Below are 144179 nucleotides of genomic sequence, written 5' to 3'. Positions count from 1 at the left end.
TGTTCCCCCTGCCACCTCTCTTCTGCCTGTACCTGACTCTGTTACCTGGCTACCAGCCTAATATCCACACCAGCACCAGCTTCGCCTCTCCCTGTGTACCTGATGCCGGACACTAAGTCTGTCTGCTCACTTGGCCAGATGCTACCCATTCTGAGACCACTCTTGGGGAAGGCGCTTGGTGCCTTCTAGCAGCAGATGTCCAGTTTACGCATCCTGGATTAGGATAAATGGAGGAAACCTGTACAGAGTGTCTACACCAACTAGGCATTACAATAGGCCATGCAATGATCTCTGGGAAAATGTATGCAAAGTAGCTCTGCTCTCTAGTCTGAAACAATACTCATCCCCTTAAAGAATATGTGTACTTTCAAAATAATTTAAAAACCTGCCTGGGTATGTTACACTAATCTGCTGACAATTTAATGTTACTGAGCCCCAGAAGTGTCCAGCATATGATTTTGTCAAAAAAGAAATAAAATAAATGTTTTGATTCCATTGGCTGTTGAAACTCAATGTTGGTGTCAATTCACTTGTAGTGTGCTACAAAAATCATTGTACCCAGTTGATATATATATATATATATATATTCAGTCTGATTTTTTTTTATATCATATAGCAACCAAGGAAACATTTATACATATAGCAACCAAGGAAACATAGGCCAGCAACAGAACAATTGATGTACAATATAGACAACAGTACTAGTCAGAATGCCAGGAGCAGCAGCTGACTTTGTTAACAAAGCATTTGGAGAATTTTGTTTGTCTTGTATCTGCATAAACATATACAGTAAATTATAATGTGTACTATTTTAGCAAAACAATGTATGTTACCGTTTCCTTAGTGCTGTTGTCTCTGTATTGAAGTAGTTGGGTGAACACCCATTCAGAGGGCTGTATTTCTGTAGGGAAATTGCAGAAGCTGCCCGGTCAGACTACTTTTTCATCATTAAGTTTAGGGAATAAGGAATGAATAAAAACAAACACACAATTCATTAAATGGAGCGCCATGCACATTTGCCTGCGCACTGTGTTTTTATTTTTCACATGGACTTTTGTTGAAATTATCAACTAATTTTGTGCTATTTTTATGGGTAGATTTACATATGTCTGGCATCCGGCATAGTTTTGTGAAACTGATGCTATAACTGATCCCATTCATTTGAATGGGACTGTTCAGAATCATCCAGCGTCTCAATTTTGACGCCAGATGGTTGGACACGCCGGACGGCACAGCTGCGTTCCCCTGTCTAGCATGCTGAAACAATGGATGCCGGATGCCATACAACTGATGACAACTTTTTCACGTTGCCATCAGTTATGGCATCAGTTGCATTGAGATGTAGGCTGAGTTAACCTATGCCAGAGGCCGGACATATGTGAATCCAGCCTATGTTGTCTTTTATTAAGAGGTACAGATATATACAGATAACTAGGTAGTTGTAGTGGGTTAGTTGTAACATGTTAACTAGTCTACTCACATCTGAATGTGCAAAGACTTGTAGAAGATGTACAGTTATAGCAGAATTACCAGTCTTAGCGTGTTAACTTGATGCGTTAACGAAACCAAGTCTGACTGTTAACTCTACTACATCTGGTTTTTCCCATTTCATACTGGAACAACAGGACAATTCACCACATCACCAACAGCAACAACCCTACCATCATCAACAACCCCATACAGCATTGGTAAATGGGCACTTTATAGGTCACAAGGAAAGATTGCAATAGATGTTACAGCTGAGTCCTGTAGTTTGATTGCTTTCCTTTAAATTTAGCATAGGTGCTCTTGTCCTCCCTCTTCAAAAGTATCCCCCCTTTCCCAGACAGTTGAATAAATATGTATATATATGTATGTATGTATATATATATATATATATATATATATATATATATATATATATATTATATTATATTCATGGCCGTAAATGTTGGCACCACTGACATTTTTCTAGAAAATGAAGTATTTCTCACAGAAAAGGATTGCAGTAATACATGTTTTGCTGTACACGTTTATTCACTTTGTGTTTATTGGAACTAAACAAAAAAAAGGGAGGAAAAAAAGCAAATTGGACATAATGTCACACCAAACTCCAAAAATGGTCTGGACAAAAATATTGGCACCCTTAACTTAATATTTGGTTGCACACCCTTTGGAAAAAATAACTGAAATCGGTTGCTTCCTATAACCATCAATAAGCTTCTTACACCTCTCAGTCGGAATGTTGGATCACTCTTCCTTTGCAAACTGCTCCAGGTCTCTCTTATTGAAAGGGCACCTTTTCTCAACAATTGTAAGATCTCTCCACAGGTGTTCAATGGTATTTAGACCTGGAATCATTGATGGCCACTTCAGAACTCTCCAGTGCTTTGTTGCCATCCATTTCTGGGTGCTTTTTGATGTATGTTTGGGGTCATTGTCCTGCTGGAAGACCCAAGATCTCAGATGCAAACCCAGCTTTCTGAAACTGGGCGGTACAGTGCGACCCAAAATCCATTGGCAATCCTCAGATTTCATGATGCCTTGCACACATTCAAGGCACCCAGTGCCAGAGGCAGCAAAACAACCTCAAAACATAATTGAACCTCCACCATATTTCACTGTGGGTACTGTGTTCTTTTCTTTGAAGGCCTCATTCTGTTTTTGGTAAACAGTAAAATGATGTGCTTTACCAGAAAGCTCTATCATGGTCTCATCTGTCCACAAGACGTTTTCCCAGAAGGATTTTGGCTTTCTCAAGTTAATTTTTGCAAAATGAAGTCCTGCTTTTTTATGTCTCCGTGTCAGCAGTGGGGTCCTCCTGGGGTCTCCTGCCATAGTGTTTCATTTCATTTAAATGTCGATGGATAGTTTGCACTGACGCTCCCTGAGCCTACAGGACAGCGTGAATATCTTTGGAACTTGTTTGGGGCTGCTTATGCACCATCCGGACTATCCTGCATTGACACCTTTCATCAATTTTTCTCTTCCGTCCACGCCCAGGGAGATCAACCACAGTGCCTTGGGTTGCAAACTTCTTGATAATGTTGTGCAAATCTAGATCTCTGGAGATGGACCTGTAATCTTGAGATTGTTGATATTTTTCCACAATTTTGGTTCTCAAGTCCTCAGACAGTTCTCTTCTCCTCTTTCTGTTGTCCATGCTTAGTGTGGCACACACAGACACACAATGCAAATATTAAGTGAACTTCTCTCCTTTTTATCTGCTTTCAGGTGTGCTTTTTATATTGTCCACACCTGTTACTTGCCCCAGGTGAGTTTAAAGGAGCATCACATTCTTGAAACAATCTTATTTTTCCACAATTTTGAAAGGGTGGCAATAATTTTGTCCAGCCCATTTTTGTAGTGACATTATGTCTAATTAGCTTTTTTTTCCTCCCTCTTTTAGTTTAGTTCCAATACACACAGAGGGAATAAACATGTGTATAGCAAAACGTGTTACTGCAATCCTTTTCTAGGAGAAATACTTCATTTTCTTGAAAAATTTGAGGGGTGCTAACATTTAAGGCAATGACTTTATACAGTGGGGATCAAAAGTTTGGGCACCCCAGGTAAAAATTTGTATTAATGTGCATAAAGAAGCCAAGGAAAGATGGAAAAATCTACAAAAGGCATCAAATTACAGATTGTCAACAAAAGTTAGATTTCATTTCCATCATTTACACTTTCAAAATAACAGAAAACAAAAAAAATGGCATCTGCAAAAGTTTGGGCACCCTGCAGAGTCAATATCTTGTACTGCCCCTTTTGGTAAGTGTCACAACTTGTGAATGCTTTTTGTATCCAGCCAAGAGTCTTTCAATTCTAGTTTGAGGAATCTTTGCCCATTCTTCCTTACAAAAGTTTTCCAGTTCTTTGAGATTTCTGGGCTGTCTGTCACGCACTGCTCTTTTAAGGTCCATCCATATATTTTCAATTATGTTGAGGTCAGGAGATTGTGAAGGCCATGGCAAAACCTTCAGTATCCCCCGTGGATTTCGAGGTGTGTTTAGGATCATAATCCATTTGTAGAAGCCATCATCTCTTTAACTTCAGCTTTTTCACAGATGGCATCGAGTTAGCATCCAAAATTTGCTGATATGTTATTGAATCTATTTTTCCTTCTACTCGTGAGATGTTCCCTGTACCACTGGCTGCAATACAACCCCAAACCCATGCTTAACAGTTGGACAGAGGTTCTTTTCATTAATTCCTGTTCCCCTTCTTCTCCAAACGTACCTTTGCTCATTCCGGCCAAAAAGTTCAATTTTAACCTCATCGGTCCACAGAACTTGTTTCCAAAATGCATCAGGCTTGTCTATATGTTCATTTGCAAAGTTCAAATGCAGATTTTTGTGGTGAGGACGTAGAAGAGATTTTCTTCTGATGACTCTTCCATGAAGACCATATTTATACAAGTATCTCTTTATAGTGGAATAGTGTACCACAACTCCAGTGTCTGCCAGATCTTTCTGGAGGGATTGTGCAGTCAAACGTGGGTTTTGAATTGTTTTTCTCACAATCCTGCGAGCTGTTCTGTCTGATATTTTTCTTGGTCTTCTAGATATTGCTTTAACTTCCACTGATCCTGATGATGCCATTTCTTAATTACATTCCAAACAGAACATATTGACATCTGAAAATGTTTTGCTATCTTCTTATAACCTTCTCCAGCTTTGTGAGCGTTAACTATTTTCAGTTTCAGATTTCTAGACAACTGCTTAGAAGAACCCATGGCGCTGATTGTTGGGGCAAGGTCAGATGAGTCTGGGCATTTAAAACCTTTGAGATTGACATCACCTGGTCTTCCCAGATGATGATTGAGAACAATCCATGACACTGGCAGGTCTCAGCTTTGCAAAGGGGGCAGTGCATATTATAAATTCTGCAGGGTGCCCAAACTTTTGCAGATGCCATTTTTTTGTTTTCTGTTATTCTGAAAGTGTAAATCATGGAAATAAAATCTAACTTCTGTTGACATATTATAACAATGTCTAATCTGTAATTTGATGCCTTTTGGAGATTTTTCCATCTTTCCTTGGATTCTTTATGCACAATAATACAAATTTTTACCTGGGGTGCCCAAACTTTTGACCCCCACTATATATATATATATATATATATATATATATATATATATATATATATATGTGTGTGTGTGTGTGTGTGAACTATGTCAGAGAGAGAGAGAGAGCTAGGCACTGTGTTTCCCTATGCGGGCATGCAGCTCTTAAGCAGGAAAATTAACAGTCCCTTGGTGTCCAGGTGTGGTGCAAGCATATAAGACTCTGTGACTTGAATATGAAACAATAAAGAAGGAAAACGCTGCAACTCACCACCTTGTTGCTTGTCTTTATTACCGGGGAGAGAGGAACATGTGGTCGGTGCGGGGAGGTCGTAGAAGAGGTTTTCCTTCTTTATTGTTTCATGTATATATATATATATATATATATATATATATATATATATATATATATATAAATATATACATTTTTTTTTTTTTTTTTGAAGAGTTGGCTCTTGTGGGTAAAAGGGGTATTCCACCCTTAGACATCTTATCCCCTTTCCAAAGGATAGGGGATAAGATGTCTAATCGCGAGGGTCCCCAGCAGCACCCCCTGTCATCTGCTGCATGGAGCGAACTTCGCTCCGTTGCTGATGACGGGCAATATAAGGGCTGGAGGCTCGTGATGCCAAGTCCCCACCCTTTGTTATTTCATGGCTCATCCCCTCAATACAAGTCTATAGGAGGGGCCGCCATGCCCCCTCCCATAGACTTATATTGAGGGGTTGGGCTGTGAAATCATGAGGGGCAGGGCCGTGACATCACGATACTCCAGCCCCTGTATCACCAGTCATCAGGCATGGAGCAAAGTGGAAAGGGGATGAGATATCTAGGAGCGGAGTACCCCTTTAAGAACAGCTACAGTAAGGGGAAGTATTATGGACAACAAAGAAGAGTGTTAAAGAAAAGGTTTGAAGAAAATAACTATTCTAATAAGGAACTTGAAAAGGCTAGAATATAGGTTTTGTCAAGATATAATATGCCATCAAAAAAGCAATCTCCTTGAGAGATATCAGAATATAATCTCTGGACATTGTGCAAGACAAATGTGTTGTTAGTAAAATGTACCCTCTGTGCAACAATACTGTTTGAATGTTCATCTGTGTACTCCCCTATACCTGGATTTATTTATTCAGAATAGGTCAAAATGAGGGGTTTGACATTATTTAGGCATAGAACTTACTATTTGATCAGCATCATTTATATCTCCTTTTATAACATAATGTCAGAATATCTGAAGTGTAAATAGAGAATTATTCATAGAATTTTATAAAATATGAACATTTTTAAATATGAAAATCCACTAAACGTAAATTTTAGCTCACGTTCTCCTTCATATTACTAACAGCATTTTTGTCTCCTGACTTCAGCTTGTTATGTTACTGCACAGGTTATTGAACGGAAGACTTTGAAAGCAATGAGGAAATGACATGATTTGATAGAAGCTAGTGTGTCCTATACATACTGTACCTATTGCATGTAAGCACCCTGAAGTTTTTGCATATCTTAGTAGGGAATGGTTTTATCCTTCTCACCTCCGGCAGACTGTAGTTTCTAATTTCTGCCTGAAGGCTCTCTGTAAATGGTCAATGGCTTCATTCTATCTGGTGTAAAGAAAAAGACAGAGAATACTCACTGGTATAAGAAAGTTATGTGAGAAGAACTTTTAAAGGGGTTATCCAGCATAAGGTAATTTTAGTACGTACCTGACAGACAGTAATGGACATGCTTAGGAAGGATCTTCACTTGTCTTGGGGATAAATGGCTATGCTGTGAGATTACCATAACACTGTGGCTAACTTTTTGTGAACTTGTATTTCCTATTTTCAGTTTTTCTGTTTACCTACAAATCCCATGATTCCATTTTCCTCCTTCCCACACATCAGCCACCCCACCCATTGAAACATAAATGAGCTGCAGACCTGTGGCTCCCTGTCATCAGCTGACTAGTGAGCCAGGTCTCGATCGCATTGCAAGCTGGGAAAAATCTAAGACAGTCATTTTGTATGCTGTTAAAAATAAATATTGGGGTGAAATCACATAAGAATTGTAAGAAAACCATCACACACAGGTAAAGACACTATATTATGAACTACACTAACTTTACAGCCCCTGTAGCATAGTCAAATAAAAAAAAATCCTGGAATACCCCTTTAATCTCTTAAGGACGCAGGGCGTACCTGTACGCCCTGTGCCCGGTCCCAGTGTTTAAAACGGGGTCACAGCGTAACCCCGCATCACACCGGGTCGGTCCCGGCTGCTGTTCATAGCCGGGACCCTGGGCTAATAGTGCGCGGCACAGATCAAAGTTGATCGCCGCGTCGAAAATGAAAGTAAAAGCTTCCCGGCAGCTCAGTCAGGCTGATTGGGACTATCATAATAATATTGTGATGTCCTGATCAGCTAGGATGCAAGCGGAGGCCCCCTTACCTTGCTTTGTCACGTCCGATCGGTGTTTGATTGCTCCAAGCCTGCAGGCTTGAGCAATCAACCCCCTATTACGCTGATCCATGCAAAGCTATGGCTTTGCAGGGATCAGGGTAAAAGATCAGTGTGTGCAATGCTATAGCCCCCTATGGGAGCTATAACACTGCAAAAAAAAATAAAAAGTGAAAAAAAAGTTAATAAAGGTCATTTAACCCCTTCCCTAATAAAAGTTTGAATCACCCCCCTTTTCCCATAAAAAACAGCATAAATAAAAATAAACATATGTGGTATCGCCGCATGCATAAATGTCCAAACTATAAAAATATATTGTTAATTAAATCGCACGGTCAATGGCGTACGTGCAAAAAAAATTCAAAAGTCCAAAACAGCGTATTTTTGGTCACTTTTTATATCATAAAAAAAATGAATCAAAAGTGATCAAAAAGTCCAATCAAAAAATTAGCCCTCATACCGGCCCGTACGCGGAAAAATAAAAAAGTTATAGGGGTCACAAGATGACAATTTTAAACGTATACATTTTCCTGCATGTAGTTATAATTTTTTTCAGAAGTACGACAAAATCAAACCTATCGTATGGACCTACAGAATTAAGATAAGGTGTAATTTTTTTACCAAAAAAAAATGCACTGCATAGAAATGGAAGCCCCCAAAAATTACAAAATGAAATTTTTTCTTCAATTTTGTCGCACAATGAAATTTTTTTCTGTTTCAACATGCATTTTTTGGTAAAATGACTAATGTCACTGCAAAGTAGAATTGGTGGCGCAAAAAATAAGCCATCATATGAAATTTTATGTGCAAAATTGAAAGCGCTATGATTTTTAGAAGGTGACGAGGAAAAAATGAAAATGGAAAAATGCTGAGTCCTTAACCTCTTAGGGACCAAGGACGTATGAGTACGTCCTTGGTCCCGCTCCCGTGATATAACGCGGGGTCCCGCGGTGACCCCGCATCATATCACGGCGGGCCCGGCGTCATAGTGAAGCCGGAACCCGCCTCTAATAGCGCGCGGCACTGATCGCGGTGCAGCACTATTAACCCTTTAGCCGCGCGCTCAAAGCTGAGCCACGCGGCTAAAAGCGAAAGTTGCCGGTTAGCTCAGGGAGCTGTTCGGGATCGCCGCGGTATAATCGCGGCATCCCGAACAGCTGTACTACAGGAGGAAGGTCTCTTACCTTCCTTCCTGCAGTCCGATCGCCGATTGAATGCTTCAAGCCTGAGATCCATGCTTGAGCAATCAATCGCCGAAAACCCTGATCAATGCATCCCTATGGAGATGCATTGAACACAGTTAAAGATCAGTAAATGCAATGTTATAGCCCCCTATGGGGACTATAATATTGCAAAAGAAAAGTGTAAAAAAATCATTAACCCTTTGAATTATCCCTTCCCCTAATAAAAGTTTGAATCACCCGGCATTTCCAATAATAAAAAAAAGAACTGTGTAAATAAAAACAAAAATAAACATATGTGGTATCGCCACGTGCGGAAATGTCCGATTTAAAAAAAAAGTACCGCTAATTAAATTGCACGGTCAATGGCGTACGCGCAAAAAAATTCCAAAGTCCAAAATAGAGTATTTTTTGTCACTTTTTATATCCTGAAAAGATGAATAAAAAGCATCAAAAAGTCAGATCAATGCAAAAATGGTACCGACAAATACTTCAGATCACGGTGCAAATAAACCCTCATACCGCCCTGAACACAGAAAAATAAAAAAAAGTTATAGGGGTCAGAAGATGACAATTTTAAACGCATACATTTTCCTACATGTAGTTATGATTTTTTTCTGAAGCAATACAAAATCAAACCTATACAAGTAGCGTATAATTTTAACCGTATGGACCAAGAGAATAAAGATAAGGTGTCTTTTTTACCGAAAAATGTACTACATAGAAACGGAAGCCCCCAAAATTTACAAAATGGCTGTATTTTTTTTCAATTTTGTCGCACAATGATTTTTTTCCTGTTTCGCCGTAGATTTTTGGGTAAAAGCACTGATATCATTACAAATAGAATTAGTGGTGCAAAAAATAAGCCATAATACAGATTTTTAGGTGCAAAATTTTAAGAGTTATGATTTTTTTAAAGGTAAGGAGGAAAAAACGAAAGAGCAAAAACCAAAAAACGCCCGGTCCTTAAGGGGTTAAGGGGTTAATACATTTATATGAGAGAATGAGGGGGATACCTTTTGTCAGACTGCCAACTGGAAGTATAGTGACAGGTGCCACGCCCCATTTTCTAAACGAGCCTCACTAGACCATGCCCCCTACCCATCACTAGGCCACACCCTCTTCCCTGCATAGCTTAACCCCCCTTTCTCACATATTCATGCATGTAGTCTCCTAAATGAACGTGAATGTTTATAGTGTGGGGCCCCCCCGAGTAATATGTAAACATGTACTGACAAGTCTGCGTAGCAGAATGCACCTTTCCCTGCATAGCTTCGTCCCCCCTTTCTCTCACATTCACTCATGTAGTCTCCTACATGGATGTGAATGTTTATAGTGTGGGGGCCCCCAACCCGAGTAATATGTAAACATGTCCTGACAAGTCTGCGTAGCAGAATGTCTTATAGTAAAAAAAAACTGCCAGCAATGTATCATTTTTTAAAGCTTTATTAATAGAAGTAATCATATATTCAAACACATTTCAAAGAATTGTTTCTACATTTATAGGAATAAATACATTTTATAGAGTTATTAAAACATATATCAAAATTGTACCTTTTACAAAAAATCACACAGGCTGAGCGGTCTCTTGACTGTCAGTTAAAAGCATTCTATCTGTTGTTAATTACACCACAGGGCTCATAGTATAACAGCAATATGTCATGGTATACATTTCATAGTAAAAAGGATGGGGTGCAACGGGGGAGAAATTTCTTTAGGTCACAGAGAGGCCGTGATTATATCACATTATATAGAAACAGATGAACAGAATGTTATATAAATTTATAGCCCCATGTGAAAGCCTGCATAGCTTCACCCCACTTTCTCCCAAATTCACTGACGTTACATGTAGTTTCCTAAATGAAAGTGAATGTCGGTTATATGCATTCAAGCTGTTTGAGCGTTTCTATATTTGTAGGGATAAATACATTTTATATAGTTTTTGAAACATGTATCAAAGTCATTTCATAGAATAAGATGTTTTCTTCTGTACATTTGTAAGGTTAAATACAATTTACAGGAATAAAGAGCTGTAGCAGAGTGAAAGGCATAAACTATAGCTGTATGTAATTATATGGATTCTAGTCCAACAGCTAAATTCTTTTCATGTGTATATGGTAGATAAATATTTACATAGCAACTATTCTGCTAACATCTTTTCAGGTGATTTTTAATCACAGAAAACACTGAATAGTGTGTATATGTTAAATGTAAGTATTTATGCCTCCTAATATTGTGACTTATCAGCCATAAAATGAATAACACTGCCTAATATTGTGTCCCCACAGCTATAATATTAATAACACAGCCTAATATTATGTCCCATCAGCCATAATATTAATTCCACTGCCTAATATTGTGTCTCTAGGTTGAACTCGACGGCCTTTTGTCTTTTTTCATCCTTACAAACTGTTACTATGTTTCCCTTTGGAGCATTTTGGGTTTTGTTTTCTTTCTTTGTAAACCATGATATTCTCAAAGTTCACAACTTACAGTTACAGTAATTTTACACCGCTCTATAAGTGCTTTAGATACTGTATACATGACAAAGATTCAGGAAAATACTACCCCCAATAACATACATTACAACCAGGTATTGTTCCAAATGTAAAGAAAATATATCCGATGATACAAATATTAACTAAAGAAACTAAACTAAAAGAAAATACTATATTGATGATGTTATATAATTATAATACATAAATAATTCAATTTATTATTACTAGTGACAGTAGTAATAATAACAGGATATGTATGAACACATAGTAAATACTAGAGTAGATATTTAAGGCTTCTGAGTAAAAGAATTTACATGAACAGGTCCCATTAATTTAATATAAATCTTAATATTGTACAATAAAAGCGTTGCTAGAGAACGTAAGCAAGTAACATAGACAAAATAAATCTGAGGCATGGATCTCCTCTCTAAGAACTACATAAGCTCACTTTCTATAATGAAGTCACTACCAATGTAATTGCCTGGCAGTGCTGAAAAGCATGGTATATTCTTAGGCTCCTAGTAACATGTAATGTTCTGATGAAATGTAAGGTTACACATGTTCAATGTGGCTACAGTATCTATGTCAGGAGGGGTCAATTCTAACATACAAAGCCTGAGAGCATATATTTTAGTGGTAGACCAAGTGAGCTAGACTGCTAGTGTTTGTCATTTTACTGCTGTAGTTTTAAACTCCAATTTAATTTATTAAAAATAAACATTACACAAATTTGCAGGGATTTACATATGAGTCTATTATTTTGAGAATTTTTCATTATTTTTATTTTTTTTTGTTTTATTTGTAAGTTGAAGTCAGGCTAAACCCGCTCCTAATTTTGGCTAAATTAATTACCAAAATTCCAAGAATATTCCTAGGTACCATTTGAAGTTTGTCCCTAACTAGCTCATAGGAACACAATACGAGAACAAAAAGGAATAAATTAATTAAAAATTGCACACAGCATTCCATCAGATCTTTGAGGCCTTATGATATATTCATACATATAGTTATAATCTGATAATCCATCAATACAGCTGAATAGTTTGTTTATACAATATGTGCATGGATTTAACCATCACAGAGACAAAGTCCTGCAACACAGTTGTGCACCTACGCTGGGGTGGAGCTCCTGCACTTGTGGTCCGTTGCTATTGGCGATCCCCAGCATAATATGCATACAATGGAGGATGCCTGCAGACGGTCACAAGTACCACAATGGCATCCTACACCAGATAAATGTGTGGATGCATGACATTTAAACATTAAACAACTACATCGATGTGTTCTGAAATGGCAGGCGATCCTCAACCTCAAGTACAGTTGTGCACTTATGCTGGGGTGGAGGTCCTACATTTGTGGACCACAATATAGGTTCACTACTGTAGTAGATGTGAACAATGACATTTACTAATCCTCAAAACTGATGTAAAATTGAGACATTAGCCAGTATATCCTTATATGAAGGACATACCTGAGCCCGCACACCAATGCCAAGGTTTCTCAAGTGGTACGGGACCTAACACTTACCTACCTGTGCCGGATAAGCAAAACCAGGAACCAAATTACGGCAGCAACATGTCCGACTTGTAGACTGCTCCGTCACACTGTAGTTAACCGGGGAGCAGTCTACAAGTCGGACCTAATGCTGCTGTAAAAGTGAGAAAAATGCAACATTTTCAAAATTTTCATGAAATTTGGGGATTTTTTACCAAGAGAGGATGCAAGTGACAATGAAAATTTAGGACTATGTTAAAGTAGAATATGTCATCTCGGAATCAGAATAAAAGGTAAAAGCATCCCAGAGTTATTAATGCATAAAGTGACAGTGGTCAGAATTGCAAAAATGGGCTCAGTCCTTAAGGTGAAAATAGGCTGAGTCCCTAAGAGGTTAAGCTGGCTCCATATATCATTGAAATAATAAAAAATCCACTTCCTTGATCCTCCCCAACAAGAAAAACCCACAACTGCCTTGAATGCCTCTAAGACCATTACTTGCCATCCCAGAATCAATATCAAAATAAGATTGAATTTTCTTAATCATTTTTGGATCCCCCTTCCCCCAAAACCTCTAACCAAGATGGATTCACTCTCATTCCCCCCCCCCCTATGCTTTTTTTATATCATAATTTAACTAAATCAGCATCAGAGAATGGTCTGATGTATTCCTGAGTTCATACTTCATATTGTTAATCCAGGAAAGAATCTTTCTTGAACCTTGAACCATATTCATCCGTGAAAAGGTTTAAAAAAAAATATATATATATTTGAATTTATTAAAACACAAGTATGCCTTTCTCCCAGGGTTCCTTACTCTCCAGAAATCTATCCAGCCTACCTTCTCTATCCATTTTCTCAAAGAGGTATTATCGCTGGATTTCTGACTTCCCATCTTCATTCTATCCTCTTCCTTGTCCATAACCGCATTATAGTCCCCCATCAGTAATATTGGCATGTCTCCCTCATCCTGAGCAAATTTACACAGTTTGTGCAAGACTCCTCTGGTAAATTAAGGGGAGGAACATAGACAAAAGCCAAAAGCATCTTCTATCTTCTTTCTTTTAAATTTGAATACCAGAAATACATACATTCCTTCTCTATGTACTTTATCCTTCAATACCTCATATTCTATTCCTTTCTCTATTCACACACTCACTCCTCTTAAATAGTTTTAATGAAAAGAATGATATTTCTTTGTGACATTGCTTTGCAATCCCCCTTCATTGTAGCATAATTGTTTTCTATCATTAAATGCATTTTTAAGAGGCATATGATTCCGGGAAGATGTTTATTCATAACTTTAAAGACTCGCTTCACCTTATCCGCCATATCCATTACATTCAATAGAAATATTATCAAGACTTATATAAAAGGAAATAGGACAAATAAAAAAATCACCCCCCTCTGCTCCTTTCTACCCCCCACCTGAAAATGTCCAGGAGCCACCTGCCACCTTCTCTTAATCTGAGAACCAGACATTCTTTCACCTAACCTGAAAGAGGACACATTCCTACCTAATCCCCTCTTTTCTAACCATTCAGATGCTTCTATTACAGATGTAAAGAACCAAATCATTCTCTATGAATCACTCTCAGTTTTGACAGGAACAGTAAAGAATAATGTATATTTGGTTCCTGAGGTCTTCTGTTAATCCGAATACAATTCATTCTAGCTTGCTGAGTTGCCCTGGAATAATCTAGAAATATAGTCCACTTGCTTCTATTTTTTTTCTCTATCCAGATGTCTTCTCCTCACCTTTAAAATAAAATTTGTATCTGCTCTGGACAACAACTTTACCAAAACTGTCCTAGGGTGGAAGTCGGGAGGAGGGACTTTACTGGAACTCTGTGTGCTCTCCACCTCAAACACAATTGAGAGTCCTTATTTACCCATATATCATCTATTATTTCATTCTGAATGAACTCTCTACAATACTCCCCTTCTGCTTTCTCTGGGATCCCTATCACCCTTAGGCCATGTTCACAGGACAGGATTTCCAGGTGGAATTCTGCAGAAGAATTCTGCACAGACATTCTGCTGCAGCAGAGCCCCATTGATTTTAATGGGATTCTGCTGCACTGTGCACAAGTCAGAATTTCCGTGCCAGATGTTTCTGCCACGGAAATTCTGATACCGTTGTCCATAGGAAAAATATTCTATTCTTTCTAGTCTATTCTTTCAGCGGATTCTGAAAGGAAATGCATTACCGTCAATGAGATGGCACATTTTTGAGCGGTCCTGTTAATGGAATGTCTACTCTGGGATCTTCCGTGCAGACATTCCATTGAGTGAACGCAGCCTTATATTTGAACGTCTACTTCTATCTTCCAACTCTTTTACTTTATCTGACAATTCCTAGCAAACTTTTGTTAACATACTTACCTACTTTTCTACCCCTCCCTTTTCCCTCCACACCTTCCATCCTCTGCTACATTTCTCCTGTTCTTTCTTTAATTTTTTGAAAATGTTTCCTGAGCACTGCAGTATCTAACATTGCTCTCCCAATTTGCTCTTGAACCTTCCTCAGGACACTATTATACGTCTCTACCCCTTCTAGTTTATTTTGAAGGAGATCTGCTGATTCTTGTTTTCTATCCAGGACCAGCTCCTGATCCATTTCTTCCTCCAACTCTTCTCCACTTCCAGGTTCCACCATCTCCTTTGGGATATTTTTTTTTATGAACCCTGTCTTCTTTTACCTATTTCCTGGAGATTTTAAAAACCTAGCCATCATACTCCCACTGGCTCCCTCCATTTATTCTTTCTGTTGGGATGGTGGTGACTCCTCCCGACCTTTGACCTGACCCTGTGTCCTCCCTTACATCCCTTCCTCCTACATTCTTACCCACCTATTTACACAATACTTCTTCCTATTTGACCAAGCTTATAAACAATAATCTGGTTACAAATCCCCAAAAATTAGGAATAGTTAGTATATAACAACAATCAATTTTTAGCAATAGTTGGAACTTTGCAGTAGAAATTCTCAAATAGGTTGTGCCAACAACAATCACTCACAGTTCACAGTATTCATTGTAGCATTATGATTTACAAGTATTAGGAATGGTTTTTACGTTTTAACAGTATTATGAATAGAGATGTCACAAATTGTTCGCCGGCGAACAGTTCCTGGTGAATTTAGCATGTTCGCGTTCGCATCGCCGGGCGAACATATGTGAATTTCGATCCACCCCCTATACTTTAACATTGCAGTAAACTTTGAACCTGTGAGTCAGAGTCAGCAGACACATTACAGCCAATCAGCAGCAGTCCCTCCCTTCCAGACCCTCCTACCCCTTGCATGGACGCCATTTTACCCTCATTCAGCATTCTGCAGGCTTAGGAAGTGGAGGGACAGAGAAGCTCCTCCTGCTGTATAGGGAAAGCGATAGCTAGGTTGCTGCTAGGTGGTGTATTTAGGGTCCAGTTTATTTCTAAAGCGCTAGTGTAACATCTACTTTAAGGACAGCACCCAAAAAAGCCCTTTTTAGGGCTGAAAGATATCAGTCCGTGTGTCTTGGAACAGCTAGAGGCACCCTGGTTGGGAGGGAATCGCTTGTTGAAAGGGGTACTCCAGTATAAAACTTAAGTTCCCTCAAGCAACTAACTACTGAAGTATTCAAAGGGCTGAAAGATATCAGTCCATGTATTTTGCAACAGCTGGAGGCACCCTGGTTGGGGACCACTGCTTAAAAGGAGAACTCCGCTGGCAAGCTTTTTTTCTTTAAAGCAACTAACTACTATAGTATTCAAAGGGCTGAAAGATATCAGTCCATGTGTTTTGCAACAGCTGGAGGCATCCTGGTTGAGGTCCACTGCTTAAAAGGGGAACTCCACTTGCAAGCTTTTTTGCTCATTGTCACACTAGTGAAAATCCCATTTGATGTGACAGTTGTGCAAATGAAAAAAAAAAACTTTTTTGGCTGTTAGATAAAACCAGTCGTCACTGTCAGTTCACCTCACAGTCGCCATTTTTTTTTGCCTGCAGGGCAAATTGTGTCACCCTAGTGCAAATCACATTAGGTGTGACAGTTGTGCAATTAAAAAAAAATACCTTTTTTGGCTGTTAAATAAAATCAGTCGTCACTGTCAGTTCACGTCACAGTTGCCAGTTTTTTTTTAACCTGCAGGGCAAATTGTGTCACCCTAGTGCAAATCACATTAGGTGTGTCAGTTGTGCAAATAAAAAAAATAAAATACTTTTTTCGCTGTTAAATAAAGCCAGTCGTCACTGTCAGTTCACGTCAAAGTTACCAGTTTTTTTTGCCTGCAGGGCAAATTGTGTCACCCTAGTGAAAATCACATTTGGTGTGACACTTGTGCAAATTTAACCAAAAAAAATTACAGGCAGAGGAAGGCTACCCCGCAGGGGCCGTCGTGGTGCTGGGATTCCCTTTGGCCCTAGAATGGCCAGTGTTCAGAGGCCATGTACCCTGAACCCCCAAAGTTCTGAGGACTTAGTTGACTGGCTATCACAAGACACCCAATCTACTACAGCTTCCGCTTGGAACCTTGACGCACCATCCTTCTCCTCCTCTAGCTTAGCTTCGGGCACCTCTCATTCTACCACTTGCCCGCCTGCCGCCACCACCAACACTAGCAGTGGCTGCGACAATACCAAATTTTCCAGCCAGGTGTACATGCCTAATTTTTCGGGCCTCTGCTGCTGCCCTTGTTATGGTGCTGCAATTTTTCTGGCCACTGCTACAGCTGCGGCTGCGGCAATATCCAATTTTTCATCCAGGTGTACATGCCTAATTTTTCTGGCCTCTGCTGCTGCACTTGTTATGGTGCTGCAATTTTTATGGCTGCTGCTACAGCTGCGACAATACCAAATTTTTCAGCCAGGTGTACATGCCTAATTTTTCTGGCCTCTGTTACTGCACTTTTTCTGGTGCTGCAATTTTTCTGGCTGCTGCTACAGATGCGGCTGCGACAATACCAAATTTTTCATCCATGTGTACATGCCTAATATTTCTGGCCTCTGCTGCTGCACTTGTTATGGTGCTGCAATTTTTCTGGACGCTTCTACAGAAGCGGCTGCAATAATACCAAATTTTTCAGGCATGTGTACATGCCTTATTTTTCTGGTACTCTCTGCTGACATCTCTGTCCATTTTAGCAACCGTGGATATTAGATGTATGCTTGGGTTCAAATCCCACTATGTGCTGCCTCAAGGGGGGCTCTAACTATGTGCTGCCTAATATGGGGGAATCTTATTTGCTCCCTAAAGGGGAGCTCTAACTATGTGCTGCCTAACATGGGGGAATCTATGTGCTGCCTAAAGGGGGGATGTAACTATGTGATGCCTAAAGGGGGGATGTAACTGGGCTGCCTAAAGGGGCTCTATGTGCTGCCTAAAGGGAGGCTCTAACTATGTGCTGCCTAATATGGGGGAATCTATGTGCTGTCTAAAGGGGGATCTAACTATGTGATGCCTAAAGGGGGGCTCTATGTGCTGCCCAAAGGGGGCTAAAGCACGTTATTCCAAACCATTTCGGAATGTTAGGTGATTTATGCCCTTTATGGATTAAAACCAGACTCTGCATCAACTATGTAATTTTCCATGGGAGTTTTGCCATGGATCCCACTCCGGCACGCCACAGTCCAGGTATTAAATCACTATTGTGGACAGAAAGAGTCCCTATCGGTTTTAAAATTCGCCTGCGCATTGAAGTCAATGGCGGTTCGCGCGGTTCGCGAACTTTTGCGGAAGCTCGCGTTCGCGGTACGCGAACCGAAAATTTTATGTTCACGACATCACTAATTATGAATGATTTTCCACTATTTTCAAGATTTGGGGCTAGGTTAGTTGAAGATTTCACTGGAGTACTCCTCCAGTGAAATCTTCAACTAACCTAGCCCCAAATCTTTAAAATCATCACAGGATTGCATCACTACAGTCGAAAGGGAGCCGAGAGTTATGCAGGGCTGTGATTGGCCGAGGCCACACTTACATCCTTCATTTGTATTCACTGCTACCAAACCATGTGACCTGCTCAGTTCTGCTAGCAGCTCAGAGCAGCAGATAAAGAAGCACGATGGCTCAGTTCTCAGCTCTTAACAATAATATGTGCGATACTAATGACTTTACAAAAGTGTACTTAAGTATATTATGTGTAATACTGCCAGTAAAGCAGTATATCTTAGCCGATTGTATGAGATACTGCCTGTAGATAAATGTTTCTAAGCCCATTATGTGTGATTCTCCCTGTAGAGCAGTGTATCTAAGCTTTTTTAGTGTGATACCATCTAGAACCCTGGGAGTTGTAGTTTTGCAAAAGCTGGAGGCACACTGGTTGGCAAACACTCGTCTAATGCAGTTTTTTTAATCAGTGTGCCTCAAGCTGTTACAAAACTACAATCATAAGCATGCCGAACAGTCAAAGGGTCTGAGCATGCTGTGAGTTATAGACTTTAGAAAAATTGTAGTGGCTATTAGTGTTGCTCGCGAATATTCGCAATGCGAATTTTATTCGCAAATATTCGTGAATAAAGCACTATGTATTCATAATTACGAATATTCATATATATATATATATATATATATATATTTTTTTTTTTTCCCACAGTACACATCACAGTGATCACCCCTCTCTGCTTCCAGCTTGTTTGGTGTAACGAAGGCTCTAATACTACCGTGTGAGACTGCCGTGCAAATTTTCGCATATACAAAAATTTACATATGCTAATGTTCGCATATGCAAATTTTCACTTATGCAAATTTTTGTATATGCAAATTTTCGCATACACTGATTTTCGCATATGTGATTTTTCGCATACGCGAATTTTCGCGTATGCGAAAATAAAACGCGAATATTACGAATATGAAAATTTAGTGAATATATGACGAATATTCGTCCATATATTCGCGAAATATCGCAAATTCGAATATGGCCTATGCCGCTCAACACTAGTGGCTATTCTACAATATTTACCATTTACCATTCACTATTTACATTATTTAATGCAGCAATAAGTGACACTCAGCTACTATAGCCAAGTTCAAACTGTCTATATTTGTTAAATTGCCACTACAAAATTCTCGTATAAATTTTATAGCAGCATTTCAACCTAAGGGCTGTAGCAGCAACTAATGGGGATGAGCGAATCGAATCTGACGAATCCAAATTTGTTACAAATTTCAGTAAAAATTCGATTTGCCACGAATGCGAATATAGCCGCAATTCGAATGCACGAATCTCTTCATTAAACTCTATTTAGTGCGGTCCAGGCTCCAGGACATCTAAAATGGCAGATCCACATGTGAGGACATGGCGCAAGGAATCATGGGAAGGCAGGAAGGCGGGCAGGTGGGATGACCCTTAACCCCTTCATGACCCAGCCCATTTTCACCTTCAGGACCTGGGCATTTTTTGAAAATCTGTCCACTGTCACTTTAAACATTAATAACTCTGGAATGCTTTTACTTATCATTCTGATTCCGAGATTGTTTTTTCGTGACATATTCTACTTTATGTTATTGGTAAAATGTCACTGATATTTGCATCCTTTCTTGGTAAAAAATCTAAAAATGTCATGAAAATTTTGAAAATTTTGCATTTTTCTAACTTTGAAAGTCTCTGCTTGAAAGAAAAATGGATATTCCAAATAAATTACTTATTGATATATATTCACATATACAATATGTCTACTTTATGTTTGCATAAAAAATTGACAAATTTTTACTTTTGGAAGACACCAGAGGGCTTCAAAGTTCTGCAGCAATTTTCCAATTTTTCTCAAGATTTTCAAAATCGTAATTTTTCAGGGCCCAGTTCAGGTTGGAAGTGGATTTTAAGGGTCTTATTTTTAGAAATACCCTACAAATGACCCCATTATAAAAACTGCACCCCCCAAAGTATTCAAAATGACATTCAGTAAGTGTTTTAACCCGATAGGTGTTTCACAGGAATAGCAGCAAAGTGAAGGAGAAAATTCTAAATCTTCATTTTTTACACTCGCATTTTCTTGTAGACCCAATTTTTGAATTTTTACAAGAGGTAAAAGGAGAGAAATCACCCTAAAATTTGTAACCCAATTTCTCTCGAGTAAGCACATACCTCATATGTCTATGTAAAGTGTTCGGCGGGCGCAGTAGAGGGCTCAGAAGGGAAGGAGCGACAATGGGATTTTGGAGAGTGAGTTTTTCTGAAAGGGTTTTTGGGGGGCATGTCACATTTAGGAAGCCCCTATGGTGCCAGAACAGTGGACCCCCCCACATGTGACCCCATTTTGGAAACTATACCCCTCATGGAATTTAATAAGGGGGGCAGTGAGCATTTACACCCCACTGGCGTTTGACAGATATTTGAAATGGTGGACTGTGCAAATGAAAATTTTTATTTTTCATTTTCACAGACCATTGTTCCAAAAATCTGTCATACGCCAGTGGAGTGTAAATGCTCACTGCACCCCTTATTACATTCCGTGAGGGGTGTAGTTTCCAAAATGGGGTCACATATGGATATTTATTGTTTTGCGTTTGTCAGAACTGCTGTAACAATCAGCCACCCCTGTGCAAATCTCCTCAAATGTACATGGTGCACTCTCACTTCTGGGCCTTGTTGTGCGCCCCCAGAGCACTTTGCGCCCACATATGGGGTATCTCCGTACTCAGGAGAAATTGCATTACAAATTTAGAGGGTCTTTTTTCCCTTTTACCTCTTGTGAAAATGAAAAGTATAGGGCAACACCAGCATGTCAGTGTAAAAAGAATTTTTTTTTTACACTAACATGCTGGTGTAGACCCCAACTTCACCTTTTCATAAGGGGTTAAAGAAGAAAAAGCCCCCCAAAATTTGTAAGGCAATTTCTCCCGAGTGCGGCGATACCCCATATGTGTCCCAAAACTGTTGCCCTGAAATACGACAGGGCTCCAAAGTGAGAGAGCGCCATGCGCATTTGAGGCCTGAATTAGGGATTTGCATAGGGGTGGACATAGGGGTATTCTATGCCAATGATTCCCAAACAGGGTGCCTCCAGCTGTTGCAAAACTCCCAGCATGCTTGGACAGTCAATGGCTGTCCGGCAATACTGGGAGTTATTATTTTGCAACAGCTGGAGGCTCCGTTTTGGAAACAGTAGCGTACCAGACGTTTTTCATTTTTTTTGGGGAGGGGGCTGTGTAGGGGTATGTGTATATGTAGTGTTTTTTACTTTTTATTTTAGGTCAGTGTCAGTGTAGTGTAGTGTTTTTCGGGTACAGTCACATGGGCAGAGGTTCACAGCAAGTTTGCCGCTGGGAGTTTGAGCTGCAGCGCAAAATTTGCGCCATCTCAAACTTGCAGCACTCACTGTAAACCTCCGCCCATGTGAGTGTACCCTGTACATTCACAATGGGGGGAGGGGGCAAACATCCAGCTGTTGCAAACTCCGAGCATGCCCTTTGGCTGTCCGTGCATGCTGGGAGTTGTAGTTTTGCAACAGCTGGAGGTACACTGGTTTGGAAACACTAAGTTAAGTAATAAACTTTCAAGTGTTTTGCAACCAAACTTAGTGTTTCCAAACCAGTGTGCCTCCAGCTGTTGCAAAACTACAACTCCCAGCATGGATGGTCTGTCAGTGCATGCTGGGAGTTATAGTTTTGCAACAATTGCAACAGCTGGAGGCACTGAGGTAGGAAACGGACAATGTTTCCCAACTAGTGTGCCTCCAGTTGTTGCAAAACTACAACTCTCAGCATGCCCAGACTGCCCAGGCATGCTGGAAGTTGTAGTTCGGCAATATCTGAAGGATCAGATGTTGCCGAACTACAACTTCCAGCATGCTTGGGCAGTCTGGGCATGCTGGGAGTTGTAGTTTTGCAACATCTGGAGGTCCACAGTTTGGAGACCACTGTATAATGGTCTCCAATCTGTGCTCTTCCAGATGTTAGAGAACTACAACTCCCAGCATGCCTGGACAGACTGAGCATGCTGGGAGTTGTAGTTTTGCAACATCTGGAAGAGCACAGATTGGAGACCATTATACAGTGGTCTCCAAACTGTGGACCTCCAGATGTTGCAAAAGTACAACTCCCAGCATGCCCAGAAAGCCAAAGGCTGTCTGGGCATGCTGGGAGTTGCAGTTTTGAAACTCCCAGAGGCAGCAGTGAGATCGCTTTACGGCGATCTCACTGCTGCCAATGAAGATGCCGCACTGCTGCCGGAAACTCACCTCCGGGACGCAGCGCCGCCGGGACCGCATGGAGGACGTCGCTCGCACCGGGACCGCTCGGGACACCGCTCGGACGGGTAAGTGACGCCGGGGGACGGGTCAGGGACACTTAGCGAACTCACACACCGCGCTGCTAAGTATTCTGATAGCGAAACGCTGCTATCAGCTAGTCAGATTTGGGGGGGTGGGGGATGAAACCCCCCGTGGTCGCATGGTAAGATGGCTGGCTATCAGTGATAGCCACCATCTTTCCGGGCGCTGCGGGATGCCGCGAGTAGCGGCAAAAATGTTCATGACGTACCTGTATGTCATGGGTCGGGAACACCTTGCCACCCATGACGTACAGGTATGTCATAGGTCGGGAAGGGGTTAATCACATGGGCCCAGATTTATCAAACTGTCTGAGAGAAAAAATGGAGAGATTCTCCCACAGCCACCAATCACAGCTCAGCTACCGAGCTCTGGTAAAGTAAAAGCTGAGTTGTGATTGGTTGCTGTGGGAATATCACTCTATGACACATCGCATTTTCTAGTTTTCAGATGCAATGTACAAAAAAATATATCCCACAAATGATGCATTTGTGGGGAAAAAAATAAAATTTTTATTTTTCCACTGACTTTGTAACCATTCCAGCCACACACTCACTTTTGGTCTAGGTGAAAACTTTAGGTGGTGTAGTTTACAAAATGGGATCACTGGTGAGGGTTATGTATGGTTCTGCCAGCTAAAACCCTTTGCAGGCATGAAGTGCGGCCTATATTCCATTCGGCCTAAAATGATTCCCTGAAAGCCAAATGGTGCTCCTCTCCTTCTTGATCCTACCAAGCGGCCAAGGAACCAAATATGGCCTAAGCGGGGGTATTTCCAAACACGGGCCGAGCAGCGTAATAAAATATAGGGTGCATTTCTTTCAATATGAGAAGCGATGTACAAAAAATATGCCCCACAATTGATGCATTTGTGAAAAAAAGCAAATTTCGAATGTTTAACACTTTATTATTTCTGCCAAAAACTATGGTGTTAAAATACTCACTGTACCCCTAGCAAATACCTTGAGGGGTCTAGTTTTTAAAATGGATCACCTTCAAATTTCTGCAAACCTTGCATAGCACATTAAAAAAAAAAAGTAGTACTTCTAAAATTTTCAAAATGTTCAAAATTTCAAGTTAAATTGTAAGGCTTCTAATTAATTTAAAATGTTAATTAAAAGCAAAAGAAATGCTTTCTAAATAAAGTAGACATCTGAAAGTATAAGTTTCATAAACTATTTGGTCAGAGAGTAAAAATATATGCAATCTATTAGTGTTAAAATATATTTTAAAAAAAACTTATTTTTAAAAAAAATTCATGATTTTTTGCATTGTAAAAAAAAAACTACAAATGATATCGGCTTACTTTTACTATGTACATGAAGGACAACTTGTGACAAAAAACAATGTCAGAATTATCGTGATTGGCAAAACGTTACATTCTCTAATAAAGTCATACATCCCGGATTTGAAAAAACAGGCCTGGTCTTTCAGGGGCATACAGGTTTACTTGTATTGGTCCTTAAGGGGTTAATAAAGCGAGAGTAGGGCATTACAGGAGAAATTTTTACCCCCACTGGTTACAATGGATCATATATTGTTTCCTTCCACCTTTTGGATCACATCAATACTTGGTGGTGTAGGTGGCACACGGTGTTTTTTTGCACACCTTTCCTTTTGTTTGATTAAAAAATATATAATTTGGGTCCATATATTTTATCCTAAGCATATTATTAAAAGTTACGTTTTACGTAATGCATTTCCTCAATACTTGCACACTTTCTTCTGCCTACCTGCCTCAGCTACTGTTCTGATCCTGCCACCCGCCTGATGCCTTTTTTCACCCACCTTTGTCACCGGGTACTGGTATTGCCACCCACCACACTTTCAGGACTCCTGATGCTGCTGCTCCCAACTCTATGCTGTCTCATTCTGCCACCATATGTTCTCCTCATGCTGATGCCAGCTCCAAGCTGTCTCATACTGCCAGCATATGCTCTCCTCATGCTGCTGCCACCTCCAGGCTGTGTCATTCAGCCACTATATGTTCTCCTCATGCTGCGGCAAACTCCAGGCTGTGTCATTCAGCAGCTATATGCTGCCGCCAACTCCACGCTGTGTCATTCAGCCACTATGTGGTCTCCCCATGCTGCCGCCAACTCCAGGCTGTGCCATTCAGCCACTATATGGTCTCCTCATGCTGAGGCTACCTCCACGCTGTGTCATTCAGGCACTATATGGTCTCCTCATGCTTCCACCACCTCCACGCTTTGTCAATCAGCCACTATATGGTCTCCTCATGCTTTTGCCACCTCCAGGCTGTGTCATTCAGCCTCTATATGTTCTCCTCATGCTGCCACAAACTCCAGGCTGTTTCATTCAGCCACTATCTGCTGCTGCCAACTCCAGGCTGTGTCATTCAGCCACTATATGTTCTCTTCATGCTGCCGCTACCTCCACGCTGTGTCATTCAGCCGCTATATGGTCTCCTCATGCGGCCTCCACCTCCCTGCTGTGTCATTCAGCCACTATATGGTTTCCTTATGCTTCCGCCACCTCCAGGCTGTGTCATTCAGCCACTATATGTTCTCCTTAAGCTGCTGCAAACTCCAGGCTGTGTCAGTCAGCCACTATATGCTGCCATCAACTCTAGGCTGTGTCATTCAGCCACTATGTGGTCTCCTCATGCTGCCGCCAACTCCAGATTGTGTCATTCAGTCACTATATGTTCTCCTCATGCTGACGCCACCTCCTTGCTGTGTCATTCAGCCACTATATGGTCTCCTCATGCTGCCGCCACCTCCTCGCTGTGTCAGTTAGCCACTATATGGTCTTCTCATGCTTCCGCCACCTCCAGGTTGTGCCATTCAGCCACTATATGTTCTCCTCATGCTGCCGCCACCTCCACGCTGTGTCATTCAGCCACTATGTGGTCTCCTCCTGTTGCCACCAACTCCAGGCTGTGTCATTCAGCCACTATATGTTCTCCTCATGCTGCTGTCAACTCCACGCTGTGTCATTCAGCCACTATATGGTTTCCTCATGCTGCCGCCACCTTCACTCTGTGTCATTCAGCCACTATATAATCTTCTCATGCTGCGGCCACCTCCATGCTGTGTCATTCAGTCACTATATGGTCTCCTCATACTGATGCCACGTCCCGTGCCTCGGATCGCTTCCCCTCCGGTGACAAGGGAGCAGTGCTCGCGGTGCTGACCGGAGCGCTGCATGCAGAGGCACGCCGTGAGTGCTCCGGGGAGGCAGAGGGACCCGGAGCGCTCACGGTGTGCCTCTGCATGCAGTGCTCCAGTCAGCACCGCTGACCGCGAGTGCTGCTCCCTTGTCACCGGAGGGGATGCGATCCGAGGGACGGGGCATGCCCGCTTTCGGATTGCGCCCCATGTCACTTACCTCACGCCTCCGTCTGCTTCCTCCCGGCGTGCGCGGCCCCGCTCCCTAGGCTGCGCGCTCCGGCTTGCTGAAATTTAAAGGGCCAGTGCTCCACTAATTGGTGCCTGGCCCAATCATTGCAGAACCTATAAATATCCACTTCCCCTTCCTGCCCTTGCCAGATCTTGTTGCCTTGTGCCAGTGAAAGCGTTCCCGTGTGTCCATTGCCTGTGAATCCAGACCCTTGCCGTTGCCCTTGACTACGAACCGTTGCCGCCTGCCCTGACCTTCTGCTACGTCTGACCTTGCCTTTTGCCTAGTCCTTGTGTACCGCGCCTGACTCAGCAGTCAGTGAAGTTGAGTCGCTATTGGGTGGAACAACCTGGGGGTTACCTGCTGCAGCAGGTCCATCCCGCCTTGCGGCGGGCTCTGGTGAAAACCAGTAACCCCTTAGATTCCGTTCCCCTGGTACGGCCCACGCCATCACCTCACTGACATAGAGGATCCACTACCTGTGTCCTCCCTGCATACCACTCCGGATCCTGACAGTAGATCCGGCCATGGATCCCGCTGAGGTCCCGCTGCCCAGTGTCGCTGACCTAACTTCCGTGGTCGCCCAGCAATCTCAGCAGATCGCGCTACAAGGACAACAGCTGACTCAGTTGACTGCTATGCTACAACAGCTTCTGCCTCAACAACAGCAACCATCTCCTCCGCCAGCTCCTGCATCACCTCCACAGTGAGTGGCCGCTCCCAGACTCTGCCTGTCCCTACCCGACAAGTTTGATGGGGACTCTAAACTGTGCCGTGGGTTCCTGTCCCAGTGTTCCCTACACCTGGAGATGATGTCAGACCAATTTCCTACTGAACGGTCTAAGGTGGCGTTCGTGGTCAGCCTGCTGTCTGGAAAGGCCTTGTCCTGGGCCACACCGCTTTGGGACCGCAACGATCCTGCCACTGCTACTATCCAGTCCTTCTTCTCAGAAGTACGCAGTATCTTTGAGGAGCCAGCCCGGGCTTCCTCAGCCAAGACAGCCCTATTGAATGTTGTCCAAGGGAGTTCTTCAGTGGGCGAATACGCCATTCAGTTCCGCACCCTCGCCTCTGAGCTATCCTGGAATAATGAGGCCCTCTGCGCGACCTTCAAGAAAGGCTTATCCAGTCACATCAAAGATGTTCTGGCCACACGAGAAATTCCTACTACCCTGTCTGAACTCATCCATTTGGCTACCCGCATCAACATGCGTTTCACTGAAAGACGCCAGGAGCTTCGTCAGAAAAAGGATCTTGTTCACACCAGGCGGTTTATTCCCCTGGCACCTCTCTTCCCGCGTCCTTTGCAATCTGTTCCTGTGCCTTCCGCCGAGGAGGCTATGCAAGTGGATCGGTCTCGCCTGACCCAACAAGAGAGGACTCGCCATAGGAACGAAAACCTGTGCCTGTACTGTGCTAGTACCGAACATTTCCTAAAGGACTGTCCTATTCGTCCTCCGCTTCAGGGAAACGCACCTAGTTAATGTAGGAGAGGAGTTGCTAGGTGTGAATTCTTCCTCTCCATGACTGACTATACCTGTGAGGATTGCTATACCCGCTAATACTAATACTTCCTTCTCCGCTGTGGCCTTCTTGGACTCTGGTTCAGCAGGAAGTTTCATTGAAGCTTCCCTAATCAACAGATTCAATATTCCAGTTACCTGTCTTGTCAATCCTCTCTTCATTTCATCCGTCAATGGAGAGAGGCTGGTCTGCACCGTGCGTTACCACACTCAACCGCTGCTCATGAGTGTTGGAGTTCACCATCATGAACATATTGAATTTTTTGTGCTGCCCAATTGTACTTCAGAAATTCTTCTGGGCTTGCCCTGGCTCCAACGTCATTCACCTAGCCTCGACTGGGCCACCGGGGACATTAAGAATTGGGGATCTTCTTGCCACAAGCGATGTCTCCACCCAGTTCCTTCCTGCCAAGTCTCCATTGCTACTCCATTGCCAAGTCTTCCTAAGGCCTATCAGGACTATTCTGACATCTTTTGTAAAAAGCATGCAGAGGTCTTGCCTCCACATAAACCCTATGACTGCCCTATCGACTTGCTCCCTGGTACCACACCGCCCCGTGGTAGGATTTACCCACTTTCTGCCCCGAAACGCAAGCCATGACAGAGTACATTCAGGAAAACCTCAAAAGAGGTTTTATCCGGAAATCTTCTTCTCCAGACGGAGCTGGATTCTTCTTCGTGGCCAAGAAGGATGGCTCTCTACGCACTTGTATAGACTACCGCGGTCTTAATAAGATCACAGTGAAAAACCGCTATCCTCTACCACTCATCTCTGAACTATTTGATCGATTGCGTGGAGCTAAGATCTTCACCAAACTTGATCTAAGGGGCGCCTATAATTTCATCCGTATTCATGAAGGTGATAAACGGAAAACCGCCTTCAATACCAGAGATGGACACTTTGAATATCTTGTCATGCCCTTTGGTCTATGCAACGCCCCAGCAGTCTTCCAGGACTTTGTCAACGAGATTTTCCGGGACATGCTGTATTCCTGTGTGGTGGTCTATCTTGATGACATTCTCATTTTTTCTTCCAACCTAGAGGAACATTGCCTCCATGTCCGTCAAGTGCTTCAGCGCCTACGCAAAAATCATCTTTATGCCAAGATTGAGAAATGTCTTTGTGAGCGCACCAGTCTTCCCTTCTTGGGATACATAGTCTCCGGTCAAGGTCTTCAAATGGACCCTGACAAACTATCTGCAGTAATAGATTGGCCACGTCCCACTGGTTTGCGAGCCATCCAACGATTTCTCGGATTCTCTGTCATTGTGCTGCTCTGCGACAGTGATTCTAATAGCGACACCTCTGATCTGCATGTCATACTGAATAACAGTATTATTTCACTAACCCAGCACACACCCTATGCATGTTACAGCAAGGCAAAGTGTTCTACACCCCTATTGAGGCCCTCTGTAGGCCAGAAATAGCCGTTTTTCTTAGAGATTTACCGTGAATAAATTCAGACCATAACAAATTCTTTGGAAAAATTCAGCGACTCGACTGAATCGAATTTTTCAAAAATTCACTTATCTCTAGCAACTATATTCAGTGATATGTAGTATCCATAGCAGCATTGGAGATTTGTAGCAATAATGGATTCCAGTTGCAGCATTTAGACTTAAAGGGGTTCTCCGATGCTTACACATCTTTTCCCCTATCCAAAGGATAGGGGATAAGATGCCCCCTCCCATAGGCTTGCATTGAGGGGCAGAGAGTGACTTAACACAGTGGTGGAAGCGTGACGTCACACGCCGACGGCCCAGTGGTCGCCTGTAATCAGACCCAGAGAGAACACGCTCCGGGGACTGATTACAAATGGGGTGCCACGTGCATGATCCCGGGGGTCCCCAGCGTCGGGACTCCCGCGATCAGGCATCTTATCCCCTATCCTTTGGATAGGGGAAAAGATGTGTAAGCACCGGAGAACCCCTTTAAGAGCTGTGTGAGGACTGACTGGGGAAGACAGGGAGAGTGAGCCCTAAACTGACCCTATAAACACTCTCCCTGCCTACTTGCCCATCCATTCCAACCGATGGATTGACAACTGAGTGCTGGTCCCTCCCTGCGCTAAAGTGCAGTGGCGTAAAAACACATAATAATACACATTCGGTCACTAGCCAGGAATATTACAGGAACATAGAACACTATAAATACTGGACTAAGATAACTAACAAAAACAGATAAAGTTCAGAGGACACAGATCAGAGTGTAGTATAGAGGACACTATAGACTAATGATAAAGCACAGAGGAAACACTAATTAATTGATCATGAACTCTATGATCAGTGCATGTACTAACAAACTCTAAAGATCTGATCAACCAAACAGGATAAAAATATAGAACACTGTTCACACTGGACACAGATCACTAACCAGCAGATACGTTCCAGAACACAAGTCTGGGAAATGGATGAGTCAGCATAGACTCCAGGAACAAACAGAAATGAAAACTCAATCCCACAGAAACCTCCAGTAACACGAGAATGTCTTGATACTAGAACTCAATCTCCCAGAGTCCGCCATGGAGCACGGAGATCTCTTGTACTAATTCTCAATTCTCCAGAGTCCCATGAAAAGGTAACAGGGATGTCTTGTAACAAAAACTCAGAAAACGATACAAGAAAACTCATAGCGTGAACAGCGACTAGCAGAATGGACATACCAATCCTAAAACTGACTAATCAAACACAAATTAAAATCTACTATGAGCATGCTATATAACCATGGCTAAAAGCCCAGACTATACCAAAGATAAATACAAAGTGCATGCTAAGGCAGAAAAAATTGCATTTTAGAGAAGTGCAGCTGTGGGACATCAATACAGCAGGTGTGTTACACGCAGGCTGTATGTAATGGAAACTGCTAAATTGATGTACCACCACTTGTCAGGGTTCTTGCCCTTTCCTGCTCTACTACTTGCTGCTCACTACTCCTCAGCTACATCTCAGTAGATACTACTCATTTCCCTGGCCACCTGCTGATCAGCCAGATCCATCCCTGCTGGGTCCTGGCAATTTAAAGGGGTATTCCAGGAATAAAAAAACAGGCATCTTTTCTTTCAAAGACAGCATCCTCCTTGTCTCCACTTTGGGTGTGGTATTACAACTTGGCTCCATTTACTTCAATGAAACTTAGCTGCAGAACCACACCCAAACCGGAGAAAAACAGCGAGAGGTCTTTGGAAGAAAAAAGGTCTGTTTTTTAATTCCTGGAATACCCCTTTAAGCTGCTGCAGTCCAGATTCCCCCTACCCTTGCATGGTCTCTGATCTTCAAAAACATTTTTAATTTTGATTCCATGTATGACCCTTTGCAGGCTGACTTCCACTCTGGTTCCTTATCCTGATTCTGACTACCCTTTTTGGTATCGTGCTCTTGACTGTTCCTGAGTACATGCTTCAGTTTTTGACCCCTGGCTGTGTGTTTGACCACATCCCTGGATTCCGCTATTGTTTGTTATTTTCATATTTTTTTATTTCCATAAAGGTATGATTTGCACTATGGTCTCCATCTGGTTTTGTGTGAATGAACTGATCAGTATAAAGCTAAGCTTAGTATTGAGCCTGTCTTATTCATTACTTTATGGCTCACCGGTGACTCTATTGTGTCTGACCTCTCTGGTGCCTGGTAACGTACACCATAATTACCATTATTTAAAAAATGTGTTTTTTGCCCACATTTCCTTGTCAGGGAACAAGGAAATGCAAATAACAATGGTGAATGGTGGTTTCAAAACTATAAAAGCACATGAGCTATAGTGTTCACAAAGACTATGAAAATAGACGTCTACATTGAGTAGACCTTGCTGCATGCACCAAAGTCATGCCAGTTGATATTTAATTTAACCATGTATCTACTATATCTGACATTCATCCTACAACTCATTGCAGAAGGAGCAAACGGTGAGTGCAAAACGTGGAACGGAATTTGTTAGCACATAAGATACCGCATCTGCTATTTTTGATCTTATTGTTTCCATTTTATACTCTAACAACAGGAGACTATACAACTACAACAACAACAACTGAATACAGTGGTAAGTAAGCAATCTATAAGAGATATGTGCAACTGAGCTGTATATGTTGGCATCTATCAGATTTATTAAATGTGATGGATAAATCCATTGTCTTGAGTTTTATAAACTAGTATCTTCTTATGCAGCTAAAGCTTAATAATTCATAGGAACTGCTACATCTGCCTTGTTAGTAGTAACTTCTGTGGATAGATGCATAGGCAGAAAATACTAGTCCATTACTGGGCAATGAGGCCATCCACCTATACCTTACTTCTTCTAGATGATAATTAATTTCTACTGTATTTATCTGTTATTGAGCTGTGCCATCCTATGGTCTACTTGTATGTGCATGGGTTTGCATAATGATATCTGATGTACTCCTTTAATCATGTGACTGTGTTAGTTGTCCTTTATGCTGTATTGTTTCTTCCTATTTTTTTTTTCCTCCTGTTTAAAAGAATTTCTTAAACAATTTATAAAAATAAAAAATAAAACATACAGTACATATAGGTGTGTCTCTCTTTAAAGCTTATCTACAGTACTTATTCTTGTATGTTTGTAGTATTATATGAACTTGATTTCCAAATATATCAATTGTTAACAATTCCTATTTTATTAACACCTCTCTAGTTCCTGGCACTTCCGATGTTGGAAGAAATTGTGCTGTGCACACAGGTATGTCATGTTAAGAAACATTATAAGTAGGGATGAGCGAATCGAATCTGCCGAATCCGAATTTGTTACAAATTTCAGGAAAAATTTGATTTGCAACGAATGTGAATATCGCCGTGATTCTATCGTGCTCATTGCTTCATTAAACTCCATTTAGTGCGGCCAGGCTCCAGGGCATCTAAAATGGCAGATCCACATGTGAGGACATGGGGCAAGGAATCCTGGGAAGGAGGGAACAAGGGTAGGTGGGATGAACCTGAATCACATGCAGCCTATAAGTAGCTAGCCACCCCTGTGATGTAGCAGGTGAAGACTTCCAGGGAGCGGTGGGTTACAGCAGCGCTGACCAGGGATGAACAAGTCAGGTAACTAGAAAAGAAGGATTTATTTAAAACAATGCAACGCGTTTCACCGCGCTTGCGCGGCTTCACCAGGCATTACAATCAAGGTAAGGAGGGATCTTACATACGGAGCAATAATAACTCTTTCATAACCTGCATTGCATCTTTAACAATAGTTAAAATCAGGTTACTATTCAGACTTCATGACCAACATATATCCATGTGTATATATTACAGAATAAAATATATAGTTAAATATATATAGTATATATATTGTAACCATGCATCGAAAAACCATAATAAATAAATAAATAACAAAAATAAAAAATGTATGATAATACGATTAAATCAACTAAATATTGTATATGATAGTAACATAGTTCATAAAGTCCATCAAGTTCAACCTATATCCCTAATGAGTCCCTACTGAGTTAATCCAGAGGAAGGCAAAAACCCCTCATACTAGAGGTAAAAATTCCTTCCCTGTTCCAAATATGGCAGTCAGAATAAATCCCTGGATCAACATTCTGTCCCTATAAATCTAATATACATAACCAGAAATGTTCTTACTCTCCAAAAATGCATCCAGACCCCTTTTAAATTCTTTTACAGAGTTCACCATGACCTCCTCCTCCGGGAGAGAATTCCACAGTCTCACTGCTCTTACAGTAAAGAACCCCCGTCTGTGCTGGTGTAGAAACCTTCCTTCCTCTAGACGTAGAGGCTGCCCCCTTGTTATAGATACAGTCCTGGGTATAAATAGATCATGGGAGAGATCTCTGTACTGTCCCCTGATATATTTATACATAGTTATTAGGTCTCCCCTAAGCCTTCTTTTTTCTAAACTAAATAATCCTAATTCTGATAATCTTTCTGGGTACTGTAGTCCTCCAATTCCCCGTATTACCCTGGTTGCCTGTCTTTGAACCCTCTCCAGCTCCACTGTATCTTTCTTGTACACTGGTGCCCAATACTGTACACCGTGTTCTATCTGTGGTCTGACTAGTGATTTGTACAGCGGTAGAATTATTTCCATGTCGTGGGCATCTTTGCCCCTATTGATGCACCCTATGATTTTATTTGCCTTGGCAGCAGCAGCCTGACACTGGTCACTACAGCTAAATTTACTGTTAACTAAAACTCCAAAGTCCTTTTCCATGTCAGTCATCCCAAGTATGCTCCCATTTAATACATAATCCCAGCCCGGATTTTTCCTCCCCATGTGCATTACCTTACATTGTTGAACCTCATCTGCCACTTCCCAGCCCAAGCCTCCAACTTATCCAGGTCCATTTGTAACAGTGCCCTGTCCTCTATTGTGTTTACCACTTTACAGAGTTTAGTATCATCTGCAAAGATTGCTACTTTACTATTCAACCCCTCTACAAGGTCATTAATAAATATATTAAATAGAACAGGACCCAAGACTGACCCCTGTGGTACCCCACTAGTAACAGTCACCCAATCAGAATAAGTACCATAAATAGCCATCCCCTCTTTCCTATCACTGAGCCAGTTACTTATCCACTTACACACATTCTCCCCCAGCCCAATCCTTCTCATGTTATGCACCAACCGTTTATGTGGCACCGTATCAAATGCTTTGGAAAAATCCAGGTATGCGACATCCAGCGATCCCCCCTGGTCCAGTCTGGAGCTCACCTCCTCATAAAAGCTGATCAGGTTAGTTTGACAGGACCGATCCCTCATATAGCCATGCTGATATGGAGTAATACATTTATTTTTATCAATATACTCCAAAATAGCATCTCTTAGAAAACCCTCAAACAATTTACATACAACAGAGGTTAAACTAACAGGCCTATAATTTCCGGGGTCACCTTTTGTCCCCTTTTTAAATATTGGCACCACATTTGCCATGCGCCAGTCCTGGGGGCAGTCCCTGTTACTATAGAGGCCATGAATATTAAAAATAGGGATCTGTCTATTACAGTACTCAATTCCTTTATAACACGGGGGGTATGCCATCTGGACCTGGCGATTTGTCTATTTAGATTTTTTGTGGGTGGGACTGTACTTCTTCCTGGGTTAGACAGGTGACCTGTAAAGGGGAGTTTACCCTATCTTACTGTATTTCATAAGGCATTTCATTTTCCTCGGTGAAAATAGTGGTGAAGAATTTGTTTAATATATTTACTTTTTCCTGATCCCTGTTTATAATTTCTTATAAGGGCCTACACTTTCCTTTTATTTTTTACCTTATTGCTATTTATATAGTTAAAAGATTCACAGGACTCAGTCTCCCAATTTATATCAGGATAGTTAAAGTCCCCCATTATTATCACCTAATTCTGATTTGCTGCCTTGTTTATTTGCTTCATTAATTGATCTTCTGCTTCTTCCATTATGTTTGGTGGCTTATAGCAAACCCCTATCAGAATTTTATTATTTTTATTTCCATATATTCCTACCCATAATGACTCTACATTATTGTTTCTCTCCCATATATCCTCCTGCAGTGCGGTCTTCAGATTGGACTTCACATAAAGACAAACTCCTCCCCCTTTCCGTTTTGTCCAATCCTTCCTGAATAGACTATAACCCTGTATGTTGACCGCCCAGTCACAGGTATTGTCAAACCAAGTCTCTGTTATACTCACTATGTCATAATCCTCCTCAGACATCACCCCCTCCAGTTCATCTGTTTTATTCGTCAGACTTCTGGCATTAGTCAACATGCAATTCAAAGGCATATGATTTTTCTTCCTTTAAAGCATATCCCTACTAACTATTCTAACCCCTCCCTCCGCTCCACCCCCAGGTACATTAATAAGTCCCCCCTCTCTATCTACATATGAGTGAAAGGGACACGCATACATATGCGCAGGACAAAACAACGGTTGTCATAATTATCTCTGACTTTTAATAATAATTATTTTTGTTTGTATCCATTTATATTTTTATTTCCATAACTATTACAGACTCAATTGGGTCCAAGCATATAGATCAAATTAATTCAAATCCAGTACCTTCCTTTATTGCTCTATTGCAGCGAGAGAGAGAGAGAGAGAGAGAGAGAGAGAGAGAGAGAGAGAGAAAGAGAGAGAGAGAGAGAGAGAGAGAGAGAGGGACAGACAGCACTGTGTGTTGCACAGTAAAGCATTTTTACAGCAGCAATTCACCTCCCAGTCACATCTGCGTTCTATAACAGAGAGGGACAGAGAGCACTGTGTTGCACAGAAAAGCTTTTTTACAGCAGCAATTCACCTCAAGCCCAAATCCAGCCTAGGAAGACTGATAGGGAAGGGAGTGAGATTAAGAGCGAAAGTGCAATTTTGGGTGTAGTACACGGCATCTGTGTGCTGCAGCACTGGTATGTACTGCTGGTGTTGTAGATAAATACTGATTTTAGCATACTGGAGCGCATTGTCCTCCCCTCATAAGTGCATACCACATACATACATCTAAATGGTGTACTATTTTGTTCCTGTTAATGTCTTAAGGGCCTAGATACTGTGAAAGACCAGCCAAAAGTACACACCTGCTTGTGTTGTAGACAAACACTGTTTTAAGCATAGTGGAGTGCATTGTCCTCCCCTCATAAGTGCATACCACATACAAACATCTAAATGGTGCACTATTTTGTTCCTGTTAAAGTCTTAAGGGCCTAGATACTGTGAAATGCCAGCCAAAGGTACACACCTGCTAGTGTTGTAGACAAATACTGTTTTAAGCATAGTGGAGCGTATTGTCCTCTCATCATAAGTGCATACCACATACGTACATCTAAGTGGTGTGCTATTTTGTTCCTGTTAAAGTCTTCATGGCCTAGATACTGTGTAAGGTGAGCCAAAAGTACACACCTGCTTGTGTTGTAGACAAATACTGTTTTAAGCAAAGGGGAGCGTATTGTACTCCCCTAATATATGCACTAAGTATGTCAGTCAGAGAAGTGCCAGGATGTGCACAGAGGAGTGGCAGAGGCCTAAATTCATCAGGCAGAGGTCGCAGCAAACTAGGGGCGAGTGGCAGCAGGAATCACAGCGAGAGGCCTGAGCTCCCGTGTCTCGACCAGCAACCCATCTGCTGTCATCGATTGGTTAACACGGTCGTTCACTTCATCCCAAGTGACATCTGACACCCCCAGTCAACAAAGTGATAAAAGATTTTTGGAGCTCAAGTGTATATGGATATAGAGGTCAAGTATACAGATAAATTTATGTGAAAAACACCATACCATTGGGGACTGGATGAATATTAAATAATAATAGTTTATTATACCGCAATATTAACAAATAAAATTAGATAATGTAATTACAGGTCCCTTGTGACACACCCCTAATAGATATAAATTATAAATATAAAAATAGTATAAAATATTATAAACATATAAAAAAAAACTATTAGTTGCTGCCTGTAATATTGCTATTTGTAAAAAATATGTCCTTAATAGCAAATTGGGATCTGTAGTCCTCCTATAAAGTCTAATATATGGTTTGGAAATGGTAATTCCTTAATTCTAGTTACAAGGTATGCTGGGACTTATAGTTGCCGTCATACAGTTCAAAAGTATGTTATTCTCAGTTCTTTATACCAGTAACAGTGTCCATCATTCTTTACTGATATACATCAAAATGATGGCAACCCTGTAAGTGCTCAGTTTTTGTTTAGTCAATTAATGCTCGAAGCAAATTTCTCCAGATTATATTGCAGTTTTGCCTGTATTAGTAGTTAGATTAAATCTTACCCGCTCGCTGGTGGATTCGTGGTGGCTGGCGTGCTGTATCTCACTTCCCCACTGCCAGGATCACAATGAAGTCTTTCTGCCGGTGTTGGCTGCTCTGTTGTCTCTTGCATGCGAGAGTGCAGAATACTTTGCACAGTGCACAGTGAGTGCAGAATACTTTGTTAGATGGTTATGATCGCAGACTGTGCCGCTTGACAACTGTTAGATTGCGGACTGCACTGCTGGAGTGTGATGGGCAGCAGCGATGAGTAGCGTCCTCATGAAGTGCTGGCGGGAGATCGACAATTCACAGGGCAAATTTGAAAAAAAAAATAAGAAGGTGTTAACAAATGTGTTAATAATATTAGCAGCAAATTGTCTATAATAATTCCGTGGCTGGACGTGTTTCAGGACCACCCCTAGGTCCTTTCTTCTGCAGCAAGTAGATTTGATATAACAATCACAACCCAAATTATTGTCACAACCATTACTCACATTCTCAACCCTTTCACAGTTTGATTCAACAAGAAACCACTCACAAGATACATTCATCCCAGACACTTCAGGCACAACCAATTCCAATCAAGAGACAAGTCGAGACAGTAGCACAGATTCACACAATACCATCAACCCCTATACCAACACACAATCACAGAAAAAGAGAGTTTGGAGAGGTGGAAGAAAATATAGAATTCACGGAACATCCAAGGACCAAAATAACTAGAGATGAGCGAACTTTTCAAAAAATTTGATTCGGACGATTTGCCGAATTTTCCCGAAAAGTTAGTTTCCATCTGAATTTGTTCGCGGCGAATCAATATTAAAAAAGGCTATTTCTAGCCTACATACAGCCTCTAAAGGGGTATAAAACACTTTGCTGGGTCCTAAAACGCACATGGAGTGTGCTGGGGTAGTGAAATAATACTGTTATTCAGAATAGCATGCAGATTGCCGGAATCGCTCTTAGAATCACTGCTGCACAGCAGCATAATGACAGAGCCTGGTGGTGGCATCAGTGTCAGGAGACCATATAGTGACTGAATGACATAGCGTGGAGGTGTTGGCAGCATGAGGACACCATATAATGGATGAACGGCACAGCGTCGAGGTGTTGACAGCATGAGGACACCATATAGTGGATGAATGGCACAGCGTGGAGGTGTTGGCAGCATGAGGACACCATATAGTGGCTGAATGGCACAGCGTGGAGATGTTGGCAGCATGGGGACACCATATAGTGGCTGAATGGCACAGCGTGGAGGTGTTGGCAGCATGAGGACACCATATAGTGGCTGAATGACACAGCGTGGACATGTTGGCAGCAAGAGGAGACCATTTAGTGGCTGAATGGCACAGCGTGGAGTTGGCTGATGCACTAGTACATTACACACCAGGGCTTCACAATCCCCCCCCCAAAAAAAACAACACAATATATGACATTTTTGACAAAGATTTCTCATAGGTAGCACCTGCTATCCAAAAATGAGGAATTTCCAGACCCAGGCCCCACCTCTGCGGCATCAGGAACCAATATATTGCCTGAAGGACACAGCCTGGAGTTGGCTGATGCACCAGTACACACCCGGGCTTCACAATCCCCTCCAAAAAACAACAACATTTTAGACATTTTTTAAAGAAATACCTTTGTGTAAGAACAAGTGCATATCCAACAGTTCACAAGACTATAATGCAGGACGGTGGACCACCCAAAGACATTCTTCTCAAAAATAATAAACCACACAATGTTTGAAATTTTTTTACAAAAACGAATTCAATATGTGTGTAAGTGCATCTGTCTCCAAAAGATCAGATCACCAAAGGACTTTTTTCGCCCAAAATGATGAAGCAGAGTTAATCCCTGTCGAGGGTCTAATAAGGTGGAGATCCAGAAGTTATCGCGCTAACAAATTTTGACAATTCGGGGGTCACTACGCAAGCAACTCAACATGCATCGTGCCATTTGTGACAGTGACTCGCTGGGACTACCTGCCTCCATCTCCACTGCATCCTGCCACGGTGTGTCTGGGTCCTCTGTCTCGCCTCCCTCGTAATAACCCTCCAGCTCCTCTTGCTGCTCCTGCTCCTCCTCTTCTGCCCAATGACCAGAAACACCAGCCATCTCATCCACCGTAAACTGTGCTCCGCTCTGCCCCTCATCATCCTCCTCCAGTTCATCCCCCACAGGACTCATGTAGCCTTCTGATGTAGGCGCAACGTCTCCATTGCTGTGACCAGCCACTTTTTCAATCATTTTTTGGAGTAAATGTAGGAGTGTTCATAGCGTAATTTGAGCGACTAACAAAAAATGTGGCTTCCTCAAAGGGCCTCAGCAAACGGCAGGTGTCACGCATGAGCTGCCACTCATTCACATTGAAATTACACAGGGGAGTACTCCTATCTGCTTGTATCATCAAAAAATCTGTGATGGCTTTTCTTTGTTCGTTTAGTCTGTCCAACATATGCAGGGTGGAAATCCAACGTGTGGCAATGTCACAAATGAGACTATGTTGTGGGATACCGTTCTGACACTGCAGCTCAAGCAAAGTGTGCTTGGCGGTGTACGAGTGGCTGAAGTGCATGCACAGTTTCCTTGCCATTGTCAGGACGTCTGACAAATGGGGTGAAGACTTGATGAACTTCTTGACAACCAGATTCAACACGTGTGCCATGCAGGGCGAATGGTTCACACTTCCTTGTCGCAGCGCGGCCACAATGTTCTTCTCATTGTCGGTCGCCATGGTTCCCATTTCCAGATTTCGTGGAGTAAGCCATACTCGGATTTCTTCCATAATGAACTTCAGCAGTTCCTCCCCTGTGTGACTCCATTCGCCAAGGCAAACCATGTGAAGGACGGCTTGACACCGCTGTGCCCTACACACGTGGTACGATGAAGGGCCACCGAGATTTGAACGTGCAGTGGAGGCCGAGGACACGGGGGAGGAGGAGGAGGAGGCGCACACTGTAAAAGGACCAACTGCCTGGGAGCGAGAGCGTGGAGGAGGAAGCGCTGAATTTCGCACAGAGACAGAAAAAAAGGTGGTATATGGTACGCTATTTGCTTGTATGTAGGCCCTTTGCAATGATAAGGCCACTGAAAAAGCGTATTTGTACGCAGGAAAAACTTTTTTTTCTTTAACACACCGGCAGGTGTATAATGTGTGGTATAACACTGAATTTAGCACAGAGACAGAGTAACAGGTGAAAAAATTTAAAAAGGCGCTAAAGTCCACACTAATATGACTTATTTCTGAACAGCAGCAGGACCCAACAGTGCAGCACCACAAAAAAAAAATCCAGGGATTGAACCCTAAATTGCACTCTGTCACACAATTCTGAGCAGCAGAAGATTTGTGGAGAACAAAAAACTCAATTGGGCTGAAAAATGAGGAGATAAGATGCTTCAGAAAGTTCAGGCAGCTTTAAGATCTGTATGAGGCAGCTGACAGCTATCTGCCCCTCTCTGCTGCAATGCTCAATAACGTGAATAGGAGGTTTAGCTATCAATGATCCTTCTCAGTGTAACAGCACAGCACTCTGCACTCCTGTCTTTCCCTAATGCTGAAGTGACTAGCAGTTGCAGTGTAACGCTGTGGTATGAGCTATTCACACACACGCAGTCCCGTCCTCTCCATCTGAGTGCATAGATGAAATGAAGAGAGGCAAGATGGCCGCCGATTATACAGGGGCTGTGACATCACAGGGGTCAGTGAACACTGATAGGCTGCATCTCACATGTGGTTCAGGGTCAGCCGCCTACCTTCATTCCCGCCGCTGTTTCCCGCCCTCCCATAATCCCCTGCCCCATGTACTCACATGTGGATCCGCCATCTTAGGTCTCCAATAGCCTGGAACGCTGTAAAATGGAGTTTAATGAAGCGATTTGTGCGATAGAATCGCGACGATATTCGTATTCGTTGCAAATCGAATTTTTCATGAAATTCGTAACGAATTTGGGTTCGTCAACTTCAATTCGCTCATCTCTAAAAATAACCAAAACATAGATGTAGAAGATATGGTGTTTAATTTGAGTTCATAGTCCTTAACAATGAATCAAACAAAGCTTTTAAATAAGGGATTACAATTTGTCCCTAGCCAGCCCCCAGATAGATTTGAGGCCTACATTGGCATAGAGAAGTATATGAGAAAACTTTGCCAAATTTTTTTTTTTTTTTTTAAATCCTTTAGAATCTGACAGGAACCCTAAACCAGAACCCAACAATTTTAAACATACTGAATAAATGGGGGGGGGGGGGGAATTGGGTTGAAATCACTATTCTACCCAAAACAAGAGTTAAATGGGGATATGTTAGCCTTCAAAAAAAGTGGATGAGAGAGATATACGCCGTATTAATGTAAATAAAAACCAATGGGGAAACCTAACACTGGGAGAAATTAAAGCAATTAAAGAACTACAACAAGATTTATCTATAACTATTAGGCCTGCAGACAAGGGTGGGATCTTGATTTTAGATACTAATAAGTATAAGGTAGAATGTCTCAAACATCTGAAGGATCCAAACACATATATACAATTACGAAGTGACCCCACAATATACTACACAGGCATATTAGAAGGACTTTGTAATAGGGCATTTCAGAAAAACATTTGATCTAAACAGGAATTTAATTTTATTATGAGGACACACTAAAGAATACCTGTTTTTTTATACAATCCCTAAAATACACAAAAAAACCTACAGATCGCCCTGGCAGGCCAATTGTTTCAGGCATTAATTCTTTAACAGCTAACTTTCCATATACATAGATCGGTTTTTACAACCATACGTCAAAGTTATGCCTTCTTATTTAAAGGACACGACCCAAATTATACAGATTGTGGAATCCCTATCGTGGAAACCTGATTGGTTCCTAGGGACACTCGATGTTAGTTCCCTATATATCGTAATAAATCATAAACAAGGGCTAGAGGCAATAAGTTATATTAAACACAAAAGGAGATTTGCATCCAGACCCAGTGCAGTTTATATTGGAGAGCATGGATTTCATTTTATCTCATAATTATGTTACATTTGACCACCATTTTCATCTACAAACCAACGGAACAGCCATGGGTACAAGATTTGTGCCCAGCTGAAGATTCCACCATATTCCCCAGACTTGGTGCAAATCTGGTATCCTGGCACTGTTATATCGGTGACATTTTTATTCTTTGGAGAGGAACGAGACAAGAGTTAGATTATTTTTTAACACTTTTAAATAATAACGACTTGAACTTGAATTTTACGCCACATATTAGTACGAAATCTGTTGAATTTTTAGACTTGCTCATTTCATCTGTGGATCACAGATTGATATGTAGACTTTTAGAAAAGCAGTGGCCAAAAATGGTTTCATATTGCATTCCAGCTGCCACTTGCCACAGTGGCTTTTGAATGTTCTGACAAGCCAGTATGGTGGGATTAAGCCCAATTGCACACTAAATGAACAATTTGAGAAAGAAGCCATTGCTCTGACAGAACAATTTGTAGTGAAGGAATATCCATTAAATAACCTACAAACGTCATTGGACAAAGTAAGACAATTAGATAGGACCACATTCTTTGATACTATGAGCCAAAGCAGACAAACATCCCCACATTATTAGTTGCGCATCACATCAATACTTGGTGGTGTAGGTGGCACATGGTGTTTTCTGCACACCTTTCCTTTTGTTTTATTTAGAGAAAAAAATTGGGTCCATATATTTTATCCTAAGTATATTATTAAAAGTTAAGTTTTACGTAATGCATATCCTCAATACTTACTTGTGCACACCAACACTTTTACAAAAGAGACCGTTTTCTTCTGCCTACCTGCCTCAACTACTATTGTGATCCTGCAACCCACCTGATGCCACACATCTGATGCCAAGTTCTCCTTTATTCACCCACCTTTGTCACCGGGTACTGGTATTGCGACCTGCCGCACGACTCCGGGTCACTTTCAGGACTCCTGATGCTGCTGCCACCTCCACGCTGTCTCATTCTGCTACCATATGTTCTCCTCATGCTGATGCCACCTTCAGGCTGTCTCACTATACCACCTTATGTTCTCCTCATGCTGATGCCAGCTCCAGGCTGTCTCATTCTGCCACCATATGTTCTCCTCATGCTGATGCCAGCTCCAAGCTGTCTCATACTGCCACCATATGTTCTCCTCATGTTGCTGCCACCTCCAGGCTGTGTCATTCAGCCAGTATATGTTCTCCTCATGCTACCGCAAACCGCAGGCTGTGTCATTTAGCCACTATGTGGTCTCATTATGCTGATGCCAACTCAAGGCAGTGTCATTCAGCCACTATATATTCTTCATATGCTGCCGCCATCTCCACGCTGTGTCATTCAGCCACTATATGGTCTCCTTATGCTGCCGCCAACTGCAGGCTGTGTCATTCAGCCACTATATGGTTTCCTCATGCTGCCGGCCACCTCCACGCTGTGTCATTCAGCCACTAAATGGTCTCCTCATACTGATGCCACCTCCAGGCTCTGTCATTGTGCCTCTCTGCGACAGTGATTCTAATAGCGACGCCTCTGGTCATACTGAATAACAGTATTATTTCACTAAACCAGCACACACCCTATGCATGTTACAGCAAGGCAAAGTGTTATACACCCCTACTGAGGCTTTCTGTAGGCCAGAAATAGACATTTTTAATAGTGATTCGCCGTGAATGAATTCGGACCAAAACAATTTTTGGGGAAAATTCAGTGAATCGGCCGAATCAAATTTTAAAAAAATTCGCTCATCTCTAATTATATTACATTTTGTATTAAAAATGTTTAATTCTGATTAATGTATATAGAGCAATACTGTAAATTTACACATTGATCTAATAACCCTACCTTTATTGCCAATTGTGCAGAACAGACTAAGGAAGTCTTTCAAATTGTTACGCCTAGCGCTCCGGGTCCCCGCTCCTCCCCGGAGCGCTCACGGCGTCTTTCTCCCTGCAGCGCCCCGGTCAGTCCCGCTGACCGGGAGCGCTGCACTGCTTTGGCCGTTGGGGATGCGATTCGCACAGCGGGACGCGCCCGCTCGCGAATCGCATCCCAGGTCACTTACCCGTCCCGGTCCCCTGCTGTCATGTGCTGGCGCGCGCGGCTCCGCTCTCTAGGGCGCGCGCGCGCCAGCTCTCTGAGACTTAAAGGGCCAGTGCACCAATGATTGGTGCCTGGCCCAATTAGCTTAATTGGCTCCCACCTGCTCCCTGCCTTTATCTAGTCTCCTCCCTTGCACTCCCTTGCCGGATCTTGTTGCCTTGTGCCAGTGAAAGCGTTTAGTGTGTCCAAAGCCTGTGTACCTGAACTTCTGCTACCCATCCTGACTACGAACCTTGCCGCCTGCCCCCGACCTTCTGCTACGTCTGACCTTGCTTCTGCCTACTCCCTTGTACCGCGCCCATCTTCAGCAGCCAGAGAGGTGAGCCGTTGCTAGTGGATACGACCTGGTCACTACCGCCGCAGCAAGACCATCCCGCTTTGCGGCGGGCTCTGGTGAAAACCAGTAGTGGCTTAGAACCGGTCCACTAGCACGGTCCACGCCAATCCCTCTCTGGCACAGAGGATCCACTACCTGGAAGCCGAATCGTGACAGTAGATCCGGCCATGGATCCCGCTGAGGTGCCGCTGCCAAGTCTCGCTGATCTTCCCACGGTGGTCGCTCAGCAATCGCAGCAGATTGCCCAACAAGGACAGCAGCTGTCGCAGTTGACCGCCATGTTACAGCAAATTCTGCCCCTGCTACAGCAGCAACCATCTCCTCCGCCAGCTCCTGCACCTCCTCCGCAGCGAGTGGCCGCTCCTAACCTCCGCTTGTCCCTGCCGGACAAATTTGATGGGGACTCCAGACTCTGCCGTGGATTTTTGTCTCAGTGTTCCCTGCATATGGAGATGTTGTCAGACTTGTTTCCTACAGAACGGTCTAAGGTGGCGTTCGTGGTAAGCCTTCTTTCAGGAAAGGCCTTGTCTTGGGCCACACCGCTCTGGGACCGCAATGATCCTGCCACAGCCACAGTCCAGTCCTTTTTTGCTGAAGTCCGAAGTGTCTTTGAGGAACCTGCCCGAGCCTCTTCTGCTGAGACTGCCCTGCTGAACCTGGTCCAGGGTAATTCTTCCGTTGGCGAGTACGCCATACAATTCCGTACTTTTGCATCTGAACTATCCTGGAATAATGAGGCTCTCTGCGCGACCTTTAAAAAAGGCCTATCCAGTCGCATCAAGGATGTGCTGGCCGCACGAGAGATTCCTGCCAACCTCCAAGAACTCATCCATTTGGCTACCCGCATTGACATGCGTTTTTCTGAGCGACACCAAGAGCTCCGCCAGGAAAAAGACTTAGATCTCTGGGCACCTCTCCCACAGCATCCTTTGCAGTCTATGCCTGGGCCTCCCGCCGAGGAGGCCATGCAAGTGGATCGGTCTCGCCTGACCCAGGAAGAGAGGAATCGCCGTAGAGAAGAAAATCTCTGTCTGTACTGTGCCAGTACCGAGCATTTCTTGGTGGATTGCCCTATCCGTCCTCCACGCCTGGGAAACGCACGCACGCACCCAGCTCACGTGGGTGTGGCATCTCTTGGTTCTAAATCTTCTTCTCCACGTCTCACGGTGCCCGTGCGGATTTCTCCTACAGCCAACTCCTCCCTCTCAGCCTTGGCCTGCTTGGACTCTGGTGCCTCCGGGAATTTTATTTTGGAGTCCTTTGTCAATAAATTCAGCATCCCGGTGACCCGTCTCGCCAAACCGCTCTACATTTCCGCGGTCAACGGAGCCAGATTGGACTGCACCGTGCGTTACCGCACAGAACCCCTCCTGATGTCTATCGGACCCCACCACGAAAGGATTGAGTTCTTCATTCTCCCCAGTTGTACCTCTGAGGTCCTCCTCGGTCTGCCATGGCTCCGGCTTCATTCCCCCACCCTTGATTGGACCACCGGGGAGATAAAGAACTGGGACTCTGCCTGCCATAGGAAGTGCCTCTCCCCCCCTCCCAGTCCCGTCAGGCAAACCTCTGTGCCTCCTCATGGCCCCCGTCCTGGTGTCACACTGCCCCGTGCCAGGCTTCGCCCTCTGCCCTCCCTCCCCATTCCCACTCCTGCTGTACTGCCTGCCGTTGAGGAAACCCTCCATTCTTTCCCGGTGTCCTCATCCCAGGGGAGGCAGTTGCCGGTCAAAGAAAAGGGGAGACCTAAGGGGGGGGGTACTGTTACGCCTAGCGCTCCGGGTCCCCGCTCCTCCCCGGAGCGCTCACGGCGTCTTTCTCCCTGCAGCGCCCCGGTCAGTCCCGCTGACCGGGAGCGCTGCACTGCTTTGGCCGTTGGGGATGCGATTCGCACAGCGGGACGCGCCCGCTCGCGAATCGCATCCCAGGTCACTTACCCGTCCCGGTCCCCTGCTGTCATGTGCTGGCGCGCGCGGCTCCGCTCTCTAGGGCGCGCGCGCGCCAGCTCTCTGAGACTTAAAGGGCCAGTGCACCAATGATTGGTGCCTGGCCCAATTAGCTTAATTGGCTCCCACCTGCTCCCTGCCTTTATCTAGTCTCCTCCCTTGCACTCCCTTGCCGGATCTTGTTGCCTTGTGCCAGTGAAAGCGTTTAGTGTGTCCAAAGCCTGTGTACCTGAACTTCTGCTACCCATCCTGACTACGAACCTTGCCGCCTGCCCCCGACCTTCTGCTACGTCTGACCTTGCTTCTGCCTACTCCCTTGTACCGCGCCCATCTTCAGCAGCCAGAGAGGTGAGCCGTTGCTAGTGGATACGACCTGGTCACTACCGCCGCAGCAAGACCATCCCGCTTTGCGGCGGGCTCTGGTGAAAACCAGTAGTGGCTTAGAACCGGTCCACTAGCACGGTCCACGCCAATCCCTCTCTGGCACAGAGGATCCACTACCTGGAAGCCGAATCGTGACACAAATCATGTCATTCAAATTAACTTTTGACATGTGGCACAGCCAAGACATGTCAAAAGCCAAGATCACTCAGTCACTCACCCTCTTGAATTTTTAGTAATAGCCGGGTATCTTGCTTCACTCCCCAGCTTGGCTTTCAGGTGATGATCTCTATAGACCCCAATAGAGACTGTCTCCTGAAATCAGATGGACTGCATACCGAACAGAGGAGTAAAGTATGCTATTGCATGCTTTATCTGGCTATGACTAATGATCAGAGTGGGTCTCAGCAGTGGGATTTTGACCAATCTTAACTTTTTACGTCAGTGAGAAATGTCAAAAGCTTATTTAACCCCTTAAGGACTCGGTTTTTCTGTTTTTGCACTTTCGTTTTTTCCTCCTTACCTTTTAAAAATCATAACCCTTTCAATTTTCCACCTAAAAATACATATTATGGCTTATTTTTTGCGTCACCAATTCTAATTTGCAGTGACATTAGTCATTTTACCCAAAAATGCACGGCGAAACGGAAAAAAAAAATCATTGTGCGACAAAATCGAAAAAAAACACGCAATTTTGTAATTTTGGGGGCTTCCATTTCTACGTAGTGCATATTTCGGTAAAAATTACCCCTTATCATTATTCCGTAGGTCCATACGGTTAAAATGATACCCTACTTATATAGGTTTGATTTTGTCGCACTTCTGGAAAAAATCATAACTACATGCAGGAAAATTTATACGTTTAAAAATGTCATCTTCTGACCCCTATAACTTTTTTATTTTTCCATGTACAGGGCGATATGAGGACTCATTTTTTGCGCCGTGATCTGAAGTTTTTATCGGTATGATTTTTGTTTTGATCGGACTTTTTGATCACTTTTTATTCATTTTTTTAATGGTATAAAAAGTGACCAAAATACACTTTTTTTGGACTTTGGAATCTTTTTGCGCATACGCCATTGACCGTGTGGTTTAATTAATGATATATTTTTATAGTTCGGACATTTACGCACACGGCGATATCACATATGTTTATTTATTTTTTTTTTTACACTGTTTTATTTTTTTAATGGGAAAAGGGGGGTGATTCAAACTTTTATTAGGGAAGGGGTTAAATGACCTTTATTAACACTTTTTTTTACATTTTTTTTGCAGTGTTATAGGTCCCATAGGGACCTATAATACTGCACACACTGATCTCCTATGCTGATCACTGGCGTGTATTAACACGCCTGTGATCAGCATTATCGGCGCTTGACTGCTCCTGCCTGGATCTCAGGCACGGGGCAGTCATTCGCCGATCGGACACCGAGGAGGCAGGTAAGGGCCCTCCCGGTGTCCGGTCAGCTGTTCGGGATGCCGCGATTTCACCGTGGCGGTCCCGAACAACCCGACTGAGCCGGGTCACTTTCAGTTTCACTTTAGAAGCGGCGGTCAGCTTTGATTGCCGCTTCTAAAGGGTTAATACCGCACATCGCCGCGATCGGCGATGTGTGGTATTAGCCGCGGGTCCCGGCCGTTGATGAGCGCCGGGACCGACGCGATATGATGCAGGATCGCGGCGCGATCCCGCTTCATATCGCGGGAGCCGGCGCAGGATGTAAATATACGTCCTGCGTCGTTAAGGGGTTAAATGACAGTAAAACTTGAAAGGAGTTGTCTGCTTTTTGTTAGAAGAGTCCCCTAATGATATATTATAACAGGGTGTCTTACTGCTTGGACTTATCATTTAGGGGAATCCAACAGCAAGTGCTCAATTCCCTTTTGCAGAAAAATCACAGGGGAAATGAATCATTACATGGTTAACTTCAAATCACTGGGCTTTCCATGTAATGGATGGATTTAGATCCTTAAAAGAGAGAGAAAGTGATGTTCTTTTAAGCGGCTATCCACTCTAGCTATAATAGAATATATAAAAAAGGATTTTCATAACCATACTACCACTTTACTCCGGAGGATAATATTTTTTTTATATCAACTGGCTCCAGAAAGTTAAACAGATTTCTAAACTACTTCTATAAAAAAAAAACTTAAGGGGTTATTTATCAATAATGGTCTTGGCTAGATCATTTTTGTTGTTTGTCTTGATGCGATTTTTTTTGGCTGGTGTTGCTCCAAATTTATCATATTGACGCAGTGACCATGATAAATTTTGCGCATATCAGCACCCAGATCATTTTCTACCGCCGCTTTCAGAGCACGTCTACCCTGCTTCTGAGGAGATTATTTGTCTGTGCGTATGACTTTATTTGTTTTATTTTTAATTTTAAGGCAAATTAATGTCTAAAGAAGGTCTACAAAGAGAGTCCCCCTCACATATGAGTAGTAGTTTACCTTGCTGCAGGCCAGGAAAAAATACATTATTGTTCAAGAGACGGATGTTTTAGTTGAACAGGTATTTTTTCATTTCTTTTTTTATTTATCTTTCATCTTTTTATAATGTTATCATCACTTTGTCGAATATTTTTTTAAACTTGGGCTCATGAAATTGTGAGATGTCGGCCATTGCTAACAATCTTATTGTTTCTTCCATCTTTACCATTCCTTTTTTGTACCTTAAAGAATATAACTGATTGTTTCATATGTATAACTGCTTTACTTTTCCTTTGCACGTTTTACATTTTTTTTTTACTTTTTATGTCTTTAAAGAGTACCTGTCATCATCTAAACTTTCCCTGATCCCCCTTCCCATCTGTCCCCTTCTCTAACTATGCCTATCCCTGTGTTTATTGAGGTTTAAAACGCTGTGGAAATACCTTTTTTTTATCCCTCTTCATTAGCTCACGAACACTGTCTTTCTGAGGGGTGGAAGGAGGCGGGTCCCAGCAGGCATGATGTCACATGAAGCCTGGCTGGGACTCTGCTTCTGCCAGTCTTCCTGTATGCTGCTCTCCCTCTGCAGCAGTGTTTCCCAACCAGGGCACCTCCAGCTGTTGCAAAACTACAACTCCCAGCATGCCCAGACAGCCAACAGCTGTCCAGACATGCTGGGAGTTGTAGTTTTGCAACAGCTGGAGGCACCCTGGTTGGGAAACACTGCTCTGCAGTGTGCATACAGACTAAGTACAGGGTAGGTACGGCAGCCTGTCTCTCTCTCTCTCTCCTGTGTCTCTCTGCACTAAAAAGTCAATGCTGAGAACCAGGTACTGAGGGAGCAATTACAGAGGCAGTGATTAAGATGAATGTCAGGGGGGGGGGGGGGGGGGGGGGGATGGCACAGAGCAGGGAGTGCAGTGAGATAATACAATGTATAAGATAACGTGTGGTGAGGGGCAGGGAGAACACAGAGCAGGGGGGAGGGGGAGGTGACTGGCTGTTATATGAGAGGCATGTGTAGGCTTGTAGCTCACAGTACTGAACTTCCGGTGGAAGGACCAGAGCCCTTCAGCATTAGTCCTAAAAGCTGTATACTTACTATGAAAAGCATAGGATGCTGCTTGCAGACCAGGCATAGAAGAGTGACCCCTAGTGGCCAAAAGTATAAAATGAAAAAACTGGTATAAATATTAATATTTTTTAATGAAGATATATTACAATATCTCTTCATTAATGATTATGAACAACATATTATAAGTTTTTGTTGATGACAGGTGCTCTTTAAACATTCTTATTCTCTACCTTATTCTCTCTCTCCCTCTCTTTCACTCTGGCTGATGTTTTTTTATTTTTGGAAAACAGACAGGAATAGTAATCTTTTTTAGACCTGGTCAGGAGGTGGTCTAGATTTGCAATTATTATTATTTTTTTTTGCTCCATTTGTGGCAAAATTAGCGCAAAAATAAAAAACACGCAGATAATAAATGCGTGACCACTGCATCCGTCACTTCAAAAAAGGGTCTAGCAACATCAAAAGGTCACAATGACAGATTTTAGAACTTTCAAAGAAAAAAACGCAATTAGCGAAAAAAAATTACAGAAAATTCGCAAATGCAGACCAAAAAGAGCAATAAAACACAACAATAAACAACCCCCTTAATCCTTACAGTATTTATCAGCTGCTGTATACTACAGTGGAAGTTGAGTTTCTCTTTTCTGTCTCACCACAGTGTTCTCTGCTGACACCTCTGTCCATGTCAGGAACTGTTTAGAGCAGGAGAGGTTTGCTATGGGGGTTTGCTTCTACTCTGGACAATTCCTGACTTGGACAGAGGTGTCAGCAGAGAGCACTGTGGTCAGATTGAAAAGAACAGCAACAAAGAACTCAACTTCCTCTGTAGTATACAGCAGCTGATAAGCACTGGAAGGATTAAAAAATGTTAATAGAAGTAATTTACAAATCTTCAATACAGTGGAGAGTTAGAAAAACCATCGGCACTCACCAGTCTTCTCTTTAAAAGCTTCTTTATTGATACATACTCACAACATGAAATGCAGTCAGGGAGAGGGATCTGTGCAGGGGGGGGGGGGGGGTAAGTAGTAAGCCTACTACTTACCCCCCCCCTGCACAGATCCCTCTCCCTGACAGCATTTTGCTACTACGTCAGAGCACCACCACATCTCTATTGGTTTATCCTTGTTGTACGCCCGTCTCACAGTCCAGCATAGCCAGTAGGAGCAGTGCCGAATATCACATCTTCGCTTTGTAATTTACAAATCTGTTTAACTTTCTGGAGCCAGTTGATATGAAAAACATTGTTTTCCACCAAAGTACCCCTTTAATCCTGGAAATTCATCTCATGCTCGTGTGGGATCAGAAGAATTATTTTTTTTCTCACAAGGCAAAGTGGTCATTTCTACTCCAAATGTTTTTTGTCTGCTTTTTTTATGGAAGATGCTAGTAGAAAGGCGAAACTTGACACAATGGAAATGTAGCTTGATCAGCCTTAATAGCTATGTATTTAAGTTTTACTTTCAATGATCAATTATTTAGTTGCACAGTATTGTATTGGAGAATCCTTGACTCCTTAGTAAAACATTGATCTTTAGAAATTAGGAACCCTTCACACACTAAAATAAATTACAATATTGGACTTCAATGGAAATGTCTAACAGCATGGTTGTCAATTTGGAAATAATGTTTTTGAAAAAAAAATATTATTTAAATTGGCATTTGTAAGAGCTGACCAAGAGCTCAACACCTATTTTGTGGATTTTGTAGTATGAACTTACATTTCTTTGTCTCCTCTAGAATCTTCATCTCTCACTTACCTGGTGGACACAACAGGATCCATGTATGATGATTTTCTACAGCTGAAGACTGTAAATAGTTGGCTACTGGACCGTGTGACCGCCAGATTCCCTTGTGGTGTTCGCCAGTATACTATGGTGGAGTATAATGATCCAAGTATGTTACTGGGTTTACATTGCACCGCTGGATTTTTATTTATGTTTTAGATCAAATGGTTTCAGATCAGATCGTAATTAAAAAGGTTATCTCAGCCATAGAATGTGGTAAAACAATAAAAATGAGTAGGTAGAATCCAACAAAGGAGCAAAGTATATTTACCAATAAAATGTACAATGCCATGGGGATCCTCTAAATGTATAAATAAAAAATAACACATTGTTTTAATAAAAGTTCAGAATGAATGAAAACAGTAAAAAACCTGGAACAACAGTGAAACAGGATCATGGGGAAGGTCAAACCATAAAGGAGACAACTGAAGGGGAAAAAAAAAAGAAGAAAACAATAAGAGGGAAGGCAGAAAAGGAACCTTAGGGGAATGAGAAAAACCCAGAAGGTTTTCAGGTTGTGATACAGTATACTAGATAACAAATTATCCAACATTTTAGATAACTGTTGGTAAAAATTCATCTGACAGCTATTTTGCCAGAATACCTCACATATATGCATTCCTGGCTCAGCTGAGCATACGTATGTTTTTAACCGAGAGAGGGCAAACACTATTCTGGCATATTGTCTCCTGTAGCAACATTTGTCAAGGCACTTTGACTTTGTTCTTATTCTCAAATATCCAAAATATCAGGTTGACCTGACCCTTATCTCTCTGCAAAAAGTTCATTCTTGATAGTGCAGTGTCAGGATTCGGCAGGCTGGAGGTGGATCCTCTGTGTCAAGAGAGGGATTGGCGTGGACCGTACCGGTGGACCGGTTCTAAGTTGCTACTGGTATTCACCAGAGCCCGCCGCAAAGCGGGATGGTCTTGCTGCGGCGGTAGCAACCAGGTCGTATCCACCGGTAACGGCTCAACCTCTCTGACAGCTGAGAAAGGCGCGGTACAGAAGGACAAGGCAAGAGCAAGGTCGGACGTAGCAGAAGGTCAGGGCAGGCAGCAAGGGTCATAGTCAGGGGCAACAGCAGAAGGTCTGGAACACAGGCTTGGGACATACACAAAACGCTTTCACTGGCACAAAGCAACAAGATCCGGCAAAGCAGGGAAGGTGAAGTGAGGTTATAAGGACGTGGAGCAGGTGGGAGCTAATTAGACTGATTGGGCCAGGCACCAATCATTGGTGCACTGCCCCTTTAAATCTTAGAGAGCTGGCGCGCGCACGCCCTAGAGAGCGGAGCCGCGCGCGCCAGGACATGACAGTCGGGGACCGGGACAGGTAAGTAGCTTCGGATGCGATTCGCGAGCGGGCGCGTCCCGCTATGCGAATCGCATCTCCGCCGGCAGTGTCAGTGCAGCGCTCCCGGTCAGCGGGTCTGACCGGGGCGCTGCAGAGAGGAGAACGCCGCGAGCGCTCTGGGGAGGAGCAGGGACCCGGAGCGCTCGGCGTAACATGCAGGCTACAATGTGAAGAGAGGATTTCTGTTAGGTCAGCTAATTTTGAGCAAAAATAATTAAAATGTAAAATATGACATTTTATACCAATAAAAAAAAAAAATAAATAAATATATATATATATATATATATATATATATATATATATATATATATATTAATTCCTTGCCATTTTGAAATGCCATATGCCCTATCCTTATGTTTGTATTGATAAACTGAAATTAGGACATTTTCTTTCTATTTTTTTGCTGGCTACAAGCTTATTAAGTTACAGTTTGTAACTTTATGCAGTAAACCCTGGACAACTGACTTATGACACCTACCAGTGTACATCTGTTTGCTACAAGACTTATTGGAGAGTCCTTTTTTGCAGACTGTGAATAGTGAACAATGGGGTAGAATGATGGTGGAAAGGGTATAATTGGAGAAGATTTTTCCCATATCCCTAAGGTTAAAGGGGTACTCTGCTGGAAACATTTTTTTTAATCAACTGGCACCAGAATGTTAAGCAGATTTGTAAATTACGTCTATTTAAAAATCTTAACCCTTCCAGTACTTATCAGCTGCTGTATGCTCCAGAGGAAGTTATTATCTTTTTGAATTTTCTTTCTGTCTGATGCTCTCTGCTGACACCTCTGTCCAGTTTAGGAACTGTCCAGAGTAGTAGCAAATCCCCATAGCAAACCTATCCTCCTCCGGACAGTTCCTAAAATGCACAGAGGTGTCAGCAGAGAGCACTGTGGTCAGACAGAAAGGAAATTAAAAAATAAAAGAACTTCCTATGGAGCATATAGCAGCTGGTAAGTACTGAAAGGATTAAGATTTTTAAATAGAAGTCATTAACAAATCTGAATTTGGGTAGAAAACAGACATGGCGCACATCTACAATCTTGTATGATGATCTGATTGCTTCTCAGCATAATATCAAAAACTAACAGGTTGTTAGTATAAATTTTTGATCAAAAAGTACAAGCCCACTCGCCACGTCAAGGCCACCTATTCAGAGTGGGTCCCTAACGTCCCTAGCATAAAATGGCGCAGCAAATCTGTTTAACTTTCTGATACAAGGTGATTAAAAAAATGTTTTTCAGGGGAGTACCCCTTTAAATGGGCACTGTCATGAAGTAAAAAAATTGATATGTTGTAGAACTTAAGTACTACAACATATCTCTAATATACTTTAATTAAAAAAAGTGATTTTAAACAAGTTTAAAATCACTTTTAAATTCGGCCACTAAGGGTCGCCCTCCTAGTGGCCGAATGCATTCAGCAGTGACGTCACTACTGGATTTCGACTCATTTCAACCTGGCAATGAGTCGAAATCCAGTCACTGCGGTGCTCGCTCCCGCCTGTCAATCAAACAGGCGAGAGCGAGCACGCTGATAGCTGGGGCTGCACTGCCCACTGTCAGGCTGCTCCACTAGCCTCGCGCGTGGCCCCACCCACCCCGTTACCCTGTCCGGAGGCAGCGCGCGCACTCATTGCTGCGCTGATCCTCCGGATGGGCAAGTCTGATCTGAGGTCTTATAAGGGGAGCGGAATGTCTTCTTTTTGGGCGGTCGGAGGGAGGGGGGTGTTGCACGGCGGGGTCTGGGGGTGATGGAGTTTGGGGGAGCGGAATGTCTTTTTCAGGCGGGCGGGCGGGCGGAGGGAGAAGGGTGGGGGGTGTTGCGCGGCGGGGCCTGGGGGAGCGGGATCTGTGGCAGCTATGGCTGAGACTGTTTTCACCACAGGGTGCCTATAGTTGTTTCCCCACTACAACTCCCAGCATGCCCTGACAGCCAATAGATGTCAGGGCAGGCTGGGAATTGTAGTGGTGAAACAGCTGGAGGCACCCTGTATAGTTGAACTAAGGGCGGAAGTCGGGCCCCCCCAGCAGGCATCAGTGACGTCATGCCTGCCGGGGAAGTCTGCCTGGTAGTGAGCACACTACCAGGCAGAAAAAAAAAAGCATTTTTAATATAGTAAAAAAAATGTAAAGGCAGGGAGGTGGTTAGGGATAGATGGGCAATAGGCAGGGACAGAAAGAAAAAAAAAGGGATGGTGGGAGCTACCCTTTAAGGAAATAGAAATATGCCCAGATGTATGGGCAAATAAGAAACCGGAGAAGTAAATCCATAGCAAAAAGTTATATATTTACCCATGGTCTAATCATTAACCCTAAACTGAGATAAAACTGTACTTAAAGGAAAATGGTCACGGAATCACCCACACTATAACCCGATACACCAGGTTATAGTGTGGGTGAACAGGAGACTGATGCAGGGTCTCAGACTGCTATACCTACCTGCAGTCTGGAGCCCCAATCCTCCAAAGGTCCCCCTCTTCCAGCGCTGACTTGCGCTTTGAGGCGGGTCCACCGGCTGGATGTAAATATTCATATGCGCTGGTCATGTGAGTGCTCATGCCTACTGAGCGCTCACGTGACCGGTGCTGATGAATATTAAAATCTAGCCTGGGGCCTGCCTCAAAGTGCAGGTCAGCGCTGGAAGAGGGGGACCTTTGGAGGATCGAGGCTCCGGACTGCAAGTAGCCAGCATCGGTCTCCTGTTCACCCGAACTATAAACCGTTGTATCAGATTATAGTGCGGGTGAACGGGTGACCATTTTCCTTTAACCCCTTAAGGGTTTTTCCGTTTTTGCACTTTTGTTTTTTCTACCTTACTTTTTAAAAATCATAACCCTTTAAATTTTGCACCTAACATTCCATGTTATGGCATATTTTTTGCACCACCGATTCTACTTTGCAGTGACATTAGTCATTTTACCAATAAATCAACGGCAAAATGGAAAGAAAATTAATTGTGCGCCAAAATTGAAGAAAAAATGCCATTTTGTAAGTTTTGGGTGCTTCCGTTCTACGCAGGGCATGTCTCTGTAAAAATTACACCTTATTTTTATTCTTTAGGTCCATAGAGGTAAAATAATACCCTACTTATATACGGTAGGTTTGATTTTGTCTTACCATTAGAAAAAAAATCATAACTACACGTAAATTAATACATTTAAAATTGTCATTTTCTGACCCCTAAAACTTTTTTATTTTTCCACATACGGGCTGGTATTAGGGCTCATTTGCTGCGCCGTGATCTGAAGTTTTTATCAGTACCGTATTTGTTTTGATTTGACTTTTTGATTGCTTTTTTATAAATTTTTTAGTGTTATAGAAAGTAAACAAAAATATGCTATTTTGGACTTTGGAATTTTTTTGTGTCTACGCTTTTGACCATGCGGTTTAATTAACAATATATTTTTAATAGTTCTGACATTTACGCATGCGGCGATACCACATATGTTTATTTTTATTTACACAGTTTTTTTTCAAAATGGGAAAAAGGAGTGATTCTTACTTTTATTGGAGAAGGGGTTAATTCCTTATTAGTAACTTTTCCCCCCCTACTTTTTTTGCTCTGTTATAGACCCCTCTAGGGGTTATAACATGCATTACATTGATTCCTAACACTGATCATCGGCATAGAACTACATGCGGATGATCAGTGTTATTGGGGCTTGACTTCTCCTGCCTGGATCTCAGGCATGGAGAAGTCAAACGCCAATTGGACGCCAAGGAAGCAGGTAGGGTGCCTTCCTTCGGCGTCCTAGCTGATCGGGACACCGCAATTTCACAGCGGTGTTCCCAATCAGCCCGACTGAGCTGCCAGGATGCAATTTTTTCAACTTTAGAAGCGCCACGTCTAAAGGGTTAATAGCACGCGGCACAATGATCAGTGCCGCACGCTATTAGCCCAGGGTCCTGGCTTTCACAGCGTGAACCCACGTTATAGACCGGGACCGGGCGCAGGGTGTACAGGTACGCCCTGCGTCCTTAAGAGGTTAAAAAAATGGCCCTCATTTACAAAGAATGAAGGGTTGTATTTGCTCAAGGGGTAATAATCCATGTGTCCCCCCCCCCCCTTATTTATTCACTATTCTTTGCATTTGTGTGGGTTTTTTGGCACAATTTTGGTGCACACCAGATTTTTTGGCACATGCAGGAAAAAAATTCTAGATTTAATTCTAAATGAGAAATTGTACTCCAATTTTAACAAGGGAAGCTAGAACCAAGCAAAATCACTTAGAATAAAAACAACCAAAATTCCCAAGATCAGAAGGGAAGGGAGGGTAGTTTTCAGACCATCTTATTTTTTTTGTCGGAAACCTTAACAACAATATAGGTTTCTTTTGCAAATTAGTTGCCACGCCCCTTTTGATGGGTTTTATTTGAGTTTAGTTGGTTTTGTGGATTTTTCCAGTGCATGCTGGATTGCGCACCCTGGTGCAGACAAGTTGCAAACGTGCGCCGCAAAAAACCCAAAAACAAAGCCTGGTTCGTAAATGAGGGCCAATATGTATGGCCATATGAGTCGCAATAGCAAAGGAAAAAGGATATCCTCCACTCACTGCAGCATTTAGGGTCCAACGGCTCCTCTTCGGGCTTCCAGCGGATGGGACTGACAAGGCTGGCGTGGGGCGCTCAGTGTATGGCCATATGAGTTTTGAGCATATATAGAGCTCTTAACCCAATCTGTTTTGGTGCAATGTTGCTTTAAGGGACAAGTGACGTCAAACATCCTCTTTAATAATATTCTCTGTTTTTCCTCATTGATTTCACAGCTTTTGGACCTGTTAGAATAACTGAATCAAAGAAACAGTTTGCAGATTTCTTCAACAGTCTGGTGGCCAATGGAGGTGGAGACTGTCCAGAGCTGGCAATGCATGGACTGGAACTGGCATTGGAAAACTCCCCACCCAATTCTTTCATCCTGGTACTAACAGATGCATCAGCTTTAGACTACCTGAATACAACCCTGATAAACCATATCTACTCACTAATCGATATCACAGAAGCCCAGGTATAATATTTTTTATATATTTATTGGTTGTTGATTATAATAATAAGATACTGAAGATAAAGGAGCTGCGGCGCTGATGTACTGCTGTGCCCCTTCATTGTTTATACCTACAAAGTGGTGACATCAAAGTAAATTGAGCCAGCTACATTGGAACATTGCTGTGCAGGGAAGGACACAGCGCTACACTGAAACTCAGGATCGGTGAGGGTCCCATAGTTCATAACATGCCTGGCTGGGTGAGGCTTGTAATTTTTGCTTTTCGGCCACTGTAAGTAGGTTGCATTTCCATCACATAGCCTGCAATTGATAATGATGAATGATATGTCAGAGCAATCTATCAAGATCAATGATAAATTATAGAATCCGAAGGATATACCATCAATATTAGAAAGTACGGAGCAGCTCTATTTGAACTATTATAAAGCTCCTTACATATTTCCTTTTACATTTCCCCCTTAGGTTTTCTTCCTTATCACCGGCCTCTGTGGAAGAATTTATGATGCAGATTTCCTTATCTATCGAGATATCGCCGCTGCCAGTTTTGGGCATGTCTTTCAAGTTCCCCTTTCAGACCTCAATAAGGTAAAGTTTCTGAACAGTTTCTAAGCTTTCCTAACTATACATTGAGAAGTTATAGAAGTGTTCCTGTAGTTTGAAGCCAAGGTATTTAGGCCATGTTCACACAGCGTAAAATTTGCGGAATGTCTGCACGGAAAACACGTGCAAACATTCTACACGTTTGAATAATAGCAGAATGTCCGTGTGGTATATACCGAACGATTCAGCACAGACATTCTGCTGTCTGAACATACCCTTATACTATTCTTGAAAGTCTATTGGGGCTGGGTAGGGGCTTGAGTTATTCCTTTGATACCCAAGGTTTCATTCAACTGTGAATATTAGTTAGGATGACAATTATCTATATTACTCTTTTTTTTTTTTTTACTCTTTTTTTGTCATTAACCCAAATATATATATATATATATATATATATATATATATATATTATGCATATATATATTTGTGTGTGTGAGTCCTTGGTTCCAGGGCCCTTTACATTTTATAAGGATTAAGACACACATGACAAACACCAGTTTGACCTCACACTATAATATACCTCATTTCCAGGTGTTTAACTATTTGGACTTTACCCTTTCGAGGCCCTCAAATAGCTCTGTGCGGCTCTTCTCTGGGGAGTATACAGCTGGCTATAATTCTGAGAGTTTTGCTGTTGAAGACAATTTTACAGCTATAGTAATAACCACAGATGGAGTGATCTATTCCATACAAGTATTGGGGCCTAACTGTAAGTTCCCTTACTATGGACGATAACACTAACCCACACACTTGCTTGTTGTATAGTTACATATCTATTTCTCTTATATGCAGCTACTGAATTTCAACTAAAACAGATTGTTTCAGAACTTTGGGGCTCAATGTATCTGCTGAAAAGCCCCGGTCATGGGATATGGACTATAGTCATATATGCAGGAGATCGGTATTCTTTACGAGTGGAAGGGTTCACAGGTATTTATACTATTGACAATATCTATCTATCTATATGTAGAAAAACAGCAGCACTCCAGATATAAGTGAATAATGTGTGGCTTTATTCACCAAAACATCAGAGGTTGCAACGCTTCAGCCTTCTCACAAGGCCTTTGTCAAGCAGTGAGAAGGCTGAAACGTTGCAACCTCTGATGTTTTGGTGAATAAAGCCACACATTATTCACTTATATCTGGAGTGCTGCTGTTTTTCTACATATACTTTTGGGACTTGGGACCGAGTCAACCAGCTAGCACCACAGTTAACCCGGTTGTGCTGCCCGCTTTTCTTTCCCCTATCTATCTATCTATCTATCTATCTATCTATCTATCTATCGATGCAACCCTTAGGTGTTAACTGATTTTTTTTATTCATAAATAACAAAATGTGGTTTCATTAAAGTCACTAGCACAGAGGTTCACTTTTTTTCCCCCAGAACTGTGGATGTTTACTCAATAATGTGGTCAATAAATAAAAACAAATAATAATTAATTGTCTGTCTGTCCATTAATTTTAAACTATGTACTCTTCAGTTTGAAATATTTTTTTATCAACAGAAAGGCATTGCATATCTTGGACTTGCTGTCTGGAACAAAAATATATATATATATATAAATAAATAAAAAAAAAATATATATATATATGTATATATATATATATAATGTTGTGGTTTTTTTTTTTGTTTTTTTTTTAGAACTGCACGTTTTTTTTATTGCACATCAGTCCCATCAAATAGTTACTGTCCCATTTGACAACTTAAACAGTAGAAGGTGTAGAAGAGGCTCTAGACAGTTGAAGGTCAATAAAGGCTGAGTTAGCCAGATTATCAACTATACCCTAGGTGACAAAAAAGTGGCAACAAATAATACTAATAATTCTGGTGCTCTGGGTCACGGATAATTGAGTCACACTGTGAACTGCTTTAGTTATAAATATAAGGATAATTTATTATATTCAAATAATGAGATACTGGATGACTGGCGGGTTGTGTGCCCTTATTCGCCGCTTAAGTCAAACCAATAAACAGTTACTTTATACGTACAAATGAAGATTGATACATGATTAGTAAAACAAAAATGTAAACATAATGAAACAATGGTATTAAAAATAAGGTGCTTAGGCTGTATTCAGATTAAATGCAGTACTTCCATAGATAACATGAGGGTGGAATTGGAAGAGATGTAGTAATAATACTCTCCTGTATCACCCAAGTAGAGTCGATAATGTTAACAAGTAGTGTAACAGTCTGTTGCTATGGGCAACTACCTGTACATAAGATACAGTCTTAGCAGATGATCCTGTAAGTCTCTAAGCAAAAATGTAAATGCACAAACCACTTATGGGTTATTGGTAGAGTGTTCCAGAATGTAGGTACTCTACCAATAACCCATAAGTGGTTTGTGCATTTTCATTTTCGCTTAGAGACTTACAGGATCATCTGCTAAGACTGTATCTTATCTACAGGTGGTTGCCCATAGCAATAGATTGTTACACTGCTTGTTAGTGCATTTTAACATTATCGACTCTACTTGGGTGATACAGGAGAGTATTATTACTACATCTCTCCCAATTCCACCCTCATGTTATCTATGGAAGTACTGCATTTAATCTAAACACAGCCTAAGTGTTATTTTTAATACCATTTTTTTTTATTATTTTTCAATTTTTGTTTTACTAATCATGTATCAATCTTAATTTTTACGTATGTTGTAACTGTTAATTGGTTTGACTTAAGCGGCAAGCAAGGGCCCTGCAACACGCCATTCATCCAGTGTCTCATTATTTGAATATAATAAATTATCCTTATATTTATAACTAAACCAGTTCACCGTGTGCCTCAGTTATCTGTGACCAGAGCGCCAGAATTCTTAGTATTACTTTTGACAACTTGTCAACTTTGACAACTCCACACATGTCAAAAGTTTAGATTGCACCAGGTCTCAGTCCTGAGAACCTCTGCGATTGGGATTTTTAACTGGCTCAAATGCACTACATTTCCCATAGGCTGACTGATCTGCTCCAATGACTGTAATAAATCCATAGAAATGTCCTGTTTACCATATGTATTGACTATATATATATATATATATATATATATATATATATATATATAGGTAAAAGGTATAGTGGAGAACAGCACTCCTAATCTTTAGATGCTGGTGCAGGCAGCCGAATAGACCTCGGTCACAGGTCTCAAGGTAGAGGCAGAAAAAAATGGTTGCAGCACTCAAAAATAGTGAAAAAAGTAGTGGTAGCTTTAATCCATGAAAAGTTACAGATGCAACGTTTCTGCTGCCAGTGCAGCCTTTTTCAAGCAAAAAAAGGTTGCATCTGTAACTTTTGATGGATTAAAGCTACCACTACTTTTTTCACTATTTTTGAGTGCTGCAACCATTTTTTTCTGCCTATATATATATATATATATATATATATATATATATATATATTATTTTTTCTTTTCTATTACTTTTATAAAGTACAGAACCAGTAAGGCTCTTGACTCAGCCAACTCATACCACATCAAATAGCAATAAACCTACATTTCAAATAATAATCTTACCACTAGGTTACAGTCTTCAAGTGTAGTACAATGTAGCCTAAACACAAAGATCACAAATGAATAAATAGATATATACCTAATATTTGTTCTTTTGTTTTTTGTTTTTTAGCTGTGAATATTTCAGGTAAGCATCACATTATTTATAACATTATTATTATTATTTTTATTATTTTTTTTACATGATAACATAACAATGACAGTGGTGGATACTTTTTGGTGTATTTTAATACATTACACTTGTTGTGGGATATTTCAGTACATTTTAAAAAAAATATATTTTTTTGTTACAGCTGCAAGAGGTTGCTCGGAATGTCATCCAAATGCTACCTGTGAAGAGTCTTTTGACTATGTGGAATGCACCTGCAAGGAAGGATTCATTGGAGATGGTTCCACCTGTTCTGATATAGATGAATGTGCCTACTCTTGGTCAAACAATTGCTCTTATGGCATTTGCCGTAATACTTTTGGCTCCTTCTTTTGTGACTGTCCAAGTGGTTATACCAACTCAGCAGGCACCTGTGTTGACATAAATGAATGTGCCAGCCCTGAACTAAACAGATGCCATTCATCTGCATCGTGTATCAATTACAATGGCTTCTATTCCTGTGTCTGCCCCTATGGGTATCTTGGTGATGGTTTCCATTGTGAAGTTAATGAATGCACATATGGAGTATGTGGTCTGGGGACTGAGTGCATAAAATCACTTGGGTCTTACAGATGTTCTGATCCATGTTCAAACTACACTGTTCTCAATGAACCCTGGAGAAGTACATCCAATATGTATGACTATCGATATAATTGTGACATTTACAAAAATGGATGGTATCGCTTTATTGGCAGCGGGGGTGTTCGCATGCCAGAAAGTTGCTCACCAGAATCTGGTTGTGGTACACTTGCTTCAATATGGTTGAGTGGCACACATCCAATTCTAAGTGATGGGATTGTGACTCGTACAGTTTGTGCCAGCTGGGTTGGATACTGCTGTTTATGGTCATCAACTGTCCAAATAAAAGCCTGTCCTGGGGGATATCATTTATATAAACTGAATGGAACCCCAAATAATTATTGCCATTTGTCCTATTGCACAGGTAAGTTATAGCTTTCCTCTTCATTACAGACTGTAAGTCCTTGCTAAAGCCTCCTTCTAGTGTCCTCCACACCATCTTACATGCACAGGAATCAAGCGTGAGATATGGAGAGCTGCAGATAATTCTCCTTTACTATCAAAATTTTGGCTTTCCGTTGTTAAAAATATAATATGACAGCAACAAACCTAAAAACAAATGATAAAAGTAGAAAGATACATTTGCCATCACTTTACATAAAATGTCTTAATGTGCTCATGCACTAAAGTTGGCCGAACCTGCCTATATAGCTAGCCGAATGGCACTTGCAGCTTTTGCACAGGCCACTTGTCCACATACAGCTGTGATCAGCTAATTGCAGGGCTTTTTACAAGGGGCATTTATTGGGAATAACTATTCTTAGGAATGTTTGTTTTGGCAAATTAAAAACAACCAAAGGATATAGAGTTTCTTTACTGGAGCACCACTGTTTATTCGTTTGCTGCTTATGGTGGAGCCGTGACCTGGATCTGTACATCATGCACCCGTCCAGCTATCATTTAGGAATGCTGCTCTCCTTGGGATTTGTATAATAGAAGCAAGATACATTCTAAGTAGCCAATGCAAATTTTAGCCCTTTATGGTTCACCATATATTTTCCTTGTAGGGGTTTCCAGTAATAGACAAAATGGCTGATTTCTTCCAACCACAGGTTGTGCATGGTAGTAAAGCTAAGTTTAATAGAGCTAAGCTGCAATTCTAGAAATAACCTGAGACAGGTGTCCTATTTGATAGAATCTCCCTTATTCCCAAGGTTCAGTGACCTCTCTATTACTCCGACACTTTAGATGGTGTCATCTTAAAGTCCCCACTGCAGCACAGGAGATAGCAGTTAGCTGGCACTACCTCTACTTTATCCCTGTATGGCTCCACTGGTGTTGGACCTTGAATGTCTTTCCATCTGAACGTAGACTCACAGTGCTCTCTATTAAACAGGATACAATTCCACCAACATGCAAAGCAAAGAAAACAGCACGGAGGCACTCGATTCAGTCTGCAGGATTTATTTAGCACAGCTGAAGCACACAGCAACAATTGTTTCGCTACCACATAGCTTTTTCACAGGTTGTGAAAAAGCTATGTGGCAGCGAATCAATTGTCGCCGTGTATTTCACCTGTGCTGAATAAATCCTGCAGACTTAATTGAGTGCCTCCGTGCTGTTTTCTTCACTTCCTATATTAAAGTCCCCACCAGTCACCATCCCGAGATTAAGGCAGGATTTCATGTTTCTGTTCCTCAGATCCATCCACAGGAAATAATTCATTGACATGTGAAGCAGATGAAGAATGGAAGCTGAGAGATGGAAATTACGGATGTAACTGCAAAGACCAATATGAAGTTGCTAGTAAGTCTCATTGTGAATATGATACAAGGGCTTCCTGGAGAAACATTTACTCTTGGAAAGTAGCAGCCCCATTGTTTAAAGGAACATCAAAATTACACTTTGTAAGAAACCTGTGTCTCTGATAATGTTTGTACTAACCTTAAAAGGGTACTCTACCCCTAGACATCTTATCCCCTTCCCTATGTATAGGGATTGAGATGTTTGATTGTGGGGGTTCGGCCACTAGGACCCCCTACAATCTCTGGCTGGCACCCCGGCCTTCTCAACATTTATGTACGGGTCACAGGCTTCGGGCGGCTGTGTTCGTGATGTCACACCGCTCCGCACTGCTCCCTCTATTCATGTCTATGGGAAGGGGTGTGATGACGGTGGTCGCTAGACATGAATGGAGGAAACGTGGCATGACGTCACGAACACGGCCACCCGAAGCTGGAATTCTGAGCATGAGATTGCCGAGGTCCCAGCTGACCCAACGCAATCAGACATCTCATCCCCTATCCTGAGGATTGGGGATAAGATGTCTAGGGCCATAGTACCCCTTTAACCAAGGATTTACCTCCTGAAAAAACCTCTCATCAAACATTAACTAACAGGAGTACATTATAAGGAAGTTCATGACATAGTCAGGGACCACTATTACATGAATGACTATTAGCTAAACAATATCTCAGATAGCAGGTAAATAACATCACTACACTATACTGTAATATGGGTCCATACAAACCATACATACCCCTATTAATACACTTACTTGACCAAAAAAAAAAAAACCTCATCATAGTGTGGTGGGTGTATGGGGTTGCTCCAAGTTCTAAACTCCCACCGCAATTCTGGTCTCCAGTCATGTCCCTACTTCTTAATGGCATGTCTTCTATATGTACTTTAAACAATCCCTTATTCATAGGGATCACTAGGTGTCAGCAGGGTAACCTTGTTGTGAGTGTTATTTGCCTGCAGCGCCACCACAGGGAAAATGAAGCACTACAGTTGGCACAAAAAAGAATTAAAGAGCCGTGTTGGGTCTGTGAGAAAATGGTTAAATGGAAAGTAAATAACATTTATTTATTTCCTTTTGTAGATGTTGCAGACATACGTCCCGAGCTGACCTGTGGGGTCAATGACATGAAAGCTGCTTTTCATAAGTGTCAGCTGAAGAGTCTGAACTTCAATGCCAGTAGGGTTGCCCTGAAAGACAGCAGCTGCTTTGGATTTTATGATAATCCAGGCACAAACACATTTACTGTGATGGCTTCCCTTCAAGCAGGAAGATGTGGACTTCATATAACTGTAGGTGACATTGCAAATGGTTCGTACTATGTCCTTATTAAGACCAGACAGGCTTGGTGTACATTCTCATCTTCTATAGAAGAGAGGCATTAGGACATTCCATTTTGTTCCTCTTCCGTTCATTGTTAATGATGCATTAACTGTAAGAGAGGGAGCCCTATGAAAACCCCAACCAGCTTGACCTGGAGACCGCCCTCTCCACTGGACCCATAAAAAGCACTGGTTCTGACTCTATGGTAGATACGACCCTGCTTATATAGTGGGTAAGAGGATAGATGTATTTTTATTACAGGTTGAGTTAAGGAAGCACTCCAGGGTTTTTTTCCCCCCTATTTCATATACACTCACTATTAGGCTAGGTTCCGACTATTTGTGCCCGGAGATTCCGAGAGCGGCTAGGACTGCGCGGACACTGCAGTATCCAATAGACTGCAATGTGTTCTGCGAGTATTTCTGCCTGAAGAAAGAGCAACGCCATTCTTCAGACGTAAATTTCCAAGCGTATTTTCTGTTCACAAATTCTGCTTCACAAATTCCGAAGTGTGAATTTGTGAACGGAAACCCATTCACTACACTATACATTTTAGCAAGCGGAATTTCCGCCTGCAATTTCAAAGCTGAACCTAGCCTTACTAGTTGTACAGCACCAACTGCATCTAAGTGTTTCATTAATCTTACTTGGTCATGTGATCACCGATCTAACTCTTCAAACCTTCCAGTGCTTAATGGTCATAACAGGATGTTAGTTCTGTGTCTGACTTCCTGTAAACTACAGAATGACATCACTCCCTACTAGATCCCTCACGGCAGCTCATTCATCACTCTCAGCTCCATCTGCTATCTCAATGGGATAAGAATATATCACTGTTATACACCTCCCCTTATGCTGTGTTCATGCATTGCATTTTTAGCAGCATTTTTAATGTTTTGGCAAAGCTATTTTACTGAAATTGTACTAATCACAGTAAAAATGTGCCATTTTTTACCATGATTTTTGAAAACTGCAGCAGAAAATGCTGTAAAAACGTGTGAACAATGCAGTAAGAATTCAACATGTGAGTTGATCCTAAATACTTCAAATCTTTAATAAATACCTCACTTGGGATAACATTTCAAATCACTTTTGTCTCACGGTAATATTTCTCTAATTTAAATGCACTTTGAGTAAGAGAATGCATCAAAACTAGTGTGAATTGACCCCAACCCATATATGAGTCTAATGCGTTTACCTGGGTATCCTCCAGCAATATTTTAAATAGATGACTATATAGGAAAAAAAAAAATAGGGTAATGCCTCTTTAGGGTACGTTCACACATACAGGATCCTGCGCAGATTTGATGCACAGGATTTGTAACTGCAGATTAGAAGCTGTGCTCAGTCATTTAGTTTACATTGAAATCTGCAGCAGAAAATCCTGTGCATCAAATCTGCGTACGTGTGGACGTACCCTTAAGCATTGTCAAAATGGAGTTTACTGATGAGATTAATGAGTTCATCGAGTTCAATCTAAAACCCTACTGTGTTGATCCAGAGGAAGGCAAAAAACCCCATGAGGCTGATGCCAATTGCCCCATGCAAATTCCTTCCCGACCCCAATATGGTGATTAGAATGAATCCCTGGATCAATGTTCTATCCCCATAAATCTAGTATCCATCACCTATAATATTATATTTTACCAGAAAAACATCCAGGCCCCCCTTGAACATCATGTGGCAGAGAGTTCCATAGTCTCACTGCTCTTACAGCAAAATATCTCTGTCTGTTCTTTCATCTAGATGTAAAGGATGCCCCCTTGACATGGTTACCAGCCTAGGTATAAAAAGATCACTAGAACTGTACTGTCCATTCACATATTTGTACATTGTAATCAGATCGCCCCTAAAATGTCTTTTCTCCAAACTAAATAACCCCAAGCTTGATAACCTGTCTTGGTACTGTAATCCTCCCATACCATCAATTATCTTTGTCGCCCTCCTCTGCACCCTCTCCAGTTCAGCCATGTCCTTCTTATATACAGGTGCCCAGAATTGGATACAATTCACCATATGTGATCTGACTAGTCATTTATACAGAGGCAAAACTATGTCCTCATCACAAGCCTCTATGCCTCTTTCGATACATCCCATGACTTTGCTAACCTTGGCAGCCTCTGCCTGGCACTGATCACTAAAGTAGAGTTTACTGTCCACCAGTACCCCCAAGTCTTTTCCAGTAGAAGTTTTACCTAATGTCTTATTATTTAGCACATCATTTTAGATTTTGTTTTTATGGCCCAAGTGCAGAACCTTACATTTCTCCCCATTAACCTTAATTTGCCATGTCTGTGCCTAAGCCTCCAGCTTCCCAGGATCTCTCTGTAATATTATGTTAGAAATTCTACTTTGTAATCCCTCTACAAGGTCATTAATAAATATATTGAAAAGCAGTGGACCCAGTACTGACCCCTGTGGTACCCCACTAGAAATGTAAGTTTCATTGATCCCCCCCTTTCTGCTTCCGATCACATTGCCAATTGCTAGCCCAGTTACATATATCTTCCCCTAGTCCCAGCATGCTTGTTTTATATACTAACCTTATGTATGGCACAGTCCAGATATATAACATCCACAGGTTCACCCCAGTCCAATCTATAACTGACCTCCTCATTGAAGCTGATCAGATTAGTCTGATAGGACCGATCCCGCATAATCCCATGTTGTTGCTGTGTCAGAAGATTGGTTTCATAGATGTTCCAGAATAGCATCTGTCAGAAAACCCATAAAAATCTTACCCACAACAGATGTTAACCCCTTAACGACCACGGACGTAAATGTACGTCCAGGTTTAGCAGGACTTCCCGCACCAGGACGTACATTTACGTCCTGTGTATGACCGCGAGCATCGGAAGGGTGCTCGCGTCATACATGGCAGGTTCCGGCTGCTAGTAGCAGCCGGGGACCTGCCCGTAATGGCCGAAATCCGCGATCGCGCGGAAGTCCGCCGTTAACCCTTCAGATGCCGTGATCAATACAGATCACGGCATCTGTGGCATTGCGGCACTTTGATTGGATGATCGGATCGCCCGCAGCGCTGCCGCGGGGATCCGATCATCCAGCATGACAGCCAGGGGTCCCCTTACCTAGCTTCGGCCATCTCCCGGAGTCTTCTGCTATGGTTTGCGATAGAGCAGACCAGAGCAGAAGATCACCGATAATACTGAGCAGTGCTGTGTCCTATGCATAGCACTGCACAGTATTAGCAATCAAAGGATTGCTATAGATAGTCCCCTATGGGGACATAAAAAGTGTAAAAAAAAGTAGAAAAATTTAAAAATGAAAAGTAAAAAAAAAGCAAAAAATCCCCTCCCCCCAAAAAAATTAAAATTGTCAGTTTTTCCCATTTTACCCCCAAAAAGGGTATTTAAAAAAAAAAACATATTTGGTATCGCCGTATGCATAAATATCCGAACTATCAAAATATAATGTTAATGATCCCGTACGGTGAATGGCGTAAACGTAAAAAATTAAAAAAGTCCAAAAATGCTGCTTTTTTGTCACATTTTATAAAAATATTTTTTTTATAAAAAATGATCTAAAAGTTTTATATATGCAAATGTGGTATCTAAAAAAAGTACAGATGACGGTTCAAAAAATGAGCCCTCACACCGCCCTATATACGGAAAAATGAAAAAGTTATAGGTGGTCAAAAAAGGGCGTTTTTAGATTACTGATTTTGTACAAAAAGTTTTAGATTTTTTTTAAGCGGTACAAAAATATAAAAGTATCTAGCCATGGGTATCATTTTAATCGTATTGACTAACAGAATAAAGAACACGTCATTTTTACCGTAAAGTGTACAGTGTAAAAACAAAACCCTCCAAAATGTGTAGAATTTGGGTTTTCATTAAAATTTCCTCCCTAAAAAAATTTTTTTTTGGGTTCGCCGTACATTTTATGGTAAAATGAGAGGTTTCATTACAAAGTACAATTGGTCATGCAAAAAACAAGCTCTTATATGGGTCTTTAGATGGAAATACAAAAGAGTTATGGATTTTAGAAGGCGAGGGGGAAAAAACAAAAAATAAAAATAAAAATCACTTGCTCCTTAAAGGGGTACTCCGCCCCTAGACATCTTATCCCCTATCCAAAGGATAGGGGATAAGATGTCAGATCGCCACGGTGCCGCTGCTGGGGAGCCCCGGGATCCCCGCTGCGGCGCTATCATTACAGCACAGAGCGAGTTCGCTCTGCGGAATGATGGGCGATACAGGAGACGGAGCCGCATGACGTCATGGCTCCGCCCCTCATGACAACACGGCCCGTCCCCTTAATGCAAGTCTATGGCAGGGGGCGTGATGACCGCCGCACCCCCTCCCATAGACTTGTATTGAAAGGGGCGGGCCGTGACGTCACGAGGGGCGGAACCGTGACGTAACGATGCCGGCCCCTGTATTGCGCGTCATTACGTGCAAAGCGAACTCGCTCTGTGCTGTAATGATAGCGCAGTACCGCAGCGGGGATCCCGGGGCTCCCCAGCAGCGGCACCGCGGCGATCTGACATCTTATCCCCTATCCTTTGGATAGGGGATAAGATGTCTAGGGGCAGAGTACCCCTTTAAGGTGAAAATGGGCTTGGTCATTAAGGGGTTAAACTTACAGGCATATAGTTCCCTGGATCAATTTTTTGACCCTTTTTTGAATATTGGCACCACATTTGCTAAGCGCCAGTCCTGTGGAACAATCCCTGTTATTATAGAATCTTTAAAAATAAGAAATAAGGGTCTGTCTAGCACGGTACTTAATTTTTGCAAAACCCTGGGATTGATACCATCTGGGCCCAGTGATTTGTGTGTTTCGATGTTACTAAGGCGGCATCTCACTTTTTCTTGGTTTAAAAAGATGAGATTTGCAGGAGAATTTACTATATTCCCTCCCCCGTTATTTGACACTGGATTTTCCTTTGTAAATACAGTAGAGAAGATGTAATTTAGTAGATTGGCCTTTTCCTCATCCTCCTCCACCATTACCCCCATATTATTTCTTAAAAGGCCAACATTTTCAGTTTTAATTTTCTTATTCTTTTTGTAGGTGAAGAATATTTGGGGTTCTTTTTACTTTCTATGGCAATTCTTCTCTCTGCTGCAATTTTAGCTAGTTTTATTTCTTTTTTACAGATTTTATTTTTCTCCTTAACATTCTTTAATGTTTTCCCACTAACTTTTTGCTTTAGTGCTCTAAACACTTTCCTCTTATTGTTTATCGCTTCCTTAACTGTTTTGGTTAGCCAAATTAGTTTTCTCCTATTTCTAGTCCTTTTATTTCCATAGGGTACATGTCGTTCACAATTTCTATTTAGGATGCTCCTGTAAGTGTCCCATTTAGCTTGTGTACTTTTATTACTGAGGGAACGGTACTAATCTATGTCACTAAGGTCCTCTCTTAGTTGTTGAAAATTGTTCTTCCTAAAGTAAAATTTATTTTTTAGCCCCACTAGTAGACATCTTCTTATAGGACAAATGAAAACTTATTATGTTGTGGTCACTATTACCAAGATGCCCCCTCTACATCTACCTCGGATACTTTGTCTGACCTATTGGTTAGTATAAGGTCCAGAAGCGACCCCCCTCTTGTTGAGTCCTTCACTAGTTGGGACAGGTTTCTTTCCTTAATAATTGCCAAAAATCTGTTTCACTTGCTGGACCTACAGGTTTCAGCTTCCCAGTCGACGTCAGGATAGTTAAAGTCCCTTATAATAATGAATTCCCCCTTCTTTGCTGCTCCATGTATTTGTCCTATAAGTAGGGTTTCTACTGCTTCTGTTATACTTGGTGTCTTATAGCAAACTCCTTTCAGTAATTTTCTTGTTCTTACCACCTCCCCTTATTTCCACCCACAGAGACTCCATATGATAATTTTCCTCACCATGTTCTCACGCAGAATAGGCCTGAGACAGGATTTTATGTATAAGCAAACCCCTCCCCCTTTCTTACTTGTACGGTCATTTTTGATGAGACTGTACCCCTGTACATTAACTGCCGAGCCATAGCTCGCATCCAGCCATGTCTCACTTATTCCCAATATATCATAGTTTTCTCCAACATTAATAGTTTCAGTTCCTCCATCTTATTATTGAGGCTTCTGGCATAAGTATACATGCACTTTATGTTTTCTTTCCTATTTTCTTTCCTCTGATCACTTATGACTGATCTAACTCCTCCCACTGCTCCACCCCCAGTTTTTTTTTACCTAACGCCAGTTCTCTATCTACACTATCTTCCCTTTCTATGTTATAGATTCCCTCCTCCCCCACTCCCTAGTTTAACCACTCCTCCATCCTTCTGGCCATCTTCTCCCCAAGCACAGCTGCACCCTCCCCATTGAGATGCAGCCTGTCCCTACGGTAGAGCCTAAATTTGACTGCAAAGTCGGCCCAGTTCTCCATGAATCCAAACCCCTCCTTCCTACACCACCTTCTGAGCCACTTATTTACCTCCCTGATCTCCCGCTGTCTGGTGTGGCTCATGGTACAAGTAATGTTTCAGAAGATATTACCTTGGAGGTCCTTCACTTGAGCTTGTTACCTAAGTCCCAGAAATAATTTTTAAGGACACTCCACCTACTTTTTACTTTGGTGCCAATGTGTACCATGATTGCTGGGTCATCTCCACCCCCACTCAGAAACCTGTCAATCAGATCTGTGATATGCCGAGCTCAAGCGCCACTCAGACAACACACTGTTCGGCGATCCCGATATTTTTGACAGATTGTCCTGTCTGTACCCCCAATAATAGAGTCCCCCACTACCAGCACCTGTCTGGCCTGCCCTGCACTCCACCTTCCCTCCTTACTGGAGTAGACCCCCCTCTTGCTGTCAGAGGCAGTGTTTTGCTGCAGCATTGCTTACTCTGAACTAACATCCCCCTCTTCTGCCAACCAAGCAAACTTGTTGGGGTGTGCTAGATCATATTTATATGTATCCTTTCCCTGTCACTGCTGTTTTACAGTGCTTGGGTGCCTGGGTCCCCTACTGATCTCTACTTTCTGGTCCCCATCTTGACAGAAAATGCAGAGTCTGCCAATCACTGGCTACAACAATGACCCACCTAAGACATTGATTGACTTAGCCGTCATTTCCTTGTTTTGGGCTGTAAAACAGGAATTGCATCGAAACAGCAGCAGTGGGCATCAGCTGCTTTTTCATAATTTTTTTTCATGCAGAAGTTCACTGCATACTTTTTGCACAATTCTTGTAAGCTTCCCCTAGTGGTGGCTGTAGCAATATTCTCACCATTTATCTGTATGCAGGTTATTTGAATTTATAAAACAAAAACAGATGGACCCCAGTTGGACATCATTTTACCCAAACAGGCTACTCCATACATGAACATACAATCAGGATACTGAAAGGGAAGTTCAAAAACACACAAGAGAGAAAGACATATGAAGCCAAAATGATACAGTTTTTTTGACTCGAAAAACAGGGGACTCAATGTGGATTTGAGCTTCTTATTTCATTATCAAAATTTCTTATAACCTGTGCTGTACTGGATTCTGTTTTGCATCTCACTTTGTCCTGCTTAACCCCTTAAGGACCAGGACATTTTACACCTTAGGACCGGAGCGTTTTTTGAACATCTGACCACTGTCACTTTAAACATTAATAACTCTGGAATGCTTTTAGTTATCATTCTGATTCCGTGATTAGTTTTTCGTGACATATTCTACTTTAACATGGTGGTAAGTTTTTGTGGTAACTTGCATCCTTTCTTGGTAAAAATCCCCAAATTTGATGAAAAAATTGAAAATGTTGCATTTTTCTAACTTTGAAGCTCTCTGCTTGTAAGGAAAATAGATATTCCCCCCAAAAATTTTTTAATTCATATATACCATATGTCTACTTTATGTTTGGATCATAAAATTGACAAGTTTTGACTTTTGGAAGACACAAGAGGGCTTCAAAGTTCAGCAGCAATTTCCCAATTTTTCACAACATTTTCAAACTCCCTATTTTTCAGGGACCAGTTCAGGTTTGAAGTGGATTTGAAGGGTCTTCATATTAGAAATACCCCATAAATGACAACATTATAAAAACTGCACCCCCCAAAGTATTCAAAATGACTTTCAGTCAGCGTTTTAACCCTTTAGGTGTTTCACAGGAATAGCAGCAAAGTGAAGGAGAACATTCACAATCTTCATTTTTTACACTTGCATGTTCTTGTAGACCCAATTTTTGAATTTTTACAAGGGGCAAAAGGAGAAAATTTATACTTGTATTTGTAACCCAATTTCTCTCGAGTAAGCACATACCTCATATGTCTATGTAAAGTGTTCGGCGGGCGCAGTAGAGGGCTCAGAAGCGAAGGAGCGACAAGGGGATTTTGGAGAGTATGTTTTTCTGAAATGGTTTTTTGGGGGCATGTTGCATTTAGGAAGCCCCTATGGTGCCAGAATAGCAAAACCCCCCCACATGGCATACCATTTTGGAAAATAGACCCCTTGAGGAACATAACAAGGAATTAAGTGAGCCTTAATACCCCACAGGTGTTTTACGACTTTTGCATATGTAAAAAAAAATAAAAAATAATTCACTAAAATGTGTGTTTCCCCCCAAATTTCACATTTTTGCAAAGGTTAATAGCAGAAAATATTCCCCAAAATGTGTAACCCCATCTCTTCTGAGTATGGAGGTACCCCATAAGTTTACGTCAAGTGCACTACGGGCGAACTACAATGCTCAGAAGAGAAGGAGTCATATTTGACTTTTTGAGAGCAAATTTTGGTCGGGGGGCATGTCGCATTTAGGAAGCCCCTATGGTGCCAGAACAGCAAAAAAAAAAAAAAACCATGGCATACCATTTTGGAAACTAGACCCCTTGAGGAACGTAACAAGGAATAAAGTGAGCCTTAATACCCCACAGGGGTTTCACGACTTTTGCATATGTAAAAAAAATATATATTTTTTCACTAAAATGTGTGTTTCCCCCCAAATTTCTAATTTTTGCAAGGGTTAATAGCAGAAAATATCCCCCAAAATTTGTAACCCCATTTCTTCTGAGTATGGAAATACCTCATGCGTGGACGTCAAGTGCCCTGCGGTCGAACTACAATGCTCAGAAGAGAAGGAGCGCCATTGAGCTTTTGAAGAGTGAATTTGTTTGGAATGGTAGTCAGGGGCCATATGCGTTTACAAAGCCCTCCGTGGTGCCAGAACAGTGGACCCCCCCACATGTTGTAGTTTTCAAAATGGGGTCACATGTGTCGGCGGTCCATTGTTCTGGCACTATGGGGGAATTGTAAACACACATGGCCTTCAATTACGGGCACATTTTCTCTTCAAAATCCCAATGGCGCTCCTTCTCTTCTGAGCATTGTAGTTCGCCCGCCGAGCACTTTACATCCACATTTGGGGTATTTTCTTACTCAGAAGAAATGGGGTTACAAATTTTGGGGGGCTTTTTCCTATCTTCCCTTGTGAAAATGAAAAATTTAGGGTAACACCAGCATTTTAATTTTCCCATTCAACTTTAACGAAATTTGTCAAACACCTGTGGGGTGTTGATGCTCACTATACCCCTTGTTACATTCCGTAAGGGATGTAGTTTCCAAAATGGGGTCACATGTCTGTATTTATTTTCTTCGCGTTTATGTCAGAACCGCTGTAAAATTAGCCAACCCTGTGCAAATCCCCAATTTAGGCTTCAAATGTACATAGTGCGCTCTCATTCTTGAGCCTTGTTGTGCGCCCGCAGATCATTTTACGCCCACTTCTGGGGTATTTCCATACTCAGGAGAAATTGCGTTACAAATTTTGGGGGTCTTTTTTTCCTTTTACCTCTTGTGAAAATAAAAAGTAAAGGGCAACACCAGCATGGTGTAGACCCCAACTTTTCCTTTTCATAAGGGATAAAAGGAGAAAAAGCCCCCCAAAATTTGTAGTGTAATTTCTCCTGAGTACGGAGATACCCCATATGTGGCCTTAAACTGTTTCCCTGAAATACGACAGGGCTCCGAAGTGAGAGAGCGCCATGCGCATTTCAGGACTAAATTAGGGATTGCATAGGGGTGGACATAGCGGTATTCTACGCCAGTGATTCCCAAACAGGGTGCCTCCAGCTGATGCTAAACTCTCAGCATGCCTGGACAGTCAGTGGCTGTCCAGAAATGCTGGGAGTTGTTGTTTTGCAACAGCTGGAGGCTCCGTTTTGGAAACATTGCCGTACAATACGCTTTTCATTTTTATTGGGGGGGACAGTGTACGGGGTCATATATGTTGTGTTTTACCCTTTATTATGTGTTAGTTTACTGTAGTGTAGTGTTTTTAGGGTACATTCACACTGGCAGAGGTTTACAGTGAGTTCCCTGCTAGAAGTTTGCACTGCGGTGAAAAATTTGCCGCAGCTCATACTTGAAGCAGAAAACTTACTGTAAGCCTGCCCGTGTGAATGTACCCTGTACGTTCACATGGGGGGGCAAACCTCCAGCTGTTTCAGAACTACAACTCCCAGCATGTACTGACAGACCATGCAGGCTGGGAGTTGTACTTTTGCTACAGCTGGAGCACACTGGTTGGAAAACCTTCAGTTAGGTTCTGTTATCTAACTCAATATTTTCCAACCAGTGTGCCTCCAGCTGTTGCAAAACTACAACTCCCAGCATGTACTAATCACCGAAGGGCATGCTGGGAGATGTAGTTAATGAACAGCTGGAGGGATCGCAACTACAACTCCCAGCATGCTGGGATTTGCAGTTTTGCAACATCTGGAGAGCTACAGTATAGAGACCACTGCAAACTGTGGCCCTCCAGATGCTGCAAAACTACAAATCCCAGCATGCTCAGACAACAAACAGTTGTGTGGGCATGCTAGGAGTTGTAGTTTTGCAAGATCTGGAGGGCTATAGTTCAGAGACTACCATATAGTGGTCTCAAACTGTAGCCCTCCAGCTGTTGCAAAACTACAACTCCCAGCATGCCCATACAGCTGTTTGGGCATGCTGGGAGTTGCAGTTTTGCAAAATCTGGAGTGCTACAGTATAGAGACCACTATATAGTGGTCTCTGACTGCAGCCCTCCTGATGTTACTAGGCAACTTACCGGCTTCCGTAGAATCCAGAGAGCCTGCTGCACGACATTGCCTCCCGCCGATCCCCGACGCCGATCGTCGCCCGCAGCCTCCGGATCGGTAAGTGGATCTTCTGCCGTCGGTCATCTTCGTTTTCCCCGTTCTGCCTCGCCTATTGTGGGTGGGCAGGTTGGGGAAAACGAAAGTTAACCCCCCGCCCCCGATCTGCTTTTGGTGGTCGCGTCTGTCACCTCACTCCTATCTCTTTAGGGGGATAGTGGGTGTCTTAGACACCCACGATCCCCCTTACATTCCGGGTCACCAGGTCACCATAGACCCGTAATGACCCAGAATCGCGCAAATCGCAAGTGTGAATTCACTTGCGATTTGTGCCGATCGCCGACATGGGGGGGGGGGGGGTCTAATGACCCCCTGGGCATTTGCGCGGGGTGACTGCTGATCGATAACAGCAGTCACCCCGGTCCGCGGCAGGGACCGGAATTCCCACGGACGTATGAGTACGTGCCTGGTCCTTAAGACCCAGGGTGCAGGGACGTACTCATACGTGCTTGGTCCTTAAGGGGTTAAAGGGGTACTCCGGTGAAAGCCTTTTTTCTTTTTTTTTTAAATCAACTGGTGCCAGAAAGTTAAACAGATTTGTATATTACTTCTATTAAAAAATCTTAATCCTTCCTGTACTTATTAGCTGCTGAATACTACAGTGGAAATTCTTTTCCATTTGAAACACAGAGCTGTCTGCTGACATCATGAGCACAGTGCTCTCTGCTGACATCTCTGTCCATTTTAGGAACTGTTCATGGTAAAAGGAAATCCCCATAGCAAACATATGCTGTTCTGGACAGTTCCTAAAATGGACAGAGATGTCAGCAGAGAGCACTGTGCTTGTGATGTCAGCAGAAAGCTCTGTGTTTCAAAAAGATTTTTTTTATAGAAGTAATTTACAAATCTGTTTAACTTTCTGGCACCAGTTGATTTAAAAAAAAAATGCTTTTACCGGAGTACCCCTTTAATTATCAGTCTCTCCCCTGCTCCCCCTCTCTCCCCCTTTTTCTCATCCTGATCTATTTAGTCTGTGTTCCTATAGCAGGACAATTTATGGCCCATCTTAGTGTGAATTCTCAACATCTATTGTCTTAACCCTTGCATATTTGTGAGATGTAACCTGTCTCTCCTGCTTGTAAGCTTAGATTTGCTTTGGACTTGATAAAGGGAGGAATCCTGAAAGCTTGTCTCTACAAAATTCTGTTAGTCCAATAAAAAAGGTATTACAAGATACTGCAACATTTTTTGATTTGCATCTAAAACAAAAACTAAAACAGATATGGTCACTATAATATTGTGTCAACACATAGTAGTTTAATTACTATTTGGTAAATATTCTAGTCCTCATTTAGATCATTATTTTTAGCCAAAACCAGAAGTGGGTACAAAACACAAAAAAGATGCAAATCTGTCCATTAAAGTTTTTTTTAATGTCAGTTTCATTCTTGGCTTTGGCTAAACATACTGATCAAAACTAAGACCATATATTGACCAAAATGCTACGTGTGAACTTAAAGGGGTACTCCGCCCTAGATATCTTATCCCCTATCCAAAGGACAGGGGATGTCTGATCGCGGGGGTCCCGCTGCTGGGGACCCCCGCAAACTCTCCTGCAGCCCCCTGAGTCATCACTGCACGGAGCTAAGTTTGTTCCGTGCGTGATGACTCACGATATAGGGGCCGGGGTATTGTGACGTCACGGCTCCACCCTCTTGTGATGTCATGGCTCCGCCCCCTCAATGCAAGTCTATGGGAGGCGTGACGGCTGCCATGTTCCCTCCCATAGGCTTGCATTGAGGGGGCGGAGCCGTGACACCACAATACGCCTGCCCCTGTATCCTGAGTCATCACGCATGGAGCATACGTAGCTGCAGGAGAGATTGCGGGGGTCCCCAGAAGTGGGACCCCCATGATCAGACATCATATCCCCTATCCTTTGGATAGGGGATAAGATGTCTAGGCCGGAGTACCCCTTTAACCTTTGAGTGCTTGTACAAATTACAATGGAGACACAGTTAGCATTGGCGATAGCCACTTATTGCTACTTTGCACCTGGTCTTGTATCTTTACAGTGGCCAGTCCAGGTGCAGCCTGCAATACGTGGTAATCGCGAGTGCTACCGGTGGCCACAAACACAACGTATACAAGAAGCCTATAGATATATCATAACTTAAATTTGACAAAATATTTATTCATAGTTAATAACTAATAATTAATTATTTATTACATATTATTAACTTTAGTGGAAAACTTTGGTTTAATATGGTTTAAGCGTATTGGTTCATGTGCCATGATACAGCTACTGATTCACTTTACAGTGTTAATATCTTATATTTTTTAGAACAATAGAACACATGCAATTTATGAAGATACACTAAATTTGGTTATGGAATCTACTGGGTTAATCACAAGAGAAGAAGAGCTGGCTGTGACAATGTCTTGTGCATACCCACTGGACATGATGGTCAGTCTGAATATAGCTGTGAATCCAATATATAGGTAACCCATTTATTTACATTCTTTCTTCCTCTAACCTGTTTACCTTAATTGTGGTCGGTTTGTTGTAAATTTATTGGTGTCACAAGACTAGATGTCATCTGAAATGAGCGATTGTACGTCTTAAATATTTTATCCTACTCCAGCACAAACATGTGTGCTCAGCTTAAATATATGTTCTGAACTCATAAAGAGATGACAAATCTGTAGCATGTGCCATCACTATATGATCAATGGTTGTCCCACCCCCGGGGCTCTAGAGATTGTGAACTGGGGTTGGCTGCAGTTCCTTGCACAGCCAGATGATTGGGATGCAGCATTACCCTAGTGCTGTGTCCTCTTCATTGTCATTATCAGTGGTGGTCTCGGAGGTCAGACCCCCACCAATCATTTAGTGATGGTCCTATAAGATGGGAAAACTTTAAACCAAGAGTGCTGTTTATTAAACCAGGTAAACAAAGAACCTTGTATGTTAAAATCCACATGAGATGCTAATCCTTAAAGGGGAACTCTGGTGGAAACAAGTGGAAAGCAAATGTTTTCAAATCAACTGGTACTAGAAAGTTAAACAGATTTGTAAATTACTTCCAGCCTTCCAGTACTTATTAGCTGCTGTAAGAAAAAAAAACAAAAAAAAAACTCTGCTTTTTAAATAAAAGTTATATATACACATACAAAAACACACCTACATACTATAATAATAATACTACATAACAACAGCTGGTCCGACTGCCCTTTTCTTATGGCTAATGCTACATAATATAAAACAAAATACATAACACAAAATACATAACACAATACACCAACAAATAAATAATATAAAACAATATACACAACACAGTATACATACAAATATAATAAATGTGCCTCACAAAAATACCTACAAAAATCCTAAAATAAATCCTACACTAAAACTGTGCCCTCTCCCACACCACCCCTCCTGTACATGGGTCAGTCCATAACCGTTCATACAGTTCTTAAGTCCAGTCCTTAACTGACCCATGTCAGATCCCCTAAGATACAAAACCCCACCACCCACAAATACACCCTCCCCACCTAGCACTCCAACCAACCAACTAAATACAACCTTATATACAAGACCACAACCCAATTTGGCCCAAGTTCAGTGCCTGTAAGCCCTTCATACCATATCAGCTGAAAACAAAACAAAAAGCTATGGTGCACATGCAACAGCCCCCCACCAGGGAGAAGGATAGCAGATCTGATACACTGAAGAAATTTAAACTCTTTCCCTAACTCCCCCTACTATTCTCCCTAATTCTATCCCTTCATTAAAGCTAACCCTACTATCACCCTATCCCTATCCCTGTATGCCTGTCCCTAACCAAAATAAAGGTACTCTACCAAAAAGGTCTAGTACTTAGGGCACATGAAAAGAAAACCCTCTCCATAGGAGAGAAGCCCTACTGGTACCAAGACTGCCATACTCCAAAGACCTGATCTTCCCGAGGTCACCGGTGATGTTCCTACAGACCTCCACCTCGGAGAGGACTTTCTGTTGGGTGGACACTAAACACCGTGCATTCCACACGTGATACTTAGCCACTAAGTTGACTAAAAATAAAGTGCCCCGATCTCAGTCACCGAGGGTCCTGAATGCCCCATAAGCCCACTCCGGATAGGTAAAGCCAGCAAGTTGACTCCAGCCGATAGAAGCGCCCACCCAGTTGTAGACCCCTACGTTAAAGGGACAATGAAGCAGGAAGTGGTCCATGCTTTCCAGCGTGTCCACACACTCTTCTCTGGGACACCCCAGGTCATCAGAGTTCCTGTACTTCAGGTTGTCCCTTACACCTATCTTCCCCTGAAAGCAGCGCCAGGCCAAGTCCCAAAACTTCTGGGGGATTCTTTTCAAGTTTAAAAGATACAACCCCACCCTCAGATCCCAACCTGGGCAGTCCCTGAGCACCAGAGGATTCTGGAAGTGGGTCAACAGAACCCGTTATTCAAGGAAACGCCTTGACCGGGTCCTGATTTCCCACACTCCCAGACCCCACCGACATAACGCCTTCAGAGTCGGGGTAGCGTAAGCCGGAAGATATCCATGGGGCGTACGGAGGTCCTTCACTTGCCCTCATCTCTCCCATTTCTGGAAGAAAGGCCAAAACCACTCCCTGCAGGAGAGTACCCACGGAGGAGCCCTCTCCTTCCAGAGGTTCGAGATGTTAGCTTTCAAGAAGGTGTTGGTTAAGAACACCACGGGGTTTACCATAGATAAACCCCCTAGCCTCCTCGTGCGGTACTTAACCTCCCTCTTGACTAGGTTCAACCTGTTCCCCCATAACAGTTGGAAAAACAGGCTGTAAACCCTAGTGTAGTAAGCCTTTGGCAAGACACATACGCTGTCCAGATAGATAAATAAGGGGAGCAGGTACGATTTGATCAGGTGTACCCTTTCCCTTAGGGTCATAGACAACCTTTCCACTGGTTCACCCTCCGAGTGGCATCCTGGAGCTTACCGTCCCAGTTTTTGGTGGGATAATCATCCTGGCCCAGAATTTTTGCTGAGTCTTGGGGCCCTGGGAGGGTGCCCTGGAGATCAAACGTGGGATCCCCCCTCCCAGCCAGAGACTTTCACCCTTATCCTGGTTGATCTTGGACCCGAAGCCTCAGAGTAGTGGTCCACCTCCGACATCACCACATCGACCTCCTCCCTCGAAGAGACGAAAATAGTGACATCATCAGCGTACGCCACCACTCTCTGGGTGACATTCAGCTCCGCCAGACTCATCCCGACTCCCGCCAACGGCCCACAATCTACCCTCCGGGCGAAGGGATCAATCGCGAACACGTATAAAAGCGGGCTCAAAGGACAACCCTGACGGACTCCGGACTCCACCTCAAAAGAGCGGCCAGACCACCCATTCACCAGCGGGAAACTCTCTGCCCCTGCATATAAGATCTTAAGTCAATTTACAAAAGTACTCGGTAAGCCATATCTCAGGAGGACGGACCAGAGGTACTCGTGGTTCACCCGATCAAATGCTTTGGCCTGATGCAAGGACAGTAAGTACACCTTCCAGAGACCCGCACTACTCCGCTCCACTGCCTCCCTGACACTGAGGACAGCACTTAAGGTGCTTCGGCCTGGAACAGAGCAGTGCTGAGCCCCCGAAAGGAGCCGGGGTGCAAACTTCACCAACCGATTAAACAGTATCTTGGCCAGAAGCTTCCTGTCCGTATTGAGAAGAGCTATGGGCCTCCAATTCTCAATCCGGCTAGGATCTTTACCTTTTGAGAGAAGAATCAGGGCTAACCTCCTCATTGACTTTGGCAGAGTGCACGAGGAGAGACACTCATTGAATACCTTGGTCAAGAGGGGAGCTAAAAACTCCTTAAAGGTCTTATACCACTCGGATGTTAAGCCATCCGGACCTGGCGACTTCTTGGGGGCGAGCCCCTCGATCGCCAGTATCACTTCCTCTTCCCTGATATCTTCTGCCAAAACATCAAGAGAGAGGTCTACCCCTGGCTCAGGAATGGTTTCAGCCAGGAAAGCTGACATCCTGTCTCGATCTAGATCCTTCCTCCCCAAGAGATGCAAGTAGAAGGATCTGACGACCTCCAGGATCCCTGATCTGGACCGATTCAGGGATCCCGTACTATCAACCAGTCCTGAGACTACTTTACTACTCACTGACATCTTGCAGTTCCTGTAAGGGTCAAGCGAGCGGTACTTCCTGTAATCCCTCTCAAAAACCAAAGATGCGTGCCTATCGTACTGACACCTCATCAGCAAGGACTTCACTCTGGAGATATCATCACGACTACCTCCAGTCGAGACAAGAAGCTCGAGTTTCCTCCTCTGATACAAGCAATACCTGTTCAGGGACCTGAGGCTCGAGAGCTGGCAGAAGAACCCCACAACCCGCTTCTTGAATATCTCCCACCACTCTGACTTACTACTACAAAGGCCCAGTAAAGGTACCTGACTCTGAAGAAAATCCTCAAAGGACTGTCTTATCTCCGCTTCCTCCAGGAGGGACAAATTCAGCTTCCAATAACCTTTACCCATCCGGGGGGTCTCTGAAACATTCAAGGAAAACAAAATCATACAGTGATCGGAGAACTTCACCTCAACCACGGACACTGCGGAAGAGACGGCTTCCTCCTTCAAATAAAACCTGTCTATCCTAGACCTGCTGGTGCTACCTCGATGATAGGTGAAACCCGCGTGGCCTAAGGGGCTCCGGATGTGGGCGTCCTCTAGGCGAGCTTCCCTAACTATATTATTAAGGGCCACACTATCGCAATCCAGCGGACCATTTGAGCCTCTCCTATCTTGGGACCTCGTGACATTATTGAAGTCCCCTCCAAAGATCACCTGCCGGCTTGTAAAAAGGAAGGGCTTAATCCTCATAAAAAGATTTTTACTGCCCAGCTTAGTTTGTGGGGCATAGATGTTTATGAGCTGGAGCTCTTGTCCCTTCATGAGGACATCTAAGATCAGGCACCTCCCCATTTCTAACTCAATAACCCGTCTGCATTCAACCGGAGGGTTAAAAAGGACCGCCACCCCACTATACGGCTCAGCCGCAAGAGACCAGTGGGAGGGCCCGCGCCTCCACTCTCTTCTGAATTTCACCAGAGAGGCTAGATCTGACAACCTGGACTCCTGTAAAAAGAAAATGTCGGCTTCAACACGGCCGAGAAAATCGAAGGCTTCGAATCTAGCAGTATCAGACTTTATACTGGCACAATTAATAGATGCCAGCGTCAGTGGGGTGAGTGCCGCAATCATGGGTGATTGAGTTAGACGGCCACACCTTTACTTCTGCTTCCCCTTCTTTTTCGCCCCCCTCATCCCCTGAAGAAGAGGAAAAGGCAGGACCACTTTTGGACCTCTTCTTAGACTCTGATTGGTCCATGTGGTCCCCGTCTCCGTCCGGCCCCAGTCTAGCCCTGCCCTCTGAGGAAGGTGGCTCCGCAGGACAGGGCCCAGTTCCCCCCAGAGGCTCTCTCACCCTAGGCACCCCACCCTCACCTTCCCCCTCCAAGGAAGGGGAGGAGATGGTATTGAGGACGAGGTACTGGTTTGACAGGTCAATCAGAGGGGGGGGGGCCAGTCAGGCTTCCGTTTTGGACCTGGTCCGTAGTACAAGGCTTAAAAGAGGGCTCCGACTTCTTTCTCCCTTTCCTTTTGCCCTTGTCTTTCTTTTCTGGCCTTTCCCCACTCTCCTCATCCCCACTTTCATAGTGGGAGGAATCGGAAGGGTCTACCATATTGCCTTCCTCTCTGCGCAGCCTCCTGATCTCCTCATCCAGCACGTTCTCCCCCAGGGCTTCAGTGGTTACAGGGCCAGCTTCAAGAGCAGGGGCTGGAGCTACCCCAGTCTCCTGGGCACTCTCCAGCTCCCTACTCTGCCTACGATTTTCCTCCCGCCTTAGTTTGGCGGGGCCCTTTTTCCTCATCACTAGCCCTGTTATGCCCCCATCCCTGCTTGTACCCTCCCCAGCCGGGGCAACTTCACAGCTCTCCCCGGCCGGAGCGGCCACAGCACGGGCGAAGGCGCTCGGACAACGGCTGAAAGGGTGCCCAAGGACACCACACAGGTGGCACCGGATCTGTCTGCTGGATACGGCCAGATGACCTACCCCACCACACAAAGCACAAACCTGTACAGTACAGGCTGCGCTAAAATGGGTGGGGCTATTGCACCTGTGACAGACCTTAGGCTGCCCCTGGTAAAAGACCTGGATCCTGTCACGTCCAAGGAAGGCAGCTGACGGAATGTGGGCAACTGTACTACCTGAACGCTTGAGTTTGACAGAAAACGTCCAGGCCCCGGACCAGATCCCATGCTCATCTAGATTTTTCTTGGGCATGTCCGTCACATCCCCATACCGTCCCAGCCAGGTCATGATGTCATAGCAGGAGAGTGACTCGTTATGAGTCAAAACGGTCACTTTCTTGACTGAGTTCTGACGGGAAATAGCCTTTACGGCAAAATCCCACCAGCCGGGCTCATTCTTCACCACTTCGTAGTTCGACCAGAAGAGTTCGAGACCCTCCGGTCGAACAAAACTGACATCAAATTCGGATGAACCGTAGGGGTGAATCAGGGCAAAGATGTCACTCGCCCTGAATTCCATCTGGAGGAGGAGCTCAACCACTTTAGCGCGAGGCGGGCTAATATCCTTGCCCCTCCAAATCAGACGTACCACGTTCCTACGGTTATTGTCCTGCCCGGGTGTCGGGAGGGACCAGACCACCTCCCCATTCTGCTCTTGGAATGCCCCCAAACTGTGCCTCTCTATCCAGAAAGACAGATCAACCTCACCCCTTCCCTCTACCTGGATTGACCGGTCGCCCCTATGTAGAGCCTCCAGGAGGCGCTGCTGCAAGTGACACCTGGGGCCGGATGGAGAGGGGGACCCCCCGGCAGCGACATGAGCATAGCTCCTAGGAGCAGTCACTACCAGGGGGGCAGCCGAACCAGACCCAGACTCAGACCCAGGACCACCATTCACACCACTACACCCACCGACATTCACACCACAATTCTCATCATCCATACCAGAATTTGTATTCATACCACCACTACTCCCACCATCATTCACTCCACTAACACTCCAACATGCACTCTTCTCATCCACAACACTACCACACCCATCATCCTCACATCCTACACTCGGGTCCTGCCTAACGTATCCTGGGCTGGCTGGGACTTTTAGTACTGCCGCTTTTAACAGAGTCTTTTTGCTGGCTTAGCTGTTGCTGGGGTCGACTCTGATGGCTCCTCCTCCATGGGCGATGTTACTGCCTGAGCCTGGGGCTGCCCCTCCAAGCGCACCCCAGCTCCTCCCACAACGCCATCACCGTGTCTGCCCGACTGCACGGGCTTTGCGGCTGGCACTGGCGCTCGGACACTCTCCCCCCTCACAGGAGAGTGCCCCGCAGCACCCACAGAACACACAGACCGACCGTTTTCCGCTCCCGATGCCCGGACACTCCCCCCCCCTCACAGAGGAGTGCCCTGCAGCGCCGGTAATGTCCACGGCACTCGGGGGACCGCCCCCAAGCACACAGACATATCACTTATCTGGACACTCCCCCCCCCCTCACAGAGAAGTGCCCCGCAGTGCCAGCAACACCCGGGGAACCGCTCCCCGAGCAAACAGCAGCATAGCTTTCCCCTGGTGCCTGGACACGCCCACCACCACCCTGGGGTGGTCCCGCAGCAACAGGGCTGTCCACCTTAAGCCCAATAGGACTTGCTGGCTCTACAGCGTTCTCTGCCATCTTGGACGGCATGCTGTACCCCCTTTCTGGCCCCGCTTCACCACAGAAACGGGGACTGGCAGTTTGGGGAGCCCAGCAGTCTGAACCAACTTTACAGCTGGCTCAGACTGCTGGAAAGGACGAAACACATAAGTCACAGTCTCCTGAACCTTCTGCCTTTTCTTCCTTTTCTTTACCAGATCATCTTTACCGAGATCCTCACCAAAGGCAAAATCATCCATACGGGTAGGGGACTCCTGCTGTATAATGGCTTGCAACAAACCCCCACTGGCCAGCTCCTCCTCACCGCTCTCCTCTGTCTCCCCATCACTGGAGGGTAGCGCCACCTGGGCGGGCTCAGGGTAGCTATCTTGGGGGGGCTGGGGGTCACACACACTAGGGGTGGCATCCATTTCACTTCCCACAGCCGACTCACCGTCATCTTCCTCCCTTCCTTCCTCCTCCTTCTCACTGCCCTCCTGAGGGCAGCCTGCACCATCTTTCCTCTCTTTGAATTTCACATCATTTATCAGTTTTTCTTTTATGAATCCTGCCCCCTCAGAGATTTTTCTTTTGGCCTCCTCCACCTCCGCCACCTCTATCTTCAAAGCCCGCACCTGGGCAGTGAACTTCTGCCTCTTACCTGTAGAGGCCTGGTCAGCCTGGTAGCGGGCAATTCTCAGGTCCTCTCTCAGGCTCCTCAGCTTCCTGCCCAGCTCTTCATACTCCGTCATCTTGGCTTGTATCCTTGAGCCATAGGTCGCCAATGACTCCCTTGGTCCCTGTGCCCCCCATTGCTGGGGTTCCAGGGTAGCAGAAGGACCGCTGGTCTTTGCTGTTGCCTTATGTCCCTCTGATCCAGTCGGGGGAGTGGGCTCCACATTTCTGCGGGCCCTGCTGGAACGTCTCACCCTGACCTTGAATCCGGCTGTAGACACTTTCTTCCCCCCTCTCGCCAGCCGGGAACGAGAGGTAGAAGCCCGAGGCTCCATGCAGGAAAGCCCTCCCAGGGAGCCTGCCACACTCCTGGGAAAGCCTGATGTAAAAACCTGCTTCTCTGCCTGGAAGTCTGGAGAGCAAAAGGAGCCACACCGACAGCTGCACACACTGAAACCACAGGATGTGCTCTCTGCTGTCACCTCTGTCCGTGTCAAAAACTGTCCAGATTAGAATCATATCCCCATAGATAACCTCTGCTGCCCTGACACGGACAGAGGTGTCAGCAGAGAGCACTGTTGTCAGACTGGAAAGAACTTGACATATTTCTGTGAAGTATTTCTGTAGTATACAGAAGCTTTATAACTAGAGGAGTTAAGATTTTTTTTAATAGAAGTAATTTACAAATCTGTTAAATTTTATTGCACCAGTTGATTCAAAAACATTTTTTCCCCTTTAATTATAAGGCTCAGAAGACTTTTGTCTGATCTCTATGGTCAACCTTAAGAAGATTCTCCTTTTCTACATAATTTAAGGGTTTAAATAGGTTGACTGGGACTTTAGAGGTTTTTATACCTCCACTTAGTGTTCATTTGTTTTAAATGTTTATAACCTTTTCCGTATAGTGTTGTTTTGACCAATAAAATGTACACTTATTTATATCAAGATTATCCTATTTTTTGCCAGTTTTCTCTTTTTGTCCTGTGGTAAATTGACTTTGTGGCACTTATATCCCTTGCACCCTAGTTCCTAATTAGAGTGTGTGCCCAATCCTGTATATGTATAGTACTGCAAGAACAAACTGTCTGTGGATAATTTAGTTTTGGAATTTTCTACTGTATATTGACTTTTATCACATATATATGGTAGAACGACACATATTAACCTTTTTATATCTACAGCTCCACAAATATCAGTGTTGGAGGGACCGGCCAATTCATAGCATACATGGCTCTTTACAAAGACAGCAGTTATCTGACTCCATATGAAGGATCCGAAGTTGCCCTTCCAACTAAGTCTACGCTGTATGTTGGTGTCTTCGTTCAGGGAGGAGACCCTTCTCAGTATGTTTTAGTAATGAAGAACTGCTATGCAACACCTACAGGAAACCCAGATGATGCTGTGAAATATTACATCATAAAAGACAGGTACCGACTGATGGTCTCTCATGTAGCTTATGTGTTTAAGAGGAACCACTGATTTTTATTTAAAAACCATGATACTGGCAGGTCTCAGCTTTGCAAAGGGGGCAGTGTATGCTATAAATTCTGCTGGGTGCCCAAACGTTTGCAGACACCATTTTTTTGTTTTCTGTTATTTTGAAAGTGTAAATGATGGAAATAAAATCTAACTTTTGTTGACATATTATAAGAATGTCTAATCTGTAATTTGATGCCTTTTGGAGATTTTTCCATCTTTCCTATGGCTTCTTTATGCACATTAATACAAATTTTTACCTGGGGTGCCCAAACTTTTGATCCCCACTGTAAGGTGGAGAGGCTTCAGGGCCCCCATTATGCAGTACATAGTGTAGTGAGTCTTGTGCTCTAGTTGTGAAATCTCTAATAAAGTGACCATTTAGTGTAGGTGAAAGTTAAAACTGGTTAAGTGTAGAGCTGGCAAACACCACACCCATATGAGCTGGAATCCAAATCAAGCCTTAATGGGGGGGAGGGGGGGGTTATTTGATCCCTTCTCCTGTTTGTATATAGTTACCTAGTTATTCTAGTAAAATGCCACGGAAACACATTTGCGTAGACACTTGGCATTGGCTTTTGTAGTTATTGATTATATCAATGTAACTGGTGTTTGTATTGGTTTTCCCATTAGCTGTCCCAATAAGCAGGACTCCACCATTAGCGTACTGGAAAATGCTGTCTCAAGGAAAGGTCGTCTCTCCCTGCAAGTGTTTAAGTTTGTTGGCAATTACAACTCTGTCTATATGCACTGTGCTGTGAGCCTGTGTGACCCCACTGCTGGATTGTGCTCCCCTGTAAGTACCTGTGCATTACTCTGCTTTTTTTTTTTTCTTTAGCTTCTTAGTACAAGATATACTTTGCATGAATTTATAATCCAAATCCCCATTTATTTTAGTCATGTTCTGGAATTGGTTCCCGAGGTGCAACAGTTGAGGCAAGCTACCAGCTAAAAGTGGGTCCAATTGTTCGAGGAGGTAAGAATCCTAACCGTGTGATCATAAATGCAAGTCAGGAGTTTTTGGATTCACTTAATGTATTAATATCCAGTCAATTTATATTTCCATAAATAAAAGTAATCCACTAATAACAACAACAACAATAACAATAATAATAGGGTGATGTGTCAGCAGTAAAGGTCCACTAGAAATGCGCAGTGCTTCATAAATTCTCTATGGGGCTTTTATACATAGCCATGAGGTGTGGTAAATTAATTCAGATAGATTTCACTATAGAAAGTGTACTCCATTAGAAAGACCTTTAAAAATTCTTTACCATGGTAAATTTCATAATGACAGAGAAGGTGACTTGAGAAGCTGATCATCCTTCTTCTGAGACTTGTTTTCCCAGATACAAAGGCTTTTGAAATCTTAAGCCGGATTATATAATTTTTTTTTGCTATGATAGTCAGTAGGCCATTTCTGTTTTCGGTATGGCTACATTTTACCTACACTTTAGTTAATATAAAAAGCTAACTCATGATTATAAAAACCGCTGTCTACTATTTCATAATCGATTAGTTGGTTAGCCAATTTTCCAATGATCACAAATACATAGCGATTATCACTGTATATATACAATCTCACAATCTTATGTTTCCTGAAGCTTCTCTCTGCAACTATTGTGAGTCCCTGGCTGTCAGGATCCATGCAACATGCCGGACTTGCAATATTTGCAGAGAGGAGATGTGGGAAATGGAAGATGATGTGTGCTGAGACTCTCTTTACTAAACAGACTGCCGGGGGCATTTAGGATGCCACTGGACAATCAGGGAATATCCTTCCTCCTCTTTGGCCACAGGTAATAAACAAGAAGGAGGAAAAGACTTTATAAAATTCTCCTCTCCTCATTAATTCCCCTCTCCCACCCTCTGGTACATGGTCCCCTCAATAACTCCCTCCCTTCCTTCAGTACAGATCCCTCATTACCTTCTTCCCTAATTTTCAAATTATTTTCTTCTCCAATATTGATTTTTTATCTGATTGATCGGCCAGCAAATCTATTATGAACAAATATTTGTTAATTTTAGACCTAATCTACATATATATCTAAATTATCTTTAAATTAATTTTCTACATTTTTTAAAAGGACAAAATAAATCAATATGTTTTAAAGGTTCCCTATTTTTCATATTTTTACATATATATATATTCTTACAGATTTTGCTACATCTTCAGGCTGTATTGGTAAGTACTGTATGTCATCGAAACTCCGTATTCCTTATTGCTCCAAAACAGTACATCTAAAATACAAAAATAACCAACTCTTTAAACAGCCCTACAAAAAAAACTATAAAATAATCTGTAATCTGTCCCTGCAGTTGTATGTCGGTCTTCTATCTGTTGTAATCTGTTCCTGCAGTTATATGTTAGTTTTCTATCTGTCCCTGCAGTTGTATGTTAGCATCTTCTATCTGTTGTAATCTGTCCCTGCAAGTGTATGTTAGTCTTCTATCTGTTGTAATCTGTCCCTGCAGTTGTATGTTAGTCTTTTATCTGTTGTAATCTGTCCCTGCAGTTATATGTTAGTTTTCTATCCGTTGTAATCTGTCCCTGCAGTTGTATGTTAGAGTTTTCTATCTGTTGTAATCTGTCCCTGCAGTTGTATGTTAGTCTTTTATCTGTTGTAATCTGTCCCTGTAGTTATATGTTAGTCTTCTATCTGTTGTAATCTGTCCCTGCAGTTGTATGTTAGTCTTCTATCTGTTGTACTCTATTCCTGCAGTTATATGTAAGTCTTCTGTTGTAATCTGTTCCTGTAGTTATATGTTAGTCTTCTATCTGTTGTAATCTGTCCCTGCAGTTGTATGTTAGTCTTCTATCTGTTGTACTCTATTCCTGCAGTTATATGTAAGTCTTCTGTTGTAAACTGTTCCTGTAGTTATATGTTAGTCTTCTATCTGTTGTAATCTGTCCCTGCAATTGTATGTTAGAGTCTTCTATCTGTTGTAATCTGTCCCTGCAGTTGTATGTTAGAGTCTTCTATCTGTTGTACTCTATTCCTGCAGTTGTATGTAAGTCTTCTGTTGTAATCTGTTCCTGTAGTTATATGTTAGTCTTCTATCTGTTGTAATCTGTCCCTGCAGTTGTATGTTAGTCTTCTATCTGTTGTAATCTGTCCCTGCAGTTGTATGTTAGTTTTCTATCTGTTGTAATCTGTACCTGCAGTTGTATGTTAGTCTTCTATCTGTTGTAATCTGTCCCTGGAGTTGTATGTTAGTCTTCTATCTGTTGTAATCTGTCCCTGCAGTTGTATGTTAGTCTTCTATCTGTTGTAATCTGTCCCTGCAGTTGTATGTTAGAGTCTTCTATCTGTTGTAATCTGTCCCTGCAGTTGTATGTTAGAGTCTTCTATCTGTTGTAATCTGTTCCTGCAGTTGTATGTTAGTCTTCTATCTGTTGTAATCTGTTCCTGCAGTTGTATGTAAGTCTTCTATCTGTTGTAATCTGTCCCTGCAGTTATATGTTAGTTTTCTATCTGTTGTAATCTGTCCCTGCAGTTGTATGTAAGTCTTCTATCTGTTGTAATCTGTTCCTGCAGTTGTAAGTAAGTCTTCTATCTGTTGTAATCTGTCCCTGCAGTTGTATGTTAGAGTCTTCTATCTGTTGTAATCTGTTCCTGCAGTTGTATGTAAGTCTTCTATCTGTTGTAATCTGTCCCTGCAGTTGTATGTTAGAGTCTTCTATCTGTTGTAATCTCTTCCTGTAGTTATATGTTAGTCTTCTATCTGTTGTAATCTGTTCCTGCAGTTGTATGTTAGTCTTCTATCTGTTGTAATCTCTTCCTGTAGTTATATGTTAGTCTTCTATCTGTTGTAATCTGTCCCTGCAGTTGTATGTTGGAGTCTTCCATCTGTTGAAATCTGTCCCTGCAGTTGTATGTTAGAGTCTTCTATCTGTTGTAATCTGTTCCTGCAGTTGTATGTTAGTCTTCTATCTGTTGTAATCTGTTCCTGCAGTTGTATGTAAGTCTTCTATCTGTTGTACTCTATTCCTGCAGTTGTATGTAAGTCTTCTATCTGTTGTAATCTGTTCCTGCAGTTGTATGTAAGTCTTCTATCTGTTGTAATCTGTCCCTGCAGTTGTATGTAAGTCTTCTATCTGTTGTAATCTGTTCCTGCAGTTGTATGTAAATCTTCTAACTGTTGTAATCTGTTCCTGCAGTTGTATGTTGGTCTTCTATCTGTTGTAATCTGTTCCTGCAGTTGTATGTAAGTCTTCTATCTGTTGTAATCTGTTCCTGCAGTTGTATGTAAGTCTTCTATCTGTTGTAATCTGTTCCTGCAGTTGTATGTTGGTCTTCTATCTGTTGTAATCTGTACCTGCAGTTGTATGTTAGAGTCTTCTATCTGTTGTAATCTGTTCCTGTAGTTATATGTTAGTCTTCTATCTGTTGTAATCTGTTCCTGCAGTTGTATGTTAGTTTTCTATCTGTTGTAATCTGTTCCTGCAGTTATATGTTAGCATCTTCTATCTGTTGTAATCTATTCCTGCTGTTGTATATTAGTCTTATTTCTGTTGTGGTCTGTCCCTGCAGTTGTATGTTAGTCTTTTATCTGTTGTAATCTGTCCCTGTAGTTATATATTAGTTTTCTATCTGTTGTAATCTGTCCCTGCAGTTGTATGTTAGAGTCTTCTATCTGTTGTAATCTGTCCCTGCAGTTGTATGTAAGTCTTCTATCTGTTGTAATATGTTACTGCAGTTGTATGTTAGAGTCTTCTATCTGTTGTACTCTATTCCTGCAGTTGTATGTAAGTCTTCTGTTGTAATCTGTTCCTGTAGTTATATGTTAGTCTTCTATCTGTTGTAATCTGTCCCTGCAGTTGTATGTTAGTCTTCTATCTGTTGTAATCTGTCCCTGCAGTTGTATGTTAGTTTTCTATCTGTTGTAATCTGTCCCTGCAGTTGTATGTTAGTCTTCTATCTGTTGTAATCTGTCCCTGCAGTTGTATGTTAGTCTTCTATCTGTTGTAATCTGTCCCTGCAGTTGTATGTTAGAGTCTTCTATCTGTTGTAATCTGTTCCTGCAGTTGTATGTTAGTCTTCTATCTGTTGTAATCTGTCCCTGCAGTTGTATGTTAGTCTTCTATCTGTTGTAATCTGTCCCTGCAGTTGTATGTTAGAGTCTTCTATCTGTTGTAATCTGTCCCTGCAGTTGTATGTTAGAGTCTTCTATCTATTGTAATCTGTTCCTGCAGTTGTATGTTAGTCTTCTATCTGTTGTAATCTGTCCCTGCAGTTGTATGTTAGTCTTCTATCTGTTGTAATCTGTTCCTGCAGTTGTATGTTAGTCTTCTATCTGTTGTAATCTCTTCCTGTAGTTATATGTTAGTCTTCTATCTGTTGTAATCTGTTCCTGCAGTTGTATGTATGTCTTCTATCTGTTGTAATCTGTCCCTGCAGTTATATGTTAGTTTTCTATCTGTTGTAATCTGTCCCTGCAGTTGTATGTTAGTCTTCTATCTGTTGTACTCTATTCCTGCAGTTATATGTAAGTCTTCTGTTGTAATCTGTTCCTGTAGTTATATGTTAGTCTTCTATCTGTTGTAATCTGTCCCTGCAGTTGTATGTTAGTCTTCTATCTGTTGTAATCTGTCCCTGCAGTTGTATGTTAGAGTCTTCTATCTGTTGTAATCTGTCCCTGCAGTTGTATGTTAGAGTCTTCTATCTGTTGTAATCTGTTCCTGCAGTTGTATGTTAGTCTTCTATCTGTTGTAATCTCTTCCTGTAGTTATATGTTAGTCTTCTATCTGTTGTAATCTGTTCCTGCAGTTGTATGTATGTCTTCTATCTGTTGTAATCTGTCCCTGCAGTTATATGTTAGTTTTCTATCTGTTGTAATCTGTCCCTGCAGTTGTATGTTAGTCTTCTATCTGTTGTACTCTATTCCTGCAGTTATATGTAAGTCTTCTGTTGTAATCTGTTCCTGTAGTTATATGTTAGTCTTCTATCTGTTGTAATCTGTCCCTGCAGTTGTATGTTAGTCTTCTATCTGTTGTAATCTGTCCCTGCAGTTGTATGTTAGTTTTCTATCTGTTGTAATCTGTCCCTGCAGTTGTATGTTAGTCTTCTATCTGTTGTAATCTGTCCCTGGAGTTGTATGTTAGTCTTCTATCTGTTGTAATCTGTCCCTGCAGTTGTATGTTAGTCTTCTATCTGTTGTAATCTGTCCCTGCAGTTGTATGTTAGAGTCTTCTATCTGTTGTAATCTGTCCCTGCAGTTGTATGTTAGAGTCTTCTATCTGTTGTAATCTGTTCCTGCAGTTGTATGTTAGTCTTCTATCTGTTGTAATCTCTTCCTGTAGTTATATGTTAGTCTTCTATCTGTTGTAATCTGTTCCTGCAGTTGTATGTAAGTCTTCTATCTGTTGTAATCTGTCCCTGCAGTTATATGTTAGTTTTCTATCTGTTGTAATCTGTCCCTGCAGTTGTATGTAAGTCTTCTATCTGTTGTAATCTGTTCCTGCAGTTGTAAGTAAGTCTTCTATCTGTTGTAATATGTCCCTGCAGTTGTATGTTAGAGTCTTCTATCTGTTGTAATCTGTTCCTGCAGTTGTATGTAAGTCTTCTATCTGTTGTAATCTGTCCCTGCAGTTGTATGTTAGAGTCTTCTATCTGTTGTAATCTCTTCCTGTAGTTATATGTTAGTCTTCTATCTGTTGTAATCTGTTCCTGCAGTTGTATGTTAGTCTTCTATCTGTTGTAATCTCTTCCTGTAGTTATATGTTAGTCTTCTATCTGTTGTAATCTGTTCCTGCAGTTGTATGTAAGTCTTCTATCTGTTGTAATCTGTCCCTGCAGTTGTATGTTGGAGTCTTCCATCTGTTGAAATCTGTCCCTGCAGTTGTATGTTAGAGTCTTCTATCTGTTGTAATCTGTTCCTGCAGTTGTATGTTAGTCTTCTATCTGTTGTAATCTGTTCCTGCAGTTGTATGTAAGTCTTCTATCTGTTGTACTCTATTCCTGCAGTTGTATGTAAGTCTTCTATCTGTTGTAATCTGTTCCTGCAGTTGTATGTAAGTCTTCTATCTGTTGTAATCTGTTCCTGCAGTTGTATGTAAATCTTCTATCTGTTGTAATCTGTTCCTGCAGTTGTATGTTGGTCTTCTATCTGTTGTAATCTGTTCCTGCAGTTCTATGTAAGTCTTCTATCTGTTGTAATCTGTTCCTGCAGTTGTATGTAAGTCTTCTATCTGTTGTAATCTGTTCCTGCAGTTGTATGTTGGTCTTCTATCTGTTGTAATCTGTACCTGCAGTTGTATGTTAGAGTCTTCTATCTGTTGTAATCTGTTCCTGTAGTTATATGTTAGTCTTCTATCTGTTGTAATCTGTTCCTGCAGTTGTATGTTAGTTCTCTATCTGTTGTAATCTGTTCCTGCAGTTATATGTTAGCATCTTCTATCTGTTGTAATCTATTCCTGCTGTTGTATATTAGTCTTATTTCTGTTGTGGTCTGTCCCTGCAGTTGTATGTTAGTCTTTTATCTGTTGTAATCTGTCCCTGCAGTTATATATTAGTTTTCTATCTGTTGTAATCTGTCCCTGCAGTTGTATGTTAGAGTCTTCTATCTGTTGTAATCTGTCCCTGCAGTTGTATGTAAGTCTTCTATCTGTTGTAATATGTTACTGCAGTTGTATGTTAGAGTCTTCTAACTGTTGTACTCTATTCCTGCAGTTGTATGTAAGTCTTCTGTTGTAATCTGTTCCTGTAGATATATGTTAGTCTTCTATCTGTTGTAATCTGTCCCTGCAGTTGTATGTTAGTTTTCTATCTGTTGTAATCTGTCCCTGCAGTTGTATGTTAGTCTTCTATCTGTTGTAATCTGTCCCTGCAGTTGTATGTTAGTCTTCTATCTGTTGTAATCTGTCCCTGCAGTTGTATGTTAGAGTCTTCTATCTGTTGTAATCTGTTCCTGCAGTTGTATGTTAGTCTTCTATCTGTTGTAATCTGTCCCTGCAGTTGTATGTTAGTCTTCTATCTGTTGTAATCTGTCCCTGCAGTTGTATGTTAGAGTCTTCTATCTGTTGTAATCTGTTCCTGCAGTTGTATGTTAGTCTTCTATCTGTTGTAATCTCTTCCTGTAGTTATATGTTAGTCTTCTATCTGTTGTAATCTGTTCCTGCAGTTGTATGTAAGTCTTCTATCTGTTGTAATCTGTCCCTGCAGTTATATGTTAGTTTTCTATCTGTTGTAATCTGTCCCTGCAGTTGTATGTTAGAGTCTTCTATCTGTTGTAATCTGTTCCTGCAGTTGTATGTAAGTCTTCTATCTGTTGTAATCTGTCCCTGCAGTTGTATGTTAGAGTCTTCTATCTGTTGTAATCTGTTCCTGCAGTTGTATGTAAGTCTTCTATCTGTTGTAATCTGTTCCTGCAGTTGTATGTTGGTCTTCTATCTGTTGTAATCTGTTCCTGCAGTTGTATGTAAGTCTTCTATCTGTTGTAATCTGTTCCTGCAGTTGTATGTAAGTCTTCTATCTGTTGTAATCTGTTCCTGCAGTTGTATGTTGGTCTTCTATCTGTTGTAATCTGTACCTGCAGTTGTATGTTAGAGTCTTCTATCTGTTGTAATCTGTTCCTGTAGTTATATGTTAGTCTTCTATCTGTTGTAATCTGTTCCTGCAGTTGTATGTTAGTTTTCTATCTGTTGTAATCTGTTCCTGCAGTTATATGTTAGCATCTTCTATCTGTTGTAATCTATTCCTGCTGTTGTATATTAGTCTTATTTCTGTTGTGGTCTGTCCCTGCAGTTGTATGTTAGTCTTTTATCTGTTGTAATCTGTCCCTGCAGTTATATATTAGTTTTCTATCTGTTGTAATCTGTCCCTGCAGTTGTATGTTAGAGTCTTCTATCTGTTGTAATCTGTCCCTGCAGTTGTATGTAAGTCTTCTATCTGTTGTAATATGTTACTGCAGTTGTATGTTAGAGTCTTCTATCTGTTGTACAATATTCCTGCAGTTGTATGTAAGTCTTCTGTTGTAATCTGTTCCTGTAGTTATATGTTAGTCTTCTATCTGTTGTAATCTGTCCCTGCAGTTGTATGTTAGTCTTCTATCTGTTGTAATCTGTCCCTGCAGTTGTATGTTAGTCTTCTATCTGTTGTAATCTGTCCCTGCAGTTGTATGTAAGTCTTCTATCTGTTGTAATCTGTCCCTGCAGTTGTATGTTAGTCTTCTATCTGTTGTAATCTGTCCCTGCAGTTGTATGTTAGAGTCTTCTATCTGTTGTAATCTGTTCCTGCAGTTGTATGTTAGTCTTCTATCTGTTGTAATCTGTTCCTGCAGTTGTATGTTAGTCTTCTATCTGTTGTAATCTGTCCCTGCAGTTGTATGTTAGAGTCTTCTATCTGTTGTAATCTGTTCCTGCAGTTGTATGTTAGTCTTCTATCTGTTGTAATCTCTTCCTGTAGTTATATGTTAGTCTTCTATCTGTTGTAATCTGTTCCTGCAGTTGTATGTAAGTCTTCTATCTGTTGTAATCTGTCCCTGCAGTTATATGTTAGTTTTCTATCTGTTGTAATCTGTCCCTGCAGTTGTATGTTAGAGTCTTCTATCTGTTGTAATCTGTTCCTGCAGTTGTATGTAAGTCTTCTATCTGTTGTAATCTGTCCCTGCAGTTGTATGTAAGTCTTCTATCTGTTGTAATCTGTCCCTGCAGTTGTATGTTAGTCTTCTATCTGTTGTAATCTGTCCCTGCAGTTGTATGTTAGAGTCTTCTATCTGTTGTAATCTCTTCCTGCAGTTGTATGTTAGTCTTCTATCTGTTGTAATCTCTTCCTGTAGTTATATGTTAGTCTTCTATCTGTTGTTATCTGTTCCTGCAGTTGTGTGTAAGTCTTCTATCTGTTTTAATCTGTCCCTGCAGTTGTATGTTAGAGTCTTCCATCTGTTGTAATCTGTCCCTGCAGTTGTATGTTAGAGTCTTCTATCTATTGTAATCTGTTCCTGCAGTTGTATGTTAGTCTTCTATCTGTTGTAATCTGTTCCTGCAGTTGTATGTAAGTCTTCTATCTGTTGTACTCTATTCCTGCAGTTGTATGCAAGTCTTCTATCTGTTGTAATCTGTTCCTGCAGTTGTATGTAAGTCTTCTATCTGTTGTAATCTGTCCCTGCAGTTGTATGTAAGTCTTCTATCTGTTGTAATCTGTTCCTGCAGTTGTATGTAAGTCTTCTATCTGTTGTAATCTGTTCCTGCAGTTGTATGTAAATATTCTATCTGTTGTAATCTGTTCCTGCAGTTGTATGTAAGTCTTCTATCTGTTGTAATCTGTTCCTGCAGTTGTATGTAAGTCTTCTATCTGTTGTAATCTGTTCCTGCAGTTGTATGTTGGTCTTCTATCTGTTGTAATCTGTACCTGCAGTTGTATGTTAGAGTCTTCTATCTGTTGTAATCTGTCCCTGCAGTTGTATGTTAGTCTACTATCCGTTGTAATCTATTCCTACAGTTGTATGTTAGTCTTCTATCCGTTGTAATCTGTTCCTGCAGTTGTATGTAAGTCTTCTATCTGTTGTAATCTGTTCCTGCAGATGTATGTTAGCATCTTCTATCTGTTGTAATCTCTTCCTGTAGTTATGTTAGTCTTCTATCTGTTGTAATCTGTTCCTGCAGTTGTATGTTAGAGTCTTCCATCTGTTGTAATCTGTCCCTGCAGTTGTATGTTAGAGTCTTCTATCTGTTGTAATCTGTCCCTGCAGTTGTATGTTAGAGTCTTTTATCTGTTGTACTCTATTCCTGCAGTTGTATGTAAGTCTTCTATCTGTTGTAATCTGTTCCTGCAGTTGTATGTAAGTCTTCTATCTGTTGTAATCTGCCCCTGCAGTTGTATGTAAGTCTTCTATCTGTTGTAATCTGTTCCTGCAGTTGTATGTAAGTCTTCTATCTGTTGTAATCTGTTCCTGCAGTTGTATGTAAATCTTCTATCTGTTGTAATCTGTTCCTGCAGTTGTATGTAAGTCTTCTATCTGTTGTAATCTGTTCCTGCAGTTGTATGTTGGTCTTCTATCTGTTCTAATCTGTACCTGCAGTTGTATGTTAGAGTCTTCTATCTGTTGTAATCTGTCCCTGCAGTTGTATGTTAGTCTACTATCCATTGTAATCTATTCCTACAGTTGTATGTTAGTCTTCTATCCGTTGTAATCTGTTCCTGCAGTTGTATGTAAGTCTTCTATCTGTTGTAATCTGTTCCTGCAGTTGTATGTTAGCATCTTCTATCTGTTGTAATCTGTCCCTGCAGTTGTATGTAAGTCTTCTATCTGTTGTAATCTGTTCCTGCAGTTATATGTTAGCATCTTCTATCTGTTGTAATCTATTCCTGCTGTTGTATATTAGTCTTATTTCTGTTGTGGTCTGTCCCTGCAGTTGTATGTTAGTCTTTTATCTGTTGTAATCTGTCCCTGCAGTTATATATTAGTTTTCTATCTGTTGTAATCTGTCCCTGCAGTTGTATGTTAGAGTCTTCTATCTGTTGTAATCTGTCCCTGCAGTTGTATGTAAGTCTTCTATCTGTTGTAATATGTTACTGCAGTTGTATGTTAGAGTCTTCTATCTGTTGTACTCTATTCCTGCAGTTGTATGTAAGTCTTCTGTTGTAATCTGTTCCTGTAGTTATATGTTAGTGTTCTATCTGTTGTAATCTGTCCCTGCAGTTGTATGTAAGTCTTCTATCTGTTGTGGTCTGTCCCTGCAGTTGTATGTTAGTTTTCTATCTGTTGTAATCTGTTCCTGCAGTTGTATGTTAGTCTTCTATCTGTTGTAATCTGTCCCTGCAGTTGTATGTTAGTCTTCTATCTGTTGTAATCTGTCCCTGCAGTTGTATGTTAGAGTCTTCTATCTGTTGTAATCTGTTCCTGCAGTTGTATGTTAGTCTTCTATCTGTTGTAATCTGTCCCTGCAGTTGTATGTTAGTCTTCAATCTGTTGTAATCTGTCCCTGCAGTTGTATGTTAGAGTCTTCTATCTGTTGTAATCTGTCCCTGCAGTTGTATGTTAGAGTCTTCTATCTGTTGTAATCTGTTCCTGCAGTTGTATGTTAGTCTTCTATCTGTTGTAATCTCTTCCTGTAGTTATATGTTAGTCTTCTATCTGTTGTAATCTGTTCCTGCAGTTGTATGTAAGTCTTCTATCTGTTGTAATCTGTCCCTGCAGTTATATGTTAGTTTCTATCTGTTGTAATCTGTCCCTGCAGTTGTATGTAAGTCTTCTATGTGTTGTAATCTGTTCCTGCAGTTGTATGTAAGTCTTCTATCTGTTGTAATCTGTCCCTGCAGTTGTATGTTAGAGTCTTCTATCTGTTGTAATCTGTTCCTGCAGTTGTATGTAAGTCTTCTATCTGTTGTAATCTGTCCCTGCAGTTGTATGTTAGTCTTCTATCTGTTGTAATCTGTCCCTGCAGTTGTATGTTAGAGTCTTCTATCTGTTGTAATCTGTCCCTGCAGTTGTATGTAAGTCTTCTATCTGTTGTAATATGTTCCTGCAGTTGTATGTAAGTCTTCTATCTGTTGTAATCTGTCCCTGCAGTTGTATGTAAGTCTTCTATCTGTTGTAATCTGTTCCTGCAGTTGTATGTAAGTCTTCTATCTGTTGTAATCTGTTCCTGCAGTTGTATGTAAATATTCTATCTGTTGTAATCTGTTCCTGCAGTTGTATGTAAGTCTTCTATCTGTTGTAATCTGTTCCTGCAGTTGTATGTAAGTCTTCTATCTGTTGTAATCTGTTCCTGCAGTTGTATGTTGGTCTTCTATCTGTTGTAATCTGTACCTGCAGTTGTATGTTAGAGTCTTCTATCTGTTGTAATCTGTCCCTGCAGTTGTATGTTAGTCTACTATCCGTTGTAATCTATTCCTACAGTTGTATGTTAGTCTTCTATCCGTTGTAATCTGTTCCTGCAGTTGTATGTAAGTCTTCTATCTGTTGTAATCTGTTCCTGCAGATGTATGTTAGCATCTTCTATCTGTTGTAATCTCTTCCTGTAGTTATGTTAGTCTTCTATCTGTTGTAATCTGTTCCTGCAGTTGTATGTTAGAGTCTTCCATCTGTTGTAATCTGTCCCTGCAGTTGTATGTTAGAGTCTTCTATCTGTTGTAATCTGTCCCTGCAGTTGTATGTTAGAGTCTTCTATCTGTTGTACTCTATTCCTGCAGTTGTATGTAAGTCTTCTATCTGTTGTAATCTGTTCCTGCAGTTGTATGTAAGTCTTCTATCTGTTGTAATCTGTCCCTGCAGTTGTATGTAAGTCTTCTATCTGTTGTAATCTGTTCCTGCAGTTGTATGTAAGTCTTCTATCTGTTGTAATCTGTTCCTGCAGTTGTATGTAAGTCTTCTATCTGTTGTAATCTGTTCCTGCAGTTGTATGTAAGTCTTCTATCTGTTGTAATCTGTTCCTGCAGTTGTATGTTGGTCTTCTATCTGTTCTAATCTGTACCTGCAGTTGTATGTTAGAGTCTTCTATCTGTTGTAATCTGTCCCTGCAGTTGTATGTTAGTCTACTATCCGTTGTAATCTATTCCTACAGTTGTATGTTAGTCTTCTATCCGTTGTAATCTGTTCCTGCAGTTGTATGTAAGTCTTCTATCTGTTGTAATCTGTTCCTGCAGTTGTATGTTAGCATCTTCTATCTGTTGTAATCTGTCCCTGCAGTTGTATGTAAGTCTTCTATCTGTTGTAATCTGTTCCTGCAGTTATATGTTAGCATCTTCTATCTGTTGTAATCTATTCCTGCTGTTGTATATTAGTCTTATTTCTGTTGTGGTCTGTCCCTGCAGTTGTATGTTAGAGTCTTCTATCTGTTGTAATCTGTTCCTGCAGTTGTATGTTAGTCTTCTATCTGTTGTAATCTCTTCCTGTAGTTATATGTTAGTCTTCTATCTGTTGTAATCTGTTCCTGCAGTTGTATGTAAGTCTTCTATCTGTTGTAATCTGTCCCTGCAGTTATATGTTAGTTTTCTATCTGTTGTAATCTGTCCCTGCAGTTGTATGTTAGAGTCTTCTATCTGTTGTAATCTGTTCCTGCAGTTGTATGTAAGTCTTCTATCTGTTGTAATCTGTCCCTGCAGTTGTATGTAAGTCTTCTATCTGTTGTAATCTGTCCCTGCAGTTGTATGTTAGTCTTCTATCTGTTGTAATCTGTCCCTGCAGTTGTATGTTAGAGTCTTCTATCTGTTGTAATCTCTTCCTGCAGTTGTATGTTAGTCTTCTATCTGTTGTAATCTCTTCCTGTAGTTATATGTTAGTCTTCTATCTGTTGTTATCTGTTCCTGCAGTTGTGTGTAAGTCTTCTATCTGTTTTAATCTGTCCCTGCAGTTGTATGTTAGAGTCTTCCATCTGTTGTAATCTGTCCCTGCAGTTGTATGTTAGAGTCTTCTATCTATTGTAATCTGTTCCTGCAGTTGTATGTTAGTCTTCTATCTGTTGTAATCTGTTCCTGCAGTTGTATGTAAGTCTTCTATCTGTTGTACTCTATTCCTGCAGTTGTATGCAAGTCTTCTATCTGTTGTAATCTGTTCCTGCAGTTGTATGTAAGTCTTCTATCTGTTGTAATCTGTCCCTGCAGTTGTATGTAAGTCTTCTATCTGTTGTAATCTGTTCCTGCAGTTGTATGTAAGTCTTCTATCTGTTGTAATCTGTTCCTGCAGTTGTATGTAAATATTCTATCTGTTGTAATCTGTTCCTGCAGTTGTATGTAAGTCTTCTATCTGTTGTAATCTGTTCCTGCAGTTGTATGTAAGTCTTCTATCTGTTGTAATCTGTTCCTGCAGTTGTATGTTGGTCTTCTATCTGTTGTAATCTGTACCTGCAGTTGTATGTTAGAGTCTTCTATCTGTTGTAATCTGTCCCTGCAGTTGTATGTTAGTCTACTATCCGTTGTAATCTATTCCTACAGTTGTATGTTAGTCTTCTATCCGTTGTAATCTGTTCCTGCAGTTGTATGTAAGTCTTCTATCTGTTGTAATCTGTTCCTGCAGATGTATGTTAGCATCTTCTATCTGTTGTAATCTCTTCCTGTAGTTATGTTAGTCTTCTATCTGTTGTAATCTGTTCCTGCAGTTGTATGTTAGAGTCTTCCATCTGTTGTAATCTGTCCCTGCAGTTGTATGTTAGAGTCTTCTATCTGTTGTAATCTGTCCCTGCAGTTGTATGTTAGAGTCTTTTATCTGTTGTACTCTATTCCTGCAGTTGTATGTAAGTCTTCTATCTGTTGTAATCTGTTCCTGCAGTTGTATGTAAGTCTTCTATCTGTTGTAATCTGTCCCTGCAGTTGTATGTAAGTCTTCTATCTGTTGTAATCTGTTCCTGCAGTTGTATGTAAGTCTTCTATCTGTTGTAATCTGTTCCTGCAGTTGTATGTAAGTCTTCTATCTGTTGTAATCTGTTCCTGCAGTTGTATGTAAGTCTTCTATCTGTTGTAATCTGTTCCTGCAGTTGTATGTTGGTCTTCTATCTGTTCTAATCTGTACCTGCAGTTGTATGTTAGAGTCTTCTATCTGTTGTAATCTGTCCCTGCAGTTGTATGTTAGTCTACTATCCATTGTAATCTATTCCTACAGTTGTATGTTAGTCTTCTATCCGTTGTAATCTGTTCCTGCAGTTGTATGTAAGTCTTCTATCTGTTGTAATCTGTTCCTGCAGTTGTATGTTAGCATCTTCTATCTGTTGTAATCTGTCCCTGCAGTTGTATGTAAGTCTTCTATCTGTTGTAATCTGTTCCTGCAGTTATATGTTAGCATCTTCTATCTGTTGTAATCTATTCCTGCTGTTGTATATTAGTCTTATTTCTGTTGTGGTCTGTCCCTGCAGTTGTATGTTAGTCTTTTATCTGTTGTAATCTGTCCCTGCAGTTATATATTAGTTTTCTATCTGTTGTAATCTGTCCCTGCAGTTGTATGTTAGAGTCTTCTATCTGTTGTAATCTGTCCCTGCAGTTGTATGTAAGTCTTCTATCTGTTGTAATATGTTACTGCAGTTGTATGTTAGAGTCTTCTATCTGTTGTACTCTATTCCTGCAGTTGTATGTAAGTCTTCTGTTGTAATCTGTTCCTGTAGTTATATGTTAGTGTTCTATCTGTTGTAATCTGTCCCTGCAGTTGTATGTTAGTCTTCTATCTGTTGTAATCTGTCCCTGCAGTTGTATGTAAGTCTTCTATCTGTTGTGGTCTGTCCCTGCAGTTGTATGTTAGTTTTCTATCTGTTGTAATCTGTCCCTGCAGTTGTATGTTAGTCTTCTATCTGTTGTAATCTGTCCCTGCAGTTGTATGTTAGTCTTCTATCTGTTGTAATCTGTCCCTGCAGTTGTATGTTAGAGTCTTCTATCTGTTGTAATCTGTTCCTGCAGTTGTATGTTAGTCTTCTATCTGTTGTAATCTGTCCCTGCAGTTGTATGTTAGTCTTCAATCTGTTGTAATCTGTCCCTGCAGTTGTATGTTAGAGTCTTCTATCTGTTGTAATCTGTCCTTGCAGTTGTATGTTAGAGTCTTCTATCTGTTGTAATCTGTTCCTGCAGTTGTATGTTAGTCTTCTATCTGTTGTAATCTCTTCCTGTAGTTATATGTTAGTCTTCTATCTGTTGTAATCTGTTCCTGCAGTTGTATGTAAGTCTTCTATCTGTTGTAATCTGTCCCTGCAGTTATATGTTAGTTTCTATCTGTTGTAATCTGTCCCTGCAGTTGTATGTAAGTCTTCTATGTGTTGTAATCTGTTCCTGCAGTTGTATGTAAGTCTTCTATCTGTTGTAATCTGTCCCTGCAGTTGTATGTTAGAGTCTTCTATCTGTTGTAACCTGTTCCTGCAGTTGTATGTAAGTCTTCTATCTGTTGTAATCTGTTCCTGCAGTTGTATGTTGGTCTTCTATCTGTTGTAATCTGTTCCTGCAGTTGTATGTAAGTCTTCTATCTGTTGTAATCTGTTCCTGCAGTTGTATGTAAGTCTTCTATCTGTTGTAATCTGTTCCTGCAGTTGTATGTTGGTCTTCTATCTGTTGTAATCTGTTCCTGCAGTTGTATGTAAGTCTTCTATCTGTTGTAATCTGTTCCTGCAGTTGTATGTAAGTCTTCTATCTGTTGTAATCTGTACCTGCAGTTGTATGTTAGAGTCTTCTATCTGTTGTAATCTGTTCCTGTAGTTATATGTTAGTCTTCTATCTGTTGTAATCTGTTCCTGCAGTTGTATGTTAGTTTTCTATCTGTTGTAATCTGTTCCTGCAGTTATATGTTAGCATCTTCTATCTGTTGTAATCTATTCCTGCTGTTGTATATTAGTCTTATTTCTGTTGTGGTCTGTCCCTGCAGTTGTATGTTAGTCTTTTATCTGTTGTAATCTGTCCCTGCAGTTATATATTAGTTTTCTATCTGTTGTAATCTGTCCCTGCAGTTGTATGTTAGAGTCTTCTATCTGTTGTAATCTGTCCCTGCAGTTGTATGTAAGTCTTCTATCTGTTGTAATATGTTACTGCAGTTGTATGTTAGAGTCTTCTATCTGTTGTACTCTATTCCTGCAGTTGTATGTAAGTCTTCTGTTGTAATCTGTTCCTGTAGTTATATGTTAGTCTTCTATCTGTTGTAATCTGTCCCTGCAGTTGTATGTTAGTCTTCTATCTGTTGTAATCTGTCCCTGCAGTTGTATGTTAGTCTTCTATCTGTTGTAATCTGTCCCTGCAGTTGTATGTTAGTCTTCTATCTGTTGTAATCTGTCCCTGCAGTTGTATGTTAGTCTTCTATCTGTTGTAATCTGTCCCTGCAGTTGTATGTTAGAGTCTTCTATCTGTTGTAATCTGTTCCTGCAGTTGTATGTTAGTCTTCTATCTGTTGTAATCTGTTCCTGCAGTTGTATGTTAGTCTTCTATCTGTTGTAATCTGTCCCTGCAGTTGTATGTTAGAGTCTTCTATCTGTTGTAATCTGTTCCTGCAGTTGTATGTTAGTCTTCTATCTGTTGTAATCTCTTCCTGTAGTTATATGTTAGTCTTCTATCTGTTGTAATCTGTTCCTGCAGTTGTATGTAAGTCTTCTATCTGTTGTAATCTGTCCCTGCAGTTATATGTTAGTTTTCTATCTGTTGTAATCTGTCCCTGCAGTTGTATGTTAGAGTCTTCTATCTGTTGTAATCTGTTCCTGCAGTTGTATGTAAGTCTTCTATCTGTTGTAATCTGTCCCTGCAGTTGTATGTTAGAGTCTTCTATCTGTTGTAATCTGTTCCTGCAGTTGTATGTAAGTCTTCTATCTGTTGTAATCTGTCCCTGCAGTTGTATGTTAGTCTTCTATCTGTTGTAATCTGTCCCTGCAGTTGTATGTTAGAGTCTTCTATCTGTTGTAATCTCTTCCTGCAGTTGTATGTTAGTCTTCTATCTGTTGTAATCTCTTCCTGTAGTTATATGTTAGTCTTCTATCTGTTGTTATCTGTTCCTGCAGTTGTATGTAAGTCTTCTATCTGTTGTAATCTGTCCCTGCAGTTGTATGTTAGAGTCTTCCATCTGTTGTAATCTGTCCCTGCAGTTGTATGTTAGAGTCTTCTATCTATTGTAATCTGTTCCTGCAGTTGTATGTTAGTCTTCTATCTGTTGTAATCTGTTCCTGCAGTTGTATGTAAGTCTTCTATCTGTTGTACTCTATTCCTGCAGTTGTATGCAAGTCTTCTATCTGTTGTAATCTGTTCCTGCAGTTGTATGTAAGTCTTCTATCTGTTGTAATCTGTCCCTGCAGTTGTATGTAAGTCTTCTATCTGTTGTAATCTGTTCCTGCAGTTGTATGTAAGTCTTCTATCTGTTGTAATCTGTTCCTGCAGTTGTATGTAAATATTCTATCTGTTGTAATCTGTTCCTGCAGTTGTATGTAAGTCTTCTATCTGTTGTAATCTGTTCCTGCAGTTGTATGTAAGTCTTCTATCTGTTGTAATCTGTTCCTGCAGTTGTATGTTGGTCTTCTATCTGTTGTAATCTGTCCCTGCAGTTGTATGTTAGAGTCTTCTATCTGTTGTAATCTGTCCCTGCAGTTGTATGTTAGTCTACTATCCGTTGTAATCTATTCCTACAGTTGTATGTTAGTCTTCTATCCGTTGTAATCTGTTCCTGCAGTTGTATGTAAGTCTTCTATCTGTTGTAATCTGTTCCTGCAGATGTATGTTAGCATCTTCTATCTGTTGTAATCTCTTCCTGTAGTTATGTTAGTCTTCTATCTGTTGTAATCTGTTCCTGCAGTTGTATGTTAGAGTCTTCCATCTGTTGTAATCTGTCCCTGCAGTTGTATGTTAGAGTCTTCTATCTGTTGTAATCTGTCCCTGCAGTTGTATGTTAGAGTCTTCTATCTGTTGTACTCTATTCCTGCAGTTGTATGTAAGTCTTCTATCTGTTGTAATCTGTTCCTGCAGTTGTATGTAAGTCTTCTATCTGTTGTAATCTGTCCCTGCAGTTGTATGTAAGTCTTCTATCTGTTGTAATCTGTTCCTGCAGTTGTATGTAAGTCTTCTATCTGTTGTAATCTGTTCCTGCAGTTGTATGTAAGTCTTCTATCTGTTGTAATCTGTTCCTGCAGTTGTATGTAAGTCTTCTATCTGTTGTAATCTGTTCCTGCAGTTGTATGTTGGTCTTCTATCTGTTCTAATCTGTACCTGCAGTTGTATGTTAGAGTCTTCTATCTGTTGTAATCTGTCCCTGCAGTTGTATGTTAGTCTACTATCCATTGTAATCTATTCCTACAGTTGTATGTTAGTCTTCTATCCGTTGTAATCTGTTCCTGCAGTTGTATGTAAGTCTTCTATCTGTTGTAATCTGTTCCTGCAGTTGTATGTTAGCATCTTCTATCTGTTGTAATCTGTCCCTGCAGTTGTATGTAAGTCTTCTATCTGTTGTAATCTGTTCCTGCAGTTATATGTTAGCATCTTCTATCTGTTGTAATCTATTCCTGCTGTTGTATATTAGTCTTATTTCTGTTGTGGTCTGTCCCTGCAGTTGTATGTTAGTCTTTTATCTGTTGTAATCTGTCCCTGCAGTTATATATTAGTTTTCTATCTGTTGTAATCTGTCCCTGCAGTTGTATGTTAGAGTCTTCTATCTGTTGTAATCTGTCCCTGCAGTTGTATGTAAGTCTTCTATCTGTTGTAATATGTTACTGCAGTTGTATGTTAGAGTCTTCTATCTGTTGTACTCTATTCCTGCAGTTGTATGTAAGTCTTCTGTTGTAATCTGTTCCTGTAGTTATATGTTAGTGTTCTATCTGTTGTAATCTGTCCCTGCAGTTGTATGTAAGTCTTATATCTGTTGTGGTCTGTCCCTGCAGTTGTATGTTAGTTTTCTATCTGTTGTAATCTGTTCCTGCAGTTGTATGTTAGTCTTCTATCTGTTGTAATCTGTCCCTGCAGTTGTATGTTAGTCTTCTATCTGTTGTAATCTGTCCCTGCAGTTGTATGTTAGAGTCTTCTATCTGTTGTAATCTGTTCCTGCAGTTGTATGTTAGTCTTCTATCTGTTGTAATCTGTCCCTGCAGTTGTATGTTAGTCTTCAATCTGTTGTAATCTGTCCCTGCAGTTGTATGTTAGAGTCTTCTATCTGTTGTAATCTGTCCCTGCAGTTGTATGTTAGAGTCTTCTATCTGTTGTAATCTGTTCCTGCAGTTGTATGTTAGTCTTCTATCTGTTGTAATCTCTTCCTGTAGTTATATGTTAGTCTTCTATCTGTTGTAATCTGTTCCTGCAGTTGTATGTAAGTCTTCTATCTGTTGTAATCTGTCCCTGCAGTTATATGTTAGTTTCTATCTGTTGTAATCTGTCCCTGCAGTTGTATGTAAGTCTTCTATGTGTTGTAATCTGTTCCTGCAGTTGTATGTAAGTCTTCTATCTGTTGTAATCTGTCCCTGCAGTTGTATGTTAGAGTCTTCTATCTGTTGTAATCTGTTCCTGCAGTTGTATGTAAGTCTTCTATCTGTTGTAATCTGTCCCTGCAGTTGTATGTTAGTCTTCTATCTGTTGTAATCTGTCCCTGCAGTTGTATGTTAGAGTCTTCTATCTGTTGTAATCTGTCCCTGCAGTTGTATGTAAGTCTTCTATCTGTTGTAATATGTTCCTGCAGTTGTATGTAAGTCTTCTATCTGTTGTAATCTGTCCCTGCAGTTGTATGTAAGTCTTCTATCTGTTGTAATCTGTTCCTGCAGTTGTATGTAAGTCTTCTATCTGTTGTAATCTGTTCCTGCAGTTGTATGTAAATATTCTATCTGTTGTAATCTGTTCCTGCAGTTGTATGTAAGTCTTCTATCTGTTGTAATCTGTTCCTGCAGTTGTATGTAAGTCTTCTATCTGTTGTAATCTGTTCCTGCAGTTGTATGTTGGTCTTCTATCTGTTGTAATCTGTACCTGCAGTTGTATGTTAGAGTCTTCTATCTGTTGTAATCTGTCCCTGCAGTTGTATGTTAGTCTACTATCCGTTGTAATCTATTCCTACAGTTGTATGTTAGTCTTCTATCCGTTGTAATCTGTTCCTGCAGTTGTATGTAAGTCTTCTATCTGTTGTAATCTGTTCCTGCAGATGTATGTTAGCATCTTCTATCTGTTGTAATCTCTTCCTGTAGTTATGTTAGTCTTCTATCTGTTGTAATCTGTTCCTGCAGTTGTATGTTAGAGTCTTCCATCTGTTGTAATCTGTCCCTGCAGTTGTATGTTAGAGTCTTCTATCTGTTGTAATCTGTCCCTGCAGTTGTATGTTAGAGTCTTCTATCTGTTGTACTCTATTCCTGCAGTTGTATGTAAGTCTTCTATCTGTTGTAATCTGTTCCTGCAGTTGTATGTAAGTCTTCTATCTGTTGTAATCTGTCCCTGCAGTTGTATGTAAGTCTTCTATCTGTTGTAATCTGTTCCTGCAGTTGTATGTAAGTCTTCTATCTGTTGTAATCTGTTCCTGCAGTTGTATGTAAGTCTTCTATCTGTTGTAATCTGTTCCTGCAGTTGTATGTAAGTCTTCTATCTGTTGTAATCTGTTCCTGCAGTTGTATGTTGGTCTTCTATCTGTTCTAATCTGTACCTGCAGTTGTATGTTAGAGTCTTCTATCTGTTGTAATCTGTCCCTGCAGTTGTATGTTAGTCTACTATCCGTTGTAATCTATTCCTACAGTTGTATGTTAGTCTTCTATCCGTTGTAATCTGTTCCTGCAGTTGTATGTAAGTCTTCTATCTGTTGTAATCTGTTCCTGCAGTTGTATGTTAGCATCTTCTATCTGTTGTAATCTGTCCCTGCAGTTGTATGTAAGTCTTCTATCTGTTGTAATCTGTTCCTGCAGTTATATGTTAGCATCTTCTATCTGTTGTAATCTATTCCTGCTGTTGTATATTAGTCTTATTTCTGTTGTGGTCTGTCCCTGCAGTTGTATGTTAGAGTCTTCTATCTGTTGTAATCTGTTCCTGCAGTTGTATGTTAGTCTTCTATCTGTTGTAATCTCTTCCTGTAGTTATATGTTAGTCTTCTATCTGTTGTAATCTGTTCCTGCAGTTGTATGTAAGTCTTCTATCTGTTGTAATCTGTCCCTGCAGTTATATGTTAGTTTTCTATCTGTTGTAATCTGTCCCTGCAGTTGTATGTTAGAGTCTTCTATCTGTTGTAATCTGTTCCTGCAGTTGTATGTAAGTCTTCTATCTGTTGTAATCTGTCCCTGCAGTTGTATGTAAGTCTTCTATCTGTTGTAATCTGTCCCTGCAGTTGTATGTTAGTCTTCTATCTGTTGTAATCTGTCCCTGCAGTTGTATGTTAGAGTCTTCTATCTGTTGTAATCTCTTCCTGCAGTTGTATGTTAGTCTTCTATCTGTTGTAATCTCTTCCTGTAGTTATATGTTAGTCTTCTATCTGTTGTTATCTGTTCCTGCAGTTGTGTGTAAGTCTTCTATCTGTTTTAATCTGTCCCTGCAGTTGTATGTTAGAGTCTTCCATCTGTTGTAATCTGTCCCTGCAGTTGTATGTTAGAGTCTTCTATCTATTGTAATCTGTTCCTGCAGTTGTATGTTAGTCTTCTATCTGTTGTAATCTGTTCCTGCAGTTGTATGTAAGTCTTCTATCTGTTGTACTCTATTCCTGCAGTTGTATGCAAGTCTTCTATCTGTTGTAATCTGTTCCTGCAGTTGTATGTAAGTCTTCTATCTGTTGTAATCTGTCCCTGCAGTTGTATGTAAGTCTTCTATCTGTTGTAATCTGTTCCTGCAGTTGTATGTAAGTCTTCTATCTGTTGTAATCTGTTCCTGCAGTTGTATGTAAATATTCTATCTGTTGTAATCTGTTCCTGCAGTTGTATGTAAGTCTTCTATCTGTTGTAATCTGTTCCTGCAGTTGTATGTAAGTATTCTATCTGTTGTAATCTGTTCCTGCAGTTGTATGTTGGTCTTCTATCTGTTGTAATCTGTACCTGCAGTTGTATGTTAGAGTCTTCTATCTGTTGTAATCTGTCCCTGCAGTTGTATGTTAGTCTACTATCCGTTGTAATCTATTCCTACAGTTGTATGTTAGTCTTCTATCCGTTGTAATCTGTTCCTGCAGTTGTATGTAAGTCTTCTATCTGTTGTAATCTGTTCCTGCAGATGTATGTTAGCATCTTCTATCTGTTGTAATCTCTTCCTGTAGTTATGTTAGTCTTCTATCTGTTGTAATCTGTTCCTGCAGTTGTATGTTAGAGTCTTCCATCTGTTGTAATCTGTCCCTGCAGTTGTATGTTAGAGTCTTCTATCTGTTGTAATCTGTCCCTGCAGTTGTATGTTAGAGTCTTTTATCTGTTGTACTCTATTCCTGCAGTTGTATGTAAGTCTTCTATCTGTTGTAATCTGTTCCTGCAGTTGTATGTAAGTCTTCTATCTGTTGTAATCTGTCCCTGCAGTTGTATGTAAGTCTTCTATCTGTTGTAATCTGTTCCTGCAGTTGTATGTAAGTCTTCTATCTGTTGTAATCTGTTCCTGCAGTTGTATGTAAGTCTTCTATCTGTTGTAATCTGTTCCTGCAGTTGTATGTAAGTCTTCTATCTGTTGTAATCTGTTCCTGCAGTTGTATGTTGGTCTTCTATCTGTTCTAATCTGTACCTGCAGTTGTATGTTAGAGTCTTCTATCTGTTGTAATCTGTCCCTGCAGTTGTATGTTAGTCTACTATCCATTGTAATCTATTCCTACAGTTGTATGTTAGTCTTCTATCCGTTGTAATCTGTTCCTGCAGTTGTATGTAAGTCTTCTATCTGTTGTAATCTGTTCCTGCAGTTGTATGTTAGCATCTTCTATCTGTTGTAATCTGTCCCTGCAGTTGTATGTAAGTCTTCTATCTGTTGTAATCTGTTCCTGCAGTTATATGTTAGCATCTTCTATCTGTTGTAATCTATTCCTGCTGTTGTATATTAGTCTTATTTCTGTTGTGGTCTGTCCCTGCAGTTGTATGTTAGTCTTTTATCTGTTGTAATCTGTCCCTGCAGTTATATATTAGTTTTCTATCTGTTGTAATCTGTCCCTGCAGTTGTATGTTAGAGTCTTCTATCTGTTGTAATCTGTCCCTGCAGTTGTATGTAAGTCTTCTATCTGTTGTAATATGTTACTGCAGTTGTATGTTAGAGTCTTCTATCTGTTGTACTCTATTCCTGCAGTTGTATGTAAGTCTTCTGTTGTAATCTGTTCCTGTAGTTATATGTTAGTGTTCTATCTGTTGTAATCTGTCCCTGCAGTTGTATGTTAGTCTTCTATCTGTTGTAATCTGTCCCTGCAGTTGTATGTAAGTCTTCTATCTGTTGTGGTCTGTCCCTGCAGTTGTATGTTAGTTTTCTATCTGTTGTAATCTGTCCCTGCAGTTGTATGTTAGTCTTCTATCTGTTGTAATCTGTCCCTGCAGTTGTATGTTAGTCTTCTATCTGTTGTAATCTGTCCCTGCAGTTGTATGTTAGAGTCTTCTATCTGTTGTAATCTGTTCCTGCAGTTGTATGTTAGTCTTCTATCTGTTGTAATCTGTCCCTGCAGTTGTATGTTAGTCTTCAATCTGTTGTAATCTGTCCCTAGCAGTTGTATGTTAGAGTCTTCTATCTGTTGTAATCTGTCCTTGCAGTTGTATGTTAGAGTCTTCTATCTGTTGTAATCTGTTCCTGCAGTTGTATGTTAGTCTTCTATCTGTTGTAATCTCTTCCTGTAGTTATATGTTAGTCTTCTATCTGTTGTAATCTGTCCTGCAGTTGTATGTAAGTCTTCTATCTGTTGTAATCTGTCCCTGCAGTTATATGTTAGTTTCTATCTGTTGTAATCTGTCCCTGCAGTTGTATGTAAGTCTTCTATGTGTTGTAATCTGTTCCTGCAGTTGTATGTAAGTCTTCTATCTGTTGTAATCTGTCCCTGCAGTTGTATGTTAGAGTCTTCTATCTGTTGTAACCTGTTCCTGCAGTTGTATGTAAGTCTTCTATCTGTTGTAATCTGTTCCTGCAGTTGTATGTTGGTCTTCTATCTGTTGTAATCTGTTCCTGCAGTTGTATGTAAGTCTTCTATCTGTTGTAATCTGTTCCTGCAGTTGTATGTAAGTCTTCTATCTGTTGTAATCTGTTCCTGCAGTTGTATGTTGGTCTTCTATCTGTTGTAATCTGTTCCTGCAGTTGTATGTAAGTCTTCTATCTGTTGTAATCTGTTCCTGCAGTTGTATGTAAGTCTTCTATCTGTTGTAATCTGTACCTGCAGTTGTATGTTAGAGTCTTCTATCTGTTGTAATCTGTTCCTGTAGTTATATGTTAGTCTTCTATCTGTTGTAATCTGTTCCTGCAGTTGTATGTTAGTTTTCTATCTGTTGTAATCTGTTCCTGCAGTTATATGTTAGCATCTTCTATCTGTTGTAATCTATTCCTGCTGTTGTATATTAGTCTTATTTCTGTTGTGGTCTGTCCCTGCAGTTGTATGTTAGTCTTTTATCTGTTGTAATCTGTCCCTGCAGTTATATATTAGTTTTCTATCTGTTGTAATCTGTCCCTGCAGTTGTATGTTAGAGTCTTCTATCTGTTGTAATCTGTCCCTGCAGTTGTATGTAAGTCTTCTATCTGTTGTAATATGTTACTGCAGTTGTATGTTAGAGTCTTCTATCTGTTGTACTCTATTCCTGCAGTTGTATGTAAGTCTTCTGTTGTAATCTGTTCCTGTAGTTATATGTTAGTCTTCTATCTGTTGTAATCTGTCCCTGCAGTTGTATGTTAGTCTTCTATCTGTTGTAATCTGTCCCTGCAGTTGTATGTTAGTCTTCTATCTGTTGTAATCTGTCCCTGCAGTTGTATGTTAGTCTTCTATCTGTTGTAATCTGTCCCTGCAGTTGTATGTTAGTCTTCTATCTGTTGTAATCTGTCCCTGCAGTTGTATGTTAGAGTCTTCTATCTGTTGTAATCTGTTCCTGCAGTTGTATGTTAGTCTTCTATCTGTTGTAATCTGTTCCTGCAGTTGTATGTTAGTCTTCTATCTGTTGTAATCTGTCCCTGCAGTTGTATGTTAGAGTCTTCTATCTGTTGTAATCTGTTCCTGCAGTTGTATGTTAGTCTTCTATCTGTTGTAATCTCTTCCTGTAGTTATATGTTAGTCTTCTATCTGTTGTAATCTGTTCCTGCAGTTGTATGTAAGTCTTCTATCTGTTGTAATCTGTCCCTGCAGTTATATGTTAGTTTTCTATCTGTTGTAATCTGTCCCTGCAGTTGTATGTTAGAGTCTTCTATCTGTTGTAATCTGTTCCTGCAGTTGTATGTAAGTCTTCTATCTGTTGTAATCTGTCCCTGCAGTTGTATGTTAGAGTCTTCTATCTGTTGTAATCTGTTCCTGCAGTTGTATGTAAGTCTTCTATCTGTTGTAATCTGTCCCTGCAGTTGTATGTTAGTCTTCTATCTGTTGTAATCTGTCCCTGCAGTTGTATGTTAGAGTCTTCTATCTGTTGTAATCTCTTCCTGCAGTTGTATGTTAGTCTTCTATCTGTTGTAATCTCTTCCTGTAGTTATATGTTAGTCTTCTATCTGTTGTTATCTGTTCCTGCAGTTGTATGTAAGTCTTCTATCTGTTGTAATCTGTCCCTGCAGTTGTATGTTAGAGTCTTCCATCTGTTGTAATCTGTCCCTGCAGTTGTATGTTAGAGTCTTCTATCTATTGTAATCTGTTCCTGCAGTTGTATGTTAGTCTTCTATCTGTTGTAATCTGTTCCTTGTCACGATGCCGGCTGGCAGGAGGTGGATCCTCTGTGCCAGAGAGGGATAGCGAGGACCGTGCTAGTGGACCGGTTCTAAGACACTACAGGTTTTCACCAGAGCCCGCCGCAAAGCGGGATGGTCTTGCTGCGGCGGTAGTGACCAGGTCGTATCCACTAGCAACGGCTCACCTCTCTGGCTGCTGAAGATAGGCGAGGTACAAGGGAGTAGGCAGAAGCAAAGTCGGACGTAGCAGAAGGTCGGGGGCAGGCGGCAAGGTTCGTAGTCAGGGGAGATAGCAAAGTTCTGGTACACAGGGTATAAACACACAAAAACGCTTTCACTAGGCTCTAGGGCAACAAGATCCGGCAAGGAAGTGCAAGGGAGGAGACTAGATATAGCCAGGAAACAGATGGGAACCAATTAAGCTAATTGGGCCAGGCACCAATCATTGGTGCACTGGCCCTTTAAGTCTCAGGGAGCTGGCGCGCGCGCGCCCTAGAGAGCGGAGCCGCGCGCGCCAGCACATGACCGCAGGAGACGGGAACGGGTAAGTGACCTGGGATGCGATTCGCGAGCGGGCGCGTCCCGCTGTGCGAATCGCATCCCCAACGGCCATGACAGGACAGCGCTCCCGGTCAGCGCTGACCGGGGAGCTGCAGGGAGAAAGGCGCCGTGAGCGCTCCGGGGAGGAGCGGGGACCCGGAGCGCTAGGCGTAACAGTACCCCCCCCTTAGGTCTCCCCTTCTCTTTATCGGGTAACTGCCTCCCCTGGGATGAGGACACCGGGAAAGGAAGGAGGGATTCCTCAACGGCAGGCAGAACCGCAGGAGTAGGAATGGGGAGAGAGGGCAGAGGGCGAGACCTGGCACGGGGCAGTGTGACACCAGGACGAGGGCCATGAGGGGACACAGAAGCTTGCCTGGGAGGGGGGGAGGGGCATTTCCTGTGGCAGGCAGAGTCCTTAATGACCTTAGGGGGACCGGATACAGGAGGAACCACAGAGTTACGGCAAGGGTTACTGGGAACCGGTTTTAGACAGTTCTTGGCACAAGAGGACCCCCAACTCTTGATCTCCCCAGTGGACCAATCCAGGGTTGGGGAATGAAGTTGAAGCCAGGGAAGTCCAAGGAGAATTTCCGAGGTGCAATTGGGGAGGACCAAAAGTTCAATCCTCTCGTGATGAGATCCGATGCTCATAAGAAGGGGCTCCGTGCGGAAACGTATGGTACAGTCCAACCTGGCTCCGTTGACCGCGGAGATGCGGAGTGGCTTGACAAGACGGGTCACCGGAATATGGAATTTATTCACAAAGGACTCCCGAATAAAATTCCCAGAAGCTCCAGAGTCCAGACAGGCCACGGCTGAGAGGGGAGAGCTGGCTGAAGTGGAAATCCGAACAGGTACCGTGAGACGTGGAGAAGCCGACTTGGCATCAAGAGACGCCACACCCACGAGAGCTGAGTGCGAGCGTGCGTTTCCCAGACGTGGAGGACGGATTGGGCAATCCACCAGAAAATGTTCAGTACTGGCACAGTACAAACAAAGATTCTCTTCCTTACGGCGATTCCTCTCTTCCAGGGTCAGGCGAGACCGATCCACTTGCATGGCCTCCTCGGCGGGAGGCCTAGGCGCAGATTGCAGTGGAGACTGTGGGAGAGGTGGCCAGAGATCTAAGTCTTTTTCCTGGCGGAGCTCTTGATGCCTCTCAGAAAAACGCATGTCAATGCGAGTGGCTAGATGAATGAGTTCATGCAGGCTAGCAGGAGTCTCTCGTGCGGCCAGAACATCTTTAATGTTGCTGGATAGGCCTTTTTTAAAGGTCGCGCAGAGAGCCTCATTATTCCAGGAAAGTTCAGAAGCAAGAGTACGGAATTGTATGGCGTACTCGCCAACGGAGGAATTACCCTGGACCAGGTTCAGCAGGGCAGTCTCAGCAGAAGAGGCTCGGGCAGGTTCCTCAAAGACACTTCGAATTTCCGAGAAGAAGGAGTGTACAGAGGCAGTGACGGGGTCATCACGGTCCCAGAGCGGTGTGGCCCATGACAGGGCTTTTCCAGACAGAAGGCTGACTACGAAAGCCACCTTAGACCTTTCAGTAGGAAACTGATCCGACATCATCTCCAGATGCAGGGAACATTGGGAAAGAAAGCCACGGCAAAACTTAGAGTCCCCATTAAATTTGTCCGGCAAAGACAGGCGGAGGCTAGGAGTGGCCACTCGCTGCGGAAGAGGTGCAGGAGCTGGCGGAGGAGATGGTTGCTGCTGCTGTAGCTGAGACTGAATCTGCTGTAGCTGCGACTGGAGTTGCTGAGTCATGGTGGTCAAGTACGACAGCTGGTGATCTTGTTGGGCAATCTGTCGGGCTTGCTGGGCGACCAGTGTGGGGAGGTCGGCGACAACAGGCAGAGGAACTTCAGCGGGATCCATGGCCGGATCTACTGTCACGATGCCGGCTGGCAGGAGGTGGATCCTCTGTGCCAGAGAGGGATAGCGAGGACCGTGCTAGTGGACCGGTTCTAAGACACTACAGGTTTTCACCAGAGCCCGCCGCAAAGCGGGATGGTCTTGCTGCGGCGGTAGTGACCAGGTCGTATCCACTAGCAACGGCTCACCTCTCTGGCTGCTGAAGATAGGCGAGGTACAAGGGAGTAGGCAGAAGCAAAGTCGGACGTAGCAGAAGGTCGGGGGCAGGCGGCAAAGGTTCGTAGTCAGGGGAGATAGCAAAGTTCTGGTACACAGGGTATAAACACACAAAAACGCTTTCACTAGGCTCTAGGGCAACAAGATCCGGCAAGGAAGTGCAAGGGAGGAGACTAGATATAGCCAGGAAACAGATGGGAACCAATTAAGCTAATTGGGCCAGGCACCAATCATTGGTGCACTGGCCCTTTAAGTCTCAGGGAGCTGGCGCGCGCGCGCCCTAGAGAGCGGAGCCGCGCGCGCCAGCACATGACCGCAGGAGACGGGAACGGGTAAGTGACCTGGGATGCGATTCGCGAGCGGGCGCGTCCCGCTGTGCGAATCGCATCCCCAACGGCCATGACAGGACAGCGCTCCCGGTCAGCGCTGACCGGGGAGCTGCAGGGAGAAAGGCGCCGTGAGCGCTCCGGGGAGGAGCGGGGACCCGGAGCGCTAGGCGTAACATTCCTGCAGTTGTATGTAAGTCTTCTATCTGTTGTACTCTATTCCTGCAGTTGTATGCAAGTCTTCTATCTGTTGTAATCTGTTCCTGCAGTTGTATGTAAGTCTTCTATCTGTTGTAATCTGTCCCTGCAGTTGTATGTAAGTCTTCTATCTGTTGTAATCTGTTCCTGCAGTTGTATGTAAGTCTTCTATCTGTTGTAATCTGTTCCTGCAGTTGTATGTAAATATTCTATCTGTTGTAATCTGTTCCTGCAGTTGTATGTAAGTCTTCTATCTGTTGTAATCTGTTCCTGCAGTTGTATGTAAGTCTTCTATCTGTTGTAATCTGTTCCTGCAGTTGTATGTTGGTCTTCTATCTGTTGTAATCTGTCCCTGCAGTTGTATGTTAGAGTCTTCTATCTGTTGTAATCTGTCCCTGCAGTTGTATGTTAGTCTACTATCCGTTGTAATCTATTCCTACAGTTGTATGTTAGTCTTCTATCCGTTGTAATCTGTTCCTGCAGTTGTATGTAAGTCTTCTATCTGTTGTAATCTGTTCCTGCAGATGTATGTTAGCATCTTCTATCTGTTGTAATCTCTTCCTGTAGTTATGTTAGTCTTCTATCTGTTGTAATCTGTTCCTGCAGTTGTATGTTAGAGTCTTCCATCTGTTGTAATCTGTCCCTGCAGTTGTATGTTAGAGTCTTCTATCTGTTGTAATCTGTCCCTGCAGTTGTATGTTAGAGTCTTCTATCTGTTGTACTCTATTCCTGCAGTTGTATGTAAGTCTTCTATCTGTTGTAATCTGTTCCTGCAGTTGTATGTAAGTCTTCTATCTGTTGTAATCTGTCCCTGCAGTTGTATGTAAGTCTTCTATCTGTTGTAATCTGTTCCTGCAGTTGTATGTAAGTCTTCTATCTGTTGTAATCTGTTCCTGCAGTTGTATGTAAGTCTTCTATCTGTTGTAATCTGTTCCTGCAGTTGTATGTAAGTCTTCTATCTGTTGTAATCTGTTCCTGCAGTTGTATGTTGGTCTTCTATCTGTTCTAATCTGTACCTGCAGTTGTATGTTAGAGTCTTCTATCTGTTGTAATCTGTCCCTGCAGTTGTATGTTAGTCTACTATCCATTGTAATCTATTCCTACAGTTGTATGTTAGTCTTCTATCCGTTGTAATCTGTTCCTGCAGTTGTATGTAAGTCTTCTATCTGTTGTAATCTGTTCCTGCAGTTGTATGTTAGCATCTTCTATCTGTTGTAATCTGTCCCTGCAGTTGTATGTAAATCTTCTATCTGTTGTAATCTGTTCCTGCAGTTATATGTTAGCATCTTCTATCTGTTGTAATCTATTCCTGCTGTTGTATATTAGTCTTATTTCTGTTGTGGTCTGTCCCTGCAGTTGTATGTTAGTCTTTTATCTGTTGTAATCTGTCCCTGCAGTTATATATTAGTTTTCTATCTGTTGTAATCTGTCCCTGCAGTTGTATGTTAGAGTCTTCTATCTGTTGTAATCTGTCCCTGCAGTTGTATGTAAGTCTTCTATCTGTTGTAATATGTTACTGCAGTTGTATGTTAGAGTCTTCTATCTGTTGTACTCTATTCCTGCAGTTGTATGTAAGTCTTCTGTTGTAATCTGTTCCTGTAGTTATATGTTAGTGTTCTATCTGTTGTAATCTGTCCCTGCAGTTGTATGTAAGTCTTCTATCTGTTGTGGTCTGTCCCTGCAGTTGTATGTTAGTTTTCTATCTGTTGTAATCTGTTCCTGCAGTTGTATGTTAGTCTTCTATCTGTTGTAATCTGTCCCTGCAGTTGTATGTTAGTCTTCTATCTGTTGTAATCTGTCCCTGCAGTTGTATGTTAGAGTCTTCTATCTGTTGTAATCTGTTCCTGCAGTTGTATGTTAGTCTTCTATCTGTTGTAATCTGTCCCTGCAGTTGTATGTTAGTCTTCAATCTGTTGTAATCTGTCCCTGCAGTTGTATGTTAGAGTCTTCTATCTGTTGTAATCTGTCCCTGCAGTTGTATGTTAGAGTCTTCTATCTGTTGTAATCTGTTCCTGCAGTTGTATGTTAGTCTTCTATCTGTTGTAATCTCTTCCTGTAGTTATATGTTAGTCTTCTATCTGTTGTAATCTGTTCCTGCAGTTGTATGTAAGTCTTCTATCTGTTGTAATCTGTCCCTGCAGTTATATGTTAGTTTCTATCTGTTGTAATCTGTCCCTGCAGTTGTATGTAAGTCTTCTATGTGTTGTAATCTGTTCCTGCAGTTGTATGTAAGTCTTCTATCTGTTGTAATCTGTCCCTGCAGTTGTATGTTAGAGTCTTCTATCTGTTGTAATCTGTTCCTGCAGTTGTATGTAAGTCTTCTATCTGTTGTAATCTGTCCCTGCAGTTGTATGTTAGTCTTCTATCTGTTGTAATCTGTCCCTGCAGTTGTATGTTAGAGTCTTCTATCTGTTGTAATCTGTCCCTGCAGTTGTATGTAAGTCTTCTATCTGTTGTAATATGTTCCTGCAGTTGTATGTAAGTCTTCTATCTGTTGTAATCTGTCCCTGCAGTTGTATGTAAGTCTTCTATCTGTTGTAATCTGTTCCTGCAGTTGTATGTAAGTCTTCTATCTGTTGTAATCTGTTCCTGCAGTTGTATGTAAATATTCTATCTGTTGTAATCTGTTCCTGCAGTTGTATGTAAGTCTTCTATCTGTTGTAATCTGTTCCTGCAGTTGTATGTAAGTCTTCTATCTGTTGTAATCTGTTCCTGCAGTTGTATGTTGGTCTTCTATCTGTTGTAATCTGTACCTGCAGTTGTATGTTAGAGTCTTCTATCTGTTGTAATCTGTCCCTGCAGTTGTATGTTAGTCTACTATCCGTTGTAATCTATTCCTACAGTTGTATGTTAGTCTTCTATCCGTTGTAATCTGTTCCTGCAGTTGTATGTAAGTCTTCTATCTGTTGTAATCTGTTCCTGCAGATGTATGTTAGCATCTTCTATCTGTTGTAATCTCTTCCTGTAGTTATGTTAGTCTTCTATCTGTTGTAATCTGTTCCTGCAGTTGTATGTTAGAGTCTTCCATCTGTTGTAATCTGTCCCTGCAGTTGTATGTTAGAGTCTTCTATCTGTTGTAATCTGTCCCTGCAGTTGTATGTTAGAGTCTTCTATCTGTTGTACTCTATTCCTGCAGTTGTATGTAAGTCTTCTATCTGTTGTAATCTGTTCCTGCAGTTGTATGTAAGTCTTCTATCTGTTGTAATCTGTCCCTGCAGTTGTATGTAAGTCTTCTATCTGTTGTAATCTGTTCCTGCAGTTGTATGTAAGTCTTCTATCTGTTGTAATCTGTTCCTGCAGTTGTATGTAAGTCTTCTATCTGTTGTAATCTGTTCCTGCAGTTGTATGTAAGTCTTCTATCTGTTGTAATCTGTTCCTGCAGTTGTATGTTGGTCTTCTATCTGTTCTAATCTGTACCTGCAGTTGTATGTTAGAGTCTTCTATCTGTTGTAATCTGTCCCTGCAGTTGTATGTTAGTCTACTATCCGTTGTAATCTATTCCTACAGTTGTATGTTAGTCTTCTATCCGTTGTAATCTGTTCCTGCAGTTGTATGTAAGTCTTCTATCTGTTGTAATCTGTTCCTGCAGTTGTATGTTAGCATCTTCTATCTGTTGTAATCTGTCCCTGCAGTTGTATGTAAGTCTTCTATCTGTTGTAATCTGTTCCTGCAGTTATATGTTAGCATCTTCTATCTGTTGTAATCTATTCCTGCTGTTGTATATTAGTCTTATTTCTGTTGTGGTCTGTCCCTGCAGTTGTATGTTAGTCTTTTATCTGTTGTAATCTGTCCCTGCAGTTATATATTAGTTTTCTATCTGTTGTAATCTGTCCGTGCAGTTGTATGTTAGAGTCTTCTATCTATTGTAGTCTGTCCCTGCAGTTGTATGTAAGTCTTCTATCTGTTGTAATATGTTACTGCAGTTGTATGTTAGAGTCTTCTATCTGTTGTACTCTATTCCTGCAGTTGTATGTAAGTCTTCTGTTGTAATCTGTTCCTGTAGTTATATGTTAGTGTTCTATCTGTTGTAATCTGTCCCTGCAGTTGTATGTAAGTCTTCTATCTGTTGTGGTCTGTCCCTGCAGTTGTATGTTAGTTTTCTATCTGTTGTAATCTGTTCCTGCAGTTGTATGTTAGTCTTCTATCTGTTGTAATCTGTCCCTGCAGTTGTATGTTAGTCTTCTATCTGTTGTAATCTGTCCCTGCAGTTGTATGTTAGAGTCTTCTATCTGTTGTAATCTGTTCCTGCAGTTGTATGTTAGTCTTCTATCTGTTGTAATCTGTCTCTGCAGTTGTATGTTAGTCTTCAATCTGTTGTAATCTGTCCCTGCAGTTGTATGTTAGAGTCTTCTATCTGTTGTAATCTGTCCCTGCAGTTGTATGTTAGAGTCTTCTATCTGTTGTAATCTGTTCCTGCAGTTGTATGTTAGTCTTCTATCTGTTGTAATCTCTTCCTGTAGTTATATGTTAGTCTTCTATCTGTTGTAATCTGTTCCTGCAGTTGTATGTAAGTCTTCTATCTGTTGTAATCTGTCCCTGCAGTTATATGTTAGTTTCTATCTGTTGTAATCTGTCCCTGCAGTTGTATGTAAGTCTTCTATGTGTTGTAATCTGTTCCTGCAGTTGTATGTAAGTCTTCTATCTGTTGTAATCTGTCCCTGCAGTTGTATGTTAGAGTCTTCTATCTGTTGTAATCTGTTCCTGCAGTTGTATGTAAGTCTTCTATCTGTTGTAATCTGTCCCTGCAGTTGTATGTTAGTCTTCTATCTGTTGTAATCTGTTCCTGCAGTTGTATGTTAGTCTTCTATCTGTTGTAATCTCTTCCTGTAGTTATATGTTAGTCTTCTATCTGTTGTTATCTGTTCCTGCAGTTGTATGTAAGTCTTCTATCTGTTGTAATCTGTCCCTGCAGTTGTATGTTAGAGTCTTCCATCTGTTGTAATCTGTCCCTGCAGTTGTATGTTAGAGTCTTCTATCTATTGTAATCTGTTCCTGCAGTTGTATGTTAGTCTTCTATCTGTTGTAATCTGTTCCTGCAGTTGTCTGTAAGTCTTCTATCTGTTGTACTCTATTCCTGCAGTTGTATGCAAGTCTTCTATCTGTTGTAATCTGTTCCTGCAGTTGTATTTAAGTCTTCTATCTGTTGTAATCTGTTCCTGCAGTTGTATGTAAGTCTTCTATCTGTTGTAATCTGTCCCTGCAGTTGTATGTAAGTCTTCTATCTGTTGTAATCTGTTCCTGCAGTTGTATGTAAGTCTTCTATCTGTTGTAATCTGTTCCTGCAGTTGTATGTAAGTCTTCTATCTGTTGTAATCTGTTCCTGCAGTTGTATGTAAGTCTTCTATCTGTTGTAATCTGTTCCTGCAGTTGTATGTTGGTCTTCTATCTGTTGTAATCTGTACCTGCAGTTGTATGTTAGAGTCTTCTATCTGTTGTAATCTGTCCCTGCAGTTGTATGTTAGTCTACTATCCGTTGTAATCTATTCCTACAGTTGTATGTTAGTCTTCTATCTGTTGTAATCTGTTCCTGCAGATGTATGTTAGCATCTTCTATCTGTTGTAATCTCTTCCTGCAGATGTATGTTAGCATCTTCTATCTGTTGTAATCTCTTCCTGTAGTTATGTTAGTCTTCTATCTGTTGTAATCTGTTCCTGCAGTTGTATGTAAGTCTTCTATCTGTTGTAATCTGTCCCTGCAGTTGTATGTTAGAGTCTTCCATCTGTTGTAATCTGTCCCTGCAGTTGTATGTTAGAGTCTTCTATCTGTTGTAATCTGTCCCTGCAGTTGTATGTTAGAGTCTTCTATCTGTTGTAATCTGTTCCTGCAGTTGTATGTAAGTCTTCTATCTGTTGTAATCTGTCCCTGCAGTTGTATGTTAGTCTTCTATCTGTTGTAATCTGTTCCTGCAGTTGTATGTTAGTCTTCTATCTGTTGTAATCTCTTCCTGTAGTTATATGTTAGTCTTCTATCTGTTGTTATCTGTTCCTGCAGTTGTATGTAAGTCTTCTATCTGTTGTAATCTGTCCCTGCAGTTGTATGTTAGAGTCTTCCATCTGTTGTAATCTGTCCCTGCAGTTGTATGTTAGAGTCTTCTATCTATTGTAATCTGTTCCTGCAGTTGTATGTTAGTCTTCTATCTGTTGTAATCTGTTCCTGCAGTTGTCTGTAAGTCTTCTATCTGTTGTACTCTATTCCTGCAGTTGTATGCAAGTCTTCTATCTGTTGTAATCTGTTCCTGCAGTTGTATTTAAGTCTTCTATCTGTTGTAATCTGTTCCTGCAGTTGTATGTAAGTCTTCTATCTGTTGTAATCTGTCCCTGCAGTTGTATGTAAGTCTTCTATCTGTTGTAATCTGTTCCTGCAGTTGTATGTAAGTCTTCTATCTGTTGTAATCTGTTCCTGCAGTTGTATGTAAGTCTTCTATCTGTTGTAATCTGTTCCTGCAGTTGTATGTAAGTCTTCTATCTGTTGTAATCTGTTCCTGCAGTTGTATGTTGGTCTTCTATCTGTTGTAATCTGTACCTGCAGTTGTATGTTAGAGTCTTCTATCTGTTGTAATCTGTCCCTGCAGTTGTATGTTAGTCTACTATCCGTTGTAATCTATTCCTACAGTTGTATGTTAGTCTTCTATCTGTTGTAATCTGTTCCTGCAGATGTATGTTAGCATCTTCTATCTGTTGTAATCTCTTCCTGCAGATGTATGTTAGCATCTTCTATCTGTTGTAATCTCTTCCTGTAGTTATGTTAGTCTTCTATCTGTTGTAATCTGTTCCTGCAGTTGTATGTAAGTCTTCTATCTGTTGTAATCTGTCCCTGCAGTTGTATGTTAGAGTCTTCCATCTGTTGTAATCTGTCCCTGCAGTTGTATGTTAGAGTCTTCTATCTGTTGTAATCTGTCCCTGCAGTTGTATGTTAGAGTCTTCTATCTGTTGTACTCTATTCCTGCAGTTGTATGTAAGTCTTCTATCTGTTGTAATCTGTTCCTGCAGTTGTATGTAAGTCTTCTATCTGTTGTAATCTGTCCCTGCAGTTGTATGTAAGTCTTCTATCTGTTGTAATCTGTCCCTGCAGTTGTATGTAAGTCTTCTATCTGTTGTAATCTGTTCCTGCAGTTGTATGTAAGTCTTCTATCTGTTGTAATCTGTTCCTGCAGTTGTATGTAAGTCTTCTATCTGTTGTAATCTGTCCCTGCAGTTGTATGTTGGTCTTCTATCTGTTGTAATCTGTACCTGCAGTTGTATGTTAGAGTCTTCTATCTGTTGTAATCTGTCCCTGCAGTTGTATGTTAGTCTACTATCCGTTGTAATCTGTTCCTGCAGTTGTATGTAAGTCTTCTATCTGTTGTAATCTGTTCCTGCAGTTGTATGTTAGCATCTTCTATCTGTTGTAATCTGTCCCTGCAGTTGTATGTAAGTCTTCTATCTGTTGTAATCTGTTCCTGTAGTTATATGTTAGTCTTCTATCTGTTGTACTCTATTCCTGCAGTTGTATGTTAGAGTCTTCTATCTGTTATAATCTGTCCCTGCAGTTGTATGTAAGTCTTCTATTTGTTGTAATCTGTTCCTGCAGTTGTATGTTAGTCTTCTATCTGTTGTAATCTGTTCCTGCAGTTGTATGTTAGTCTTCTATCTGTTGTAAAAACAAATAAAGTAGATAAAAGAAAGGTGGCGCTCAAATCCCAAAAGATAACTGTACTTTGATATATTAAATTATTACTCACAAGGTAATGGTTCCCCTCAAATAACACAAATAGGGCATCCCAGAGTATGATATCAAAGATTAACTCTTCTCTGTCCTCAAGGACATCCACTCATGGAGAGTGCAGGGTATTCCGGAATCAAATAGAATATGATCCGTTCAATATATTGGGAGCAGAAAAAAAGAAAAAAACAGTGCTCAGAGAATATATGTGGTTGAAAAATCTTGATCCACCTTCGTGCACTCCACCTTATGATAATTTCCAAAACATGTCGCCTGGATTAAAGCTTTCTTTTAATGGAACGAGGACCGATGTTTATGAAAATCTTCCTGCATATTCTAGAGGTGATCCTGAAGGGGGGGAAGTGTGTGACTGGACAGTTTTCCTTTACCTTTCCCCCCCCCTGTGAAGTAAGTTTGGAACCATCTACCCCTATATATCCAGATATTACCTTTTATTGGGGATTTTTCACCACATATATTCTCTGAGCATTGCTTTTTTTCTTTTTTTCTGCTCCCAAAATTCTATCTGTTGTGGTCTGTCCCTGCAGTTGTATGTAAGTCTTCTATCTGTTGTAATCTGTTCCTGTAGTTGTATGTTAGTCTTCTATCTGTTGTGGTCTGTCCCTGCAGTTGTATATTAGTTTTCTATCTGTCCCTGCAGTTGTATGTAAGTCTTCTATCTGTTGTGGTCTGTCCCTGCAGTTGTATGTTAGTTTTCTATCTGTCCCTGCAGTTGTATGTTAGAGTCTTCTATTTGTTGTGGTCTGTCCCTGCAGTTGTATGTTAGTTTTCTATCTGTCCCTGCAGTTGTATGTTAGTTTTCTATCTGTCCCTGTAGTCGTATGTTAGTCTTCTATCTGTTGTGGTCTGTCCCTGCAGTTGTATGTTAGTTTTCTATCTGTTGTGGTCTGTCCCTGCAGTTGTATGTTAGTTTTCTATCTGTTGTAATCTGTTCCTGCAGTTGTATGTTAGTCTTCTATCTGTTGTAATCTGTCCCTGCAGTTGTATGTTAGTCTTCTATCTGTTGTAATCTGTCCCTGCAGTTGTATGTTAGAGTCTTCTATCTGTTGTAATCTGTTCCTGCAGTTGTATGTTAGTCTTCTATCTGTTGTAATCTGTCCCTGCAGTTGTATGTTAGTCTTCAATCTGTTGTAATCTGTCCCTGCAGTTGTATGTTAGAGTCTTCTATCTGTTGTAATCTGTCCCTGCAGTTGTATGTTAGAGTCTTCTATCTGTTGTAATCTGTTCCTGCAGTTGTATGTTAGTCTTCTATCTGTTGTAATCTCTTCCTGTAGTTATATGTTAGTCTTCTATCTGTTGTAATCTGTTCCTGCAGTTGTATGTAAGTCTTCTATCTGTTGTAATCTGTCCCTGCAGTTATATGTTAGTTTCTATCTGTTGTAATCTGTCCCTGCAGTTGTATGTAAGTCTTCTATGTGTTGTAATCTGTTCCTGCAGTTGTATGTAAGTCTTCTATCTGTTGTAATCTGTCCCTGCAGTTGTATGTTAGAGTCTTCTATCTGTTGTAATCTGTTCCTGCAGTTGTATGTAAGTCTTCTATCTGTTGTAATCTGTCCCTGCAGTTGTATGTTAGTCTTCTATCTGTTGTAATCTGTCCCTGCAGTTGTATGTTAGAGTCTTCTATCTGTTGTAATCTGTCCCTGCAGTTGTATGTAAGTCTTCTATCTGTTGTAATATGTTCCTGCAGTTGTATGTAAGTCTTCTATCTGTTGTAATCTGTCCCTGCAGTTGTATGTAAGTCTTCTATCTGTTGTAATCTGTTCCTGCAGTTGTATGTAAGTCTTCTATCTGTTGTAATCTGTTCCTGCAGTTGTATGTAAATATTCTATCTGTTGTAATCTGTTCCTGCAGTTGTATGTAAGTCTTCTATCTGTTGTAATCTGTTCCTGCAGTTGTATGTTGGTCTTCTATCTGTTGTAATCTGTACCTGCAGTTGTATGTTAGAGTCTTCTATCTGTTGTAATCTGTCCCTGCAGTTGTATGTTAGTCTACTATCCGTTGTAATCTATTCCTACAGTTGTATGTTAGTCTTCTATCCGTTGTAATCTGTTCCTGCAGTTGTATGTAAGTCTTCTATCTGTTGTAATCTGTTCCTGCAGATGTATGTTAGCATCTTCTATCTGTTGTAATCTCTTCCTGTAGTTATGTTAGTCTTCTATCTGTTGTAATCTGTTCCTGCAGTTGTATGTTAGAGTCTTCCATCTGTTGTAATCTGTCCCTGCAGTTGTATGTTAGAGTCTTCTATCTGTTGTAATCTGTCCCTGCAGTTGTATGTTAGAGTCTTCTATCTGTTGTACTCTATTCCTGCAGTTGTATGTAAGTCTTCTATCTGTTGTAATCTGTTCCTGCAGTTGTATGTAAGTCTTCTATCTGTTGTAATCTGTCCCTGCAGTTGTATGTAAGTCTTCTATCTGTTGTAATCTGTTCCTGCAGTTGTATGTAAGTCTTCTATCTGTTGTAATCTGTTCCTGCAGTTGTATGTAAGTCTTCTATCTGTTGTAATCTGTTCCTGCAGTTGTATGTAAGTCTTCTATCTGTTGTAATCTGTTCCTGCAGTTGTATGTTGGTCTTCTATCTGTTCTAATCTGTACCTGCAGTTGTATGTTAGAGTCTTCTATCTGTTGTAATCTGTCCCTGCAGTTGTATGTTAGTCTACTATCCGTTGTAATCTATTCCTACAGTTGTATGTTAGTCTTCTATCCGTTGTAATCTGTTCCTGCAGTTGTATGTAAGTCTTCTATCTGTTGTAATCTGTTCCTGCAGTTGTATGTTAGCATCTTCTATCTGTTGTAATCTGTCCCTGCAGTTGTATGTAAGTCTTCTATCTGTTGTAATCTGTTCCTGCAGTTATATGTTAGCATCTTCTATCTGTTGTAATCTATTCCTGCTGTTGTATATTAGTCTTATTTCTGTTGTGGTCTGTCCCTGCAGTTGTATGTTAGTCTTTTATCTGTTGTAATCTGTCCCTGCAGTTATATATTAGTTTTCTATCTGTTGTAATCTGTCCGTGCAGTTGTATGTTAGAGTCTTCTATCTATTGTAGTCTGTCCCTGCAGTTGTATGTAAGTCTTCTATCTGTTGTAATATGTTACTGCAGTTGTATGTTAGAGTCTTCTATCTGTTGTACTCTATTCCTGCAGTTGTATGTAAGTCTTCTGTTGTAATCTGTTCCTGTAGTTATATGTTAGTGTTCTATCTGTTGTAATCTGTCCCTGCAGTTGTATGTAAGTCTTCTATCTGTTGTGGTCTGTCCCTGCAGTTGTATGTTAGTTTTCTATCTGTTGTAATCTGTTCCTGCAGTTGTATGTTAGTCTTCTATCTGTTGTAATCTGTCCCTGCAGTTGTATGTTAGTCTTCTATCTGTTGTAATCTGTCCCTGCAGTTGTATGTTAGAGTCTTCTATCTGTTGTAATCTGTTCCTGCAGTTGTATGTTAGTCTTCTATCTGTTGTAATCTGTCTCTGCAGTTGTATGTTAGTCTTCAATCTGTTGTAATCTGTCCCTGCAGTTGTATGTTAGAGTCTTCTATCTGTTGTAATCTGTCCCTGCAGTTGTATGTTAGAGTCTTCTATCTGTTGTAATCTGTTCCTGCAGTTGTATGTTAGTCTTCTATCTGTTGTAATCTCTTCCTGTAGTTATATGTTAGTCTTCTATCTGTTGTAATCTGTTCCTGCAGTTGTATGTAAGTCTTCTATCTGTTGTAATCTGTCCCTGCAGTTATATGTTAGTTTCTATCTGTTGTAATCTGTCCCTGCAGTTGTATGTAAGTCTTCTATGTGTTGTAATCTGTTCCTGCAGTTGTATGTAAGTCTTCTATCTGTTGTAATCTGTCCCTGCAGTTGTATGTTAGAGTCTTCTATCTGTTGTAATCTGTTCCTGCAGTTGTATGTAAGTCTTCTATCTGTTGTAATCTGTCCCTGCAGTTGTATGTTAGTCTTCTATCTGTTGTAATCTGTTCCTGCAGTTGTATGTTAGTCTTCTATCTGTTGTAATCTCTTCCTGTAGTTATATGTTAGTCTTCTATCTGTTGTTATCTGTTCCTGCAGTTGTATGTAAGTCTTCTATCTGTTGTAATCTGTCCCTGCAGTTGTATGTTAGAGTCTTCCATCTGTTGTAATCTGTCCCTGCAGTTGTATGTTAGAGTCTTCTATCTATTGTAATCTGTTCCTGCAGTTGTATGTTAGTCTTCTATCTGTTGTAATCTGTTCCTGCAGTTGTCTGTAAGTCTTCTATCTGTTGTACTCTATTCCTGCAGTTGTATGCAAGTCTTCTATCTGTTGTAATCTGTTCCTGCAGTTGTATTTAAGTCTTCTATCTGTTGTAATCTGTTCCTGCAGTTGTATGTAAGTCTTCTATCTGTTGTAATCTGTCCCTGCAGTTGTATGTAAGTCTTCTATCTGTTGTAATCTGTTCCTGCAGTTGTATGTAAGTCTTCTATCTGTTGTAATCTGTTCCTGCAGTTGTATGTAAGTCTTCTATCTGTTGTAATCTGTTCCTGCAGTTGTATGTAAGTCTTCTATCTGTTGTAATCTGTTCCTGCAGTTGTATGTTGGTCTTCTATCTGTTGTAATCTGTACCTGCAGTTGTATGTTAGAGTCTTCTATCTGTTGTAATCTGTCCCTGCAGTTGTATGTTAGTCTACTATCCGTTGTAATCTATTCCTACAGTTGTATGTTAGTCTTCTATCTGTTGTAATCTGTTCCTGCAGATGTATGTTAGCATCTTCTATCTGTTGTAATCTCTTCCTGCAGATGTATGTTAGCATCTTCTATCTGTTGTAATCTCTTCCTGTAGTTATGTTAGTCTTCTATCTGTTGTAATCTGTTCCTGCAGTTGTATGTAAGTCTTCTATCTGTTGTAATCTGTCCCTGCAGTTGTATGTTAGAGTCTTCCATCTGTTGTAATCTGTCCCTGCAGTTGTATGTTAGAGTCTTCTATCTGTTGTAATCTGTCCCTGCAGTTGTATGTTAGAGTCTTCTATCTGTTGTACTCTATTCCTGCAGTTGTATGTAAGTCTTCTATCTGTTGTAATCTGTTCCTGCAGTTGTATGTAAGTCTTCTATCTGTTGTAATCTGTCCCTGCAGTTGTATGTAAGTCTTCTATCTGTTGTAATCTGTCCCTGCAGTTGTATGTAAGTCTTCTATCTGTTGTAATCTGTTCCTGCAGTTGTATGTAAGTCTTCTATCTGTTGTAATCTGTTCCTGCAGTTGTATGTAAGTCTTCTATCTGTTGTAATCTGTCCCTGCAGTTGTATGTTGGTCTTCTATCTGTTGTAATCTGTACCTGCAGTTGTATGTTAGAGTCTTCTATCTGTTGTAATCTGTCCCTGCAGTTGTATGTTAGTCTACTATCCGTTGTAATCTGTTCCTGCAGTTGTATGTAAGTCTTCTATCTGTTGTAATCTGTTCCTGCAGTTGTATGTTAGCATCTTCTATCTGTTGTAATCTGTCCCTGCAGTTGTATGTAAGTCTTCTATCTGTTGTAATCTGTTCCTGTAGTTATATGTTAGTCTTCTATCTGTTGTACTCTATTCCTGCAGTTGTATGTTAGAGTCTTCTATCTGTTATAATCTGTCCCTGCAGTTGTATGTAAGTCTTCTATTTGTTGTAATCTGTTCCTGCAGTTGTATGTTAGTCTTCTATCTGTTGTAATCTGTTCCTGCAGTTGTATGTTAGTCTTCTATCTGTTGTAAAAACAAATAAAGTAGATAAAAGAAAGGTGGCGCTCAAATCCCAAAAGATAACTGTACTTTGATATATTAAATTATTACTCACAAGGTAATGGTTCCCCTCAAATAACACAAATAGGGCATCCCAGAGTATGATATCAAAGATTAACTCTTCTCTGTCCTCAAGGACATCCACTCATGGAGAGTGCAGGGTATTCCGGAATCAAATAGAATATGATCCGTTCAATATATTGGGAGCAGAAAAAAAGAAAAAAACAGTGCTCAGAGAATATATGTGGTTGAAAAATCTTGATCCACCTTCGTGCACTCCACCTTATGATAATTTCCAAAACATGTCGCCTGGATTAAAGCTTTCTTTTAATGGAACGAGGACCGATGTTTATGAAAATCTTCCTGCATATTCTAGAGGTGATCCTGAAGGGGGGGAAGTGTGTGACTGGACAGTTTTCCTTTACCTTTCCCCCCCCCTGTGAAGTAAGTTTGGAACCATCTACCCCTATATATCCAGATATTACCTTTTATTGGGGATTTTTCACCACATATATTCTCTGAGCATTGCTTTTTTTCTTTTTTTCTGCTCCCAAAATTCTATCTGTTGTGGTCTGTCCCTGCAGTTGTATGTAAGTCTTCTATCTGTTGTAATCTGTTCCTGTAGTTGTATGTTAGTCTTCTATCTGTTGTGGTCTGTCCCTGCAGTTGTATATTAGTTTTCTATCTGTCCCTGCAGTTGTATGTAAGTCTTCTATCTGTTGTGGTCTGTCCCTGCAGTTGTATGTTAGTTTTCTATCTGTCCCTGCAGTTGTATGTTAGAGTCTTCTATTTGTTGTGGTCTGTCCCTGCAGTTGTATGTTAGTTTTCTATCTGTCCCTGCAGTTGTATGTTAGTTTTCTATCTGTCCCTGTAGTCGTATGTTAGTCTTCTATCTGTTGTGGTCTGTCCCTGCAGTTGTATGTTAGTTTTCTATCTGTTGTGGTCTGTCCCTGCAGTTGTATGTTAGTTTTCTATCTGTTGTGGTCTGTCCCTGCAGTTGTATGTTAGTTTTCTATCTGTCCCTGCAGTTGTATGTTAGTTTTCTATCTGTCCCTGTAGTTGTATGTTAGTCTTCTATCTGTTGTGGTCTGTCCCTGCAGTTGTATGTTAGTTTTCTATCTGTTGTGGTCTGTCCCTGCAGTTGTATGTTAGTTTTCTATCTGTTGTGGTCTGTCCGTGCAGTTGTATGTTAGTTTTCTATCTGTCCCTGTAGTTGTATGTTAGTCTTCTATCTGTTGTGGTCTGTCCCTGCAGTTGTATGGTAGTTTTCTATCTGTCCCTGCAGTTGTATGGTAGTTTTCTATCTGTCCCTGCAGTTGTATGTTAGCTTTCTATCTGTTGTAATCTGTCCCTGCAGTTGTATGTTAGTCTTCTATCTGTTGTAATCTGTCCCTGCAGTTGTATGTTAGACTCTTCTATCTGTTGTGGTCTGTCCCTGCAGTTGTATGTTAGTTTTCTATCTGTCCCTGCAGTTGTATGTTAGTTTTCTATCTGTCCCTGCAGTTGTATGTTAGAGTCTTCTATCTGTTGTGGTCTGTCCCTGCAGTTGTATGTTAGTTTTCTATCTGTCCCTGCAGTTGTATGTTAGTTTTCTATCTGTCCCTGCAGTTGTATGTTAGTTTTCTATCTGTTGTGGTCTGTCCCTGCAGTTGTATGTTAGTTTTCTATCTGTCCCTGCAGTTGTATGTTAGTTTTCTATCTGTTGTGGTCTGTCCCTGCAGTTGTATGTTAGAGTTTTCTATCTGTCCCTGCAGTTGTATGTTAGTTTTCTATCTGTCCCTGTAGTTATATGTTAGTCTTCTATCTGTTGTGGTCTGTCCCTGCAGTTGTATGTTAGAGTTTTCTATCTGTCCCTTCATCATATTAAGACACATAATTGCAACATTACACCTGGCTTATTTACAGAGATACACATGTCTGAACAGCAACTGTAAACACAATATAATTGGATGTTTTTAAACAGGAATGTTCATTGACTTGAAGCATAAACAGATCATTTCCATCTATGTTTGCAACTGTGTTGCAATAGACTCAGATAATTATGAACATTAATATTACAGGAAAACAATGAGTTTCACATGGAAAATTCCTTTAAATACAATACTACAGTTGGTATTACTAAAAATATATCTTCTTCTTTTGCAGGCACACATGCACCTTTCGCCCTCTTCAGCTTTGTTCTCCTTCTGATGTCTCAGGTTTTTTTTGTTTAGACCTTCAGTTTAACCATGGATTGGAATTCTAATTATTTTGGAACTACTTTGATACTCTACAGCACTGACCTTTTTAATAATAATGTCTACTATTTCTTATCTTGTTAATAAAAATGACTATGCAGCAAATTGTTGGATTCTGGTTGGGTGTATGATTGGTCATTTTCAAATTGTCAATAAATGTAAGCCTAAAAATAAGCTTATCTGACCAATATTATTTTTAACACACTGACTTTTGTTTATACACTACTATTTGTTCTACTGTGTATACTGGCAATTTCTTGAATACTGTAGAATCCTAGGGAAATATTAGATTTATTTAGGTATGGCATAGTTCATGGCTCAGTCAGCTTAGAGTATCATTCAGGCCATATTTTTAGCAGTCTACATTATAAACCAAGCACAGGGATTGTAAAAAAAAATGTTTGTTCAAAGCAATGTGTATCCAGCTCTGCACTATAGTCCCTATGGCAGCAGCTATTGTAAGCCAGGTAAGTCTTTTTCTGCTATTTGTCACTGTGCCAAGCCAAGCTCAGTGCTTAGTGTAACCGCTTTCTTTGCTGTGATCCTGCTGTTGTTTCTGCTCCCATATCACCTTTAAAATCAAGTGCATGGCTAATCCTACTTCCTTCACATGTTGTCTAGTACTGTCCAGTGAAGTTTTCCAGCACTATTCCGCATTCCTACTATTCATAACAAAGATAAAACTAGTCAATAAAAGCACAATTCAACAAAGGAGACCTACTGTCCTCAGATGAAAAACATTTGTTGTAGCTCTTTGTAGATGCACATACTGTTGAGCAAATTCATTGAGCACATTCATTGATCATATAGAGCCAATAGAACAGCTGTCAACAATTCACTGAACCCCACTAAATTATGAGACGATTCAGCAAGAGTAATCTGGCCATTGACTTGTACAATAGTCAATTATCTGGACTTTTTTGATTTAGTCCTGCTCATTCGCTTTTCAGTGTACAGAGCCCTGCTTGTCCTCAGTGTACAGAGCCCTGCTTGTCCTCAGTGTACAGAGCCCTGCTTGTCCTCAGTGCACATAGCCCTGCTTGTCCTCAGTGTACCGAGCCCTGCTTGTCCTCAGTGTACCGAGCCCTGCTTGTCCTCAGTATACAGAGTCCTGCTTGTCCTCAGTGTACGGAGCCCTGCTTGTCCTCTGTGCACAGAACACTTCTTGTCCTCAGTGTGCAGAGCCCTGCTGGTCTTCAGTGTACAGAGCCCTGCTTGTCCTCAGTGTACAGAACCCTTCTTGTCCTCAGTGTGCAGAGCCCTGCTGGTCTTCAGTGTACAGAGCCCTGCTTGTCCTCAGTGTACAGAGCCCTGCTTGTCCTCAGTGTACAGAGCCCTGCTTGTCCTCAGTGTAAAAGCCCTGCTTGTCCTCAGTGCACAGAGCCCTGCTTGTTCTCAGTGCAAAGAACCCTGCTTGTTCTCACTGCACAGAGCCCTGCTTCTCCTCAGTGCAAAGAACCCTGCTTGTTCTCACTGCACAGAGCCCTACTTGTCCTCAGTGTAAAGAGCCCTGCATGTTCTCAGTGCCCAGAGCCCTTCTTGTCCTCAGTGTACAGAGCCCTGCTTGTCCTCAGTGTACAGAGCCCTGCTTGTCCTCAGTGTACAGAGCCCTGCTTGTCCTCGGTATACAGAGCCCTGCTTGTCCTCAGTGTACAGAGCCCTGCTTGTCCTCAGTGTACAGAGCCCTGCTTGTCCTCAGTGTACAGAGCCCTGCTTTTCCTCAGTGCCCAGAGCCTTCTTTGTCCACCTGTACGTCCTGTATTTGAACTCCCCAAAGAGACACACAGACAATAGCTGGGAAAAATATATACCCATTTTTTTTAACCAATGTATATTACACATAATGGTATTATCTATATTAGTTAAAAAGTTTTTGTTAACGACAGGTACACTTTAGCCCCATTAACTTTGCACATCTGGACGTACTTTCATGTCCTGTTCATAACCCCGAGCATCGGAGCTGTGCTCGAGGCATGAACTGCAGGTCCGAGCTGCTATCAGCAACCGGGGACCTGCCGGTAATGGCGGACATCAGCGATCGTGCTGATGTCTGCCATTAACCCCTCAGATGCCATAATCAATACAGATCATGGCATCTGTGCGCACGTTTAAATAGATGATCGGATTGCCCGCGGGGATCTGATCATCTAAAATGGCAGCCAGAGGTCCCCTCACCTGCCTCCGGCTGTCTCCTGGGGTTTTCTGCTCTGGTCTGAGATTGAGCAAACCAGAGCAGAAGATCGCAAATAACACTGATCAGTGCAATGCCCTATGCAAAACACTGAGCAGTATTAGCAAGCAGGTGATTGCTATAGATAGTCCCCTATGGGGACATAAAAATTGTAAAAAAAAAAAAAAAGTTAAAAAATGTCACATAGCTTATGAACAAATAAAGGGGAAAATCTGTGTTTTGAGTCCTCTTATGCATGTTGGCTTATTGTCACAGTACTCTTTAACAAATAGGTATGTTCTAAAGAAGAAATTTATTTTTAAAATATTTTACAAACTCATTACTAACACCAATCCATTCATTTTCTATTCAATATATTTAAAGCGTACCCGTCAGATCCCCCAAAAAATGTTTTTTTTTTTATATATCACTTGGTACCTAATCCAGACCTAGTTCATCTAATTTTTATGTGTCTAGCACCTTTATTTATTTTTTATTACACTTTTAATTTAGCTCACTAGTCTGAATTCCTCTCAAAGGGAGGGGGCGTGGCCTCACTGTGAAGGTCTCCATCCCCTCCCTCAATATGCTGTCTGCTCACATCTCCCTTAGCATTAGCAAAACTCCAACTCCCAGCTTGTCCTCACTGACAGTAGCGGGACACAAGCTGACAGTGGAAGGATTTTTCCTCCAGCTGTGAGCCCTGGACTCACAGCTGTCAATCAAGGAAGTGTGTCCATGACATAGGTGATGACGCATGGACACATCAGGACTAGTATGTGTTCAAGCAGGAGGGGGGCAGTTGTTTGACTGGCTTTTTCAGTATGAAATACAGAAAATTTTCTAATGAAAGCAATTACAAAACCTATTGGTTTTGCATGCTTTACCACATATCAAAAGTTTTTGTATCTGGCAGTGCCCATTTAAGAGACGCTTTACACAGTTTACTTAACTCCTCCAGAGATTTATAAAAATTCAGTTGTCTATAACTCAGGATATACAGAAACAGTTTAGCTTGTGATGCTATGCTGGTAACCCTACTGCCATTAACCTCTAAATGAACGCTCTTCTATTTGGGAGGAATCATTGAATCATTCAGATGTTTATTGAAAACTTTAGATGGGCCTGTACATGTGATTTATTGGGCAGCGGTACCTTGCAAGCCCTGCAGGATTTCAGTCCTTCATGGTTTAATGTGTTACCAGTTGTTTTCTTAGTGACTATGGTCCCAGCTGCCTTGAGATGGTTGACAAGATCCTCCTGTGTAATTCTGGGATGATTTCTCACTGTTCTAATGATCATTGAAATTCTATAAGGTGAGATCTTGCACCTTAACCCTGACCGAGGGAGATTGATAATTATTTTCTGTTTCTTCCCTTTGACAATAATTGCACCAATTGTTCCTGGCCTATATAATATACACCGGAGAAATCACATACTGCCTGTGTTAGCATTTCTCCTGCGGTCTTGGTATCAGTGTGTGAAGAGTGGGAGAAGAGGGTTGCATTGACAATTCAACACAATGGGAAGCACATTGAACACATTTTATAACTGGTCAAAAACTTGTAATTAACTCATGAAAGAATAAAGTTACATTAAAACCAAGCACGTCATTGTTTTTCTTGTGAAATTCCAATTAAGTTTGATGTGTCACATGACCCTCTTCCTATTGAAAAAACTAAAGTTGGATTCAAAATGGCCGACTTCAAAATGGCCGCCATGGTCACCACCATCTTGAAAAGTTTCCCCCCTCACATATACTAATGTGCCACAAACAGAAAGTTAATATCACCAACCATTCACATTTTATTAAGGTGTATCCATATAAATGGCCCAACCTGTAGACTGATAATTTCTTGGTAAGTGGGCAAACATGCAAAATCAGGAGGGGATCAAATATTTTTTTCCCTTTGGGCTGGTACCTAGGATAGCTATGTTGAGGGCAGCACTTTTAGTTGCTGCTTCTGGTTTAAATAATTTTTATTGGATTTTTTTTTTGAGAAATTTACAACAAAGGAAAGATTGGCCAAAGAAAACAACGTGGCCAAGGAACAATACATAACAAATATAACACAGTTATATAAATATTACTAAAGCAACCACTCAGCTGTATGTAGAAATATTAATTTGCAGAATCAAGTCTTTGGATGTTGCGGATATTATAGGTCATCTTGAAAAGTAAAAACGTCACATAAGCAGTTTTAAAGTATTTTATAGTCATACCTATAACTCTGCAGGGAAGAATAGGATTTTTCATGACTAGATCCTGTAGTCCTCCCCTCTCTCGTCACAGGAACACTTACCGGAAATATGTGCAAAGTGTGACACCCAGTAATCATAAGCAGTAATGGGTAGTTAGAGTAGTACCATTTAATAATATAGGATGAACATCATTTAATGGAATGGATCCTAGAACAGCAAGACATCTAATAAAAGCGTGATAGAAGTGATGTGTATGGTTAATTAGCAACACCTAGGCCAGTGGATAGTGCTTCGTCCAGGTCTTCCATCTCGACTCGCAGGTCCGTCGGTTGTTTAGCTTCCAAGTGTACATTGTTTCGTAAAAACAATTGGACTTGACTGCTTCTATAATGTCAGCTGTAGAAGGGACAGAAGAGGATTTCCACCTAGCTGCAAGTTGGGATCTGTAGGCTATTAGGATATGGCATAAAGGTGTTCTATAAGCGGCGTCTGCTGTGTGAAGGCCTATGTTTAAAAGTACAAGTTTGCTGGATATGGATAATGACTTGTGTGAAACCAGTTGTACTAATTCCTCCACGCCTTTTTTCAATGTGTGAAGTGCAGGATACGACCAGAAAATGTGACTTATGGTGCCTGTCAACCCGCATCCCCTCCAACATAGTTGGGAACATGAGGGGATCATGTAATGCAATTTGGCCGGGGTATAGTACCACATAGATACCATCTTGAAAAATTGTTCTCTATGGCCTAAACACGATGTGTGTTTATTTAAAGATTTAAGAGCCTGAGCCCATTCATAGTTAGAGATTGTCAAGTTTAACTCTTTTTCCCACTTAGAATGCTATGTCCCATTATTTATATATAGGTCGTTATTGTATAACTGATATAATGGCTTAAGGGTAATTTTCGAGATGGAGTCAGAGGATAGGTTTGTGAGGTCTACAAGTGTTTGAGGAATGGATACTGTGGGTTGGGGAAATTGTTTCAAATGTTTGACAATGGTGTTATATGATCTTCTCTCTGCATCTGGTAAACCGTATATCGATTGGAGTTCTTCAAAAGATATTAGTTTATTGTCTTTGTACAAATGTTTTAGTGAAGTATTGCCTCTATCTGTCCAAGTTTGAAGGTCGGAGAGTGGAGTATAGAGTAGGACAGATTGTATGGTCAGGTTGATTGAGCAATCAGTAGCAGTATCATTGTTTGCAGTGGGCCTTATATTCCACATTTTTATGTTGTCCGAGACTATTTTGTTTATTCTAAGTTTAGTTTTGTTTACTTTATGAGATTTTAATAATAATGGTGTCCAGTCTTCAATACCGCATAAAGATTCCTCTAGAAGTACCCATGGCTTTTTGTAGCAGTTGCTGCTTCTGGATAAAAAAACAAAAACAAAATGTGGCCCCCTTTCTTTGAATTCTCTAAACTTCTGCCAAGTGTAGCTGCAGATTTGTAGTCCAATTCTTCTCAGTACGGTACGTTGTGGATTTGTAATTGATTTTACCACAGTGAATATCCACAGTTAATATGCAGCAAAATACAAGTAAAATGAAACGCATCTTTACATCCTTTTCTATTTTCTATTGTCATACTTCTGGCAAATTAAAGGAGTAGTGCAGTGAAAAATAACTTCTCCCCTATCCAAAGGATAGGTGATACGTTATAAATCGCAGGGGGTCTGACCGCGGGGGTTCAGACTGTGATCTCCGGAAACGGGGCCCCGCAGTCTGCCGGAAACGGACGTTCTGACCCCAGCAGGAAGCCAACACATCCCCTCTATGTATCTCTATGGGATACGTGGAGGGGGTGTGTCAGCCGCAGCTCCATGCGCGGTCAGCATGCCCACTTCCAGCAAACTGCCAGGGCCCGTTCAGGAGATAGCGGGGGGTCCCAGTGGTCGGACCCTCACGGTCTATAACTTATCCTTATTGACCAAAAGTCAGCAATTCTGGTGTTTGGTATTTTTTTTTTTTTATATTGACACTGTTTACCATGCAAGATCATAAATATATATATATATATATATATATATATATATATATATATTTTAATAGTTTGAACATACCAACTATTTTGAAATTTTTTAATGGGAAAAGGGGGATGATTTATATTTTTATTATTTATTATATATGTTTTAAATATTAATTTTACACTTTACTGATCAGTAGTATCGGCGATCTTCTTCTACCACCTACATCTGCAGCCTTTACAAGAAGATTGGCCGTTCCTGCACACCGGAGGAGGGTTAGCGACCTCCTACCGCCAAGTGCACTTATTAGATCCCTCAAGCATTCTTAGGGGTTGGATAAGCCCACTCAAACCCACCCCCACCTCTATTTCTCCCATAAATCTATAGAGGTAATGGCGGATATTAGTTTGCTTGCTGATGTCCGCCACTATCAGAGTCCCTGGCTGCTGTATATGTATGGCGCTGTGTGCAAAATTACTTGCTGCAGTGCCATACATTGACAGTGCATGTCCTAAAGGGGATATGCACATAAATGCTCCAGAGCAGCAAACTGTCTGCTTTTATTGATGTGGTCATACTTACTGATTATTAGTGTTGCTCGCGAATATTCGCAATGCAAATTTTATTCGCGAATATCGCATATTCGCGAATTCACGAGTATTCGCGAATATAGCACAATATATTCGTAATTACGAATATTCGTTTTTATTTTATTTTTTTGTAATTTTTTTTTTCACAGTACACATCACAGTGATCATCCCTCTCTGCTTCCAGCTTGTGTGGTGTAAAGAAGGCTCTAATACTACTGTGTGAGAGTGGCGTGCAAATTTTTGCTTATGCTAATTTTGGTTTATGCTAATTTTCGCATACGTAAATTTTCGCATATGCGAAAATAAACCGCGAATTTTACGAATATGCGAATTTAGCGAATATATGACGAATATTCGTCCATATATTCGCGAAATATCGCGAATTCGAATATGGCCTATGCCGCTCAACACTACTGATTATCAATTATTCAAGGGGATTTGATTAGCAGCACCTGGCTGCTACGTACCCTCTTAAGTCCTATGCAAACAGTAAGGGTAATATTTTATGTATTTAATTAAAACATATGGTTGAAAAAAATATTATTATAAGTATTAATTAACAATTCACTAAATATTTATGACAAATTTCTGTAGCCTAATTGCAGTGTAAGTGCATACACATTGCTTTTCCCTTATTCTCTGAAACGGTTTACCATAATTGACAAACACATCAAGTGAATAGTAAAATGCAGATATTACAACTATCTGATTACTGATCCTCTATAGTCCACCTGTTAACCAGCACTTAGTCCATTAGAAGTTATGTCTTTGTTTTATTGAAGCATTTATATCCTAGTATGCTGAGTACAATGCCAACTACATTATGTCTCATCAATGTATTGTTCTACTAAAGTGCTTTAATGTTGTCCCTAATAAAGAATAACCCACAATAGCCATGTGGACAGACCTGCACCTGGCATTGTCATCGAGGAGGTCCCAAAATATCAATTAATATATGGCAATGTTTTACAACTAATATCACACAATACTGGGATATGTGTAGAGAGGGGAAGGAATCTCATCAGCACAACAGACTGACTGCGCAAGGTACAGTAAACTTTGCTTAATAGTTTAGAATTGTTGAATTTGTTTGTTTTTCTAAATATTTTACATTTATAAAATAAAGGTTACGTTTTGCTTTGTTCTTTCCTATCTGATTTTATGGCATTGAATTGCACTTTTGGTGGTGTTACTCCATTGCTCTATGGAACTGTCATGTGGTATTGTATACATTGTTAGAGCACTTTATGGCGGTAAATCGGCATCAAAGATTGTATGGGGAGAGCTCCCTTATGCTGTATGCAATTTACCCGAGCAGGCCAAACAAACACCCACACCTAAGGGGAAAAAACTAGCAATTATAAATATAAACTATAAAAATAGTATACAATATTTTAAACATATAAAAAAATGACCTATTAATTGCTGCCTGTAATATTGCTATTTGTAAAAAAAAAGGTTGTCCTTAATAGCAAACTGGGATCTGTAGTCCTCCCATAAAGTCTAATATATGGA

General features: G+C 41.4%; 1 protein-coding gene across 1 annotated transcript; it reads left to right on the top strand.

The window, feature by feature from the left end:
• The first annotated feature begins 52532 nt into the window (after positions 1 to 52532).
• Positions 52533 to 135818, top strand: LOC130285038 (uromodulin-like). Its single transcript, XM_056536139.1, has 15 exons — positions 52533 to 52680; positions 58698 to 58936; positions 59396 to 59518; positions 60065 to 60242; positions 60326 to 60463; positions 63152 to 63166; positions 63333 to 64130; positions 65408 to 65512; positions 66591 to 66799; positions 80244 to 80401; positions 89480 to 89725; positions 90408 to 90570; positions 90672 to 90750; positions 91933 to 91959; positions 135642 to 135818. Exons 1-15 carry the CDS (start codon positions 52566 to 52568, stop codon positions 135707 to 135709), a joined length of 2661 nt encoding a protein of 886 aa, XP_056392114.1. The 5' UTR covers positions 52533 to 52565; the 3' UTR covers positions 135710 to 135818.
• Positions 135819 to 144179: the final 8361 nt, after the last annotated feature.

The sequence above is a fragment of the Hyla sarda genome, chromosome 8 (assembly GCF_029499605.1).
Source record: "Hyla sarda isolate aHylSar1 chromosome 8, aHylSar1.hap1, whole genome shotgun sequence".
NCBI classification, from domain to species: Eukaryota; Metazoa; Chordata; class Amphibia; order Anura; family Hylidae; genus Hyla; species Hyla sarda.
The sequence above is the reverse complement of the archived record's forward strand: the minus strand, read 5'-3'. Positions and strand labels throughout refer to the sequence as shown.

Bases quoted from the DNA above. Each gene is read 5' to 3' on its own strand.
- LOC130285038 (XM_056536139.1), top strand. From the start codon at position 52,566: ATGTATGATGATTTTCTACAGCTGAAGACTGTAAATAGTTGGCTACTG. The intron at 58,937-59,395 runs GTATAATATTTT...TTTCCCCCTTAG, and splicing joins TCGATATCACAGAAGCCCAG to GTTTTCTTCCTTATCACCGG. The intron at 59,519-60,064 runs GTAAAGTTTCTG...CCTCATTTCCAG, and splicing joins CCCTTTCAGACCTCAATAAG to GTGTTTAACTATTTGGACTT.